Source organism: Pezoporus wallicus, unplaced genomic scaffold, assembly GCF_028554395.1.
Source record: "Pezoporus wallicus isolate ANWC-B61680 ecotype Strahan unplaced genomic scaffold, APGP_CSIRO_Pwel_v1 contig_3817, whole genome shotgun sequence".
NCBI lineage: Eukaryota > Metazoa > Chordata > Aves > Psittaciformes > Psittacidae > Pezoporus > Pezoporus wallicus.
The window spans coordinates 8,009,886-8,130,660 of record NW_026635157.1 but is presented as its reverse complement, the minus strand read 5'-3'; the positions used below and the strand labels follow the sequence as shown (position 1 = coordinate 8,130,660).

The following is a 120,775-nucleotide window of genomic DNA, read 5'->3' as shown; positions in this document are numbered from 1 at the left end:
ACTCTGTAAGTTCCCTTTGCAACAAAGTGCCACCTCCTACATATCCTTCTCACACAATATTCACACTTGACCATGCGCTGCTTACTCCCTGAAATACACATCTTTCTTTCGGAGATCCAAGAGAAGTTCTACTTGTCAAATTCCAGCTTGAGCATAGATCAGGTAAGATCTATCCCAAGACATGTCAACATACATAGTCTTGGTGATGGCCATTTAGCCTTTCAGTGGACCTTTGCGCAGGTGTATAGCCATGCTGGACCCAATTAAACCTAAAGTAACCTACCAAAATGAAGAGAAAACAGGTTCAGTCAAGTTCTTGTTTAATGGAGAGTAGATATTTGGCTCAAATCCCTATTAACCTTTTTCTTTGCTGTAATTATAACTTAATAATGTTGTCAGTGGGAATTCTTTTGATTTCTGAAAAGAATTTAAATTATCATTTCAGCATGTGCCACTAATTAAAAATGAAGAGGCAAAGGAGCCAGCGTAAAAATAAAGGAAAATACCGGAGTGTGAGGTGTTTCTCAGCTATACCCTGCAATTCTCCAGCTCTCTACGCAGTCCCTGGTGTTCAACTCCCACAGGTCTGACATATATGACAGCAATAAGCTGAAACTGAAAATGCACCAGAGCTTGGACTGACACTTTGGGAAAAATCATTACAGCTGAATGAAAGAGCCAGACTTTGTAGCTGGGAGCCAAAATGAAAAGTCTGCTGAGGGTAAAGAACAGAGCAGAGCTCTGAATATTCTGTAGCACAGAGTGATCCTTAAAAAAAACAGCTGTTTTTTTCACAGTATTTGCAATCTTGATCCTTATCCAGGCCAGCTAAGTCAATGACAATCAGCTCTCCCTCAAGCCCACACAGTCACGTAAGCAAAGGGTGCTTCTGTGGGGTAGTGACTGGAGCATTAGAATTATCACCTCCTCTTACTCCTGCTGCATTTGACTGTATTTCTAGCTCAGCCTTGATTTGGTATAGGGGTGATGCAAAGGACAGAATAAGAAACCCCTTTTCCTCGAAATCTATTTTAAATGTTGGGGATTTTGGGGGTGTTTTATTTGGGGGGAGGGTTGTTTGTTTGTTTGTTTTAAAAAAAGCATGTGAAAAATACTGTGGTTCAGAAAAGTATGATTTTGAGGCACCGGTCTGCATCTTGCTTGTCAGCTTGTTACACAGCACAGGTGGAGTCAGTCGATAGCCCAGTCTTTGCTTGGGAGCAATGATGGCGTTTTGCCTAGGTGGCCAAGGAAAGACACTGGCCATATCCTTCAATCACCAGGTTGATGTCTTAATTCAAAAAGTTGTTATTTCCTGACCAAATGCGCTTGTTCCCTTTGCCTCTCTTCTTTAAACTTGACTTCAATGCCTCAGCAGTTTTCACTGACAGCCTTCCTACTGACATGAACTTGTTGGTGACATTTTTCTCTCAGTGACTGGTTCAAGTAAGGTAATGAAGATAAACCACACAGGTCCAAATTCTGCTTTCAGTCATGTTTTCAAGCTGGCATTAGCTATACAGCTCATTGTTAAGGGCTGTAAAATCTATTGGCTCTGCTATTATTTTTCCATAAATTATTTGTGATCAGGTTGCTGTTGTTTTTATTACAATTCCACTTGATTCATGACATTTCTTCAAGGTATTTTTCCAGTCCATTTGAGCACCAGAACAATTGCTGATTTTTATTTTTTTTACAAAGCCTCTGCTTCTCAGGCTGCACAGATCCACACTTACAGCCTAGCTAGACTTACCCCCAAGGAAATTTCATTTCATGGGCAAATAACTTTTACTACTTGATTAAATCACTACTCATCGCTACAGCTCCAAGACACGCTCCACGCACACATCTGTCAGAGAAGTCCTTGCAAACAGCGAAGAAGAAGAAAGTTTCAGGAAGCTCTCCCCAAACAGGTTTCTACACTAACCATAGAGACCACCTCTGCATCTCCCAGTTCCTGCCGGTCCAGCTGCAAGCCTACCATGGCCTTCCCAATAAAGTCAGCCCTGAGAGAGTCTTGAAAGGGTGCCTGCAGGTGTGCTTTCCTGCCTGGGCCTCTCTCCGTGCTGCCTCTAATGTTTCATTAACTCTCTCATCAGTGTACATCAGCATAGGAGTTATCTGAAGGTGAAGGGAGGCCCTGACTATTTAAGTGATGGGGTTTTGGTATCTGTGTTTCTACGAGCTCAAGGCAGAGACCTCAGAGGCGCCGGCTCAGACTTCTTGTGCAGATAAAGGGGCTGCTATCCTGTGCTGCCAGCAGGGAAATGAAAATCTGCATGGGGTTATAGCTCCTGCCTGCCCAGCCAAGCCTTGCTGCACCTAAGGATTCAATGGAGAAACAGCCATGTTTTGCTGGCCAAAGGCCTAAAAGATATTTCTGTGAAATAATATAGGAAAGAGATTACACTCAGCTTTTCTTTTCTGCTCTGCTCATCCTCCTGGCCATCCGTTCTGCCCTTGTAGCTCTTCTGGCAGGCTCAGCTCCATTTCACCAAGGCACACAGCCCTTACGGAGCATGGCTCAAACCCTGCTGAAAACGGATTGAAACAAGTTGCTGGTCTCCATAACATCAGTGAGCCCGAGCCAAAGCTTTGTCAGGGCTAAGGACGTGGATTGTTTCCCTGCCCATGGCTGATGGGCCCCTGCTACTCCCACTCAAGACAGTGCTCCTGTTACCCCCAGGTAGAGCACCAACTCCACTGAAAAGCAACCTCTGTATCTCAAGTTAACATCCCCTAGTGAAGACCCATCTGGGCACAAAGGCCTTTCACTGGAGGTGGTTTGCCCCAGGCTGGGAGACCCACCAGGTATGGGCAGGGCAGGACAGTGCATGTTACATTTAGCTTTGGCACCCTCTCAGCAGCTGCCTGCTTGCCCAGGACAGGAATGACTTCTCCTGCTGCCCCATGAAGGTCCCACAGCGGCATGCTGTGAGCAGTAACTCATGGGGAGAGCTCCTGAGCTAGCATTGATGCAGACACACACTTAACTTTCTCTAATCAAAGAGGTTAGAGTAATCCTTTCCTCACCAACCTCTGATTTGTAGCCACATCCTCTAACAGAAAACCCATAACAAATACAAACACAGTTTGTATGGTGATAAGCTACAAAACTGATGTGATAGTCACTCTTCCATCAGCTCTCTGAAAACCATTGTTTCCTAGCACAGACTTTCATTGCATCCAGTTGACATAGCTGCTGTTTGGATCTCAAAACAAGCCCCACTGCCACAAGAGACAAATAAGCCTGACATACACCTGCCCTGCGATTTTGCCACAGGCATCACAAGGCAGCAAACTTGCTTACATGGTGATTAAATTTAACTGCTGGATTTTTTCCTCCCCTAGTGTTAAATTGCCACTTATTAGGTTTGCTTTGCTGTCTGTCTGACATCCAAAAAAAATTTGTTACCATCTTCTCTGGCAATTGATCAATGGAGCAAGTAGAATTTTATGTGACATCTTGAACGGATTGAATGCGAAATTTTAAATGATACCTTGGTTTGCCTTCCTGTCAGAGTGGTACAGGCTCTTCTTCCTTCCTCTTTAACATCCATAACCAACTTTCATTCAAAGGATTTCAAATAACAGAAACTTGGTTTTCTCTAGAGTGAGTACAGGAAGTTGTCCAGAAGGCTTAATGTCCCAGACATGATCCTGTACTCTCTTGAAACTGATGCTGAGGGTGCTACAGCTTCAGCTTTGCTATGTAAAGAGCAGGTTTCCATATCCTAATCCAAATTTCCCAGTAGAACCAGACTTTGTGGAAGAAGGAAACCCCAACGGCTGTATGGGTATGTTTGGACTTAACAGATAGCTATTGTCTGTGCACACAGGTTGGCAAAGGTCACCCTGGTTCTGGAGCAGTGTTCAGGTGTTACAGGGATGAGGATATTATGAGTAGTTGCATGTAGAATAACACAGCAGAGCAACAGAGTGTGTTGCCATTACTGTTTCTAAGTCCTTGAATCTCCTGAGGAAGTTTGCATCATTAGAGAGCTGCTGCAAGTTGGCAAAAGAAAAGCATTGACTTCCTGGGAAGTGGTGATTTTCCTTTACATTTACTTATGCTAAGTAAGTGCCTACAAATACAGCCATGTATTTCTCTATATACACTTACTTATTCTATCAAAAATAAAGGAAGGATGTTTTACTGAGGAGACCCAAATCCCAGCCAGCAGACTGAATCTGTCACAGGCTGTATATTGTGTTCTTGCCTCACGGAGACTCTTGGCTGCCAGAACAAAAATCATAAAGGACAGAATTCAGGCAAACATGAGACTCGGAGCTCAGAAAAAGAGAAAACAATCCAAACAAGAGGTTGCTGTGAGAACATCTTCTATGATGAGAACTGAAACTGCAAGTCACTGGTTTTCATTGAAAGCAATGCAACTAAGAGTCTGAAATCAGTCATGTCCCCCAACTGATGAGTTGTCTGGAATCTGCTGCCTTCCAGAACACATGGATCCTAAGATCTCTCAGTTTCCTCATTTATGAGCACAGATTTCTGTAAAAGGGTATTTAACTGCTAAAATAAAATTGTTATAATTATTGATAGTAATAATAACATAGACACCACAGAGAATAGCATACGCTGAAGTTGTCCAAGGTGTCGTTTTTTTTCCCAGTGAATAATGGATTAATTTTTTAATTTATGTTGCAAGTGACTTCACACAAAAGTATTTATTATAGAAGCTAGGTTGTCAGAGGTTTGTCCAGATACACTGCGATTTAGAGTACACTGCACTTAATTTCCCAACTGTGTTTTAAATTAATTCTTCCATGCCTGATGCAAGAGTTTCCAGCCAAGTCAATGGGAGTAATCATGTGAAAACACACACAGGTTTTGGCCTGAAAATCCCTACCACCCTCATTTGTGGGTCAAGGTTGGTTTGCATGGACAAAAGCACAATACAGTGCCAACAGTGAATGGCCTTTACATGGTCCATTTCCAAGAGATACAATGATACCACCAAACCACCAGGACTGTATGCACATAATGAAAAGTGACAATGCAGTCATTTGTGAAGGATATAAGACAGTCATGGTAGTTAGGGCAACATTTGCATAATCACATTAACTTTAAGGACCTACTTTAAAATTGACCTAACAATGGCTGTCATTGTTCAAAGCCACAGCTGTCCATGCTGACGGCACAGCAAGCTTGGTCAACTTGTGTCGCAGCCATCTTCTTCAGGGTGTTTTAGGAAGTTTGACTGAAAAAATCATGAGCTCCAGGACATCCTGTGAATGTTTGGCCTCCCATCATGGTTTGGGTATCTGGGAATCTATGGCTTTCAGAGCCGTGCAACCACTGAGTTTTCATTGGGATTGATGTAATTTATTACACAGCGTTATTTTTCAGAATTGTGCATCAAGGCTGTGTGAAAAGGCACACAAAGATTACTTACTAGCTGCCAAGAATATTAGAAAACAAGGATAGCCTGAGCCCTGGTTATTTTTGGCTCTTGTGAATTACTGCTAAGATTTGAAACAAATCAGAACTTGCACTCTAGACATGACACTTCACCCACGTGCTCCTACACTGAGGGAGAAGTGGACCATTTTCATCTTCGCATATGTTTTGCACAATCATCCCATGCTGCAAAGTTGCTGATATTCAGCCAAAAATACACCTAGTGAATGTCCTTCAGTAGAAAAATATTTACTTAAATTATCAGCATATTTCAGGGTAGTTGGCCATATGCAAAGTTCTGATGAAAAAACAGGCTCTTCTTAGCTCAGAATTCTTTTTCTTGTTCTCTTTGTTTTAGAAGGCAGCCTTGTCCACCTTGAAAAACATGTTTATTTTAAGCATTTTCAGGATTCTCAGACAAACAAGGTGATACTGGGTTAGCTGCAAGGGACTCAAAGTTTCAGTTAGAGTGTGTCTTTTCTGAATAACACTAACCACAGGTAGGAGAATGACTAGAGCACACATTCTCAACTGGAAAACAAATAAAAAAAATATTGAAGAAAAAAAAAGTTGTAGCAAAAACCGTTCAGCTCTTTCTGAGAAAGAGGTTGAGGAAAACCAGTTTCTCCTTGCCCTGGTAGGCCTAGTTAGCATAGCTGCTAACATGAGTTTGCGAACTTCAACTGACTTTTCGTTTTGCATTGTATATACCCATGATTAAAAATCCATTTAGGCTCCCCACTGTCATTTTGTCTTAAACCATGACACCTAGCTAAAATATCGTTACATTGCTTTCAACTAAGAAACTCTCCTGCCTCCATGCTGTGGGTAAGGGACTTGAATTTCAAGCAGGAATGTCGTTTGTGACACTTATTCATATGAAGATCCATGTAAGTATGACCAAGCCATAGAAATCATAGAAATCATAGGCTGGTTTGGGTTGGAAGGGACTTTAAAGATCACCTAGTTCCAACCCATTGCCATGGGCAGGGGCACCTTGCATTAGTCATGCCCTGTGAGCCCTTCATTTGGCTGAGGACTGCTAGAGGCTCCTTCTAGTTTGGCAGCTCCACTCCTTGCAGACTCCTTGGGCAGCGCACTGTACCCATTTGAGGTTCAGGGGCTGCAGCTTGCCATCTATGACCCTGGTTCTTGCTGTCAAGGGCCGGTTCTTGCTCAGCTCAGCTGCCTCCTTCTCTGAGGAGACCTGAGGAAGAAGGAGCTTACCTGACATGAGTGTGAGGTGTTACAGAGCAAGGTGGGCGTAAACTTGAAGTCGGAAGCAATGGGAACTACTGTCTAGGAGCCAGAAGTAAATGGGTGTATGAGGGTGTGCACGCACAGAATTGTGACTGTGTAATTAAGATTAGTATTGTAACGCATATACAGAAAAGTGGAGAGTGAGGGGAGGATGAATTAATTGCATGGAGAACCTCAACTCCTGACTTTGAAGTACTGCAGTCCCAAACCTTAATGATCTTTTAATTTATACTTTAAATGATAATTTACCTTTTGATTATTCAAAAGATGGGCAACATTTTACACCAACACTTTACATTCAAGCCAAGTAATTGAAAAGATGCAAATGCCTTTACTGAACAGATATGCAGAATGCCCTTCTGAGTAAAGCACAGGTAAAGTGAGTAAGCATATTAATATAGGCAAAGTTAACTAACCACATTTATTATTTATATTTTAGGCACTTGGTTCATCATGAGGATCAGCATTCTTTCCTCATACTCATATCTGAAAATATGAAAGCTACTGGAATAGCTCAATAGCATTACAACAGAACTGCAGATAGAGCAAAGATAGGGATGAGATCTGTTGAAACTTCTTCAGAAACACCTGTGCTGTTTCAGCATTTCTGTACCATTTCAGCACTTCAGAAACCCCAGTACCTTGGGACTGAAAGAAAATACAGCTTTATGTCACTTAGGCTCACATATATCTCCCACACCAAGAAAAGCCTCAGAGGTGAGTACCGTTGAAAGTAAAAAATGCAATGGTTGTGCACTACCGTCTTCTGACAAACAGAATCAACCTTGGGTAGGGAAAATGGTACAACATCTTCATTTGATCTTATTTCAGGATGTCCAGAACTATGGCAATCCCTTTAACTTAAGCCAATGTCAGGATCCATTGTGTAATTTTTACTTTTGGAAATCAGCGCTGTGTTACTCATTCACTCCCACGAATTTGATTGTTTCTGAACACAGATCTATAGCAATGGGTTAACTACGTACTTCATTACATAAAAGTCTTATATAGATTTGTGCAGGGATTCAGAATTGAATGGATGTTTTAAATTTTTCAACATGACAAGGGTGTGATTAGTACTTCTGGGATTTCTGTCTAGAAAAATTCTGAATATTTCCTGGAAAAGACCAAAATGTGTAAAGCACAAAGATATGAACTACGGAATCCATTAATGTGCTCAGCAGGGTGAGTACCAAACCCCATCTCATCATCAGATGTGTCTGGTACCACCCATCTATGAAGAATATTTCTGCATTCACACTACTAAATGCATGCTATTAGATTTCATTCTCAGTTCACCCTCACATACAAGCCCATTCAATACAGGCTAAAAACAACTTTACCAAGTGAAAGGCCAACAGCAAAACAGCATGGCATCTAACTCAAGCCGTCTCCACTAGCTTGGCCCATCCAAAGTTTGTACATCTAGAAAGGAAGTTTGCTTCAGAAAATCACGCTTCTCTTTCAGACTCAGTCCATCTGAGGTACAAACTTGCTCATTTGTATAAGCAATCAGCATTCACTTTCCTCAGTTACCACTATTTGCTCACAGATTGGAGTATTTCAGGTTTGAGCCACACCATTTTACACAGACTATACTGCTTACACTAAATGCATGCCTTTGTTGGAGAACAATTTGAAATTAAGTCAAATAGGAGCTCAGAGCAGCATAAAATTGCCTACTTACGAATAGTGCTTATGGTGAAAAGTACATACTGTAAACATTGCATTAAATTCAATCTGTCTGTAAGACAACAGTCAGCTATTACTAACACATCTGGATATAAATTAGGCATAAGAATAGCACTGTGACTGCTTCACGTAACTCTCCAAACCAAAGAAAAACAGTGAAGTCATTTATCTTAATAATGTCAATATTCTGCCAAACATAAGATAAAATCATAGAGTGTGGATAGGAAGTTTAGAAACCCATTCAAACATCATGCAATATGCAAGTCCTCATCAGCTATCGTAGAATCAATCACAGAATGAATGGTTTGGGTTGGAAGGACCTTAAAGATAATCTAGTTGTAACCCCCCCACCCCCAACTCCTGACCATGGGCTCTATCATGAGAAGTGACTCATTTACAACAGAGTAAGACAAGGTTTATAGGGAGAGCAATATTTTTATTAGACTACCTGATACAGCTTCTTAGACCAATGCGTGAACTAACACAAAGATATTACAGACTTTGATTTTCTCCATAGCAGAAATCAGAATCTCACTTGCACCCTTAGGCAATCACAGCTACAAGAGCATTTGTTAATTACATGATACACATGGGACAAAGTCTCATGACTACATATCAAACTAGTGGTGCAAAATGAGTATTGGCAAGACCCTCCTACACAAAATTAGATGTACCATTAACACCACTCATTAGAAAGTCTAAACAGCACAGATGCATAAGAGCATGCTGCATATATACAAAACTAGACAAGATCCTCAGTCCAACTATCACCCTGTTTTGCCTTTCACTGCAGATAGTGGTACCTGTTGTAGAGACAGGTGAGATCTACCTGCAAACCAGCTAAGTATTTTCTGCAGTGGTTGTGATGAGGACAAATCATTCTTTTTGGGATAGTGCATGCCTTGACTTGTGAGATTTTGTTAATCTTTCTTAACACCAAATGTTATTTCATAGCTAGCTACCCATGTTATGCACATAAAGATACACTGCTTAAAGACAGATTAGCATTGGAAGGTCATAGGCGGCTCAAAGTAAAATTTAACACACACACACACACACCCACACACACCACCCAGCTACCTTCTCCAAATCGCCCATATACTTCATTGCAATATGCATGGGGGTTATTTTCAGCTGTTGTAACTCGCTGATCTTCATTTAGCAACTTTTGTATTTTTTCCTCTTTTTACTGCACTTTGAATGCGTGGGTTTGTAGAGCAGTGATGTAGAAAAACCACCTTAGGAAACAACCTAAATTAAGGATCTACTGATATTATTACCAAAAAAAGGGAAAAAATCAGATGTCTTTTGCTGCTGATAGCATTTCCAAAGCCCACACAAACAGTGCATAGCTCTTTAATTTTTCCATTGGATATTTTCAGTTTTTCCTCCTGCTAAAAGTCCTTTCATGAAGACTGTTATCCTACAAGTCTTCTATTCCACTCACATTTAAATATCTCAGCTCTTAAATCTGCTATTAAACTATTGTTTATTTCCGTCACAACAGGCAAAAACATCAAAGAGAGCCTTATTGTACAACACAGTGTAACACAGCCCCAGAAAGTTCCCATTGTGTTAAGCAGAATTCGCTGTTACGAGATTTATTTAATAGTATTGTATTGTCGTGAGAATAGATCTTGCCCCTTCAAAGAGTCCATGCATTATCTGCTGCTCTGCAATGGGCAGTGAAGGTACCTTCATGAGCAGGTGGGACTATTTATCTTCATCATACACTAGCACATTATGACATAAACCTATAGGGTCTCTGTCAGAACTTCTTTTGTGAGCATACATCAAGCTGTACAGTTAGAGCTCCTGAGCGATCTTTTGCCTTACATTGGATTATTGGAAGAGCTACAGCAGCTCTTCTGTTGAGGAACTACACTAATGATATTGATTGGTATGTGTTATACTGTGGCTGCTTGTCTCCTCTGCCTATGGTCACTCAGTTGAGGATTCTTTCCATGCATTTATTGTCTTTTTCAAAAGAGCAAAGGAAAAGAAAGAAGAGAGGGACAGAAAAATCTCAAGCTATTTCTTTTGAGTTGAGACCTCCATGCAGTGACCAGGCACGCATGGCCTCTTTTGTGCTCTGCCATGTTATTGGCAATGCAATAGCTTTGATCCTCAGAAGAGCTGAGGCGGAAGCTGGTCTTCACCATTAAATTTTTTTTATAGATAGCAAAGTCCATCCTTCCACCTGCATCCAAACCACTGAGGCAGCTGGCAGAACAAAGCACTAGAGAAAAATAGTTGACCAGAATCTATGTGAAATTGCCAGCATACAGGTGCAGTCTTGTTTTTCATCTCAGTCGCAGCAGTCCCTAGTGACTGTCAATGTTTTACTGAGACTAATTAACCCTTTTTTGCCTAGGATGGATCAGAGGGAAAAAAACCCAAACAAAAACCCCATTGACCTGCCACCCAAGCTTAAATGAGTAGAGAAATGCAATAACCATGCCCAGAACTATACTACAAATGAAAAGATTGCTACCAGAGCAAAAAAGAAACAGCAAAAGTATGGGAAACTTTGCATCTTGGGATTGTTGAGATTGCTCCAAGGTTAGCATGTTACTTCTAACACCTGAATGAGGTGGTGAAGATAAACAGAGAAATCACCCACTGCTGAAGCACCGCCAACTCCTGAGTGTAAAGGAGCAGTTGTTAAACAAGGAATAGTAAAACTGAACAATAAACTTGGATAAGCAGTGTAGACAGGAAGTCAGGAAATATAAACAACTGAAGCTGAAGATAAGAATTTCAGGATAGATAAGAATTCCCAAAGCTGCAGTTTGGCTGAGCTGTCAACATTAAACATTCCTTTGGATCCTCAAGGAGAATTGGTGGCCAAGGAGGCTTATGACTTTTAATTTTCTTCCTCAAAGAAGCCAAGGAAATACAAATGATCCGTGCAAAAGGCAGGACTGTTCCCTGTGATGCAGTGCCTCATGTTCCTATGAGCTTCCACTACTACCCTGAGGAGATGATGCCACAATCCCAATGTCAGGATTTTCCCATTTACATGTAGTCTAAGTTTTGCTTTTCATTTTCATCTCATCCCTGATATTTATACCTCCTCCATTAAAAAGAAATCATCCATTGTTATTTGTTCCAAATATTTACTTCATTTTCACATCCTCTCTAGCTAAGTGACTGTCAGTAACCAAGGTATATTTAGTTCTCTGATAGATGTGGAAGCCACCTGTAGGTGATGGCAGAGCTGTTCTGAATCCCTTCTGCTCTCCAGGGCCAGGCTCACCACAGCCATAGAGGGGAAAAGGTCCTTGCCTCGTGCCATGGTCACCTGATATCTCAGCATAGCCCTCTCTAAATGGACTGGCTTTTTTTACTTTCTCCAATCACAGGATAAGCACATGCTTGATTGACTGCACTACCAAAGAAGTTTCTTCCCTTGCGGAAAGTATATGTGTTCCAGGTTACATTTTCCCCCAACATCATCATCTCCATAGCAACTTGAATTAGACCTAACCTCATCTCTGATTTCCCACAAATACTGACAGCATCCTACCTACCACCAAAGGCCAAGTGATGGCAGGACAGGAAGGTTAAACGACAGACCACATCTAGGCTTGTTTTTACCCTTGTTCCTTAGTGTGACCATGTTAGGAGGAAAGGCAGGAGCATGAACTAAATATAAGGAAGATCCTCACTGCCTTGCTCAGATTTTCTTCCAGCATTTCTGCTTTCATGATTTCTGTGCTTCATTTTGCAGGGTGGAGAGTTTGGAAGGGGCTGCTCTCCAGCTCTGTCAGAACCCGGAGTCAGATCTGCCAAGACTATTCAGTGTCTGTAGCTGCAAATAGGGCAGTTTTGGTAAACAGAGAATAATGCATAGGTCTGGGATGAAAAGAACAAGAGGGGGAAATGCTCAGTCATGCTGGTACCTCAGGAGTTCAGTCCTGGTGTCTGAGCTGCTGAGACCTACCTGATCCACTTCAAACAAGCCATTTCACAACACCTTGCCAGCCGGGAGTTGGGGATTCTTGAGCTGCAGTCACATTCCTGGCCCTCAGCAAAACCGCCCACTCTGCTTCTCAGGAGCAGTGTCTAAGAAAGCGATGCCTCCAGACCTAAGAGGTGGAAGCCTGCCACAGGGCTGGAACTGCTGGAAAGCCAGGCCATGATGCAATGGTTTGGCAGTTGTCGGCTGTGCTGCAGTCAAGCTTGCACGGTTCTTCCAGTTGTGCCTTCCACATCCCTTGCTTTGAAGAATGCCCTGCACAGACTCAGTGAAAGGGAAACATCTTCTTTGCCAAGAAAATTCAAGAGCGAGTCTTGGACATTCTTTCGGTGATAAAAATAGAAAATACAGTTGGAAGGCATCTCAGGTGGTCATTATGGTCATCCTCATGCTTTTATGCAGCAACAAGACTAAGAAGCGCTATTGCAGTATAAATTTTTTCAGCCTCTTCTTGAATGTCCATAGGGGCAAGACGCTCAGTTTCTCCAGGCCTCCCTATTCTTAATGCAATGCTTTCTAAAGTTTCACCTGAATCTTCCTTGCTGCAGTTCAAGCATATTCCTTCTTTTTCTGTCAGCAAAATCATGAAGAATAGTTTGTTATTTTCTTCTTTTCAGCAATTTTAATATTTAATATTAATAAATAACCATCCTCTTATTAAATGGAATGATATTTAGAAATATCAGTCATTAAGAGCCTTCAGTTGAAAGGCAGTGCAGCTTGGTAAAGTATGGCAAAGGTTGCTCCCTGGCTGTAAAGGACTCTTAAGTCTAATATTTCAGGATTTAACTGGATTCACACTGTTAAATTGAAATTCCACAGCAAATGGAATTCTAGACTTGCAAAACAACTTCCTTCCGTCCATAAATCATATCACTTTGCATATATTTGAATGGCCAAACATCTATTTAGTCCTTGGAATGATTTGTTCTTTCATTAATGGAGACTAGATGAAAGCTGCAGATAACAGCTCACAAGTGATTGAACATAAAGTAAAACTCCTTTATTATACAGGATCTGCAGCCCGAGCACCATGGCAATAATCTAATGATGCCAAAACTTGGATGCCCTTCAAATGCCTCAGAACAATGTGTGCTGTCAGCATGACCTACACAAGGTACCAACAACTGAGAAGCCAGAGTCTGAAGTTACACTTTCCCTCTGCCACCATGGGTAGGACCTCAGGGCAGTGTGCCTCAGGGGCACCCAGTAAGCACTGTGCATGCAGAAAGCTGGGCAAGGGGCCGGCACTGCTCAAGCCCTGCCTGTTTGGGCTGCTCTTTCTTCTTCTGACCTCTAACATGCAGCTACTATTGAATCTGCCACTGAAACTCAGGCAGAGTTGAATGAGAGTCCTTGCTATGATATTCCAGAGGAGTTAAGCCCATCAGCTCCCCCTGACTTCAGCGAGGCTTGCCCAGCAATGAAACCTGTAAATATTTACGCTTGTAGAACTTCCACATTTTAATGTTAACTGGGGCTATGCCTGGGTAGGAAGTGTGGGATGGAAGTAATCCCTAAAGCTGCTCCAGCACTTTGGACCAGAGAGCAGAGGAGCCTTCTCATGGCCAAGTGCACAGCACACTACAGCCAGTTAAAGTGCACTCGGCTGTACATCAGCAGCCCCTGTAGGAGAAATGTCCAGCTTTCATTGTTTGCCACCAAAACCCAAATTATTTTAATGGCTGTGCTGGGATTGTTCAACATGTATGCCATAAGATCCATATGTACTCTGTGTAGCATAAAACTAAAATACAGCTGGAGAAAATGTATTTTACTTGCAAGCAAGGAGTGATTTCTCAGACTAATACTTGGAGTAATTTGGGGCTTTCAGAGGGTTTGTGGGAATGGGAAAGGGTGGGGAAAATAACCCAACCAAAACACGGTATAGTTAATTTCCTGACTATTATTTCCCTCCTTTCCGCCAAATGGTTGCATTCACTGACTACATTATTTCCTGAACAGAAATAGCATTAATTTTGAGTTGCAGAGAAAGATTCCTCTGTTGAGAAAAAAATGTGGGATCATTACAAGCCATTCACTGACTAAGATCACAAAAGAAGAAAAATGGACATGAAAAAAGGCCAAGTTCTCCAACAGTGAGACATTTCCAATTGGACTGCAGTATTTATTTTAGTTTAAACATATTGCTCAGTGAATTAATGAACTGAAGGTGCATAGGCCAGGACCCACCAGGAGTATCCTCCTCTCCTATCATAGTATCAGGCTAAATATTTTTCAAAAGCCTGAGTGGTTACAGCCTTTATTAGTCCTGTTTCAATCTAAAGATACTTCTACTCCTTAATGAGGGCATGCTTACAACTGAGATAAACGCTGGAATTGCGGCATGACCCCTCAATCTTTTGATAAGGCATTATTATCTCACGCAGTGTAAAGAAAGCAGGGTCTCCTCAACTACTTCTTAACACATTTCTGTTTTGTTATCAAATTGGCACACCATCCTATATGCTACGGCAGGCATTTCTCTTTGTGGGGGACAACAACTTGGGTCCTTTCCTTGCCAGCTTATCCAGCGTTTATCTTCTCTCTCTGTCTTGATGGTAATTATCACTTATGAATGCAAGAAACCTGAGGGGAAAAGTAACCTCTCTTTCCTTGCCATGGAACATACTTCAAGGCTTTGAGTTTCTCTGGCCAGACTCCCATCCCAGATTTTTGGAGCTCCAGTGCGGCTTGCTTTAGAGTCTATTATAGCTGCCAGGGGAGAGTGTATTGTAATAAGTTATAGTCTCCAACTACAGCTGAATAATCCACTCTTATAAACAAAGGACTTTTTCAGAGCTTTTTCAACCTGTGTCTGATATTGCCAGCACCAAAAATAGGATAAGCAAAATTGCCTATCCAAACCCTAAAATTGAAAAACATGAGTTTACAAATGTACTCTAAAAAATGCACCTCAAAACTTAGTCCTACCATGGAAATGGACTGTTGTCCAACTACTAACTGAGTCATATAGGTACGTGACAGCTAAAGTTTTAAGATTCTGCAAGACAAGGCCTAAAGGACTGTACATTGTCAAGGCAGTCTTATACAGATTAGCTCTCAGGCTGTCCATAGGAGAAATATTAGTATCTCCAGCTAAAGACAGGAAAATTGAGGTGGAGGTTCAATTTACCTAAGGCCATGCCATAAATCATCGGAACAGCACGATTAAAACTGAATAGCCATGGGCTCTTGAGTTCTGAAGAAAGATTCTGGGTCAGGATTTTTGCTCCTGTTGGAGATTTATGACAGAGGAGATGGAGATAATGAATAAAACATTTCCACTGTCATTTTTTCTCAAAGAACAGTTGTTAAGCACCAGCACTGATCTCATGGGTCTTACAGATGCTAGAGGAAAAAAGGACAACTAATAATAGTACACATAACACAGAGAAAGGAAATATATTACCATCTAATTTAAATGGTCCCCAAAATACTTTTTTGCTCTGTCATACTGATGTCAGCTAAAACTAAGCTTGTCCACAAGGGAGATAGAAAAAAATAAATAGACGTGCTTTGTAATGAAATTGCGTGGATATAGATCGTACCACACAGGGCTGCCTAACTGCTTGCTTTCTGTAAAAACCTACTCATAGTTAAGCACTCCTATTGCGCCTCCCATTCCTCATCTCTTTTCTACACTAACAAATCTAGTTCCTTGCACATTCCTCATAGGTTTCTGAATGTCTTGTCATCCCCTGGACCCTTTTCAGTTTGTGTACTGGCTTCAGTATGTGATGCCAGAACTACAGCAAAGTATTCCTGCTGAAGCTTCACCAGCATAAACTGGAAAGAAATAATCCTCTTCTGAACTAACATATTTCCACACCTGCTAATACCAGCACTCGTATGACCTTTTTTCAAACAGACAGTGTGTGTGGTTGATTCACTTAGTTTGTGTTTGAACCCATCACCTTCAACATTTTTCAGGAATAAAACTGAAAGGGCATTTTATGTTTTTGCCTTTGGTTCCCCCTTCTTCTGCCTTGCACAGATCTTACTGGCTGCTATTTCTCTCAATTGCACCGTTACTTCCATTTTCCAAAATATTTTTAATTCTGATCGTGCCCTACAAAGCGCCTGCGAGCTTCTGGTGTCACACACAGGTTTTATAAATACTACTACGTCGTCCAGCTCGTTAATGGAAATAGTGAATAGAAGTGACAGAGAACTGACCTCAGGGACCTCACTTGCAATATCTCCCTGGTATGATGACAAAACCTGGGTAACTCTTTTTTGAATGCTGCTTTTATTTTTTAATTAGTTATGCATGGACTCATTGAGATGGTTTCATCTATTTCCCCCCTTTGCTTATAAAGAATATCAAATGAGACAGTATCAATAATCTTACTCAAATCAAAATTTGTCACACTTATTGTGCAGTTTTATTCACTTAGACCAGTTATACGGCCAAAGAGGCAAATCCATTCTGGTATTTCACGTCAGTCTTTTTCATACAAAGATTTTTCTTAAAGCATGGTCTGTAAATAAGCACATTTTCACTATGTTGACAGTGAAAAACTGTCAACACTCTCAGCATTTCCTGTGACAATGCAATTGCTTTCTTTTTCAAAATTATTGTAAAGTCACTACTGGTATTTCTTAGTAAATAGTGATAAAACAGAATTTAGGGTAACTAATTAGGTCATTGAGATTTAGACAAGAGTTTCAGATTAAAGCCAATTAATCTGATTTCAGTTAAATGTCACAAAACCAGCTGTAAATAAAATCCAACAAAAAGGAAATAAATAATCATTTCAAAATGTTTTGACAAATAGTTTTCTTGGTTTTCAGACAGCACTAAAATTCCAGATCATAACTTTAAATTAACTTTCCAAAGCACTTTTAAATGCTTTTCATCCTAGAGCAGATGTTCCTTAGGACAGAAGCAGCAAAAACCAGTTCTGCTCACACCTTTCTAGTCAAAGAAAGTTACAATGATAGAGGCAAATAACCAGCCAACCAAGCTAAACAAAAGAGCCAACCTTCAAAAGGGCCGGTGCAAAACAAGGCAGCTATATCAATATTTGTACAAATTTGTCCAGGAGTGAATAAGTTCTTTGAGTTACAAGAGGCATGAGTGCGTGAAGAAGTGAGTCACCCCCGGCATGGACAGCAGGGTGTCCGTCAGAGAGAGAAGCGGCATCTGATGCCCGGGCATCTGGCACACTGCCACCCATCCCATTTCTCCATTTCAGCTGGATTTTTACAGAGGCAGGAGGCCAGCGGGAAACTGAGGGCAGCTGGGAGGGAGAATGGGAGCAGCATCACAAATTGCGCGTCCTGCCAGGAGCCCTTAATCCCGTGTGACATTTGCCACTGCTTACAAATTCAAGTATAGCAGGGCCTGTTTTCCACACTGCTGCACCGTGCAGCAAAGAGGCAACCAGTGCACTGCTAAAGCACTTCTCCACTGGTTTTGCACAGGTCCAAATGACAAGCAAATTCTCTTTTTCTTTCTCACCAGTCTCTTACTCAGCTCACAGGATACAACCTGACCCTGCAAGATGTACTCATGCCAAGAAACTCCAAGTCACAAAGGAACTCTGCAAGTGAGGTTAACCACTGTTCAGCTATGGTTTCAGGCACAAATACACACATCTTCAAATTTGGAAGCTGTGACAGTGTATTGTCAGGTCCTAAGAAAGCAGGTATCATCTTCTAGCTGACTCTAGCTCCGGGAAAAGACGTCAGTGCTCCAGAAAATACCAACAGTTCACATGAATTAGGAGAATTAGGAGCATGTTTCTTCAGTGATACAGAGATGAGTTTCCGATATGTAGCACCACACATTCAAAAAAGGACCAAACCAGAAAAGAAAAAAGATAGATACCCTCAAACATTCATGGATGTTACAGCACTGCTCTTAGCATGGAAAACTGTCAGAGTTCAAGTGACTCAGTGAAGCAACGTCAGCCTACAGAAAGACCAAACCTTGACAGTGTTTGACCAGTGTGCCAACCCCAATGTGCTGAAATAGTCACTTTCTTCTCCATACAAAACTTGTCCTTAGAATAAGTACCTGAACTAAACATCGGATTTATCGTCTTTGGTGGCACACCCCATAAGTGCTTTTAGACTAAAAGGGATTTTTAGTTTAGTCTCTTCCTAGTTTAGTCTCTTCCTAGTTTTTCATGGCTCAGGAGAAAGCTCTGTTTGTAGTGGTATGACCTGACTGTCAGCATTACTAGTCCTGTATTGCCTCCTGTTTCACTGGCACGAAAAAATACTGGTAAATGCTAAGTATTGTCAGAAATGCTAGCCCTCCTGATGGAGCAAACTGAATCAAGCTGCTGCTAGGTGATAGCAAAAACCAATCAGTAAATAGTACCTTAGACCTGTCCTTCAACACAGAATATGAACAATAACCAGAACCTGGGAATTACCAGACATCTTTTTTTTCCAATGGATTTGGGCTACCCAGGGACCTAACTGGAGGCAGCCAAGTCTGTACCCCTTGGCCTATGAAACTGATGTCAAAAGCACTGCCACAAGTGAGTCTCAGCAAGAGCCAGGTGCCCAGGCTTCCAAACATGACTAGAAAACATATATTATTTTGCTGCCAGAGAGTCTAAAGTGCAAAATGCCAGAGATGCTGAACTCAAATAACTAGACGTGGAGGGCTTTTTCTGCTTTCAGAGACATTAACCCTGAAAGAAGGAACAAGAAAAATGCAGCTGTAGCTTCCACTTCAACCAAGCATGAAGCAAAAGGCACTGTCTAGAGCTCTCACTCTCTTTCCTTGTGCTGGCTTAGTGACTGGAGCACATCCCAGGGCAGCAGGAAGCTGGAGCCTCGTCCTTGCTCTGTGTCATCTTGCAGCCTCCATTGTGAGGAGCGTGCCCTGAGTAGCTCCCCTTATAAGTGAGTGTGCCAACTGCCTCCTGACCTGCCTTCTGGGCAGCTCACCTGATCCTCATCCAAATGTTTGGATGCAGACCATAAATTAGGAGCTTTGGGGTCTAAAGTGGGACTCCTTTGGTGACTAGGTCCTGAGATGGGCAGCAAGCCAGCCAAGGGCCACGTGCTGGTCCAGACCTTCTGTGAGATGGCAGGAGCCCTCAGTCACACTGCAGAGTGCACTTACTGCCCCTTCTGCCCTTTCCCTGATGTCACTTTTTCATTATGACATTACACCGAATCACAGTGGGGATTAACCACCCCCGTATAAGCTTATTATAGGCTTATGCAGGCTGCTAGAGCTTGGCTTTAGATGGCATTTATTCTAATGAGCCTGGGGCTGATGTCACAACTACACCCATGATCGTATATCCCCATTAAACACCAAAATTATTGTGGAACACAAAATTAAGTTGCCTTATACCGTGTCTATACAAAGGCATCAAAACCCTGATGGCATACACTGAAAAAAAAAAAGGCTCATGATTCAGTGGCAAAACAAAAAAAAGGTCGAATTGGAACCAAGGGAACAATTACAGTCTGTAATAAAAAAAACACTGCCAAGTGAGTAATGCTTGGTGATAACAACAACCTGCACTGCTCATCTGCACCAATGGATATGCAAAGGCTTAATTTGTGCACATTAGAACATGCAATTGCAAGCAAAGAAGCAAAAGAACCTGTTCTATTTATCAAAATCTGGGAGGGAAGAGGGAGGTTTTTCCTTCAGATTATGCAGTTGTGCAGCGCTGAATTGGCTATATTTAGCTGTAGATTAATAGAATCATAGAATCATAGAATAGTTAGGGTTGGAAAGGACTGTAAAATCACCTAGTTCCAACCCCCCTGCCATGGGCAGGGACACCTCACACTAAACCATGTCACCCAAGGCTCTGTCCAACCTGGCCTTGAACACCGACAGGGATGGAGCATTCACACTTTCCCTGGGCAACCCATTCCAGTGCCTCACCACCCTTACAGTAAAGAACTTCTTCCTTATATCCAATCAGGGTATTCAATAGCAGGATATTCAAGACTGAAGGTATTCCCAGAAAAAGAATTTCGGTACTTCTTCATTGTAACTGAGAGCTGAGACAATGAATAACCAGTTGAATACAGGGAGGACCTACTCCAGTTACCTCTGTAAGAACTAGAGCAGTAAGAGACATTAAAAACCTTATTTGTAAGAAATGTGCACTAATCCTCTTTTCGACTCACAGACAATTTCATTGGAACTCTTTCACTGTTACTAAACAAAACCAAGTGTCTTAAACATGGGCAGAAAAAAAAGAAACATGGGCTGATCAAGAAGAAAGTTAAACCGACACCGAGTGTCTCAGCTTCACTGATTTCATCACCAAAACACACAGCTAGGGCCTGCACTGACTCACAAAATGTGTGAAAAGAGGTTCCTCGGTTGACCATGTCTACAGAACTCATTAGCTCTCAGTTTCTGACTCCCAGAAGAGTAGGATCTAAGCCAGTACGTTCTGCAACAATTTCCTTTCCAGCTAGTACCTCTGTCTGCACTGACACTTTGCTATGGAAACTCCACGATGTTGGTGAACGTGAGTCTGGGAAGAATTTCTAGATTCAGAGAAATAAGCGTAATATTGGGCTGTCTTCTTTCTTTCCCCCCCCCCCCTTCCATCTATCCCTGCGTTTTATGTGACTACAGAGTTTTCAAACAGCTATATCATAACAGTCTGTCGCAAGTGTATTGGGTGTTTCAGTTTGCCAGAGCTGTCATAATAAATTAATTACAGGATGTTGCAGAAATGGCTGAGTTCCAGCAGCATCTTGCACAGTTTAATATAGCCCTATTTCCCCATTTCGATGTATTTGTGGTTAGATAAATCCTCAGAAAATTTACAGCTGCTACACACTACTTTATTCTACTCCCTGCCTGTGCAGGCGATACAAGTTCAACAAAAACTCGATGTCTGCTCAGAGCTTAGATTTTACAGATACTGCTTTACCGGTGTGGAAACATTTTTCCGCTAAAAGTGGCATCTGTACTTTCTTCCGAGTAGTTGCATTTGAGCATTAGACAGGACTTGTAAACTTGCTTGACACAGCTAGACATAGTGCAAATTCATTTCGCCTGACCAAGTCGTCACATGAAATGAGGTGGATGGAGGTTTAGATGAAATATGGAGCTGTCATTTTAATTTCTAGAAAGTATTTTTCCAGTCTTTAACATTAGTGCACACTAACATATAAACTACAGTGACAATGTTGCTCCTCAAACCCTCAACCTTGCTGACTTTGCTGGAGCTTTTGTATAGGGGTCCATCAACTCCAAGCAGCCTTCATGACTGGGCCTTTACGTATGCAGGTCACAGCTAGAAAACTATACCCTTCTGAAGGGGAAGGCAGCAAGCAACTGACATCCAACAGACCGAAAAAAGGACCAAGCCACTCTGAGCAGAATGCATCTACACATAAGAAAAGGATCACATGACATTTAACGTTCAAAACAGCAGCTTGATGCTTGGTGTGAAATTCCCATCTCTGCTCTAGCTGTTTTGCCGCTGGATGGAGAAGCTGGAGTGGACTGAATCAAGGCAGAGGTGCATACTGCAACAGACAACAACTATAAAGGTGCCCTCCGAAGACCTGTGCCTGTGTTACAAAGCTTCATCTACCCTGGTTCGTCTACAGCACTGCAAACCATGGATGATAAGGGTTTTTCTGGGCTGTAGCTCACACTTAGGGCAGTACCAAGTTAGATGTTACTGGAGAGATTCAGGAGAATATTCAACATGGGTTCTGAGTTCATCCAAAAAGCTCCTGTAAATGGCGCAAAACTTAAATGTATTGAAAAGTGAAGTGGTTAAATAACTCGATTTCCAAATTCAAAAAACATGACTGAAGCCACGAAAGCTCTGCTATAACATGTCTTCTATCTTCTGTTCCTTCTTCTTAAGTTCCAATTTCTAATTGCCACATTTCTTGCAAGTCTCCCCCAGAGAGCAGTTTTCTTCTGAAGCTGCTTATTTCCCTCTCTCAAACCTCCTCTTGTTTCTATTCCTCACATGCAGCAGTTTTGTTCCTAAACGCACATATTTTATACTCCAAGCAGTAAGACTCCTTGAACTAACACAGTAGGTTTTTACAAGTGCAGGTGTACATTCAGGAACTCATCTGTCCAAAACATTCTGGATAGTCACTGGACAGAATGCTAAGGGAAAAACTGCACAGTACAAACCTGTATGTGAATCTTTCTACCCTCCCTCCACTATTCAGAAAATACTTCCATCCCCTCCTGATTTCCACATCCATAAAATAGGTTGCACTGCATACATACCAATTTCATACATGCTAGAAAAGGATTACTAACCCCCCACACCACTCTTTGTGTTTACCAAACAAGTGTTTTTGCTTTAGTCTGTTCCCGCCTTAAATGAAGGATTTCCTATTCACCTTAGCAATTAGAGCAGAAGGATGTAGTGAATGAAGTGCCTCATTATCAAGTTTGTATCCATGGTCTCTGCAGAATGGCTACCATGCCGGCTATTTTTCATAGCTGTCTGCTTTTGCTTGTAATGGGCCATTGTTAACCCTAATGATCCTGACATTCAATTCTCCATCAGACAATTGGGTCCAGCCGGCAAATTTAGTTCACTAGTCAACAGAGACTTTCAGTTGTCATGTTCCTCTGTGTTCTCATTAGCCCTTATTTGACTGTGATCCATCCTTTACTGCCTTCTGAATTAAGTTATGTTACAAATACACCAATTGTGTTTTATGATGTCTATTTCTCAAATTATTGTAAAAATACCTTAAATGCAACCTGATGGCTATTGGGAAACAGGAAAAATGTGCCATCCATTCTTTCCTATTTTGTTGATTTATGCATTGTTCTCGATGTCTCTGCCATATCATAAAAATGTAATAGGAGCTGTATGTTGTAACCACGCATACAAAACCTAAAAACACCAGAACAATGAAAGCCTTACTATGCTGTTATCACCAGGCAGTTACAAATATCTAATATTTACCCTTTCTTAAACAAGGTTTTATCTGCTTTGTTCCAGTAATGAACTTGTATCACCCTCTAAAAACTGCACAAATAGACTTTTATGACTCTTGTATTTTAATTCATAACTCAGGAAGCAATTTTGCAGAGGAAAATTTTTGGTAGGCAATCTGAATCCTTGAGGAAATCTTTTTTTCCACTGGAATGTAAGTCCTTTAAATACTCAGACGATTTTCAGCAAATACACAAATGTTCATTTGAAAGTTATTTTAAGTCATATGTAGGTTACATTAACACAGAAACAGGAAGCATTATATAAGGTTTAATTTAAAAACTTTTTTACCTGTTACTTCACTCCAAACTGTTTAAAAGGTTTATCTGTTCTTGTAAGTTGAAAATCCCAACGGCAATGTCTGAAGAATACAGAATCTAGTAATGCTGAAAAGCATTTTTCCTTAAAATGAATGTATCAGCCTTTGCCATCATGCCACGTTAATAATTTGTTGAGATTTGAGACTGAAGGTTCTAATTTTAACACTGAAAGATCACTTAAGACTTTTTATTTTCTTAAATTTCAAATGTTTTTGTTCATATTCTGTCAAATGAATGCAGAAAACTCTTGTACCAGAGTGCCAAGTTATAAAGGAATAGAAGTGTCTATCCAACCATGTGGTAGTGAGAGAAAAATTAGAAAAACAAAAGCTATTGCAATTACAAGAAAACATGAAAAGTTTATTTTCAACTCCCTGCATTTTCATGTTTGGCTCTTATTTTATTCCTTCTGCTTAATTGTCATTTGGAACTGTGCCTTGGAAGACACTGCTGCTGCCTCTCCTCTCAATTTGGAAAGTGTGGCAAAGCAGCTCTATTCAGCTTCAGAGCAGTGAACATAATTGGAGCCCTAGTTCGCAAGCATGAAAGGAGGTGCTGTGCCTTTGATTAGAACTACCATCTCTCTGTGGTGTTTATCTGAAGTGTTATTTCTGTCTTCAGTGTCCACAATGCCAAATTAACATTTTACAATACTTTCCAATGAGCTCCCAGATCTTGGCTGCTGCTCAGCTAGCTCTCCCTGACGTGGAGACTGATGTCATGCTCTGCCCTTATTTTAAATGTGACCCAGGACATTTTAAGAAACATACAATGTTGAGCATTTTTCTCTAAGATCTTTAAATCCCGCATCACACAGAATGATGAATTGGAACACGTTGCAAAAGCAAAGAGACAAAGGGGCTTGGAGCCTTGCTACAATCAGGCAGTCCCAGCACCATGATAATTTTACACCACCTCTGACTGGGGAAAGGGACATTAATAAGTTTCCAGTGCAAATACGCAAACCTCATTTAGGGGAAGACTCTATAGACAGGCTCCAGGCAAGGCAAAGCAAAGCTAGGACTATAAGTAAAGAACAATTACAAGCAGGGCCAAAAGAGTATTTGCTGCTGTGCGTTACGCAAAAGAAACAAGTTTACAGATTCTTCTGGCTTTAAAACATGTGCAGGGAAGATACAAAAATATATAGCAACTAGTTCTCCACATCTGGGTGCATTTCACACATCAGCGCCCAACATTGTTATTCTCACTTCTTTTTTTAATGGAATCAAGAGCCCTGCCTACTAAATAAGGGCTTTCTAATTTTATGTTATTTATTGCTTCAGAAGGGCAGGAGGAAGAATTTCCTAGCAGAGTAAAAATAAAGTGGACATCATTAGCCAGAAAAAATACCAACACTAACTGATAGAAAGTGTTTTGTTTAATATAAAACAAAATTATTTAGCACTGTACATAATTAGTGAAGTCATTAGTTAAAGTTTACAACAATACTCAAGTAAAAAAACCATAGATTAATGACACAAGTGAATAAGGACTATAAGTAAAACAAACAGTACAGTCGGGTATAAAATATTTCATTCAGACAAAAGGAAGTATATTTGGCAAGACTGCTGCCACAGCAGCCAGGAACTCTGACTAAACTGCAATGCATCTTTATTATGTGCAGAAAACCTCATCTGAAAAATATAACTGCCTGGAATTTGCAACACTTATTTACATTGGTAAGCATGAGTAGTCCCACTGAAGACAAGGTAATTGCATAGGTAGTTACTCAAAATTTGATTTGGAGCTGCAAAATGCAGTCCAGGGAATATCTGATGTCAGGAAAATACCTTTTAAAAGTTTGTTTTCAGGTACACTGCAATACCAGCATTCCTTTGGAATTTTACCATTATGCACACTCCTCTATTTTACTTACAATGCATTTTAAAGCACTAATTTAATAACTTACGAAGTGGTTGAGCTTGTTTTGCTCTTTATCAGACTTTTTCACTTGATTCTCTGCTCCCAATGGGTTGATCTACAATCTACAGAAACGCCCAAGTTAAGGTATAACCAGATATTAAACTGGTTAACATTGTATTGGACAGTTTCAGATTTTACCAGTCCAGTGAGGAGCTAACATTCAAATTCTGCTGATTTCAAGGAAGCCAGAACAAAAGTCTTTGAAAACAGTTTTACACCATTAGTAAGTCTTGACCGGTGCCATTTTGCATATTTGAATATTTCTTTGTTTCTTGTTAATCCTAGAAGTGAAATTGCAGTTGCAGCTTTCAATGTGTATACTGAAGATAACACCAGTATTTGGAATGAAATTATAACTATACGTCATAGCATTCAGGCTCGAAGGCAGTATTTGTCTTTCCATTTGTGCTTAAGTTTGAGCCTCTCACTGCCTTTTTCTTCAATTCTACCCCATGGGCTGTAGGTTCATTTTCAACACCATTAGCTGTAACTGATGATACAGAAGTATCGAGACCCATTAAGCTGTGCTGATTTTCTCTCTCATTCCTCTGTATCCTTTTCTTCTTTTTCTTTGCACCTCTAGAGGAAGGTGGATATAAAAAGAGCAAAAGAAACACAAAGTTAGCCCAAATTTAGAGCTCTTTCCACCCACAGCTGATGTATTAGAGCAATTGTCTGCCTGTTCCCTGAGTACAATGCTGAAACAGCTACAAAAACTACCATTCCACAGCAGAACAAAGACAGAAAAAACATGAAGACGAAATACGAGACCACTCCACAAGCCTACTTTTTATCATAGCGCTGCTTTGAAAAGAACAGCTCGTGATCTTAAAAATCAGCTAGCCTTGATCAACAGTCAACAGATGTAATTAAAAACTACAAATTACCAGTCTTCTCCTCTCATTAAAGCCATTGCACTTTTTTTTTCTTTCCTAAGCTTAGACACCAAACACTTGCAATTAAAGAGATTCCTGGTTTATTTTCTCAACAAGACAGGCAGGCAAAGTGGGTATGGTAAGTTTTTCCATTTTAATTTACGTGAACAATGACAGATTTACAGAATCAGAAATCACTTCAATGTCTATTTATGCTTATCAGACTTCATACAATGCCAAAAGCATCATCTGAGCTCCTGTATCTTTCCCACTTAGTGCCTTTAACAGGAATGTCCTGTACATGGAAGGAATCAAAGAGGTCTTGCAGATAATGCCAGGGATCATGCAGATGTGACACCACTTCTGTCATGAATTCCTACTCTTTGTGAAAGTTGTAACCTTATTTAACTGTAAATATGTGATAATACTTTGACTGTAACCCTTCAAGGGCAGGTACCATCTTTGTTCAAAATTTGTATTGTGCCTAGTACAAAGTGGTCTTGGTTTGTGACCAGAACTGTTACGTTGAACGTGGCTGGAACACGTAAGCGCATGGATGAATCAAAACTAAAATTATAATGAGGTGTGTGCAGTTACCCCCCAAAAAGTGCTACAATATCATTACTGTTAGTGACACTGTCCTTATGTAATCCTATTTTATAGATGAAAATGTTTACACATCAGCCTTGCTAATGAACTGATGACTATATGCCTATAGTTTGATTTTTTTTTTCTTAAGCTAAACTGTGTATTCATGAATACATGCTATGAAACCTGCCCTCTCCACGTCAGACAAAATACAAGCACTGGAGAAAAAAAGCTGGAAAACTGTAATAAAGCCTAGAATATCCTGTACATGGAAGGAAAATAGAACACTATGTAGGAGTGACATGTCTACCTTCCTCCCTTTCAAACTAGTTCCGCTGACAAAGCAGAGTATCAAATGCTATCACATGGCATCTCTCTCTAATGATCAGGTATAAGTGGTTCAGTACCCTGAAACCTTGTGAATGAGGCTCTGCAACACTACTCTTAGGCCCAGATGGGACAGCAATGACATGAAGCATGACTTCAGACTGGCATCTCCATGATGTGCCTGCTGGTTATAGCTCAGGAAGAGGAAGCACATCCCTATGACTCAGGCATGTGGGTGTTTTCTCTTATTTTCTTGAAATGTAACTGAAGTCGTTCTGGGACTATGTTTCTTCAGCGTGACACTTCAGTGTGAAACTCTTCTCAGGACAGCCTTAGTTTCCACTAAAACTGATATTTCACAGTTGATATGACTCAGAATTCTTGAATCTTGCATTCTTCAGTGGAGGCCCTGGACTGGTCACTCACAATAACTGTTTTCTGAAGTACTGTTAATAGTGTTGAGTCATACGAAATTTTTGATAGTTGCTTCTAACAGGCTGTATCAACCATCGCAGCAACTGTGCTTTTAAGGCATTTCTTTCCTTGATATACATTCTATCAGAATGGTTATGCCCAAAATTCAGTGCTGAATTCTGTCAATATGTTGCTATATAGGTCATTCCTCATCATATATGTGGACTTCTTTTCAATCACAATTTATTTTCAAATCTAGATATAGATTGAGATAGAAAGTTAAGATTTAAAGACAAGTTTAAATTAGATCTGTATCTACATCTATACCGTATATGCACAGAAGATTTATTTAGGGAGGGAGGGGATGACTCTGGAAAACGATCAGTGAAATAACTTTGCTTAGATGACAGACACTTGTAATGGCAAACACAGGAGGCATTTCCAGATGTATTTTTTGAAGTATAAATGGTTGCAATAGCTAAAGATATTATGGAAGATCTTGTTCAAAAGTCTTATCTGTTTACAGCTTTCACACAATGAATATATATATTTTTTAAAAACTGCAAGTGTCCCAACCAAAGATACTTGTTTGCATCTTCTTGGTATGTGCTGACCTTTAGAAGGTAAAAACAGAGTTTTCAGTCTGTAGCAATAAAGCCTAATACATAGCTAAGGACACAGCAATCTCATATCCCTGAATTTTGGTTCTCAAACACATTGCTTTTGGTGGGGATAGAGTGTGCATATGCATACGTGTGTGTGTGTATACACATAAACCGTTATTTCCTTCACATTTCAGGTGTGAAGCATTTTTTGAATGATTATCCTAAAGCTAACTTCTTGGTTTGCTTGCTGAAACAAAATAACCCTTCAAACACTTCTCACAGTTTTCTAACAGCAGTTGTAGAAGTAGCACTGCAGATTGTATTTCTTGCTTACTGAGTTGCAGGTGAGTTGCTCTCTCTGTCGAGCTCGGAGTTAGATTTTAGGTCCTCTGACTTACTGATGACTGGTGACATCTGTAAAAGAGAAGAAAAACAAGGACGCCAGACAACGGGGCCAACACACATACAAAGAAAACCCACCAGCTTCCTGAATAAGGAGAGAATACACCTCATTTGAAAAAGAATGTCTATCAGGCATAAAATGTTAACTCCTATGTGGTTACAAACAAGGAAACGGTACCCTGCTTTATAAAAAACAAGCTGCTTGGAAATAAGACTTTTCAGGTATGTGTAGAAACAGTAGGTTATGAATCTGCTATAAGCCACCTTAAAATATGCATGATCTGTAAAGAATTATTTCTGCTACTGTGTGAGTAAAGACATAACGCCAAAATGCCATCTTACTGCACAGTTTGAAAAGAGAAACCTGTCTTTTTTTTAAGCCTGAAAGTTTCAGTCAAAAGCAATTCAGACCGCTCCAGGTTACTTTATAATTCAGGGCTAAAAAGAAAACCAAAAACCCCAACAAAAAACAACCCAGACCTGGAACAGCTGAAGTAAATGCTCAAATTTCCTATGTAATTAATTAGTGGGGTCTGTATGCAACCCGCTCCCCCTCTAAGCATACCTCTTTCTAACTCTAACAGTTCTCGTATACTTACTGCAAGAATTCCCATATGGAAATGTGAGTACCCTTCCTGAGTTTACTGTCTTCAGGGACAGATTATTTTCTCTACTTTCTTCCACACAGGCTGTTGTCAAATATCTGGTAACCAACCACATAGTTTCGTTTCCATGCAGGGCAGAAGCCAACACAACTGATAGGCCTTATGTTTTACTCAAAATTTGCTCTTTTGGAAGCAGGCATACACTGCACATCCAGCCATGAACTTCAGGCCTCTAGAACACCATAACAAAGCACCACAAAAGCTGTGGAAAGCAGCAGAGCACACTGTAGGTTCAGACCCAGTTTCACTAAACTATCAGTGAAAACCTGCTGTGGACCTCTACTTGGGATTGACAAAACAGCTATATTCTGTAAGTGTCTGTTTGACATGGCATGCATGAAAGAACAAGTTGTATTCAGGTAGGCACTGTGGGAGTGGGGACTGGCTCCTATAAGGACCTTGGAAAGCTGGAGAAAAAGTCTGGAAGCCTGAAGACAGAGAAGGGGGTGAGAGAATAGATCTAGTACTTTCAAAAAAATGAAGATGTTTTTTTTCAGATAGGAAAGAAGAATGAGCTTGAAACTAACTCAACCCTCAACTTAGCCCACATTTCTGCTTTTTTAAGACTTCTAGTTGAGATTCGGAATCATAGCTAGCCTAAAGCAAAGCCTATGACATAGTTTCTGAATTTCTCAAATAGCCTTAGTGTTAAAAAAGATCAGACCATCCAGTTCTGTCAAGCACAAAGCTACTCATCTACTTCTAAATAAAATGTTTAATGTTCCGCTATCAGCCTGAATTGCTCCGGGAAGCAGCCAGTTACTGACATTACTGTCTCTAAAACCCCAGTTAAAACCAAACCATATTAGGACAGGAGTATCATTCAGCAGTTCTGGAGTGCCTAACAACAATACAGCATCTAAAAACGTAACCACAAAGTCAACATGAGCTTTCTGAAAGCAACAAAGAAATAAAAAATTACATTCCTGACCCTTTAGTCTGCCAGTTGTTCCTTTCATTATATGAGATCTCACAGGCAAGGTGTACCATGGTTCCTCTGTATTTAATGTAAACAGAGAGAAAGAGGGTTGCCTCACAGCAGTTCTTTTTATTACTTAAGCATTAGTTTTGGTATTTTAAAATGGAATGAAAATATCTTCCTTTGAAAAAGCCCTAATGAACAAAACTTAACATTCCCCTGTGCAGTTCTACTATCCAGTTTTAATTTGGTGTGAAGTGAGGCACAGATGAAAACTATCTTGGCACACACAGATGAAGACCATACTGGAACCAGAAACAGTATCTCCCAGACCTCAGTTTTAGGCTTTGAACTGTTTAATTACTTTCTCAAACTCTAAATAGAATTAATTAAAAACCTCCTTGCACAGCTCTTGTCCCACCCACGTGGTGGTGGTCAGCAGGTCCAGGGGCAAGAAAGTTGAGTCCTGAGCCCATGGTGGGCTATGGGACCGGGCTATAAAAGGAGCCCTGCCAGAGAGCTGTTTTGAGTAAGTTCTCCTCAGAACAGCAGTCCTGCAAAGAGGGACTCTCCCCTTGGGCTGGGACATTGTCCGAGGCAACTCCTTGAGGTTCAGAGCCCTCCCTTCTCAGGTGAGTGAGGACACATTTTGGATCGCTAGCCATAAAGAATCCGCAATGTAGTAATGAATCCATGTGACACCCTAGATCTGTAGTTGATGTTGGTGGAACTTTATTTGAGTTTGAACAGAAATTTCATTTAGCCTCAGCTTATTGGTTCTGTGACAAATGTTGGTACTTGAATGAAATTTGAACTTTTTTGTCTTGGCCCTGATCCCTAATATTATTACTTTAATATTACTATTCTGCTGACTTAGAAGAAACAGGATCAAACTCCCACTGACTTGTTGAATTCATATAAGCACACTGCCCACAACCACCACATTCCAATATTAGTCATTAGAATTAGTCTGCTGAAAAAACATAGATTGCTGGATTAGTTTAGACAAAAATCAGCCTATTAGAATATAATAATGCAGCATTGGCAGGTCTAGGAAGAAAAAAAAAAGTCTACTTCATACAAAAAATCCTTGTTAATACAATGATGAATTTGAGACTAAGTCAGTGGTAAAAGTAAACACAAAAGAAGGAGCTATAATGGCCACAGATATGAAAATACAAGGGAGTGCTGTAAAGGGAATGACTCTTCAGTAATTAATACTTCCTTCAGCATTTATAACCTTGTGGTTCCTTGCCATATAAAATCATGAATTCACTTTACCTGCAGTCAAAACAAAATGTTTTTCTGAATATCCTGTGGGAATGATGTTGAACTAGGTTTTTGACATTCCTTTCTGAGTAACTACTGCAGAATCTCTACATTGTACTAATACTACAATCAAATACAGACCTTTCCAAAGAATAATCTATACAATTTTGTTGCCATATTCTAATTCTCCATCCTTTGAAAGATACAGACTACCAGAAGGATAAAACATCAGTTCATATCAATTCTCAAAGCTTAAATTTTTTTGAAGTTTCTCTTGGTTTGTTTACATTCACAAAAATAAAAATTGTAATAAAACATATACTTTCCTTTTCTTGAAGCCTTGTTTGCGTTAAAGCTCATTTTTTGGTACTTTGCTGTCTCAGTATTGCCACATACAAAGCAACCAAGGCAAAACAATTAAAGGCTAAATACACAAAAGCGTATCAGTTCCTGACCCCTGCTGTAGAATCCACAGCAGAAAGTCAAGCACTAAACCCTCCACGGGCAAATTGTGTAAACAACCAGACGTATCAGAACTCAATTCCGAGCAAAACCTGAAGTAGAGGGCATCTAAAGGAAGTACTAGGAACAAAGTCTCATTCCAAGTCTAGTGTTTGTCATGGTTTTTTCTGGGCTGTGCAGAGTTGTCTCCAAGACTGATGGTCTGTGGAGGTTCTCTAACAGGCTAAGTAGTAGATGGATAGAATGGAGCAATCTATTTTGGTGATTCAAGCCATTAAAGTAAATGAGCTTGTTCTATAGCTTACTCTGCACAAGGGAACTCTCCCATAGAAGCTGTTTCTACAGCTTGATCTAATTAAAGATTCATTGGAACACAGATGGCAAGAATGGACATGTCTCTGTGTTCTTTTACATTAGTCTTCAGGATGTTAAGCTCATTATTAAGTTTGAATTTTGTCTTCTATTACACAGTCCATGGATATAAGATTTATAGCAAGGTACTTAATTCCCCAGAACCATATTGATGCCTCCCATCTAAACTGTTCTAACAAGTCAAGTTTGGGAGAAATGCTGTGACACCACACTACACTCACCATTTTCTTTCCTGCTATTCTGTACCCTTCCACACATTTCCTCATTAAATGAACAACTGGCAGGGAGATTTGCTAGTGGAATTACATATATTTATTTTGCTTATTTAAAATTCAATTACCTTATAATTGCCTTCCCCCCCTCTCCTAGTACTTTTAAAGAACAAACCTATCTAAAGAAGATTAACCATATTGTAACTCTTATGTCTATCACTACTTAGTATTTAGTAGAACTGTGGCTCTCTATGCAACAGAGACATTAGCATGAATTTTATCTTTCCCATAAAAAACCTGCTAAGCCAGTGGAGTGTTTAGGACTAAGCTAACTTCTCTATCCACGAATGCTAGAGCCACAGTCAGAGAGGACTTTGCCCTGTCTAGTCCTTGCAACTGCAAAATCCCAGGGGCATTCAGAGCTAGAAGAGACCAGCAGGAAATCTGGTGGGTGAAAACAGTAGTTGTGGCTCAACACAGACAAATACTACATCTCAGAAATCAAATCAATTAGATGACTGAGGGTCAACAAAAGAAAGAGAAGGAAGAGTGGAGACAAGATACTTCAGACTGAAGCACTATGGTTTAGAACAGCTGTTTTCAGTCTTAAGTCTTGGCCTCTGGGAATTTATCTGTGGTTACAGCTTTGCATTAAAATTTGCACAAAAATAGTTCAATCTTGTTCAGAGAGAGGCTATGAGGACCCAATGAGAAAACCAGGGGAAGAGAGAAGTTAGCTTGCTCCTGAGAGCTATGTTAATAATATAAATGTCCCTGTATAGTATTTTTGGTTTTGCTTAATCAGTTCAGCAGCTCAGCCTGATTCTGCCTTTCATTAAACAGAACAGTCACTTATAGCAATGACTACAGGTGTCATTTCATCTTCCCTTTTTTCATCCAACAGATATTAATTTGCTTATAAACCAGAGACCTTTTCTTTCAATAACTCAAGTAAATACTACAGACACAGGCACAAATATTTCATGAGACAGAATGCATTAGGAACCATAGAGGTGGTTTTGGAGATGAAAGAGCTACCAGCTTACAAATAAAGTAGTACCATACATGCTTGAGAGTAATTCAGCTTCAACAGTACAAACTGCATTTTAAAGGGGAAACAGTATCTAAAAATAAGACCTAAAAAGGTGAATTAAGGAAAATTGTCCACTCCTCACAGATGGCACAATAACATTTCCTTCAGAGGAACGATTTCTTCAAGAAAAATCAAAGTAATTACTATTTCAAAAGTAGATTTGCAGATGTGTCTATTTTATAATGCCTATTCAAGAGTTCACGTGGAAGACCACAGAGCAGATTTGCACACTGATTCTAGAAAAGCAGTTTGTTTTAGCCAAGATACCAATGCCTTCAGGGAGATCTGTAACCATATTAGCAACAAAGACAAAAATTATAAACTTCACTATAATAGATTATAATTCAATTGAATGTCACATTTTCTGGATCTACAACCTTTCTTAATCTTGAAATTGAACACATTTCATGATGTGTTGAAAGTCTTCAGCTCTATTCACTGCAAGAGTTCATTTGTATTAATTTTGTAATGTTTCCCTCATTAGCATTATCACATCTTCCTAGCCCTTCACTGAAGTGTTCCCCCATAACCTGAAGAATGTGACCATTAAAGGAGAACATAGAAACAGCACAGACTACAAAATTAAAGTTTTTGATGAAACTAACAGAAAAATTTCTAGCTGATATTTTTCAAAGGGTTTTTTTTGAGCAATTTTTCTATGCTTTTAAAATACTTAGATCTCGTAAATAAATTTTGAGCCCATAAAAACACCCACATTGAAAGAGCTCAAGCCCAGGGGAAAAGCATCAATGACTTGGCAGGTTAGTTTCAGACATGCTAGGCTAAGTATTCAGAAAGTCTGACAACAACCTACTCTAGGGAAAGAAGAACAGCAAGAACATGAATTATTTATGTGAGCAGTGATAATCCTCAACTTTGTTTAAATATACATGGAATCAAGTTTTGATGACCTCTGGGTAGATTATCCAAATTGTGCAATAAAAATGTACTTCTTGAAGGTAAATCTTTTCATACTTATGACCATTATTTTATACTTTAACATCATTTCTCAAAGATAAATATGCTAGAAAAGTAATTTTTATACTTTTAAAATTATTGTTTTGGTTTTGTCTATTACTATTTACCACTATTCTCACTTAATGTAGAATTGAGTACTCCACGTCCAGAATCCTATTAGATACATTTTACACAGTGAGTGGCAGGCTATCTTAAATCATAAACATACTCACAAGATTTTATAGACAACTGAACATTAAAAAGACACAGTACTGACTCTGAAATGTCTCTTGATTTGCCAAAATTCTGTAAACCCCAAATTCTGGTTTCTAATAGAACCCTATCTGAATTCTCATTTTTTCTGCCTTCATCTTACAGAATCTGAAACCAGCACATCCACTGGAGCAGACAGATGACAGGTCTGTTTGTATTCCTTGGGATTCTTCATCAGTGCAGTTTAGATGTATGCAGAAACTGCATTTCTATTGGCAGTTTAGATGTATGTTGTAATTAAAGATGATTATGATCTAATTTTGTGGCTCAGAAATTCAGTAACTCACAAGGCAGGAAAACATGGTTTGCATAAAATTATTATGTTAGGAATACAAAGATGATGGTAGAAGGCATTTTGAAAGCAAGTTCTTTGAACTGCAACTTTATTTTTATTATTTCCAAAGATTAATATTGGATCTTGAGTATTATGCCCTCTTCTAATGTTAATGATTCCATTTTATTCACTCATCATTCAATTCTGACAATTAGATATGCATTTATAATATCTGCACTTGAAAAACTATTTTTAATTAGCTGGTATTCTCAGTAATTAAAATCGTAGTAATATTCATTACTATTCATGCCTTATTTAGTCTGGTATGATAGCAAAATCTGATGAGTAAATTCTATAATGATTTTCACAGTAACTGTGTTTTGCAGTCTAGAGCTAAATATTAAGGATTCCTCAAATACTCCACAAAGAACAACAGATACATCCAACAGAGTGCATGTAACTATTTGGGAAAACCACGCTTGTGTCCTTGTCCTTAAAATAAACATAACCCAAAAATTCAGTTATATTCTCCTGCTAGTAGTAACAACTTAAGCAACAGCTTAATTATTCAATAAATAATTTTGGGTTTAACAAAACAAAACAAAAACAAACAAAAAAAAAATCAAAAAGTAAATGAAAAAAGTTTCATTTTTTGCCAAAGCAGAAAAACTTAAAACTATAGGTTATTACAAAATAGTGATTTTTCTTATTTCCCATGCAAAAGAAACTGGCATTTCCTTTCATCAGCTCTTATATTGAAAAGAAATGAGAGGAATAGGAAGAAAAGTTGCTATGTCAGTGCTGCAACACAGGAACTGCCATAACCGACCAGCCCCCTCAGTGGTTCTCTTAGCAGTTTTGTCTCAGAAGTATCTGGTGTTGCCTAAAGCCAAAGTGCTCTAGAACTTACCTTCATTATAAGCTAAATGATAATTTGTTTCTTCTGTGCAGCACTCCACTGGTTTTGTAAAACCATTACACTTCAAATAATTGCAAATTTCACACAAAGATTTGATTCATCATTTGATTCAACTCACTAGCTTGGTGATTTATACAGTGCTTGTGCAATTTGAAATTAAAAATATCAGACAGATTTATGTTTCCCAGTCATATAGATGCTTTTGGGATCTCAGCCATTACCTCAGACTAAAATGTGTTATTAAAAAATTAATCCCTGAGCACATAAGTTTAATAGTGCCTTGTAGTAACTAGGTTCACCAGGTTAAGTACGGCATGGAAAAAAATTTCCTTCTACCTATATTAGATGTGTTCCATTCTCCATTCCAGCTTAAATCTTGCTTATCTTTCTTAACGGGGGGGGGGGGGGGAGGAATTAAAAAAAAAAAAACAAAGAAAAAAGAGTGCATCCAATTAATCTCTCTACATCATGCATTATTTTATACACTCTCTTCACTGCTCATTCTTTCCTAATGTAGTCTTCTAATATCCTCTCATACCACTTTTTCCAGGACTTGTACCTGTTTTATTACTGTTCTCTGGACCTGTGATTTTGAGGTGCCCTTGAATGCTGTTCAAGATAAAACCCAACATATTTGCTTTGTTTTTGGCTGTTACTGTATACTTTATTCATCATGTCTTTTGAATATCTGCATGTACTATATAGACTACTATAAAATTCCAAATAATTATTAAATATGCAGTCAATTTAATTCAAAGTGTCAACAGAATCAAAGTAAAGAATATTTCAATGAAATACTACTAAAACTGAAAGTTACTAAAATAGTGCTACTAGTAATACAAAAACTTTTGTTAGAAAAATATATCAACACTTGAGAAAATGTAAGTGATCAAAACTAATCAAATGTTATTTCTCACAAAGCTGAATAATAAATCCTGGTTGCAAATGTTATTAACATTAGTTAGTGCACTTAAAAGAATTTTGATCTAGTAAATTAACAAGACTCCTACTAGATTAAAACAGAAAAAAAGACATGGATAAAAATGATCAAGTGTCTAATGACAGTAAGTATCTTGGCACTTCTCTCTTGTCTTATCTGGATCTGAGTGAAACTGGGTGAGTGTGGCCACATATTCCCTGCCTCCAGCAGCATGGACAACAGATGAAAGAAATCTTTATGCTTTCCAGTAACGTAGTTTTCCCCGTATTTGCCCCAGTCTGCCTTTACAGGACTATCTAGAAGTACTGCATCCTTGTCTTTCTTTCTTGGACAATGTTTTGGCTATGAGTTCGTCAGCTACGAAGAGGTAAAAGATACTTTAGATTAATTATTACTACTTGGTGTAGTGATTAATTCTGTTTTTCAAGTATAGTTAGAAACAAAACACTTGGTAATTCGATTTACAGCAGTTGGCTTCAACAAGCCAGCCAAATGAGTAATCTATACTCAATAATTTATTAAATGCTACCTCTCTATTCACCTACTAAAACCAAAAAGCTACACAAAAAAGGCTAATAGAAGTAGCTTTGAGTGTTTTAACCTTGAACACTGCAATATACATTATGCAGCAAAGAATACATAAATCATCTGAAAAAAGAAAAAATTGTAATTAAGCAACACAGCATATGCTTTGAGTCTCACATATCAGAAGCAAAATATTAGATTCAATTTTAGAAAAGTACATGGAAAAAGTGAAGTAATTTGGAAGAAATGTGAAAAAAGTCACTTTTAAAGTAGTTATGTCAGTACCATTTGACTAAATGAACAGCTATGGAGAGCACATGTAAGGAGAATACAAACATTTGGGAATGAAAAAATTCTTAAATTGTAACAGTTACTGAGGTAATATTTATTACTTTACCTTTTTTTTTTTTTTCTTACAAAGTATCCCATGTTTTAAGTCAACCATCAGTCTTACTTCAAAGAAGGGGAACATGAGCTAAGTAAGGCTTCTAATCTTTGTCTGGAGAACACAAAGTCAGGCATTGGAACAGGCTCCCCAGGGAACTGGTGGAATCACCATCCCTGCAAGCATTCAAAACCCATGTAGATGAGGCCTTTAGAGACATAGTTTATTGATGGACTTGGCAGTCCTGGAGTAGTGGCTGGACTTGACGATCTTAAGGGCCTTCTCCAACCTACATGATTTGGCCTGCTCTGCACATCACAATTATCTCTAAAGATCCCTAAAAATAAAATAAAAACCAAACGCCTATATTTTTTTTTTCTTAACTAAAACCTGGCTGCTGTTTCCTTGTTCTTCTGTATACCCGGGATTCTGACTGCTAAGTAAAATCACATAAAAAAGAATGCTTCTGGGTACAATATAGTATGTGATATGTAAACAACAACATAATGCCATATGCAACTCAGTAAAAGCATATGGTGGGAGAGGAGAGATTATTAGTTCTAGTCAAGTTTTTTCTCTGCTCCTAAAAAACATGAATTCTCTATAATATATCCTCCTGAGCACATACAAGATTGGTGCAGTCATTCACATCTGAGAACCATCAGCAGCTTTTAAGCAGAAACATCTATTGGCAAGTAAGCATGCTTAGATACAGCGTTTCTCCTGGTCTGGTAATAAGGCTTTTGATCATATTGTATATCTTTAATTAGGATACCACTACATGGACTAAAAAACTCTCAAGAGACAAACATCGCAGCTTTTTCGTAAGCAACCTGATAAGGAAATTTCAGGCAGAAAATTTGAGGAACCTGTGGGAAGTGCATATTCCAACAATTACAGTCAAATGCTCAAAAGTACCATCAGGTTTTGACAAATCCATGTTGTTTCTTCAACCACTGTTTACATCAGGTAGCTGTAAGAGATTCTACTGTAAACTCTGGAGTCAATGGGAGATCTGCCACTCATCACAACAGTGCAAAAGTAAGCAGATTACTTAATTGCTACATGATAGAACGGTTGTTTCCACTCAGGACCAATGTTAGATTTCTGTTGAAAAGCAAACTGCTTACCTGGAATGAGGTCTATGAATAAGAAGCTTTTCCAAAAAGGACTGAAAATTAATAAGTCCACCTTGTGCACAAAAGACATACTGCACCACTACTTACAGAATCCTTCCTTCTGAAATTGTTACCTTATGTAGTGTTGCAGAATCTTCCTCTGCTTCTGTTGGTCCTTCAGGCAGGAGAGGAGCAGAATCTGGTACTAATCCTGAAGGCTGTTCTTCATATTCTTCTGAAAACAGGATCCATAATTGGCCATTATGAGAGCCATAAAGTACTATGACAATATTTATTTTAAGTGAACAACCATGACATTATGATCTAGCCAAAAACAGGATGTGAAAAATGTTTGAACCTAAACTTTGTATAAAAATTTATCAACATTTGTCCATTAACTTTCATTTATATTAGTAAGCTTAGATTTAAATGTGATTAATATATAGGTCATTTATATAGGTAATTATATAGAATAAAAATAATTAAACATTTGCATGACTAAGAACAAAGTCCATACTGACAGCAATGTAGCTGATACTTAACAAATGTACCATATACATTTCTTTTGATTCAATAAAATAGTCACCAACTGAAATAATAAATCATATAACAGGGTTTGTTGTTTTTTTTTTATAGTTGGATAACTGCCTCAAATATTTTGTTTTTGAGAACAACAGGCTGAAGACTCTCCCTACAGACTGCTCTCTGGCTTATTTTGCAAGGAAAAAAGGAAGGAGAAAATGAACAGGATGTGCAAGGGGATGACAAAGGGGAAGGGCAGTAGTTAAGCTAACCTTAGTTATTATCATCATCAAGTTAGCACAGTGTTATGTACAATTTTTTTTTTAGGAAGGAGGCATAAATTCTAGACTTCGCTTTAAAGAGAGGAAGGAACCAGAAAATGGGGGAAGACATCTTGAGAAATGCTGGGTTAAAAGATTTCTAAACACCAGTATAACTGATAGTTTGATAATTTAGTAAGGCAAATGAATTTCTTGTAGCATGCAACCACACACTATATCCATAAGCTGAATATTAACAACTGTCAGGACACTGATCATCTTTACATCAGCAGACCCAGTTAGGATGCTTCCTACATTATTTATTGAGACTCATTTAGCTCTTTATGTTTTAGTTTAATCAAAACTGCTTAATGACAAGGACCTGGAGCAAATTCAATGCTCAAATATGCGATTTAACCATTACTGTTTTTTTAAAACCGCATACTGAAATCAACTTATTTGGGAACTGAGCATTCTGCATTAAAGGAGGGGAAACTCAAGAGTTTTTACAAAAGTATCTGATTAGATCTAAGAAAAACCTAACATGTCCGTGAAATGCTTTGATGTGTCCTAAAAAAATTGCAAAGTAAGGCATGTACCAGGTGGCTATATGAGAGAAGAGACAAGTAATCAATCCAGTGGACTGGTAATTAAGCCAAAACTATATAAACTGGAATGCTTAACTAAGTGCCAATACCCTGCTAAGTCAGGTATGTCAACTTGCTAAGCTAGCTTTATACAATTTCTGCATCACAATAAGTGATTATTATGCCATCTGTGTCCTACATAAATTCATATCTTCAGAACAATAAGCAGTACAGCATGGTAAAATCTTGGACCATCAGTTAAACCCACACTGGTATACCAGGAAGACAGCAGTAAACTTACTTTCACCAGCCACATAATTAGCTGGAAAATAGCCTTGCTGTCCATTTGCTAGGCTGCCAAACCACCAGTTATCATTATCTTTGTACAACACTTGGATAATGTCACTGCGATGGATGGTTAGCTCATCTGATCGATGCGCTGTGTAGTCATAAAGAGCCACTACCTAAAAGAGAGATAAGAGCACCACAGCTTTATCACAACCATGCCACAGAGAAAAAAGCGCAACATTCACTTCCTCTTGCAGAAAAGCAGCTGAAACCAAAGCTGCACTTTGGTAAAAGCTGAGGCTGTCTCAAGTTTTGCTAATGGGATCAGGGGTGGTGGGAAAGCAGCAGGAGAGGCAAGATAAAGGACTGTGGGATTGTAGAAATGGTTAAGAACATTCAATTCACTAAGATTAGGTTCAAAACAGCAGCTGTTAGTTTTATAAGCAATTTACTTGTAAAGCAAAAGGAAAAAAAAAACACTTCATGCATTCACTTTCTCAGAATTGTTATACCACCTTCAGATCCCATTCTGTGCACTCATGAAGCATATGTGTTTGAATAAATACTTCAACGGTATGACAGTTTTACTGAAGGAAAAATTTAGTACAAAAACATCATTGCAATCACTCCACTTTTTTTTTGTTTGTTTAAAAATAAGGATTTACGTATACAGTGTTATAAATAACTGCCAAAAATACATTTATATTCCACTTCATATACTAAATTCATTTTTCAATTAAATACAGTGCATCTATACTTTTCTGGAAAAAAGCACTACTAGTGGTCAGCATCATGCATCCTGCACAGAACACATTACCACAAGCTGGATTTCTACCCTGAATATGAAAATATTACATGTAATTTCTTACTTATTTCCTGTGATGTATTTACGAAAATCTGTCCTGATGAATTCAGAGCAGAAAAGGCTAAAACCAAATAAAATGAAAAAAAAATGGAATTGATCGCTTCCCTCATCATAAGTCAAGAGCAAAATTATGATCTATTTTACACGAAGACCACTGCTCCCCTACATATAGCCTTAACCTCAGATTCCTCTACAAAAACGCAAGTGAAGAGGTCAGAAATGGGGATTGTTAGGAGTGACAAGGAGGCTAGAGGGGCTTGAAGGAGACAGCAAAGCATGCATTTAAATCCTAAGACTGCTGAACTGTACATTGTTTTTTATATTTGTGTTTCTATTTTGAGTAAGAGCCTGTGGGTTGTGTGTGTAAAAATAAAGCCAATGTCACTTGTATCTTCAAAATTCCACATCACTGATTAAACAGATTAAATGGGTTATGAATGGGAAAAGATGGAAATTATTCTACCATTGTAAATTCTATGTGGTAATTTGTGATCTGGTCAGCATCAAAGAATTGCTATCAGCATAGTTCTCAGTAGACAGGAAATTCATCTTAATACACATTCAGTAATCCTGAACTTACATAAAGAAGCTAAACAATGAAATATCCTTTATCATAACTCTCCTCCCTGCATTAGGAATGCTAACGCAGTAATTACAGGTGATGTTGACAATACAGAAATATAAACTACAGAATGGAATCAAAGTAAAACACACTAATGATCATCATAGAGAAACAGTATAGAACCGGAAGCCTGGATGATCGTGTCCATTAAGGGGTGCTCTAACAGTGCCCACTTCAGTTAAGTGACAACAGTTTCCTTAGAATTAGTACAATCAAAACCATGAGGTCACTTAAGGTTAGAAACAAAACAAAAAGTAACACTAATTACTTGGCAGCATGAAAAACAATGACAGGCAGAGAAACACATACTTTTTTTTTTTTTGTAGCATGCTTTTAAGATGGTTCTGGTGTAAATGTTTTGGGTTTTTAGCATATATTACAAAAGTTTAGTAACATGGAAACACTGCCAGCAATGGTTCAAACCAATCAAGTCCCACTGTGTCTCCCAGAAATAAAAAAAAAAATAAACCACCACGCATTCTGTAAGACAACTGGTTTAGCAAGCCTGGCAATTTAAGCAAAATGTGGAAACAGATATTATGTACTCTGGAGATATATGATCAGAAAACGGCCATAATGCAATACCAAAAACACACCTTGGGATCAAAGAAGAATGTAAGCCACCCATATTAGTGCCCAAAGTAATGGAAATTCTGGTGTGACATTCAGACGTTTGTTAAGTTCAGTCTAGGTCCAAGTTCAAGCAAAAAATAAAACCCCATATTCATCAAATTGTTACAAAACTATTTTTCAAGAGTGACATAAAACCAGTAATGTGGTTATGCCAGTTATGAATATGCTTCTAAAAATTACAAAAACTAGGGTAGCAAAAATCCCTTGGGATCATGCTGAGCAAAGAAATAAAAAAAAAACCCAAAACACAGAATGTGCTTTCAAAATGCACAGAGAGAGTGCAAGAGGTATAGAAGATACTGCAAAAAAATTACATAATACTTACTGTCTCTTGCCCGAGTGGGCAACTACGACCTCCTCTCATACCCAGTGCAGTCAGGCATTCATCATTCTAGAGGAAGAAATTATTTAGAAACTTTAATATGAAGCATTTTGATTGACTATAATTTTGAGTATTTTCATGTCTACTGTAAACCAATAAAAATTATCACTAATAAAATGTCTTTTTTAAAGAGAGAAAGCAGACATGATATTAAGCAACACAGTAATATTGGCTATGTAGATATTTAGAAAAAGATACTAAATTTTTCAAGTATGTACACTACAGTAAAAACAACACTGGGGAAGACAGGGGGTTGATGACTGCAGTCTAAGCTTATTTCCATCGCAAACACTGCTGTAGAAGTTTAAGAAGTTGTTGCAGTGAACTTTACCTCTGAACCAGTATGCAAAAGCTATCACTTTCATAAAATGGAGAATTTCAGGTTGGTTTTAATAACCAAGGCTTTTAATTTAATTCTAATTGGTCTATCTTTACCACTTACTCTTCAGACTTCCAAAAAGAGTCAAAGGAACAGCAGGTATATAATGCAATAATTTCAATGTCCTTATATCTACAAAATCGGATTTCTCTCAAATAATAGACTTATTCAGTTGAAAGAAGACTTAAACCAGAAAAATTATGAAAATTGTCAGAGGAACAACAAATTAGAACAAATGAAGAGATGGAAGTCCTTTTCTTGTGTTATTTAACTTTTCAATGGCCTATTTTCACAAAGGGGAAACCAGTTTCCTCTAGATTTTGTGTGCATGAAAGGACACAAACTACAATACAGAATAGAAATATTACACAGCAGTTAAAACATTTTAGCAGACAAGAATCAAATGTGAGCTTTGTGAAGTAAACAACATTTCCACCCATACCAATCTGCACATTATTAACAGCATTTAAATATGAGAATTTCTACCCAATATACTTCACCTTTTTTATATTTTACAGTCCCGCCTTTAACTGTTTTTTTTTTTCCATACACTGCCCTTCCCTTGCTTTTTTAGAAACATATGTCTAAAATGTATTGCTCCATTTTTTTTTTTTATTAGGGTGATCCAAGGACCATTATTACTGCAATCCTCAGCAAAATAAATGGCATTCACTAGAAAAGAGATTCTTGCCCTCAGTGTTTTTTTCCTAACTTAGCTAGGCTTATCCCATATGGGAAAGAAATAACTGACTGAACACAGAGGTTCCATCCACTCTCCAAATTGTTTTGGTATTGCCACAGTAGTTACAGACACACGCAGTACATACAGATGGACACAGTATAAAAGCAAACAGTCACACTGAGTTCTTAACATCTACCAGAACATCCAAGCCTACCACCTAAAGAGTTCTGAGTAATTACGTATATACACAGAGGGGTAGGGGAAAAGTGTAACTGCCTGATTTGCTAAACAAATTTTGAACAAAGACCGGTGGAGCTGCAGTTCAGAGTATGTGGCTTGTTCAGTGGTCTACTGGTAGCTAGTACTGCCTTACAGGTTTTAGCTAATTCTCATTTTCAGTTCTCAAGGTTAAGAGAACTGTGCAAGCAATGGGCTTAGCCTGTGGGATGGGAGTGCCTCCTGTTGCTCAAAATGATTCATCAGAATTATTAGCAGTATTATTTAGGTAACTAGTTCAGGTACTCATATTGCTCCATTATTGTGTCTCAATCTGTCTCTCTTTTCAATAAAGTATTTACGCACTCTCAAACACTCAACCAAGAAGAGCCTGAAGAAAGCAAGCTGTTTGGAAATAAGCTAAAATCCATGAGTCATCCTGAGACTATGCTGAATGTTCTCAGATACTGCGTTAAACTTTTAAGGCAACAACAAGGAGTTTGCTCTTGGAGTGATACTCTGAGTACCTCACAGGCTGCACACACACCCTGCCTCCAGCGGGACACGGGAATTGCCACAGCTGTCTACCACAAACATAGCTATTGCAAGGCAGCAGAGTTGCCTCTGGCATGCCATGCCATCTCTCAAATAGTGCAACTACCAGCTACGCTACAAGTAACAGCAAAAACTATTGGCCTTTCAGTTTAGAAACATCTTTTTTTTTTTGCATTGTGAGGGTGGTGAGGCAATGGAACAAATTGCCCAGAGAAGCTGTGGATGTCCCATCCCTGGCACTGTTCAAGGCCAGGTTGGAAGGAGCTTTGAGCAACCTGGTCTAGTGGAAGGTGTCCCTGTCCCATCGCAGAGGATTTGTAACTAGATGTTCTTTAAATTCCCTTCTAACCCAAACCATTCTGTGATTCTAGGATTAAGCCACATTTTCACAATTCCAAAAAAGTGACAGACATACTGAAGTGTATGAATACATGGCCCTTAATACAGTGTTAACAATTCCTTTTTTTTTTTTTTTAATGGAAGATGGAAACTAGTTAATCTTTTTCTGTTGTGGGGCTACAGTTACGTTCTGAGGAACTGGGCTTTTTGGAAGGCAGACAATCTGTGATAAACAGGAACAAAATATTTGCTGAAAAAGCCCGTCGTGTCACTCTGATTTTGGTTGAATAAAGAACATCCACAGAAGAAGATAAATAGATCCAACAACTGATGCAGAGTTCCAGACCATGGAGTATGATGCTGGTTATCCAACAAGTAACCCACTTACATAGCCTTGACATTTCTAACACAAAACCAAACAAAAAATGTTTTAAGACAGTCACACAAAAGAGAGCACTGCAGGTAAGAGAGCATTGCAGATAAACTCATAAGTAAGTTGCTGTAGGAAGTGTCACCAATTTCTGCCAATTAAAATGTTTATGGCTTCTTTTTAATTGGGAAGCTTCAGTGATTGTGGTAATGGAGGTTTTGCTTTTATTCATGCAGATGTATAGTGGTCAACAGCATCTGGTCATTAGATAGTATTTATTCTCTTACGGAGAAGCAGCACCGAGTAAGAACAAGTGATATGTTATTACTGCCATTCCTGTAAAAAAATTAAAATCAGCATTTCATTTCTACTACTGAACAAATAACATTTGAAACACCACAATACCAAAGTTTAAAGAAAAAAATATGGCAAAATGTAATACTGATGGTTTCATATGCTGCTTCCTCATATGTAAACACACTCTTCCTTGTAACAGAATAAACATAGAGACTAAGTCCCACTTCTAATTAGTCTTCGACTCTTAATAACTACACTTGGAAAATAACCTTTTCTAAGATTAATTTTAGGCAGTCATTGGACTACCCGAGTGAGCCCCATGTGCGTGCACACAGGGCCAAAGCCACCCTCCCTTGTTTTCCCATTAGAGTGACAGACTCAGGGACATGAACAACAACAGCAATTTCTTGGATGCTGCACAGTATCACTGCTTCTCTCCACTTCACCTCCCTATACCTGCTATCTGCCAGAATGGAAGAGAAACTGGGAGCATTACTTGCGCAAACACTAAACTGTAAAACAGGGAATGAGTGTTAAAACTTCTCGTCTGTTCAGTAAATCTGTGTCTCAGTGTGTAATAGTCTAGGTTCTGTTTCCTTTTCATTTGTCTTTTAAAGGAGACAAGACATTAATTTATACTGCTCAAAAAACCCCCACAACTGGCCTAAAAGCAAGATAATATATAAAACACTTAAAAATTGTATAGAATCAATCTGAGCTTTTAAAGTTGTTCTATTGTTTTTGTTTTTTCTTATGAACCCAAGGGTTAGAAATTTTCTTAATCCTCTCCTTTCCTAAGGATACCATACAATCTCTTTACCCCAGTAATTGAAGTTATTAATGACATGCTAAAGAAGCTGAGATGTAGCATAATATAATTGAATATTGTTAGCACTGTCATATTTCTGTTCTGGTTCTCCGGTCTAATAAATTGTCAACACTCTCCTAGCTCAGGACACCTAACTGTACAAATTTAGTCTGTGGGAAACAGAAGTACAAGGATCATATAAATAGTTAAATTAGAATTATTCTAAAAGTATTTACTGCTAAGAATAATGTATTCTTCCTGGGCCTTAATTAATCTGTCTGTAGACACTGTAAAGTTACTTCCTTAGGCTTTAGATGATTACAATCCTTATTTGATTACAGCCCTTCAATATTTAATAAGTATGGGAATCTATAATCTGCCTAGAGGAAAAAAAACAAAACAAAACAAACCCAAAACTGTGCCAGGCTGCATTTTATTGAAACCTGCAATATACAAACAGAAAACAGAATTGCAAACACAGCTGCTGCAGTAAAGCCTACAGGGATAACCCTCTCCCACCACCAACACCCCTCTCCAAAAAAAAAAACAAACCAAAAAACAACACCCCTTCCTTCCCCCCTCAAAAAAAAAATCCCAGAAAGTAAAGAAAAAAAAAAGGAAAAAAGATCAATTCAGAAGCATATGAAATATTCCAGCTCCTCAAATTATTCAAAACCTCTTCAATTATTTTTGACATTTGTAAATATGCTATTTTCTTGATATAAACTACTCAGTTTACCTGGACTTACATATATTACTGCATTTATAACAGAAAAAGTAACAAAAGTATTCAAAACCTTAATTTAACTCTCTCAGAAAAAAAAAAAAATATTATAAATTAGCTGCTACTTAGTATTTTCCAAAACAGTTGATCCTGTAAACATCTATTGAGCTTGCTGTGATGGAGAACACAAATACTGATTGAACAATTTATACATTTTCCTAAAAATTAGATACTGACGGCTAAAAAATTGAAAATATGAAAACAAGAACCCTTTAGCTCCTAACGAAACAGCAATGTACAACCCTAATTTCAAAATTTCTTGGGGGATCCTATGTATCTTACCAGCCTTCCAGAACTCTATTAATAAATTCTGTTAAATAAAATAGGCCCAAAAAACCCCCTAAGCCAACCCAAACCAAAACCCCAAATCCAAATTGTTAAACACCTATAAATGACCCAAATTAATTTACCTTCATTTCTGACATTTCTCTGAAAAATTACCAATAGCTAGCAATTAAGACATAATATTAAAGCATGACATTCTGTCCATGGGTGCAGGAGGATTAACATCTCCAGTACAAGTCCAGCTTTATAGAGGCACACATATGATCAGTATTCAGAGTTAATTGTTCTTCTGTCACTAGTCTCTCCACATGATTTGTGTTTAATTCAGTTTTATGAAGTGTATAGTTGGAATTAATGGCATTTACAAATTTTGTTGGATTTTTATTATGGTGATCAGGAAACCAGAAAATAAAGAAAGGAACAAATATAATTCCTATAAGTTTTCAATCAATATTTAACAGATAAGCAATTAAATACAAGATATCTCTGATTTCACCTGTTATAAAAAGGTGAGGAATGAGTAAACAATGAAAACATGGTGCTTCAAATAGGATTCAACTTCAGGTTATTGTCCCAGCTTTCTCTCCCGACTTATCAATGCTGGTATTCTTACTTACAATCAAAACCACAGTACTGTGGTTTTAGCTTATTTATTTCTAAACAACAAAAACTAAATAATGAAAAAATATAAAGTTTTAAATTTGCAGATATGTGATTTCACTACCAGCTTGCTGCAGCAAAAGCTTATTTTCCCATGTAGACAATTTTCTTGAAGATATCTCTTTTGTGAATAAAGGCAGGATAAAAAACCCCTCCTCTCTACAGTGAGAACTTGTGAATAATGACATTTTATAGTTAAACACCAATTTAAAAAAAATGCAAAGATAGAATTCCTTACCGTCTGTAGTCTACCCAATAGTGTTCGGCTAAGAGGATTTCCTACTGGGCTGAAACACCCTGTGAAAAGAAAAGGCTGTGAATTTTCTGCTTGTTATCCTTTTCCATCGAATAAACCATTTTATTTTAAAATCATTATGTTAGCAGGACATGTTTGACAAAATTGTAATGAAAAGCAGCAGCATCTTTCAGTTACAACTATGCAACCTTCAATCAGGAACAGTTGGAGGGTTTATTTAACTAACAGACCTGACACAAGGTTAACTAATCCAATATTTCCATTCAAATGGTTTGGAGAAATAGCTGAAGCTATGTCCACATGCCACCTTGCGCTCAAAGCTGACACTATTATCTAGGCTGTATTGCTTTTCTCTTCATTGAATTTCTGAGTAATGCATACAAAGTTTTCCAACAAAAACTCTCAAAGGAATTACTTCCTTATTTTATCTGAAAGAATAACTATGTCTATTCAGTAGCTCTCTTTGATCACTGAGTTCCTATCACAACACATCTTGCTGTTTATTTTATTCACTCTCTACATAGTGCACTTCAACAAGTACTTGTAAATTCTTTTCTTTTCAAACTATTATGTTAACTACTAAGCTCAGGAAAATCCTTTCATCATCTATGGATTTATCTTTTTGTTATTGGTCTCCCCAGCTGTATACTTAAGAAAACATCTTAAAAAGAAAAGATACAAAAATCTGAAAACTGTTGAACATGACAGTGAAAAATGCTACCGCTTTGTTGGAGAATGGTTTCTCAAGTATAGAGATGCCAGACAACACATAGTTAAGCCCGCCGGATTTTCTCTGTGAGACACTAGATTTGAAACAAGTTTTGTTTTCAAAGAGGAAGAAGTTCTGAAAACTCTTTTATTTGCCACTCAAAAAACCTACTCTTGAGGAATCCAGTATCTGAATAAAGAGGACTTTTCAGATTCAGACTTCTAATGTCCTGGCACAGCTCCACAAGGAAGCTTGCACACCTCCATCTATAGTATACTTTCTAAAACCTAGTGGTTTTGACTTTCACAGGAGGTTTACTCAAAAATGTTTAATGATTGAGATAATTTAGACAATTCTAAATAAAAAAGCTGCAAGCTCAAGTAATTATAGTTAAACCATGCTCCTGCAGTTCTTCTGCACGCAAATAATTTCATACTTGTTAGAAATCCTGTAATAACTGATTCTTCAATTTTGTGTATGATTAAAAATTTTACAATCTTAATTTCAAAACAGCTTGTATATATTCTGAAATGCTTAATTCTGAAAGGCTTACTTAGATTTTTATTACTTTTTTCCATCTCTTTTAAGAAGAGATGAGAATAGAAACAAGTTCTGAACTCAACCCCTAGTCAGGCAGACCTGAAGCTAACCCTTTTACAAATAAGCTAGTTGCTAACACCAAAAACCAGTGGGCATATTATTCCTCTTAATATTGTTATCTACATACTCACAGAGTTCCAAAGCAAGCCGCCTCAGAGATACTACTACATATGGATATACTATTGTACACAAGTGCGATATTAATTTCTTGATAAATAAATCCCAAACTCAAGACCAATAAGATGTATGTGTAATAAAATATTTTCTTCTTTAGACAGCTTAATATTCTACCATAGGATTTTCAATATGAGCATTGTAGTGTTGTGCCAGTTCACACAAACCCATTCTAAGACAAAACCTATATAAAATAAATTATTAAAACAATTGCTTGTTTGGAAAAATGTTCAAACTTTCATTAAAATAAATATTAACCCGTATTTTTATCAGTAATATCACTGATGCTCTTGTTCTAAGGAAAAGATGTATTTCCTCCAAGTACTTCGGGACTGTATGTTTTTGTATGAGTACTTCTGTGCAGTCTCTACATTTAGCTGCTTGCCAGGTGAAAACTTTATGCTCAGACTGATATCCCTAATTAAGCCTCAATAAAGGGCAGTGCGGACCTGTTCTGCGGCAAGCATAGGAGAGACAGATGTGTAGCTCAAAGACACAAGGAGTGCTGTACTGAATTCTAGCACTGGCGCTGGTTCTAACTTAGCACTTTCCATGGCTAGAGCCTTCCAAAACAAACACGAAATTCTTATTACTTTGCTTGAGGTGCAATGACTAAACAGACCACATTACACTTGGGTTCAAATATTCTGTGCTCCACAGAGCCAGTGCTATTTAGTAATATTAAGCATGCCTATTGGTTACCTCAAACTAGTCTTTAGTGTTATCTGTTAGTAGTTTTCAGTTACTAAGCCTTTGTTTAGTAGCTCCTAATTTAGAGTGGTCATATTAAAAAAAAAAACCAAAGCAAAAGAACAAACAAACAAAAAAAAAACCAACACAAAACACAACAAAACCTCTTCAAATATTCCTAATTCACAAAACAAGGTCCATTCAGCAAGCAAGGGAATACCCATCCCTTCTTTCTCAAATGATGCAGTAGATTTTTAAAGCAATTTTACACACTATTAGTTTGACAGGGTTCCATGCTTGATGAAGCATGTAATTGTCACTGAGCAGGTGTGACTAACAGCCTCAGCAGTGCCTGCTTAGGTTCTCTCTGATCCAGCCTGTGCAAACTTTTCAGCTATTAAAGTGAGGTAGTGAAACTGAGGTCAGGATTACAGAAGGACATTTCCACTTCATTCAAAAATGTAGGACACCGTGACCTGTGGGGACTCTCATTTAGCCTGAGCTAAGGTCCAACCTAAAAGGAACAACACCCAGGTTTATCTGTCTTATCTTAAAGATGCTTCAGAATCACTAGTGAAGCAGCATTTTTGTTCATTCAGAAGGTTTACTTGAACTCTCCAACAATCTTCTTTAACAGCATTTGATGTCTTCACCTTCATAAAACCCTGTACACCTTAAGAAGCTAATATTCCCTATGAAAGGATTAACATTTGAATTACTGTATCTCCTATTACTCTGCATTGATTCTTCATTTCACATGAGAAGGATAATTTCTTTCTAGAAGAACCCGCTGCTATTGTCTAAATGTGATGTTAAGATGTCTCAAATAGAGATGCTGTTGCTTTTTCTCAAATGATCAGAATGTTCACATGGACACAATTTAAAAGCAGTACAGCTCTTTTTATGGTCCACATAGTCCTCTTGCTACAATTCTCTTAGGAGCCCAAACGTGCAGGGTTTAGCTAAATGCCTACTGAAGAACTGGTATCTTTTGAAAAATAGCATAGCTGTCTGCCTTGAGAGGGAGTCTGAAACTCTATTAGTTTCCTGTACAATTTGAACAGTGAACTGAAAGTCTATCCTTAGTTCCCCTGGGTCACTTCAGGCAATATATCCTGTCAGTATGATTACAACTAAAGAGAAAAGAAGACAGAAATCAAGTAGCTGTCCTCCTGCTCCAAACACGTCTGTACTACCAAGTTCCAAATTTTACTGCCTGCTTTCTCTGCTCTAGGTAAGCACATTAATCTAAAGTGATTAAATTCTAAATAGCTGGGCTGAAATACACAGGAAATAGATGAGTTCATTTCCAAACAGATTAAACTTATATAGAAATTTATATGGTAACAGCAACAACGCCTCAAAGTAGCACTTGTTATGTATATAACAAAATAATTGTTATATACATATATATATGCTATACATAATTATGTATAATAATATGCAACACAATATGTATGTAACAACAATATGTATATAAACATAATTAAGAACACTTTCTTTCAAGTAACACCATCTTTAGCTATTATATGTTTTAAATTAATAGCAAAAAAGCTAGAATAGGGAAAAACTAGGTCCTTCTAGGGAGCCACATAATTCCACTATTATCCTACTGGAGTGTCTACAGTCACCTACTATTAAATGTTTATTTGAAAAAATCCTCTTCTAAATAGAGGCTGAGAGAACATTCATTACAAAATTGATATTTTAATTAACTTTTCAAAAGAAAGCTTTTTCTCCCTTTGTGAAATGCTATCAATAAATTAATTCTTTTATTAATAAAGGTACTTGTGCATCATAAATCTCCAAGGATTCCAGTCTCATGGAATCTACAGTTAATGAAATCATTGAAAACTTCATTCTCGAAAATACTCAGAAAAATCACAGAACACCAACAAACAAATACATACATAGCTAAGAAAATTGGAAAAATATAATATTCAGACATTTCTGTGATTAAGCCCTCTAAAGCATGGAGAGAGAAAAAATTAATCTTACCTATTCCAGTTCCAGATTATCCTGGTTTTGAGTTTCAAGTTTATACTAATTATTAACACCTAAAAGCCCCACAAACAAATCCTGAAAGATCTGAAAATAAACTCTCTCCTCTAAGAAACAGTATTTCTTATTGCAGACCTTCTTATAATTTATATTGTGGTAACATGGCATAGTTAAAATATCCCCAAATAAACAACAAATACTGGGAAAAAAAAAAGTTCAGATATGAGATGAATTATATGGATATCAGCTCAGTTCTTGTCCCACTTATCTTCTGTGGCTTTAAAACTGCTCCCAGTAAACAGAATTATGTTCTCAGCACAGTCACCTACTCAAAAGTATGGCCTTTGTGATGAAAGGATTGTAGTATGCAGTATAATCTGTACTTCAGGATTCCAAGCAAAGTTTTGAGGTTTTTTATTAAAGTGAAATCTTTCAGAGAAGTATTACTCAGTTCTTACTGTAATTTTTCAAGCTAAGTATAAGAGAAAGAAGGTAATTTTGTAATTATATAAATATATTTATCTTCCCTTAAAGGCCTTATCCTCACAATTATGTTTTAACAGATCAAACAGAATTCATTAAATAAAAAGATTGTTTATACACTGGGTAAGAATCTGTTTTCCTTTATTTAAACACAGGATCACAAATACTTTCAAAACCCAGTGCAAACATTTTCAGATGGAGTTCACATAAAGGAATGGATGCACCCAGACAAGGTACACAAGTGTACCTTTTGTTTTCCTAATAGCCAATTTTATAGGTGAAAACCGACTTCAACTTCTGCTCTACATAACTTAGCCTAACACCTACTATTTTGAACATATTCCAAATTGAACTGGAGAATGGATAGGACCAAAGTGTATTGAAAACTGTTTAAATGAAGTTTAATCTATATCATAGCTTATAAAACTACGTTAGAACACAGTCGGCTGAAGGCAGAGCAAGAAAACTAGATCGAAAAGCAGTCCAAAGTGAGACAAGGAACACAGTATTTTCAGCATTCTTTCTAAAACAGTTATCCTAACATGATGCCAAAGGAAATGGTTAATTCTCTTAAGAGGCATATCTTGCAAGCCACTTAAAATGTCTATTCTCAAAATAGATGGTTCTCACATACAATGTTTAAGTTTATATACAAAAGAAAGCACTGCGATGGCATCACTGCTGAATGCAAAGGACTTCTACAAACAGCCATTATATTCTTGCAATGCATTCTGAACTGATATAAGTCTACTCCATGTCAGATGAGCCCATGCTGTTACCAGCCCTTTCCTTGTCTTTTCCCAACCCTTTTCTTTTACCAGAGAATCTGGAAAAGAAGTATCTCCTCAATGTCGCTCTCATTTTCTAAGTGGGGTTCCAATCTACCCACTTAAAACAAGAACACAAAATCTATAGGAAAATAAAATCCCTCCCTGTTTACTGTATTACTTTCTATAAGTTCTATAGAGAAACTTCTGTTAATTTATGTTACCAGTCAGATATGACCACTCTGTTTTCATGTCACGTAAACTTTAAAAAATGTGAAAGAGAAGCCTTAGTTGTACTGCTGCCAGATGTCACTCCTACAGTTACTGATGAGACTGATTTAGATGGCAATGACAAAACAAGCCCTCCCTCCCCAGTTAATCCAAAACAGAGCTATGCTGATAGGCAGAAAAGCATAACTTCTTTTTGTTTCCCTTTCCCATCCCCAATAACACAATGAAGACTTGTAAACTCACAAAATACAAGAAATTTGGGAACTTACGTCAATAGATCAGGCCATGACTGCCATTCAAAATACTATGCTATGCAGAAAAGTCTGCAAAGAAGAATAAGCTTTCAATGAAAAAAGTGCAATATTTACCCAATTATTTTATTAAATCCTGGTATTAAAAACAGCTACCCAGAAAAGTAACTCTAGGGAGTTACATAATTCAGTACCATGCAGTTTCACAATATTGCTGCAGCTTCTTTCACACTAACACGTGATTTTTCCAGTAGATGTCCCAACTCCAGATATTCAGAGAACTCTGGCATCTCAAACCATGAGTCAGTCAGAGTCTTCCTAAACTGAGACAGACAACTGGTCTAGTGTGCTTAAAAAGATTATCTTTCTTATCCAAAGACTGGCACAGTTATCTCTAGTTACTGCATCTGGTTGCCTCTGATTCCCCAACCAAAATGACCAAGCACGCCCTTGCAGCAGAGGTAAGTGAACACCGGCGCAATGGAATGGAGCAAGGCTTGAATTCACACCTGTAGATCCACAGACAGATACCTTTGCTGTAACTCCAATTCCAATCCTCATATGAGATACCTCAGAATCAGACAGCACTAACATGAAAAAACACTATGCTGCTGGCAGCGCCATATCCCACAACATAATTATATCTACCATCAGCCAAAAGAATGCATAGAGATATTCATTTGAGGTTAGCCATCATTTTTATTCCTTTCAAGGCATACAAGGGCAACAACATCTATTTGCTCCGAGTCTTAGAATAATCCTCCCGAAGGAGCTATGGAGATAGTCTCTCACTGGCTTGGAGAAGAACACTGTTTCATAGAAACAGATTTATCCTGTACTTAGGGACAGTGAACAGGCAGAATCTGGCCCCTATTTACAGAAGGTATAATGAAGTAAAAACTATTGCATCACAAAAACAATTAAAAAATCCAACTTTTTAATTAGAGATTAAAATCAAATACATTTAGCAGCCTACACACCCACCTAATTATTTCTGAGTAATCTTATCAAATCATCATCTTACATTTTTCTTGCAAATGTTAAGTTTCTACAGTACCATATATAAACAATGCAAGTAGTAGCACGTGTCCAAAGGCATTCTTTTGAAGAACACTTATTGAATTCATGCTAATCAGGAATGCGCTAATTTATGACAATCTCTAACGTTACATCATAATGGCAGCAGATACAACTTAAAATGAGCAGGGGGTATAGTATGCAGTTGTTTCTTTCTACAGTGTAGAGAACAGAAAGTGACTCTACAGCAAACATCAATAAGCCTGCACAGATATTATCAGCATTCTGAAATCAGATTGGCAATATTATTTACAAGTTCTAGATAGCAGATAAAAAAGATGTAAGGAAAAAGCAGACTATGACGCATACTTTGTATTAATAAGAGTTATTTTTCTTCCAGTGCTGCAGATATCCCGAGAAAGTCATTATTAGTTTTGCTAAGCTTACCAGGACTATTCAAAAGCAAACAAACTAAAACAAATTTGAGAAGAAACTTATTTTACATTCTATTAAATAAAGCCTGTGGTATTACACTACTTCATGAAATAGAAAAGTTTCAGTCCCTTAGAGTTAGGGAGGCACTGAAGTAGCAACCTTCACTTTTAGGTTGGTAATATTTTTGCTTCCGCATTAACTGACCCTCCCTGAATAAGAGGAAATGGAGATCTCAAGAAGGATTTATGCTTATATTCCCTAAAAATATGTAGTACAGTTAAATTATATTTATTAATTCAGTTAATTTCTGTGTGATACAATTAAATAGAATTTAACTCTACCTGCAACTCTAGAAGTCAGATGTCTACTGACCTCAGGAGGTTTACTCATGTCTTTAAAAAACATACTTGACTAGGGATAAAAGACAAAGAACAAAAGTTACACCAGGAAGGAAAACAAACCAATTTACTTTGCATCCCACAGCTGAAATTCAGCAATGGCTAGTTACTCCTAGTTACTTAAACCAAATTAGCCTGTTGCTCTACAAATGGAAAGCTGTAAGAAAACATGCTTAGAATATCACAAATACTTCTCAAAATCAGCCCTTAACATTTCTGCAATGCACAGCTTTTTCAGCTAAGAAAAAATAACTAGCTGCTGCATGAACTACTGAGTTTCTGCATTACCCAGCAGCCTCTGAGTGTCAAATCAAGTCCTGACTGAGACCCAAAAAAATATTTAAAAAAATTCAAATAAAAAAAAATCTTGAAAGTGCTTGAAGAACATATGTACTGTCCCTAGGGAAAAAAAAGTCAGCTTGATATTTCAGGTCTTTGCCATGACCAGAATAACTACTAGTTTGCATCTAGCCTACTTTCTCCATTAAACTAGCACCTTCAGCTAGTACTGAATATTCATTTTGAGAAAATATTACCAAAAAATTCCATGACATTGCCAAACAATTCATACATTATTAATCTGAGAAATGCAGTGTCATCGGCAGACAGGAAATCAGGAAACCATTTTATAAGAATTTTAATATAGTCTAAAATCAAGAGAATAAATTAAAAAAGTCAACAGCAGACACAATTCTTGTATTGTCAGAAATAGAAAGCTATGTCTTTAAAATACATTCCTAAGTTTACTCTCCATTTCGTAGTTCAGAAACCAGATCGGTCAGATACTTCATGAGAACATGAGTATGGTGAAAGCAACCTACCACACGTGAGTTTTTGTGCATGCACGCTTTCAAGTTTTCAGACAATTTATGAACAAACTATTCTGAGAAAGTACTACATTTTTCTATTTATCAGGGATTAGAGCATATACAAATAAGTAAATCCTTTCTAATTAACTTCAAACTGTATGGAAATAAAACAATGGCCTGTAGCAAATCTGGTAACAAAATCTTAATACACATCCTTGTGAATATGTGACAAAGCTCTTGAGAATAATATTGGCATCATCCATTGTAAAGAAAAATATATTGAAAAGTTAAATCCAACATTAAAGCAACACACTGCAGATCCAGTTGAGCACTAGCTTCCACAATGCTGATTTTTCAGTTTCATTCACCTACAAGGTCTGCAAAGTTCTCTATAATGCAATAGCCACCTGCTACTATTTTTACATCAGTGGATTTTTAGAATGCTCTCTAGAAAGTATCACTATTGTTATACTCTCAGCCTTCAGCCACCATGCAAGTTCTCCATCAGAAGCTACAACTGGTTATACAAATACGTGAATATCAAATGTTATGATACGTTGGGGAACATAAAAAAGATGACTTAGCCATTAAGGGCCACCTTCTAGTAAGAGACTCTACCCCAAGAATTATCACTTGACAAAGAGCTGAAAGCAATCTGTTCTAGACAGATTTGTCTTTGGGTCTTAGATGGAGGATACTGAAAAATTAAGCATGGAAAGGAAACCGTTTGCAAAGAACATCTTAGGAGGCAATACTCCCTTTCATTTACAAAGTGGTACCTGATCTGAGGAGAGGTCAAAGACAGCAAACCAAGACACGAAGGTTCATAAAGATGGACTGTGCCCAGCTTTGGGCCAAGACCACATTTCCACAACTCTGGATATCCTTGAGAGAACAGACACCTCTCCAAGGTTCAATCTGCAATGCAAATCACTGCAATTGGTATCGAGGTTTCTTTAAAACAGACTTATTTGCCAACTGCTACAAATATTTGTTTCTTCAAAAGGACCAAACAACTGTACAAAACACAGAAAACTGTCTAGCAATATTTGGTAAGTTTGGAACTCTCAAAGTATATGCCTCAATAGCCTTGTTCGCATAAAGCACACAGTTGTTAAATCTTTCTAGGTGGTTTTTGCACATTTGCATGTGCCAAATTGTTAAGAACTGGTGATGCAGATGACCCTAGAAACACCTTGTTTTCTTTGTGGGATTCCTGGAACTTACCCTGAAAATTATTTGGTTTGGTAAGAAAAGCTGATTTGGAGGAAGACTTTTAATTTCAATTGCTGAAGATCCTTTAGGCATATGAGTAGACAGAAAAAGATGCAAGTGCTCCTTAGCACAAGAACAACTTTCCAATAAACTACTGTTAAAGGTGTACATAATGTGATATAGATGTGTATTTAGTGGACACTGTCCAGTGCTTCTTATGCTCTACTGGTGGATAGCGATAATGAGAAATTTGGTGAAAAAATTCTCAAAATATTTTCTGTTATTGAACACTTCATCACATGAAAAGATCCTCAACATATATTGAGTATATTTTATTATTTGGCATATTAGCTGCAGCAGTCCGCTTCCTTTGACTAGTCAGGCTCTGAAAAGATTCCAGAAAGACCTGTATCAACACGTGCCACTGCAACACCCTTCAGCTAATCTGGAAAAAAAACCAAACAACAAACAATCAATGAGGCACCAGATGTTAGCATAGACAGCTGAAGTACAGACAGTGGCCCTTTATTCAAAACAGAGACATTAACAGGATAGGAAAAGGTAATGTGATATCTAGAAGCATATGGGGATACTACATACTGGAATCAATCTTCAGATGAGATACAGAGTTTCAAATACTACCAGCTACACAGTTGCAGAACTGCCCCAGCACACCAGAGCAAAGTCTCGGGCCATATGAGCAGGAAAGACTGTAGAAGAGTTATTTTTTTTAATTTGCCTGTGTGTCATTTGGATCTTTTTCCTCTGGCCGAGGAGGTAAAAACTGAAGAAACTGAGTCCCAGTTGTGAGGAGAAAAGATGAGGAAGGAACCTGTGCAATCTGTTCCTTCACTGGAGCATGCCATAAGGTTGCAGAAAACACCCAAATACAAGTTTTCAGGGGCAGAGTTTTAAGGTAATTCTACCACCCCAGATGAAGCCAGCAAGCAATGCGTCACTGCTCTTTATAACCTCCAGTGAGCAAGAAAGCAAGCTAACAGTGAGAAGACATGCTCCAGAGAAGCCTTCATTTCACCTGGATCAAAGCATCATGTTGAGGCCAGCTCTGTAAACAATACCGAGTACCTAGGTTGTATGACAATAGCAATGTGTAAACTACACACCCAAGAGAGGCCTTCACTTCTCTGTACATGCCTGCTGCTTTCTCAATGCTTTCCCAAGCCACCATCCTCTAGCATTAGTTTCTATAGAACCAACAAAATCAGTGTCAAGCTGCATTGGTATCACAGTTTATTGCAGACCATAATATGGAACACAAATACCCAAAGTTAATTTAAAAGGTGTTCTATTAATAGAATAAGTCATGTGAAGAAAGCCTGCTGTCACTGAACTTTGTGCTTAAGCAACGACGATAACAGTTGCATATGAATCCATGAAAGTTTAGTTATTTCACACAGAAAAAGATCTACCTACAGAATTAGCAAGGGTTTTTAAAACAGTTGGAAAAGTATGCATGTATACCAAAAAAAGGATGGATTGTATATCTCAGAAACACATTTTTAAATTGTAATTATTTTATATTTAATTATTTCAATTTAATAATACTTATTAATTTAAATAATTTTAAAATTACTTGGCTTTTGCCCACTTGTCAAAACCAGGAATGAAGACTAAGAACTTAGGTCTCCTCCAGGAAGGAGGAGATACCTCTCACCTGTGCGGCTGCTACTTGGTCAGTAGCAGTCCTCCCAGCTCCTCTGGAAATGGTAGTAACAGAAGGATTGGAGCAACACAAGGAGGGAATCAATTTCCTTCCATCTTATTCACTTATGCTTATTGCTGTATAGACAGCATTCTTGCTGAACCTGAACTGCTAGACAGGGAATTGATACTTTCCTGCACAGCCCTTGGGCAGAAGAATTGTTTTCCACCTCTAAAACCAGGCAGAACTGCATCTAAGCATGCACTCTGTCAACACTTGGGTTTGTGGCTCAACAGCTCAGAAATTACAGACAAGCTCTGTGAGGGTGGTGAGGCACTGGAACAGGTTGCCCAAAGAAGTGGTAAATGCTCCATCCCTGGCAGTGCTTAAGGCCAGGCTGGACAGAACCTTGGGTGACACGGTGTAGGGTGAGGTATCCCTGCCCATGACGGGGGTTGAAATAAGATGATCTTAAGGTCCTTTCCAACCCTACCTATTCTATGATTCTATCTGAAAGTACAGACAAGCTCAGACTGAAAATAGTTAACAGGACCTCCCTACTTAGGAATTAATTAGATTTGGTTGGTTTAGGATCCACATAATTGAGAAAGTAAGGGCACACTCAGGCTAAATCACTTTTGGCAGAGTCTTTCCTCAGTACTACGTCACACCCTGATTTTGCAATCTATATCCACTGCTGCCAAACAGAGAGTAATGCTTCATTTAATCCACACCCTTGTATAATTTGGCTGAGAGTACTTCCTTTAGCCTGAAGGCACAGCAGTAATTACCCTAACATACACCAATTTCAAGTAAATATAAATGGTGTTCTTTTGATAAAGATTTTGGAATCTTCAAAGATTGCTGTTATTGTGCTCTGTATTTAGTGTAATTTTTAGTGAAATATTTTAATTAACCTGCCTAGAAGAAACATGAAAAAGAACATATAATAAAGGAACATATGTATCTTTGATCTCAGTATAAACAATTCTAGCAAGTTTAACCAGAAAATACAAACTCTTCTGACATTTATAACATCTTATCAATCAGATAGAGGAAAGTGGATAACCAACCTTTTAAAACAGAAGAACTAGATTGTCATTAATGTTAATGGTTTTGCCTCTATGTCTTTACTATTGTGTTTGAACATTTTTGTGGCTAGATGAATCTATTTATACAGCTTTTGTTTTCAAATTAAAAAATAACTTTTACTATTAATTTTATAAATGTAAACATTCAGCTCTTCTATCTTAAGACAAGGTCCTGTATTTGTGCCTTGAGCCAAAACTGTGGCATTGGTGTTGGTGGCACAATAGGACCACAGAGGTCTGAGGAAGTCTTCCCCTGCAGAATCAATCACATAAGCTGTCTGTAAACTATGGTGAGGACACACATGTGTCTTGGTACACTTAATTTTTATTTACTGCTAAAGTCAGCTGCAAGATGAGGGGAGAGATGGTTCTAGTGACTGAGCTGAAGGAGTAGGATCAGGGATGTACAAACTAAGGCTGGCTGCAGATGTCTTCATATTCTATTTTCATTGAAGAAACTGAGACACAGTTTCTTTGAAATTTAAATGGTACAGCAAAATATGATCTGTGGTATAGCTGGTACTCTGTTTCTACTCCGTTCTCTTGCTCTCTTTTGAAAACTAAAGAGAAAATCTGGTAATTGGATCTAAAACTTAACTCATCATAATTTCTGTGACTATGCAGTGTTTTATAGTTAAAATAAAGCCTTGTAATGAATGTAAAGGTATTATCTTTGGTCAATAGCAAAAAATTAAAACCCAGAATAATAGACTAAAAAAAATAGAGACTACAATAAACCAAGTTTATTTACTTAAAACATGTTAGCTTTCTGCACTTTCTCATAACAGTTTTCAAATGCTATTATTATCCAAATGGGGGCTGGTGAGAGCGTTTAAGTAATTCAGTTTTCAAAAGAAGGAAAACATACCTACTTCAGCCAATCAGAGATAAAAGCAATTGAGTTCTACAAATTACAGCAAAATGTGATTTTGCTTCCTTTTGATTCTGCAAGGTCGCAATTTGATAATTGTTATAATAACAAAACCTGATTCATATTTCTGTATTTAGAAGTGCAAAAGAAAACTGTCTGCAACATTTTTAATTTTTCAGAGCCACTGTCCCATTAGAACAATTAAATGAAAAGGCCACATTTTAAAAAAATTCCATCCCCATAAAAATGTTAGAAGAATTTTCTTGAAAAACTTTAAAAGTTTAAATTTCTGAAAAATATGTCAGGCAGGATCAGTTCTTCAAATATATGATGGAGCTAGAAAACAGCAAACTGCATAAAAATATGTACACATAACTGAGAAGTGAGAGACAATTATTGGGCATGCATTTCTTTCATCTTAATGCACATTCTTTTCAAACACATGAAAATCTACTATAAGCAGATTGTAGCTTGGAGGAAGCTAAACATTCTGCAAGCACTTCTTATATATTCTTAGACCATTTTCTATTTTGGCAGCACCTCTACAGGACATACTGATAGTGTTCTGTATTTCTATATAGTTTAAGACTTTAAGAAAACTGGTAGGAGAGTACTAATCAAAGACACTTCCACCCCAGACTGCCTGATCACATTGAAGCCATTACAACTAACCCATAGTGAAGAGGAAACTCTGATTTCTTCCTCTATAGTAGTAGGGATAAATAGGAAAAGATAAACATACCAGGCCTCCAGGAAAAAAACCTCAAACTACTAAATCCCTACTAAACAGGCCTCACAATGTCACTTCGTTACTTTCTTAATATCAGAAAAAAAAAGCCCAGCAGACTCACAGATACTAATGAAACTGAGAACCTGCTTTTGTGAGACCATTCAACATCTACGTCCTTTTTGTAAGCATTCTTTTATATATAAAAGGAAAATTAGTTTCCATCATCACCTATTCCTCCTAGCAGCTAGTATTACATTCAAACCACTTTTAAGTGATAGTGTGGGTACTGAACCACTATTAGGTATGTATTTGGTACTCTTCACCACAATATGCTCCTGCCCCAACTTTAAGAAGGTGTGGGGCTAAAAAGAAATTTCTCGGAGTGACTTAGACATTATAGCAAATTGCTGCACCATTTCCATAGCTCTGATCTGTGCAGCCCTGCATGCTTAATTGCTTTTCCCATCACAGCAAATCTAAATGAAGCTGTTGGGTGAGCTAATGAGGCAACACATTTTACAGTTTAACAGGGAACTGATAAACCCAAATTGAAAGTTCTTATGTTTATATTCTCCACAAGAAGTCATCTACACACATTCAAGCATTTTCTCTTAAAAAAAAAAAAAAAAGATATATTTAAATCCTACTTTAAAATTTTACAGAATACAGCATCTACAGTAATATGTTAGTATTAAAAAAAGTATTCAGTGATGTGTGTGCCATTCAGTTTGCCTGCACAGACTGGATCCCAATAAACAGATTTCTCCAACTGGTGCTCGTACTAGCACTCCCACTAAACAAAACTAGTCCCCCAAGGTCAGCATTATCTAACTTCAGCACAATAGTGTGAGAAAGCTGGGGATGTTGCTAGCTGTACTACATGCTTTCTCTTAGTCATCATCTTTGAAAATACCAGCAACCTATATCCAAACATAGCCAGAGATACACTACAAATACTGTATTTTATGTTATACTTGGACTACATAGTACACATACATGCCACCCTCAATAAATATATACTCAGTAATCTTTTCTAATATATTGCCAAGATGTTTTATTACTATTGGTTTTCAAATTAGAAAACTAAGCTATTCTAATAGTTAAATTAATTAAATGGTTCATTTAATATGTTTTCAATGATAATTTGCACAAGTCCTTTTTCCCTTATCAGTTTCTTAATAAGATATGAAAAGAATATGGCCATATTGATCTAGCTTTCTACATACATTCCTCCTTCAGTAACAGATAATTATGTCAAAAGCAAGACAAATACTCCCAAACCAAATAAACATTAAAGTCCTCCAGGACTACAGGAGTACTGAAGGCAGATATGATGTTGGATATAAGTTGTAAAAAGCATGAAATATTGGAAAAATGTAATTAATGATACCAAAATACATTTAGGTTGTAACTTTTGGCAGTACTTGTTAAAAAAAAAAGAAATTTTGCTACTTGATATATCTCCTTTTCTGCTTCTAAAGAAAAAAAATCAAAATAATACTTTAAGAGCATTTAGTTGCTCCATAAATTTTTTGATATCTTTGATACAGAAACCTATTTCACTGTTTGCTTGAGATTGAAAAAATAAGTTTTAAATATTCTATCAAATATAACACAGAACTTAAATGCAAAGTCAGTTCTGTTAATATCTTGAGAGAGTGAGAAGATTGCTTTTGAAGCTTTCACTTTATATAGGTGGAAAACACCTCTGACTGTCAGTTGTGTTAATGGAGAGAAAATTTCTAATTGTTCTCAGCCCTGCCAAAGAGACGTGTTTTTTGTTTTTGAGATTTTTTTTTTAAGATACAAGAACCATCACGTTTCTAGCACATACGTAATTAATTTTTAAGAGCAAGTTTAATTAACTGGTTTTATTGAAGTTAAAAATTAGTGAAAAGATCTGTGCGGTATTTACACTCAAGCTTCAATCTCCCACATAGTTAACAATTAGGGTCACTGCTAATTACAACTACCTGAAACCTAAAACTTATTTTAGAAAACATGTCTTGAACACAGTGGGAGTTACTGAAGAGTCATTGTTGAATAAAGCCTAAAAATGCATGCCATTTCTTTGATAGCATGCCACGGATCTGCAAAATGGTGTCTGAGAGTATAGGAAAACAGTGTCTGAGAGTATAGGAAGTTAATTTCACTGTCCAAAGACGCTCACTAGCTAAAAGAAGGAAGGCAAATAAAACCAGAGGGGATTTTAAAGTCTCTCATGGGTAATTGAAAGCTAGAGTTTTTGTTACTTTCTTATTGGTTTAAAAATTATCAACTAGGAAATGGATTATCCTGGAAGAAGGTACAAAGATGAGAATATGGTAAGAAAATATAGGAATGTCTAATATAAAGTCCTGGATAATTCTACAATGCAGTGATGCAAAGTAGACTACAGGATGGGTATGATAAAATCAGCACTGAAGCATGAGCATAAACAAAACTATACAGAACAAGGAAGAGATAAAACCTCAGCTCTGATTATCAAAGATGGGTATGAGACAAATTTTCTCATTACTAAAAAGAGGAAAAGAAAAAAAAAAGAAAAGAAAGAAGAAAACAAATTCAGCAAGTTTAAACATACACAATAATCAAGTAAGAATAAAATAACCTGCTATAAATACAACACAGAGAAATCTGAGTGAGAAATAGGACTCCCCATAGGACTTCAGGAATCCAGGTTACAAAGGTAAAACTCAAAGGAGGTGATTTTGTCCAAAGACACACATCTAGCAAACTTTTCAAATGACTGAAATAGCTACCAACACAGCTGCAGCTTTACTGAGGCAGATACAGAAAACCTGATCTGGTAAAATGAGTTACACACTTGAAAAATTCCAACCGACAAGCTATCAGGATGGAGAGGAAGAAAATCTAAGTTCTATGCATTCCTCTCAAATTTAAATTAATTTTGTTAAATTTTAACAAACCTGTCTACTGAAGTGTTTTATACATAACACATAAGAAACAATCCATATCTTGTATCTGCTTTTGTTAATTACTATTTGTCAAAATTCATTACTTTTTCTTAGTAATTCTAACCATACTCTTGACAAAACTTTACATCTCTTACACAGTACTCTACAGCACTGATTGGAAAACAATAGACGTTAACCTTGATTTAACAAGACTTTCAACAGTGTCTCCCACAACATTCTCACAGACAAACTGATACAGTATGGACTGTGTTTACAGACAGTGCAGTGGACTGCACTGAAAATTGGCTGAGCTGCAGGGATCACAGGTTTGTAACCACTCACATGAAATCTAACTGGAGATCAGCCACTGGTAGTGCACTCCAGGAGTTGATACTGTTTAACAACTCCATTAATGACCTGGATGATGGGACTGAGTGCACACTCAGTGAGTCTGCAGACAATAAAAAACTGGGAGGAGTGGCTGATACACCAGATGGACATGCTGCCATTCAGAAGACACTGACAGGCTGCAAAAATGGGCCAACAAGAACCTTATGGCGTTTAACAAAGGGAAATGCAAAGTCCTGCATTTGAGGAGCGATAATCCCATGCACCAGTGCAGGATGAAATACACAAAATACCATTTAAGCTGAATAGAGAGATTCAGCACCTTTCCCAAGCACAGACTGTTCTTTGTGTGACATTAGTAAAGATCACAGTATCACCAAAGTGGAAAGGCTCCTGTGGAAACTATGCAGCACAACCCGTGTACTTACAGCTGGTCTACCTAGAGCAGAGTGCTCAGGACCATACCTAGTTGGGTTTGAATACCTCTAAGAATGCTTCAGAGCAGGTGACAGGTTTGTCAAGAGCGTATGTATAAGAAGAAGTCTCACAATCACAGGCCACAACTCTCATGGAGGTTTTTAACCACCTCAGTACCTGCTCATGAGACAAAAACACAGACTAAAAGCAATTCAGACTTCTGGAATGTACCGAGGCCTTTTTGATGCAGATGCTGGACAAGCAGACTAGGGGGCTGCACCCCTGAGCATGTTAATAATGAATAAGACAGAAGTGGTTGGAGACAAAAGCAGTCCTGCCTTAGTGACTATGTGATAACTGATCCCCAGAGAAGTCAGGAAGATAAATAGCAGAACAATGACTGGGCTATCATGAAAGCCTACATACATCTGAAACTATGCACTTGAAAAGCCAAGACATACTGTATGTTTGAGAGGATACAGAAACCAACTGTTAAAATGAACAGGCATGTTTAAAAAAGCATAGTAGTGAATATTACTTTTATTTGAAATATTATGAAATTACAGCAATTTCTGCAAATATATCTGGATACAAAAAGATTTATCAGTCAGGAAAGATCTGCCGTATTACTGCTGCTGCCCATAAATTACAAAGGTCAATTACCCCACTTTTCCACCATTTCCTACCTAATACAAGACCTAAATTTTCAAATTATCTTTTAAAAGAAAGCGATGCATGTATCCACACTACTATACTATCCATATAAGACATCAGCTAAAGGCTTGTCAAGTTAATACAGTACGCACATACACCAGTTACACGCTTAAAAAAATTGCTAACAGCGCTTTACACATGCTACCTGTAGGGACTTCACTCTAACCGGAATTCTGCATTTTGCTTTAAAGAAGCACTAAATACACAAAAAAAGGTGACAGGAAAGTGTGAAAATGAGAAGACTGATTAACTGCCAACATAACCCTCACGAATACGTAACCATTTGCTGGACAAAAATGAAGGACCTCTGTATTACAGGCAGTTAACAATGTAACATCCCAATACTGTAGGTACAGAAAAGCATATATATTGTGTATAAGAAACCAACACAGAAAAGAAAGGTTTTGTTCTTCAAACACAGTCCATAAATGAATAGATTTGCCTAAGTACAGATTTTCTATCATTCAAAAGTAAAATTAAACTGGCAGTTAGGAGCTATGAACACGAGCACCTATCTTTATAACTTTTATAACCAACAAGGTAAGATGAAATAGATGAGTAAATCTTACTCATATGTTTCACTGAAAACAATCACTCTAGAACAACTTGGAAGGCTGCAAAGTGATAGAGAAGTAATTTTGGATCTTAAAAGATCTTCTTACAGAAAAATCTATTTCAGTTATAGTCCACTAACATTTTTTGGTCTTTCCCCCCCCGCTAAAAATCTTCCTTTTCTCATTGCTTTCATTGACTCTTGAAAGACCATTAAAACTACTTCCCTTGCATAAGTAATATCCTGTACTTGTGGATCATCTCAAAGTATCAGTCGGTTTTAGAAATGACTGCATTGGGAGCGCACGTGAATAGCTGTAAAATATTTCTACATTTGTTCATGCTGTCTAAGAAGACTCCATCAACACACTTTTCTGTGCTTCTGAATAAAGTAAAATTCAAGATAATAAAATGCACTGGTTTGAGCAATATTAAGTATAGCTATTTAAACCAACTTAAAATATTTGTTAATGTTCTTCTAAGGGTTAGTCCACTTACTTTAAATATTCACAGTATGTAGGACAGCATATGTATTCTACTGTTTCTGTAAGATTTATACCCTTTGGAAATGATAAGCATCTGTTGTGTGACAGGTGATTACTATGGTTCTAAGCTTTTATATTAAGGTAGAAAATGGAAAACCAGAAGTTAATTGGTGTCTGACCATTTGCATTGTGAATTAGTGACTAAGAGCAATTCTGAGAGTAGTGGTCAATTCCTTTCCCCTCATCCTCAGAAAAAGTAATCATAATTTGATTTATAAAGAAAATTATCTGCCCTTAGGAGATAATTCTACATAATTATAGAGACTGTTTCTATCTTTACTATCTACATGTTAAATCTCAGACTATTCCCATCTTTACTATCTACATTTCAAATCTCTATTACCTGTTTTTTTGTTTATTATATATTCCACCATCCCCCTGGACTTGTTTTCACACCTCTCAAGGATACAAAACAAAAACGACTTCAAAACCAAGGTTTCCATTTTCTGTCTTATTTTACAGATATCCCCCGAAAAGAGAAAAAGGCATTAAATTATCAATTTTATTAATAAATATTGTGATTAGCAATGCATCAAGCATTATTAGAAAAGTATCACAAAAACGCATAATTTTATTGTTTGCCCTTTTTCTCAAAATCTTTGAATACAAAATGTCTTTAGAAACAACCCCCTAAAAATAGATTAAACACAACTGCAAATAGGCTACTGAGCATTATGGTTCTTATGTAAACTGCTTTCTTATATCAGTACATATGATTTTAAAAATATGATTTTATTGTCTTTCTGTGTCTGTATTTGGGATACTTTAGCGAATATTAAAATATCAAAATATTAAATTAAGAAAAGCTGGCAATCTCATACTTTTCTAGGAACTTACAGTGCTAATAAATACGTGTACAGTTTAAAGGAAAAAAAAAAGGCCATTACAAGGGAACAGTATTGGACCTTACCACACTGCACTATGAACAGTACCACATATAAAAACCAGGACACTCCCTGAAAGAGAGCAAAACTTAGAAAGGCAGAAAAAAATCCTCAAGGAAGTTATTACCTATTCACTACAGAGAGTGAAGTAACAAATAAACTTACCACTTTTAGTAGTGAAAGAATACAGAGGATTCAGTGGAGTGCTCAGAGTGCCAGGCAGTCTTAGCTTGGAGTGTGGTGACAGTGATGATGGCGCAGGAAGTGAGAGATTTGTGCTCGCCTGTAATAGGAAAGACAAATCAGAAAGTGAAGTGTAACTTCCTGGGTTACTTACTGATGCAACAGATAGAAGAGAAATATTTGCTTACTGTAAGGAACTATTAAATTCCAATTTCAATTATGGAGTTTTTTGTTTGTTTGTATGTTTCCTTTTTTATTTTTAGAATATTTGGAGACACCACTTGGTAAAATTACTGATACAGCTATAAACTGATTTAGATATTTATATATGGACACACTCTCAAGCAGTGCAAACAATGGAGCAGAATTGTTTGAACTCCATCTCATTGCATCTTTCTGCATAAAACTAAAATTATATTTATGTATGGTTATAAACAAATAAACGTAACTTTTCATTTTCGAGTACTGAAAGTACACTACAAAGAGATTACTCAAACCCAGAATGAGAGGGAAAAAACATAATCTTAAACCAGTCCTAACACAAAACTGATTTCTGCAAATCTATAAAGCATATTTAGACCAAAACACTCATAGACAGACACTTCCTTTATGCAACCTACAGAAAAAACATCTGCTATCCTAATTTCCACAGCAAAAAAGATAATGTAGTTAAAGTGTGGTTTGATATGGAGCTTCTTGATATACATGGAGCTATCATAAATCAGAAAACTTTCCAAAACTTTACTCTTGACATATTACCCACTAATCTCCACGTAAAAACCAACAATCTTATAGTTTTTTCTTAATCCAATTGAGAATTTTACTGTTTGTTAAACGAATTTTCACTGCTTCAGTAACACAGCCAAAGAAGAGGGAAAATAGGCCTTAGATAAAATATTCAAGCAAAATAGATTCAGATGCTCAAATTTTTGAGAGTTATTTACATAAAACAACATAATTCTTGACAATTTCAGGAGTCAAGCCAAGAATTCAACCTAGAATAAATACATATGGTCACTAAATACAACTAAAAGCCCACAATCAGTGGAGCACTTCCTTTGGCCTCAGTAAACTCCAGATCAGGCCCTTCAACTTCAGCTGTGGGCCAAAACAGAACACTGACATTTTGCAAATTTTCAATCTACTGGCTCGTAAATTCTATTTAAAGAAACAAGACAGCTAAACCAAAGTGAATCCATGGATTATTTCCAGAAGTCATATAATTTCTATATACTACCACTTCCATCATTTAAGAAATATTAAGCAATTCAACAGGTTTCAATAACGCATACTATTTGGCCATTGGCAGGTGTATTGAGATGCTGGTAATACAGCACTAAAACTGTGTTGAGTAACTTGACTGGGCCATAGAGGGTATCTGCTATCTTGTCTGTATTACTACATCAGACCTTCATCTTAATGTATCTGTTCTTTGTGCAGCAATATAGATTTAATTTTACTGAAAGATGTTAAAGTAAAAGCTGTCTTTTGTTAGTTAAGTACTCCCTCAGCAGCTGTATGCAACTGTACTCCAAAAGTGACCAGAGATAGATAGAAAATGAGACCACTGAACATGATTAAAAAGAAATAAAAATTAAACCAGCTAGATTTTACTGAAGTGTACAGATTTAACAGAATGTTAGTAAACAGTAGTTGTGAAATGTAAGCAGAAGAGGCCTGTTTTTCTGAACAGCAAAATAAATCTGGTTTTCTTACATTTACATATGCAACTGACTAAGATGCGATAATGTTTTCTCTGATCCATAAAAATACAGTGTAAAGTCATTAGCTTATATGTTTACTCAAAGACAAAAATAATCTGTTCTGCAAACTTGTCAAGCTCAGATTTCCAGTCTCATCTTCTTTTACATACTGCTAGTTCTAGGGAGAGCCCTTCTGCAGTAAGACAGATGAGAAGATCTCCCCCTTGCATGAATTTCTTACTGAGTGCACACTATACCATCAATGGTACAAATGTATGTTTTCCAGTGAAGTATACTCATGGCATTATCTTTCAAATTTGCTATTAAAAAATTGATTTCAGACCCTACCAGGGAATGAGGACAGGTTGAAAACATCAGACACTGGAAATCAAACCAAACACAGCAGAGCAAACTATTCAGAACTAGCACTTTCACAGACACTTCCCCAGTTCAACCTGGAGGGAAAAACAAATTACAGGAGAAATTTCTTGACTGTGGTGCTTGAATGAATAGGAGATGTGGAATTCTGTATATAAATTATTCCTGTACAGTATTTAATTCACTTCTCTTTATTTATCTGCTGTACTACCCAAATACTCTCATGAATTCCAAATATCATTCTTTGAAATGAAATGGACACATACATTAGAAGACTGAATGCATGGTCCTGAACATTTAAGAAAGTCAGCCTTTTTAAAATGCAAAATAAGTTCTATCTCACAACCCTTCTCCAAGTCCTTAAAAACAAGATAAAAAAAAGTTTTAGTATCCCTTTTTTATAAAAACTGAAGTTTTAAATTTAAGCAGTCTAATAGGAGTGATTAATTCCTGCACTTAAGGGCAGTGAAAACCAGCGCAGATGAGCTATATAAGACTGCCCATCTAAAGTAAACACAAAATCAGAGTTTTAATGACCTTTCTGCCACCAGCTCTTACATATTAGTTAAATTTCTAAAAGGCCCAAAGTGGAAAAGAACCCGCAGCATTATAACACAAGAAGGATCAGCTCAGCTAATAAGTAAGGACTAATGATTCAGCAGACTGTTTCTACTTGAAGTATACTGTCCTATGAAGAATAATTAATTCTCCTGCAACAGACGGACATAAGACTACCTACAGAACACAATGAAGCAATCATTTCTTTTTGAAATACGTGCTGTGGGAAGGCATTGCTAAATACCTTTACAACGAGTGAAGTTGGCTAAGATAGGCAACCATCAATCTACTTATTTTTCACAACAGGCTCTGCTTGCTTCATACACAAACCACAGCTTTTATCAAAGACACAGTTTACTCCTATCCTGAATTGAGTAAAACTCAGTTATAACATTCATGTAGCTTTTGTAGAAAAAGAATGCCTACATAATGTTTGCCAAGTTTAAACAAAGCTGATTTGAATTTTCTTTTTTGTTAGGGCAGCTCTATGCAAATTATGTAAATCTACATTTTCAGTGGAACTAGTTTTCACGTTAAAAGTGAATTGCTTGAAACAAAAACAGAATACTGAAAGACTTGACAAGCTGACAATAACTATTTCTCTCTTTTTCCACAGAATGCAATTTTATAACCTTTGCAATCAATATAATCAGCATTTCCAGATATACTTGCAAGCCAAATCAAGTTGGCCAGCTCTATACTACCTCTTATGCTTTTAGTTTTAGGCTTCTCTTTTGAAACCTTAGACCTCTAGGACACTGGTTTTAAAGACAGTTTAAAAATATTATTAAACCGTGATTCTGCAGATTTTAAAAGTTGAAAACTGAATTTGAAATAGAAACAAATCAGAAATCACAAAACGCTTATACCTTATTGATGCAACCCAAGGTACAAGCTTCTGGATTCTCTCACAGTACCTACTATTGTAATCAATTCTGGCACAGTATTAAATACACTCGAAGAACAACAAAAAAAAATAATTTGAAACACGTGCAAGCATTTCCATATATAGGAAAGAGTACTTTCACATTCTAGTTGTCTAATATCATACTTAAAACCCTGTGAGTATCAGAATTTTGGTAACCACTTTGAAAACCATTTAATAACAATTTCCAGAAATACATTATGAAGTAAAGAATGGAAAAGACAATCAAACTTTCAATAATTTGCAAGTATTTAGATATTAAGAGATGAGGCAGCCAACATATAATTAATTCTAGGACTAGTACTACAGAGAATGTACATATGCTTAAGTGCTTAAGCGCTACAAAGGTTTTTTTCCCCTTCAAATTATAGCATGAATATCTTGACACCTAAAACCCACCATTTCAGAGCTAGGATATTATACCTTCAAAGGAAGGCCTTCTCCCTATACCTACATACCTCACCTCCTTGTTATACAAAGTTAGAAACAGGTATTTTGATTGCTAGAAGGAAGAGAAAGTTTAAATACATGTACAGGAACACTGAATGAAAAGCACTTACGAGTTCTTTCAGTGACTAGAGATGGGTTAAGTGTTTTGCTATCAAAAACTTCTGTGAATAGAAACATAAGCTAGCATTATTTCCCTGCGACAGAAACAAGTAATAATTGCTGCCAAGGTTCACTATACCCTAATTTCTCTGTGTGGTAAAGAAGCCGATTATACATTCCGGTTTGTGAATTGCTAAAGCTTTAACCCAATATTCAACTTTTGGCTCTAATTACACATTTTCTGGGCTAACAAGAATGGCAAAGTTGCAAAGGAGAAATAAGAAAACTTCCTCTATGATTCATTAAGGTTCCTGTTTAGGTAGTAAAGAAGAAAAAGAAAAAAGTAAGAAAAACACTGGTTAGAAAGGGAGCTGGAAAGGAGGCACTTGTCACAACAAACCCCCCCGTGCTTATACAGGATCAGAATATTCTCTACTTCTAATTGGCTTAAACCAAATTTTAATGTAGTCACACTACATTTTCAAATTACATATCTAAGTGGTAGACCTCCAAACTTTGCACTTACAAGTTAATTTTATATCCATTAGTTACTGCTGGGAAGTTTACACACACTGAACCCAGAAACCCCTATCTGCTGTTGGGAGATTCCAGCACCTCTGTCTCATAAGACATGACCCCGGGTGTAACCTCAGGCCAGGTTTACTGTCTACAAGGTATGCTGCCTACAGAGTTGTCCCAAAATGGTAACCCTACATGTCTGTGACAAAGCACTGGCAGGCAAACATGACCCAACGTACAGTACAATGCCTACATAGTTTCCAGTTCTCTTATTTTTCACATCAGACAAATATGTACAAGATAACACCTGCGTTCATTTGGCTTTTCATATTCCAACTTGCTACTCTACATGTGGCTTTATTAAAGGCTCCTTTCTTTGTTTTCACTTGTCTGTACTCAGATGTATTAACGCATTCTCATGTACATTGGCTGGGTAGCAATCTGTCCGATTCCTACTTCAACAAACAGTTTTGTAAATCATTTATGTGAGTATACATTCTAACAAGCCTTCCAGTAAAGCCTACACTTACATATATGCATATTTTTCACATGAAAGAGTTGCACAAATGTAAATGCATACACATACAAATCTGTAATTCCCAATGACAAATTAATACAAATTTTAAGATTTAGTGTTGATGTAACACTAAACACTCTGGGGATGTCCAGAATCTGATAATGCAGGCAGGCAATACTGCACCCACATGCAAGAAATGATTCAATCTCTGCTTGGAAAGGAGGTATCAGTGTCCCCCAGGTTTCATGTTGGACCACTGAAAAGATGAGTATCAAGAGCCTTTCAAAGAAAAGAAATCTCCCAATTTCTCAGGGATTCATAAAGTCCTGAAAGCAAGTACGCATCACTCCTATGTTACAGATGTCAGACTGAATGTGGACTCTTTTAACCACCATCCCGTACTGTTTGGAAACCCACAAGGTGAGAAGACTCGGATGATCTTTCTGACATCTCCCATATATGTATTAATCCATGGGTAGAGAATTTGGAGGATGTGCTGCCCAAACCCTTGATCGTAAGAAAATTCCAGTGGCTGAAAGTTACTCTCTCACAGTTTGTTAGGCTTATCACAAGCCTAACAGCTGTAGCCTTACCTATTTCATCTAGCTACATGATTCCACGGAACCATGTTAAATCTGAACCGCTGGCTAATCAGGGACTGAACAGTTACAGTGATAAATACACCCATAAATTTGTTATCCCTGACTTCTTCCTCAGAGAACAAGACATCCAGAAGAGTAAAAATAATTTCTTCTGGAATGCCTTCCTACAGTACTTGTCCCAGACACAAGGTTACATGCTCCAGTCTCTCCATATTGTGTCTCTCTGACTAATAAAAAACTTAAATCCCTAAAAGCATGACAGTAGCCACAGCATCTTCTGCAATAACTGCTTTCATCTACTTATCTGCTTCTTTAATTAAATTTACTGCCAATTCCAAAAGTTTTTATTACCAATTCAGGTATTAAGAAACAACATGAATAGCAAAACAAATACCCTTCCCAAACACTTCTCCTCCCTCTTGGTCAGTCTCAACTTTGCTTCAGCTGCTTTTCTCCTCTCCTTTCTAGTCCCTAGTCTCCTTGCTTTTGCCATCATGTTACACTTTAGTAAGGCAAAGGGCGGTGCAGGTTAGTATATAGTGGCTTGCTCTTTTTGCTTCTCCTTGTTTCTTACTCCTTTCAATTGCTTTAGTGCAGGTCCTCTGAAATCCCCTTAGGGATGGATCCCTCCATGGGTTGCAGTAACTTCAGTACCCAGGAGTAACCAAATAGGAGGTTGCAGTACTTTCTCCTGTGATTTCTTTTGTGTGTCCATACACATGTCCTGTCTTTCCCTTCATGCCTACTTTGTTACCTCCCTGTAACTCCATCTGTGCACCACTTGTGTCTCCTGCACTCCCTTCATACCTCAGCATCTTTTGCACCTCCTCACATCCCTCCTCCTGTGTTTCCACTTGTGCCTTCTGGCATGTTTTTCTTTGTGTTTCTTCCTCTGCTCTGGTGTCTTCTATCCCTAATAGCCACTGACCTATCTTAAACACATTTTTACAGAGGTGTCATATGCTTTCCTGTTTGGTTTCAATTTTGTTTGTGCAGTGGATCCATACTGTCCTTCCTGGAGCTGGCTGGAAACACCTGTGCTCAGCACAGGGCAGTCCATGACGTCCTCCCCTACACGTCAGCCCTGAACCCCTACACACACACCCCACCACCCCTACTGTGAAACCCTGGCCATTTATGCCGCATACAATTGTAAAGGTGAATAATGGAGAAAAAAAAAAAAAAAAAAAAGGTGCAAAAAAAGAAAAATAATTTCCTAAAGCTCAGCCATAATGACCTATAGAGTAAATCCTAAATTGCAATTGTATGTATGGCAGTAGGCGTTGACAAAAAAAATCCCTTGTCATCAAATATTTAATAAACAAAAAAAACTTTTATATGATTAATTTCTTCTAAAGAGCTACTTACAGGTGCATTAATATTAGTGACAGAGATATTAATTTCTGAAGAACAGATAGCAAGACAACATATACATGTTTTGCTACGTATACCAGTCCAGAATATGAATTTTGGCTGAGAAGACCATATACTTCTGGAAATAAATTAAATTTGACTTACCGTAACAGAATCAAGTTTTTGTTTCACCTTCTGCATTCTCATTGATGCTCTTGCAACACTGATAAACTGATCTGCTGGAGATATCACCAAACTTTTTTCTGCAGGAATTTCAGAAAAACTATTTAAGAACTGCGGCCCTCTTGGTGCAGCTGTGGTAAGTGATGAACTGAGATCTTTTATGAGTTCAGCTTCCTGTTGTGCAACTGTAGAAATAACCAATATCTACGTGTCAGGTGAAACTTTATGATGCCATGGACAAAAACCCAATAATTGAATGATGGTTGCATTTTGCCAGCCATGTCTTCAGTCGAACACCATCAGAACCTGTGCTAATAGTGCTATACCGAAAACCTGAAACAGAAATTTTCCCCATACTACCCCATTTTCCCCTGGCTCTTCCTGATCACAATGTCTCTTAAAAGGGGCTTTTAAATATTTATGACACTGCCTATATGTGATAAAGTGCTGTAAAAAAATCACACAGGATGACATACAGTAACAAGTTTAAACTTGAGACTGCAAGGGACCGCTGGTGATTGGCGAGGCCAAAGCCCCTGCTCAAAGCAGGTTCACCTAGAGCAGGTTGTTCAGGGTCATGGTCCAGTTTGGTTTTGTTAGCTCCCAGGATAAAGATATCCATTATCATCACATGACTGTTTCCTTTTTCCTCCAAAAGAAGTACAAATACTAGCAAATCACTTCTAAAAATATTTACAGGTGTATATAAAAAAAATTGTACTGTACCTTTATAATCATGGATGTATACAAGTATTGGCTGGTTTTGACCAAATGCACAAAATGATACCATGTGCTCATGTGGGTGAAAAGCAACATCACGAAGTGGAGATGTGAAGGAAAGTTCAGAATATATGGCCACCTGATCTCCTACAGAAGTGAAATATGTTTATTAATACCATGGAAGCATATTTGATGCAGCAAAATAGCAGTCGGTTAAGGCTTGTATTACTACCGTGCACTGACTGCCACTGTAAACAAATACTCCTAAGTAAACTTCCTTACTGAAAAGTAGTGTTTGGTATAAGAGGAAAAATTATCACATGTTTTGAAGTTACTGAATAAGTCAGAAAAGTCAGTGATGTGGCAACAGCTGCAGGAAACCCCAGAGGATGCAGCAGGTTAACTGAGTTCTCTTGTTCTGATAAACAAGTTCTGGAAAGGTGGCGTTCCACAGTATTTGTTTGTGCTTGCATTTTGCCCTAGATAGCTATCTTGGTTGTGGATTTTGACTATATAATGCTGACAACAGGAATGAAAGTTGAGGACAAAATTACTAGAAAAATAAAGTTAGCTCTTCAGTTGATGGCATTATGGATGCAAATACAGTGTGTAAGCAAGAGTCAAAGCCCAGTAAAAACATACTAATAACACAGTTTGTCCTTCCCACTTTTATTCTTTAAGTTTTCAGACAAATTATGTAGCTTCACAGATGTAAGCCAATATTTTTGGAAATGTAGAAAAAATTAAAAACAGAACTGTTGGTTAACTGCCAGCTGGAAAACATTTACTTTTTCATTTTTAAAAATTATTTAGATCATAATGGGAGACAGAATATCATGTCATCAAAAAATGTATTCTGCTGCCTTTTACTATTTGTCCCTTTCACCTCGCTGCACAACGAAGACGACAAACTCTTAATCTTACATTTGCTTAATATTCTTCCAGAAAGATCTTGACACCTATTTTGAAACAACTGGGGAATAATAGACAAAGAAAACTTACATTCCAAAGGCCAAAAATATTTATAGTCTCTGACCACTCTTGGGAAACAGATGAAGTGTTTCTCAACAAAAGCCTAATTCCCAAATCCATGAAAGCACAGCAGAAAGACTGATTTGACATTTTTGTGCATTCTGTTTTAAGATCCTCATCCACATGTAAAGAATTGCAGTATTTTAATTCCCTCTAGAGAATTAAAACTTAGAGATTAATAATATCTACTCACAAGGTGGGGCTAAGTCTCTAGGATTCAAGAGCATATTAGGGAAGTTTTATTCCGTATCAAAAGTGTTTCAATGAAGTTTACAAACCCTTTGTCCCCTGACAACCTGACTTTAGACCATAAAATAATGTTACCTGTTTCTGGATTCCAAACATAAGCCCTTCCATCTTCACTTCCAGAAAACAGGAATGTACCACATGGTGTTAAGGTGCTGTGAATCTTTTCTCTGTAATTTGTAGCACCTATGAGTTTCTTTGTAGCCAAGCTATGAAATGAAGAATAGTTTGCAAATGTAGCAGATACTCTCAGAATAGACAATATAACTTCTTACATGTCAGGCTGCTCATCTATTCCTCAGAAAAATTAATACAGCTTACATCCCAAATAGATACACAAGCACCCACATTTGCGGAGTGCAGTGTTTACCTTTTCTTTTCCTGGTTTTCATAATGCATCTGAAATTATAGATGAAAGTGTACATCCTTGCCTTTCAGCAGAAAACAGATCTAGAGATCTAGAGAATCTAGAGATCTAGATCTACAGAAAACAGATCTAGAGAATAGATACAGATGTAGTAATTAGCATTTTCTTGTTCCTGGGGGCTTTGCAAAAAATGGGAAATTGGCACCATTACCCCAAGTTCTGCCAAAAAAAAGTTTTCATTATGCTTCCTGAGCTTGATTTTACCCCAGTAGTGCTTAAATTCATACAGCAGCTGTCTTTAACTCTTCACGCTAACACATCCTTTGTTAGAAAACCAGCAGCAGAATCAACAAATTTCAGAGATCAATCACAGAATGCTTTGGGTTTGAAGGGACCTTAAAGGTCATCTGGTTCCAACCCTCCTACCACAGGCAGGTACACTTTCCACTAGACCAGGTTGCTCAAAACCCCATCCAACCTGGCCTTCAACACTGCCAGGGATGGGGCAGCCACAACTTCCATAGGCAACCTGTTCCAGTGCCTCACCACCCTCATCGTGAAGAATTTTGTTCCTGATATCTAATCTAAATCTACCCTCTTCCACTTTAAAACCATTATCAACTACATGTTGATTTACTATTAATACTAGTTTGCAACTTAGGTATCCTAATCTTTTTTCAGTGAAACACTACTGGTCAGCATAGTAATAATGACCTACTAATGAACTATGGTCAAACAGTTTGTAGGCATCCAGTAGGAGAGAGCCTGCAAAAGGATTTAGAGAAGCAAAGCCAGCTTGCAAGACACTGGTACATCTCAAACATGAGGTACAGACTGGGAAGAGATATGACAGTTCAAAATGGAGGCTAACACAGCAGATATACTACAATGCAAAATTTGAGGCAAGAAGAATGGCAACAGCCCACCATAGCCCTCAAATACTAATTTTTAAAATGTGTTACTGCAGAACCAATGAAGGTATGCTGGAAAAGTGCAATACAGTTAATGATAGAAAAAACATTTTAAACAATATTCTGAATACAATCATATCTGTAAGCAAAGGAAAGGATGCTTTAATGATTACAGTGGAAGACCATATTATCTCAAATAAGAGCTTTAGCTGTGTGAATAAGAAAGATAGGATCTCCAAGACGTCACGTAGAACAGCTCTGCAAGATGTAAAGCTAACCTGCGTCTCAAACCCTAAGGAGAGGTCTGAAACAAAATGAAATCCCTGATCACATACCTGAGTGACAGGACAGCAGCATTATCCAAAAAGATCAAAAAAAAAAGCAAGTTGAAAGAGCAAAGTTAAGAACAACTATCTGTCAATCAAAGTGAATTGTGTTGATCTGTGACCTCCACCCCCTCTTTTCTCATGCAGTGAATGAACAGTTAATGCTGACGTGTAAAATTATCACTGCTGGGTATCTGACCCTGTGGTTTATTGGCAGACTAAAGCCAAAGTAACTGTGGGCTGCAGGGAAAGCGGCAGTCCTGCTGCTGTCCTCTCCACCCTTATTTTCCCAGGCTCTCCATCATTTCTTCTCTTGTGCTTGGGCAGCTATCTGATGGGTTTGATCAGATAGTTGATAAAAATGAAAATTAATCATTTGTATTTGTAGACTGATTTTTAGTTGGATCAGTTTACTGATCTGACTTACCCTGCATCAAAAGATCTCTACAGAAATGATAAGAAGGAAACACCAGGAATACATGGCCAAAGGTATGGGAGATAGGAGATGGTGTGTTCTGTGGATAGACTGGCTTAAAATAATTGTGAAATTGCTCTCCATATTAACCCTTTCCTATAGATTAATATGAATTTGCATTTTTCTCTCTCAAACAAAAACTCTCTGCACTTTTTAGGAATGCAAGTGAAAGAAGAACACTATCGGCTTCAAAAGCTTAAGATTCCCTCTATTAATCCACTGATTTCATGCTTCAACTGAGCAGGTATTTGAGACCCCTAGGATGGTCATTGTAATTTATCATTTACAGGAAAAGATGTAAGACACTGTACTGGAAAGTCTTCTGCTAGTTCATATATCCAACCCAACAGAGCCATAGAACTGTTTAGGTTGGAAAAAACCTTTAAGATCATTGAGTCCAACCATTAACTGAGCACTGCCAAGTCCACCACTAAACCATGTTTCTAAGCACCACATCCACACATCTTAAATACCTTCAGGGATGGTGACTCAACCACTTCCCTGGGCAGCCTGTTCCAGCACTTAACAACCCTATCAGTGATGAAATTTTTCACAATATCCAGTCTAAACCTCCCCCATACAATTTAAAGCCATTTCCTCTTGTCCTATTGCTTATGACTTGGGAAAAGAGACCAACATCTCCCTCTACATTTCTTGAGAGAGTATAGATGGCTTATCATTGTGCTACAACAGTAAATGTATTTCCCCAAGGTAATTTCATGTAGAACACCATGGACCTTTGATTTTCTGCATGGTGAGGAGAGGAAGGGAACCCATGAAATTAAGGATGAATCACTTAGAAACAGCGTTCGTATCTTTAATGTGACTTTTGGAAAGAGAATATTGAGGTACGTATTCTCAACGTGTGTTAACTGATAGGAACAAGACTCTTCTCAAAGTCATTCACTGAAAGGACAAGAGGGAATGGACATAAATTGAAACACAGAAAATCCCATTTAAAATTAAAAGTGTTTTTACTTTTGAGGGTGAATGAGCACTAAGACATCTTGTTCACAGAAGCTGTACACTCTCCATCCTTCAAAACCCAACCAGGCAAAGCTTTGAACAACATGCTGCCATGCTTTGGTTACTGGGATTGGACTGGACACTCTTCAGCCCCAGTGACTCAAGTTATTCTGTGGTCCCCTTTTTAATTGTAGCTTATTATTAAAAAATCATGTTTATAGCTATTACAAATTAGAAAATCATCACAAACTAAGTTAAAAATACCTTACAGACTACTTAATATACCATAAAACATACATCACTGCATTTTTCAGTATTTATGAAATCATAATCTTCATTCTATTTTATCATCAAAATACTCTTCCCAAAGCCTTAACAATGAGAAACCAATGCACAAATAGATGTTATAATTTCACAGTATTTTTATGTCCAAATTGCATTTTTAAAAGTTAATTCAATCTTGTGGAGACTAGTGTCCTCTCTTTCAGGCCACCTTAAACTCTCAAGTAATCTAGTAATTTCTGGATAAAAGATTTACTCAGTATCACAGAAAAGGTCTGTAATACAGCAGTGTTTTGAAACCATTTCCAAGCCCTCATATTGCTATCTTTATTAGGACTTCTTTCTTCTCTACAACTATATGTTTAATAGTTTTATTGCACTTTATTTTCTCAAGCAAATTTTAAAACAAAAAAAGGAAGTTGCACTTGTCATCAAAAATCTACTCACATTCTGAGATCCATGATTCTGAGCGTACTGTCTTTGGCATGGATTAATAAACGTCTTCCATTTGGATGCACCTCCAAATGATTTATTGGTGTTCCTTTAATATCATTTTCTTTGATTTCCTACAGAAAGAAGGAAAATTAAGTAAAAAAAAAATAAATCTAACTTTGTACTTAAATCACATGTTTTTACACATTACTCTTAATTTTTCCCTTGCATTAGTCTTTTTCTGCCCACTTTGTTCTATTTGTTTAAGGAAAAAGTTTGTTCCTATATTAAGACATTATATCCTAGGCAATCAACTTTTCACAACCTCAAGGCAGATTGTGCTGTGAATCTGAACTTCTGAATCACAGCTGATGACAGAAATGTTGACTGAGCATTAGTTCTATGAAGTATGAAAAAAGGTGATTTGCAAAGCCTGTGGTCTGTTTCATTGCTGATTCTAGGGAACAAACCTAATGTATTAGCATTTATCTGGTAATACAATGCTATGAAACCTCACAGTTTTTCATGTTTTATGTACAAGAAACTGAAGTTGCAAAACAATTTAAAAAATTTTAGTCCATGAAACACAGCATTATCAGGTCTTTTGTACTGTCATTTAAAGACAATATGCCTGCAGAAGAGAAGGCTGCACAGATACCTCACAGCAGCCTTCCAGTATTGGAAGGGGGCCTACAGGGATGCTGGAGACGTACTCTTCGTTAGGGACTGTAGCAGCAGGATAAGGGGCTGTGGGTTTAAACTGAAACAGGGGAAGTTTATGTTAGATATAAGGAAGAAATTCTGTACTGTGAGGGTAATGAGGCACTGGAACAGCTTGCCCAAAGAAGCGGTAAATGCTCCATCCCTGGCAGTGTTCAGGGCAAGGTAGGACAGAGCCTTGGGTGACATGGTCTTGTGTGAGGTGCCTGTGACCATGTCAGGGGCATGGGAACAAGATGATCTTAAGGTCCTTTCCAACCCTAACTATTCTATCATTCTATGCATCAGTTAAAAAAAAAAAGAAAAGATAATGTATAAAGTATAAACCAAATTAAATTAAAATCAGAAAACTAAATTTGGAACAGTTCCCATTAAAATTGCAATGCTAGTTTAAGGAACTTGTATACCTTATTAATCCTCCACTGTTGAAACAGGTGTTGAGAACTTTCTTTGACAAATGTATCCCAAACTATTATCAGTCCTGAGCCATCTCCAGAGAACATATGAAGCCCTGTGAAGTAATAACATCTTACAAGTAGAAGAGTACCACACAAAAGAACTAACAAAAGTACCACATATTTGTTTGCTTGTCCTTACTATGCTTACCTCTCAATTTATATAGGGTCTATATATCCCTGTGTGTTTTTTCAAATAAGGCATACTATTAAAGTATTAATTGCAAATATATTAATATTAATGTATTAATTGCAAACACAGCTAAAACTATTCTATCCTACTACAGCATTTCAAGAGACCTCTATGAAATAAAGCAAACTAGTAATATTCAAGCTGGTCTTCAATTGAAGACTATTTGAAAGAGCAATACTAAGTATGTACCTTCTGCATCAAAACAAAGTGTGTTGATGAAACTTTTGTGACCATCAAGCTCCTGTAGCAGTTGTCCATGGATTTCCTTCACATTTGCATTCCAGATTCTAATCACTGAGTCATAACATCCTGTCACGACCAACGAGTCAGCAATAGGATGGTACTTAGCAGTGTAAACAAATGAAGGATGAGCAAAAACTCTCACTGCAGATGCTGCCTGCAATTCTATCTTCCACATTCTAAAAGGAAAGGACGTTAGGACATCTACTATATAAAGCAATCACATACACAGGTATAACTGATGCCATATTTTGTGCTAGTGGTTCTAGAAGCAGATGTTTGCAAACACTTAACACCACCTGCCTATCCTATCCATTTGTTCCACGTATGTTTAATCCTTTAATATGGTACTTCCTAAGTACTCTGTTTTCAACGTAAATTCATGACTACTTACCCATTTAATGGATATTTTGCACATTTTAAAATACATATTAAAAAATTCATTGAATGGAACAGTGTTTCTTTGTCATCAGCGATTATGATCTCAAGGATGTTTTCTTCACATAAATGCAATTCTTACTATTCATTTATTTCGTATCCTTCAACACCCATACCTCCAAGATCAGATTTTTCTTAAGAGGTGTTTTTTTTGTTTGCTGTATATTTTATTACTGAGCCTTCCCAAAAGCAAGTCCATTAAGAATAGAATGGTACCTGGATCATGAAATACAGGTGGACAGCACATTTCAGAGTGCACTCAATTACAATATAGAATTTAATTATTTGAGTGCCACGCTTCCAGGTGGGATGACTAATTCTGATGGCTATTGAAGAATTACAAGCTTATTCAGAGATGAGTTCATTACAAAACTGCAATCCCACAGAGCATGGCAATTAACTACCAACTTACTGTGCAAAGGTCATATGGATTCTACCTACTTTTTTAGAATGGTTTTGCTCTAACAGCATAAAAGTTAATTTATTACTTACAAATATTGTAGAAAGGCTCAAGGGTAACATGAAACACTAAATAAAGAAGAATTACTGTAAATTCTCATATTTCCCTTCAAGCTGCCTTAAAGCTCAATCTGGGATGATCCAAGTAACAAACTGAAAGCAATGGGGGTGCGTTTTGGCCCTCATTTAATTCTAGCATATTTAAATGGCAAAATGCTCCCAATATGAAAGGGAAAAAGAAGAAACTCCTTGCCTAAACTAAGACTTCTTAAGGAGCTCAAGGCAACAGACAATAAATACAGGAACTAGTAACTCGCACAGTGACTATGCATAGTACACAGAAAAGGAGGCAGACCACTACAGTTTCAACTTGCTGCCACAATTCAAGAATTGAGGAACTGCTGGGCCACTTTATAGCTAGCATAAATGATTGAAATTGATATTTACTTCAATATAAAAAAATTCTTATTTGCTTCCAAATAAAAACCTCTCAAAATACTCTTCTTATGTCTATATACAAGCAGCAAAAATAGCAAAACAGTTAAACACATAAATATAAAATTTAACAATTCTTCTGGCATTTCAATTATGCAACTGCCTGTAGCATTACTGAGTTGCATAACAGAAACAACAGATAGGGATCTGAAGAGCAAAAAACAAAAAACAACAAAAAAAACCCAACCAAACCAGTCTTATGAAAACATATGAAGTTGCCTGTAATAAAATTGTACAGTCACAGCCATATTTCCATGTATTTATACAGTTTTGAGGGTTTCGCTTTTAATCCTTGATTAGTATTTTAACATTAACGCTGCACTGCAGTACTCTCTGTAATTGTAGAGGAATATGTGTACACATTCAGTCTTGGAAATAATACCATCACATTTCATTTACAGCAATTTAAGTTTAATTATTTCACTAAGTGTCCAAAACCACTATCAACAAAAAACCTACATACCTAAGTGTAGTGTGACCAATTTATACACATAATGATAATTTTAAATATTCAATTTCCTGCCTAATGTTCAAATCTTCAAACTTAATATTGCATTCATAATATGGCAGTTTCTCCAAGGAGAGAGTATTGCAACTGTCTCAGTGACTTCCTGAAATATAGTCTATTGGTTTTTTGCTACACTGGTAGACTTAGACACTACAGTTTTTGGAAAAGCTTTGGCCTCAAATACATATTAAAAAATACAGGTAAATACAGTGTGATTAACCCCATCACAATTTTTATATTATTACAGAGTGAGTCAAACTGTAAGAAAATCTTTAATTAAAACATTATAGCACAGTGTGTAGCAAGACATGAAACTGGATCACTTTTTCTGAATGCTTTTGATGTTATCTGCTAGAACACCTTTATACTGACCTGACCATGCCATCAGAGGATGCAGTAAGAAGGTACTGATTGTCTTTTGACCAACAAAGATCATACACTATATTAAGGTGACCATAAAATTCTCTCAGGAGTTCTCCAGAAGGGATTTCATATACTAGTGAAGTTTAAACAGCAAAAATAGGAAAAAAAAAAAAAAGTTAGTTCTTACAATCAATCATATACAATTATTGCAACATTTAGTCTAATCTTAGGCTAAGTTTCTGCCATCATAATTCAACTAATTGTCTTCTCATTTTCATAGAACAAGATAAAATAGTTGCTAAATATGCATGAACAGCAAGCATATACTTCCATCTAGTGGCTCATGAATGTCACAAATGTCTTAACTCTTAGAAACAGCCTACTTGCTTTAAATTATTATAACCAGATTGGGTTTGTAATGTTTTTTGACAGCTACTTGACCAATCTTTAAAATAGACTGAAATTGAGATAATTTTCTGGGGCTGGGTAATGAAGTAACCTAGACTTACTGTTACCTGCATTTAAACATTTAATTTGTGTACATTTAAAATACTGTTCTCAAAGTTCTTATGCAGGTCTGAAGAACTAAGCAGTTGAGGCTACTATGCAGCAGCAGCCCCAGGTGTGAGTAATAAGGAAAATTCATAGTTCCAACTGAACTGGATCATGAAAGACAGCAGCCTCTAGTAGTGTCTCTGGAGATGACAATGTTCACAAAACTTACACAAAAAGCATATGGGGTGGAGGCTGAAAAGTTATTTCAGTTAAAACATTGTTATCAGAAAATACGTCTCTTAGGCAAACTGATTTCTTATTTCCATTATCATAGAATCAGCTAGGTTGGAAAAGACCTTTAAGATCATTGAGCCCAACCACTACTCTAAGACTGCCAAGACCACCACTAAAGAATATCACTGGGGGTCTCATCTACATGAGTTTTTGAATTACTTCCAGGGACAGTGATTTCACCACTTTCCTGGGCAGCTGGTTCCACTACTTGATTACCCTCTCTGTGAAGAAATCTTTCCTAATATCCAATCGAAACTTCCCCTAGTGCAGCTTGAGGCCTCTAAACAGAAATAGCATGATTTCATGCAATTAAGCCATATACATTATCACGCATGAAAAGCCAGTTCCAGCCCTATGAACACAGAAAGAGCACTTTTCTCAATGCTCTTTCATGCACTAGAACAATTTGTAAAACACAATAATAAAACAAAACTGCAAAAACATCCACAAATTAAAAATACATCTTTTGCGCTTTAATTTGCAACTACATGAGTAGTAAGAAAAAAAAAAACAAAAAACAACCAACTAAATTTAAAACTTACAAATAATGGGATAACCATTCCTTCCTGCACATGCTGCTGCCAGCATTTTCCCGTCATGAGAGAAACGAATAGAGAAACAGCCCAGCTCTCCACCTCGCAGTGAAAACAGAAGCTTGTTTGGTATACGGCAAGCCTAGCTTTTCAGGTAAGAAATGGGATTACAGAGTTACGAATATTAACTACCCAATGCTTAAAACACATTCTTAGTTACTGTCATGCAAAAGTTTTAAAAAGCAACCAACATCTTAAGGGAATTTAAAATAAAAAAAAAATAAAAAAAAAATCAAGCTTATAAACAGAGGCAGTTCTGCTGCATTACTTGGGCCACATCTAGTTTGTATAATTCTGCCCCGTTATTACAGACGACTAGCAAGTTTGAAAAAACCCTAAAAAAATCTAAAATTGCATAATTTCCTTAATCTTAAGAAATGCTTAACGATGCTATCATCAGTAATATAAGCTAGAGAGTTTGAATGTAAGTCATGCTTGTTTAAGCACAACTTTTAGTAACTTAATGACTGCAGTGTGAACTCAGGAGACTAACTTCAGGCACTCAAAACTCTGGTTTACCAAATCGCCTTTAGCAGCCTTAATTTGTATTTCCATTCCTGATTTTTTTTAAACATAACTGGATATGAAACATTTTAATAAAATGCACAGGTGTATAGTCACCCTCCCTCTTTCCCCAAACACTTCCTCTCTTTAAAACATGGGCTTTTTCTCCATAACTCAATTAAAAGTTTAAGGGGAATTAAAATATCCTGAGTACTTATGTGATTATTTAACCTAAACCTGATTTACCTTTATGAATGAAAAATTAGTATGAAGAGATTCATATGCATTTAAAAGTACACAAATAGGTCTACTTATGAAATAATTGAATATACACAGCTCATTTCAGAATAATTATAAACATATCTGGTTACAAACTAAACGAATTGCCAAATTTCAGTTTTATGATCTCAGACAAATGCTCTTAGGATCGTATTTCTCTTGATTTTGATTACACACATTTTCAGAATAGTAACTTTCTGAAAACTAATGAACATTAACTTAAATGCAACTTTTAGGTATCCTGCCATTTTTGATAATAAAATTTTTATTGTAAAAATGGACACATCTATTCTTTACTATTTTATTTTTATTAGCAAACATTACTGGGAAATAAAATTAAGTCCACTTTTTAAGTCTTCTTTTTGAATGGATCTGTACAAGGACCACAGTATGGAATCCAAATAAAAAGTCAACCTTCTTTGTTAATAAATCTTTACATTATTTGAATTTTTATAGAACCATGAACTCACTTAACCTTCCTAATATGGTTCTTCAATGAAAGTTCCTTCTTGAATGAATGAAAGTTATAGTGTAAAAATAACTTCAAATGAGGGAATATGAAAAACCAACCAACCAAAATCCCAAAACAACTAAACAAAAGGAAATATTTTTCCAATCAAGCCGAATCCTGGGAACTGTTTTCCTGTCTTACTTCTACTACCTGCATATGCCTACTCTTTCAAACTCCAGGAGAATTCTGGAGATGACAGTAGATCTTCAAGTTATCTTCCTTTGAAAAGCAAAGACAACCACTTCACCTGTCCAGGTAATCTTGTCCATTTAAATGGCTCCTTCTTCTCTGGAAAAGATTCACATGAGTTTTTAGATCCTTCTCTCTGGTGTTCACACAGTGCTGCACTACTTTGTTCCTGCTGAACAGCGACCATAGAGCGGAAAGAAGGAGGAACCTTAAGGCAAACAAGACTAAGTATCAGGAAAAAATATTTTTAAATGAACAGTTTAATATCTGAAAAGATTAAAATATACTTTTAACTTTAAATGCATTGCATTTTAACATCTGAAAAACAAACTGGAAAAAGCCTAATGATCAAAAACTGCATATCAAAAATTTCATATAAAATAACCAGCAAGTCAGAAAGTAATCTGAGCTTCCAAAGTTGTGTCAATCTGATGGTATCAAACGTTTTCCAAATAATCAGTACTTTTCTATTTTTGTTAACTTTCTATGTCGGTGAAAATTAGTAATACTGTGCTACCTGGTGAAGCTATTGTATGAAAAAAAGAGCATTTCAGTAGGTAAATAGTTCCAGTGACATTAACCTACCACATTCAAATCAGAATACTGCCTTGGCAACAAAATCTGTTGATACCAAAAAGTATTATCAGCACTGTTTATTGAAAAAACTATGTTCAAGTGTTGCAAAGAAAAGAGAACTCACCACATTGGTGATTTTAACTATAGGTAAAGCACCTACACTTTCCAAACTTCTATAATTACACTTACTGAACCTTATCTACAAGTTAGATTATACCAAGCTTGAACACACAGGAAGCATTAATGCTGTGAAGCAGCCTAGAAGCCCTATGGCTGAGGCGCACAGAGATCATTAAGCAGCAGCTGCAGTTCTGATTCGTTTCACTAAGATAAGTGTCTCTTCAGAAACACATCTGAAGATGTGTTTCTGAATAACAAGCAAAATTAGTTTTCTTTCAGGCTGAGTTGCCTGATACCCGCTTCAGGATGAATAACTGCCTAGGTTTCTGTGACTAAAAAGGGAGGTTTGACACCTACTATGCAAGTAGAAACCAATTTAGGAGCTTAAATCAGCTGCCCACATAGGTATCTACTTTCGTGCAAGACGCCTTGTTTTATATACGTTTTTTTTCATATCTACTATCTCCTGGAGGGGACATGGGAGATCTGAGACCTTCTGGAGAAGCAGCAGACTAGGCAGGACCTGTGACAGACCTTAAATGGAAGTGAAATCTATGCATACAAAACTGTATTATGCCATGGCTGTTAAGCGAAGCTCAATCCCAGCCTTGACAAATCTGGCATTTGTCAGAACAAGAATGAAATAACATCAGTAATAAATTGATCCAAGTCAAGCACAGCTCAGAAAGCCTATGCAAATTCATCACATGACTTGAATTTTACAGAGGACTGTAAAGTAAAGACAACTGTTTTCCAGTGACAGCACCTAAACGTATCAGGAAAACATTCAGACCACGCAGAAGAAAGGCTCAGAACACTTCCAGAAAGATGAAGCACAGCTCCTCAAACAAAATGCACAGAATTCCTAACAACTCAGCAGCTGACCAAGAGATTTGTGGATGTCAGTCCAGTACACAGATTAGAAGTGTCTCAAACCCATGAGAACTAAACCCATATATTAGCTTGGTTTTGGACCACATCTCACCAGGCTTCCACAGATCACCACTGACTGTATGAACAGTAAGAAGAAATACTTAAAGTTATGTAATAGAACAATATTCTACTTGTAGAATGCTAAATGCTGTATTTATCTTGAATGCACATCTCAGCACATATCAATGTAAGCTTGTCTTTAAAGGAGTTTTCATTTAAAAAAAACAAAACTCATTATAGCATGAGGGTGCAGGCGATCAGAGTTAAGCATCTTACACCTCTTCTGTCATACAGAATTTACACACCTCCATGAGTCCAATGACTTAAAATAGCATTTCACCAGCAAGAAAGTACCTTGAGAGTTTTCTGTCAACAGCAAAATACAGAAAGTATGCCTATTTTTCAAAGATGGCTATGAAGGACTGAGTTTGGAACATGTATCTTAAGATGCAAAGTTATTTATAGCTAGTTATATACTAGTTATTTTATATACTGCATATAAGTACAGCTGTTATATGCATGTGTACAAACACACACGTGCTCCAGCTAGTTCCTAGTTCCTACAGAAAAGTCTGTATATTTGTAAATATATTTATATATAATATATTTAACTTACATGATCTGGTAGTTTTATGCCTCTTACAGTTACATATAAAGTTGATGGGTAACGATTTCTAGGACATTTTGCCCACCAGTTGTAAACCTCAACCACATCAGAATGTGATTTGGTCTTTGAAGGCGGGTAATATAATTGCAGACGGAGTTTTCCATCAATGTTCAGAGCTCCATTTGTACCTACAAGCTGGAAGGGTGATTAAAACGAAGGAAAAAAGGTTGTGTTAATATAAAAGTAATAGGAGTCACTGATTATTTCTAGTATCTTAAACAATTACAGTATAAACTCTTGAAATCCACTTCCCTTTAGGGAAATATACTACCTCTAATAGTGGTAATGGAGTAAGCATGTATTAAACGCCCCCAGGATCAAATCACTAAGATTAAAGTTTAGACAGCAGCCTAGTTTTGAAACATGCTTCATATGCACAACAGTAATATCTTGTATATGGTAAGACCTCTGCAGTACCACTTTTTTTTTTTTTTTAATTACTACTTGCTGAAATCACCCAAATCTCAAAGGACTGTCAACCCAAACAGCCCCCTTTGAATGCTGCAGCAAAAGGCATTGATAAAGCTTTGACTTGGAGCAGAAGATAACAGCAAAGCAGTAAACTTTCTAACTTCAGAGGAAATGTAGTTCTCTCTACTGAACTAAAGAACAAGTGTTAACACTGACCGCTGTTTATCAGGACATTTCTACTTTGACTGATACAGATGAAAGCCCAATGCAGACAGATGCAGTAGGAATGAAGAACAGGACACGATTTGTATTTATGAGTTGAAAATTCATTCTTCCCTTTGTCTAGGAGTAGGTTACACTGCATGTCTGGATGCACAGTTTCTAACGGGTATATATTCAGACACTGGATACCAGACCCCTGATTCCAGCAGTTCATATGGGGCAGAGCTGAGAAGAGACATTGTATCGAGTAACTAAGGGAGGTCTGTCTCCCTTCCCCTAAACTTGCACACCATTGTCTTCTCCTGTATTTCTCATGTTGTGGACTGCTCAATGGATGTGAAGATGTACCATCCACAGGGGCAGATGTAAATTAACAAGCCTCAAGCAAAGTAAAGCTTGTCAGCTCTCAGAGGCCAAACTTGCACATTCCAGTCTCCCTAAAAGGGTATAAAAAGGTACACGATGTGTTGGCTAAATTACCTGTATCTCATTGCCACAGCATTTCAAACTCTTAAACTAAAAATGACAAGGCATCTTATAGTCACGCCAGGAGCCTTATCAAAGTCTGGCCAACTGAAAATGAGAGTAGCTGAGGTACAGAAGTTGGTGGATTTGTCATTTTCTTTGCAGAAACAATCTCACAAACACACAGAAAACCCTCAAAGAAAGCCTTCTTCTGGACTTTACGAACTACAAAAAAATTCTTACACACTCCACACTTTCTTGGAAAATACCTTACTGTCAAGCTTGTTACTGTGAATTTTTTGTGGTGAAAGAAGAGGGAAAAGAGAGAACAAGCAAGCAAGCATTTGTTCTTCCACTTCTGTTGCCTGGAAATACATTAAAAAAAATCATTCCCCCACTTATTATGGTTAGTGCCTTTCAGATAATTAAATAAAAATATTTATAAATTTTGTTTTGTCATTTAAATGGTTACAATACCTTTAGAAACGCCCAACAGATTTTTCGGAAACCAGATTCCTGCATTTGTACATCAGAGTTGGCTCTCAATTCATCCATACTTAGTAAATCAAGCACCTGAAAGTATTGGTAGGAATATAAATGCATTTCTATTGAGTATGTGCTTTTTGGTACTTAAAAAAACCTGCTGAACATATACTAGATGTGATCCACTAAATTAAACACATTTCAATTTTAAGCAATTACACAAACAGTACTTCCTCCACACAAGTTGGCAATTATTTACCTGATGACTATTTATGGCCTGCTTAAAAAAAAAGACAGAAGTCTGGTCTTAGAAAACTACTTTTGCTTCCCTTCTGTCTCAATAAAAGAAGAAAATATTAATTTGTAATTTTCATAAACCATATATGGTTCACAAATTATATAGATCATAAACCTAACAGCCAAAACCAGCTGTATGCTAACCTAAGGGCTCTTAGTTGTGTAAATGAGGTTAAGTGGTGAACTTTGCAGTTTTAGGTTTATGGTCAGACTCTGTAATCTTAAAGGTCTTTTCCAACCTAAATGATAATATCACAGAACATAAAGAAACATATGCTGATATTGTGTATACAATCTATTTGAAATACAAAAAGTGAAGGATGAAGTAATATTAATTGTATTAAGTTCATTTTCAGGTTAATATGACAGAATCTCGCCTTACAAATACTGAAATACTTACAGTTGAAAATCATGTTGTATATATACCTTATAATTTTTTCTTTAAACCTAACTTTATTGGAGGACAAATTAGTAATTACTTTGTGAAGAATGGGAGAAGAGATGTAGATTTCTAAAACATCTAACAGTTCGCTCATTTGTACAAAGGAAAAGAGGTGTTGCTACCAGTAGGTGATCTCTAACTTTCAGATTATGGTACCTAAGCCTCTTTTCAAGATTTCAAGAATGTGAAAAAGGAAGAAGTGATATTCTTTAGACATTGTGCCATCTCTCCTAATCTGGAACCAGCCTTTCCTAGAAATTTGACAGTTGATTTATTAAGAAAGCTTTGTCCTCCTTACTGCTATCAAAACAGGGTTGTGGGGTTTGGGGTTTTTTTCCCCTGTAAGAAAAGTTTATTAGTATTAGCAATTACAATACCATTTTTTGGTATCTCCACTTAATTCTGCATCTTAAGGCTATGCTATTAATCCACTATATCTGAAATAAAACCACCCAAATCAATCAAATATATACTGTTGAAGAAACAAACAGAAAATCATAATGTGCATAAATTGGATGAAAAACAGTTAATCTTACCTCAAAAAACAGGATTACTAGAGGACTTTCTTCAGTGTTTTGAATAAAATAACTAAAACGCTCATTAAATATGACTTGCTCCTCCCACTCCGGAACTGTTGATTTAGACTGTCTGAAGTTATATGGTTGTGTCATAATAGGAAGAATGTGATCTATTTGTTCTTGTTCATAATAAGATGAAACTTTCCTCTGGCTGTTTGAAAATTTCCAAACAGTTACAATTGTCATAGCACCTTAACCCCCTTCCCCCCACTTAAACAAAAAAGTATTTCTATTACTGAAAGAAACATACAAGATACCATTTGTTTGATTTTAGAAAAAGAACTTCTCTGAATTTATGCATAATGATCACAGCAGAGTACTACTTAAACACTATTAAAATTTTGTTTTCAGGAAAATTATGCATATTACACTCGAAACAAGTAACTGAAGGAATTAGAATTACAAAGACTAAACTTCAGGATTTTAGAAGGCTTTTTATAAAAGAACAGGCAGACACTATTTATGCCACAGAAATTTTGCTTAATTATTCTAATCTTGGCTTCTACATATTTTTTAGATTTAGGAAATTTTCTCTCTGTAAGAAATGCAGATGAATAGTGCTGTAAATATGGGGACCTCGACCTCAATACACTAGTGCAGAGCATTTAAAAGTGCCAAAAAGAAAAATACCACCCTAATTTACTGCAGGTATATATGCATCATATATACATCATATATATATGATATATATAAGAGATATATAAATATCTTGTAGATAAATCTCATAGATGTAGAAACTAATGAATTACCTTGCAGGCTTAAAATTCAGTATTATTTTCATTTTAATATTTAATATTCTAGGGAAGAATCTATGTATTCATAGTAATCATTGATAATAGAAACAGTTTATTAAAAGTCACCTATGATCCTTCTTGACATATAAGCCACTTCTCTGATCAACAACATGGATTTTAACCATGGGACGAGATACCCGGAGATCAGTTTTAAGTCGATCAGATCGATGGATGTAAACTCCCAACACAAGATCGTCACCAAAACCAAATTTAGTCTGAGCTGAAATGTCTGAATTCTTAATTTCCTCATCCTTTTCTGCAGCAACTTCTGTATTTTCCCCTAGAAATACAAATAAAGTAAATAGAGGTTAATATGTCCCACTAGTGACAGTTTAAAGGAGTAAACATGCTCTGTATTGTCTCAGCAATCAACAGTAATAACATTCAACTTGTTCTTTACATAATAGGTTAAAACAAAATTATCAGATTTGCATCATTTTAAACATGTATGAACATACACATGAATGTGTATTAATTAACATAATCTGTTCCAACTAACAAATATTTTTATTTTAAATCAGAGGTCTTCCTCTTGACTGACATAGTTTCTTTCTTGCTACAATGTCTTAAAAAACACACAGTTCAATATCCTGCTCTGCACTACAACCTGTAGTAGGTTTTGTCTTAGGAAAATATAAAAAGAAAGATAAGCCTAATCTGATGCTTTCTCCATGCGCATTTTCCCTGAATTTACCACTGTTTTCAAAATTTCCACCTCTAAAAGTCACAGTGAGACTACCATACTTAATAGATATCAAAATACCTACTCCTCATCAGCTTCTGTAATCTGCATTTTTAAACCTATTATGTGGCCTCATCAATGTTCAAGGAAATTAAGTATCCAATTTGACTTTGGGTTGCATGAAAAAGTACTCCTTATGTCTGAATTGAGCATCAGGTTAAAACAGTGGTGATCCAGCATTTATAGTATAAAGTAAATGAAAATGAGAAAGTAATAAAAAAGAAATTAGAATATGCATCTAAGTAATACAAGGTAAAGACGGTATATACATTTAAACATTATATTGTGCTTAAAACCCCCAAATGTTTAAACTACTTATCAATTTTAAAATTATTTACAATAAATGAATTATCAAGATTTTAAACTGATGCATCAAATCAACTTCCTTATTAACTAGCCTTAGAATTGGAAGAGCAAAAATAAAATTAAGTAACTAAAGAAACATAAGTAACTTCAATAGCTCAAATCACATCTGTGTTACTATTACTACGGACAAATACTTTTGCAGAAGTGCAAAGAGGGGGGAAAAAAAAAAAGGAAAAGAAAGACTTGGATAAAGCAGCAACGCAGCACAACATTCTAACATTTTGTTGTCAGACCTTTTCTGGTTTTCTTTTTAACCTTTTTTGCTTTAGGTTTCTGTTTTTCTATGTTTTTCTCCAGTTCCTGCCCTTCTGATGTAAACAGTCTTTCCAATGAATGACTTTCATTGCCATCTTGTGCTGGATGATGCTGTAGCTCAGAAAGGGACATTGCACTGCAATATAATGGATTACTGTCACCAACTTCATTCTAGCATGTATGTGGATACAATTGCTCATTACCATTATTAATATGACAAATTTCCTCTTTAGTTCTGCAACTCATCTGTGTATCTTGGAAATGCAACACAGCCCCTAATATTAGTTTCTTTTCTTTATCATTTCTCTCCCCTCTTCATTTCCCCCTAATTTCCAATATTTGCAGAACCATTCATGTGAACACAGCTAAGCTAATACTCTTCTGCTGGATTAGGGCCATCACTCATCCCTAAAAGACCATGCACAAAATTATCTTTAGTTAAGAGCGAGTTGTACAGAAAATAAGCATCATATAGTAATGGAGTACGTCTTTTTTTTATAATTTTAACCTTGACAGCATTTTGAATGAGTATTTGGCAACATTTTTTCACAACTGAATCATCCAATTCATCACTTAGGCAGAAGCTTTCTGATAAACTACGTATTTTCTATCTAAACCCAAAATGCTACATTTTGGTTAAGATTCACAGGGACATGGTATACAGTTTATCATGGTACCTTGTTTCAGCTTCACTTAAAATTGCTTTTTCTTTCTTTTTCTTCTTTTTGCCTACTTCATTGTTCACTACAACTTCATGGCTTTGAACAGTAGAGGTAAATTCAGACATCTGCTCTTTAAGTTTTGTTCTTATTTTCTTTTTAATTTCATTTGCCTCGTCTTCAGCCACATGCAGCTGGTAGGCTCGGATTAGCTCTTCTTCCTCTTCTAATTCAGTTACATTTCTCTCTTCAGTCAAGAAATGTTTAATCTTTCCATCACCTCCTTGATGAGGTACATCTGTTTGTGATTTACTTTTTGTTTTCTTCTTTGAAAAATCATTAATCTTTTTCTCAAAACTCTCCAATTCAGCTTCATGTAAATTTTCCTCCTCATTAAATAGTTCTTGTAACAGTGATTTCTTTTTCTTCTTGTTAGACTTTGGTTGCTTGTTCTCCTCTCTACTAACAATATCATTGTTTATTTTCTTTGCAATTGAGGCTTTCTCTCTCAATTTATTTTTTGTAAATCGTGGACTCTCTTCTTCAGGATTGTATGTGTTGTTTAGAATTGCTTCATCATTCACACTTTCCTTAGCTAAATCAATATTACTTTTAAAGGTGTCAAGCTATAAATGAAAAGAACATAGAAAATACTTGTACTACAATTATGTTTTAAGGAGATACACAGTACATAATGTTATTTCTTCAGCAACATTACACATAGTAAAATGAAATCAAAGATCTAATAATTTTATTTAAAATTAACAAGTGACAGATTTAAGGCAACAGAAAATTCACGCTGAAAAAAAAACAACCCAAAACATTTGCCACTTCATCCTAAATGCTGTTTCACTATGCTTTTAAAGTACATTTATGTATATCCAGTCAAAATAAGAAATCAACAAGTCTACTCCATAAACAGATGTTAATGTTTAGACTATGGAAGACTTGAAGATAACATGCAGCACAAAATCAAGTATTCTAATCCATTTAAAATGCAAGTTAGAGACAGGCTTCAAGCTCACCTGTTTGTAGTCTCTTTAATTGAAAGTTGCTTGCCCAAGTTAGATAATGAAATTATATTTAAAAGTGCTAAGACTGAAAAATAGATTTCCATTAAGACTTTTTCTAAGTATAAAGTTGAAAGAAAAACATCACATTACCCTTAGCAGAATGACAGAGTTGACCTAAAGACCAGTCTATTAAAACCAGCTAAGATTAATTTCAGCTAATGCATATCTCCCTTTCTTTGCCAAGACCATATTCCTCCCTCAATAAACACAGGCATCTTCCCCTTCTAGCTGGGATACTTCTCCCAGTTACAAAACTGGGTTTGCCTCAAACATTACACATATTGTCCCCTTTTTTAAAAAGAGATCACCAAAATGTATAAGCTTGTAAGAAGAAAAAGCTTATGAGAATGAAGTTGCAATGGCAATTATACTTTGCAGGATGGATCCTGGCTTAAAAACACCTGCGAGAATAATATTCCATGACTGAAAGAATACTCAATGCACAAGTCATCTGCCTCTATGTTCTATGCCCTCAATGATGTGAGCCTGCAAACTTTCATCACTGTCTTGCTTTAGTCACATCTGAGATTCGAAGAGAGAACAGGGACATCAAGGAAAGTACAAGTACTGAAGAAAGAGAAGGGAGGATAAAGAAAGAAAAGTTTGAAGTACATGAGAGAAAAAAATAAAAAAAAATCAAGGAAGTTTGTTAGTTGTACAGAAAATTGTCAAATAAAAGCAGTGTGGCAAGAAAAATACACCAAGACAAAGTTTAACACAGAAATAAAAGTTGATGTCTGAAACTAGAGACAGCTTAAAAATATACTAACTAGACTAATGCTACGTATTAAAAAATGCTGTCCTAATAAAGTTAAAAAAGAAAGCATCTAGAATTTCATGCAAGTATGTTTACCTAATATATCAGAAAAAATCCAAAGCCATTCATCTATCTTTTCAGTAGTTACCTTTATTTTTAGCATCCTACGTCTAAAAATAGTTTAAATTATCTCAATATCAAATTCTGAAAAAAAGTCTTTGTGCCTTCATCTTTTACTTGCTTAAATAGACCAGTAACATCCTATTTATAAGTAAGTGATTTAAGAGGATGTGGAAAAATTCATATAAATAACTTGAAATACAGAACAGAGTAAGGGGAGGGGGGGAAGCACCAAGCTTAATATAAACTAAAAAAATACAAAATAATACTTCGTAATAGATTGAGCACTTCCTTTTCTGCATTTCTAGGAATAACTTGAACTGCAGAGAATAAGGACTAAAGATTAAAACATGCGGGCAATTAAGGCCCAATAGTGACCAATAGCTAAAGTCATGCTGATGCTTGCCTCGATAGAATACTAATCCATTAAGCGCAAAAAAGTGGAATACTTTGAGAAATCCTTAACAAAAAGCCCTTGTCTTTGACCTGTTCCAGTGCTTCTAAACTAACTGATACTCAAGAACCCTTTCCTCAAAGATACACAGGTGTTGCAAAAACTTGCTTGAAATATTTACTAGAACTTGTTACTTATTATGCCTACAAACAAAAACAAATGTCCACAAATATGTGCCATGAATAGTAGCACACAGTCCTTAACTATAGTTAATTTACTCATAGGAGAAAAAGAAAAAAGTACAGAATATCCTTATAATGAAATAAAATACAGTCTCAAGCTAAGGCAAATTCCAAAAACATTAACAGGTAGCACAAAGCTGCTCCAGTAGTTCAAACACAAATTCCTCAGACATACAGCCTGTATGTACCTCAATTCATAGAACAGAATCATAGAATAGTTAGGGTTGGAAAGGACCTTGAGATCATCTAGTTCCAATACCCCTGCCACGGGCAAGGATACCTCATACTAAACCATGTCACCCAAGGCTTTGTCCAACCTGGCCTTGAACACCGCGAGGGATGGAGCATTCACAGCTTCCCTGGGCAACGTATTCCAGTGCCTCACCACCCTTACAGTAAAGAACTTCTTCCTTATATCCAGTCTAAACTTCCCCTGTTTAACTTTTAACCCGTTACCTCTTCTCCTGTCACTACAGTCCCTAATGAAGAGTCCCTCCCCGGCATCCCTATAGGCCCCCTTCAGATACTGGAAGGCTGCTATGAGGTCTCCATGCAGCCTTCTCTTCTCCAGGCTGAACAGCCCCAACTTCCTCAGCCTATCTTCATATGGGAGGTGCTCCAGTCCCCTGATCATCTTCGTGGCCCTCCTCTGGACTTGTTCCAACAGTTCCGTGTTCTTTTTATGTTGAGGACACCAGAACTGCACACAATACTCCAGGTGAGGTCTCACAAGAGCAGAGTAGAGGGGCAGGATCACCTCCTTCAACCTGCTGGTCACGCTCCTTTTGATGCAGCCCAGGATACAGTTGGCTTTCTGGGCTGTGAGCGCACACTGCCAGCTCATGTTAAGTTTGTCACTGACCAACACCCCCAGGTCCTTCTCCACAGGGCTACTCCTAATATCTTCTCCACTCAACCTGTAGCTGTGCCTGGGATTGCTCCGACCCAGGGGTAGGACCTTGCACTTGGCATGGTTAAACTTCATAAGGTTGGCATAAGCCCACCTCACAAGCGCGTCAAGGTCCCTCTGGATGGCATTCCTTCCCTCCAGCGTATCAACCGAACCACACAGCTTGGTGTCATTGGCAAACTTGCTGAGGGCACACTCAATCCCACTGTCCATGTCACCGACAAAGATGCTGAACAAGACTGGTCCCAACACCAGTCCCTGAGGGACACCACTCGTTACTGGTCTCCAGCCAGACACTGAGCCATTGACCGCAACTTTTGGCATGTGGCCATCCAGCCAGTTCTTTATCCACCGAGTGGTCCATCTATCAAGTTGATGTCTCTCCAATTTAGAGACAAGGATGTTGTATGGTACAGTGTTGAATGCTTTGCATGACTCCAGATAGATGACGTCAAGAAATTCAGGACACTTTCTCCACATGTAATTGCATGATGCAATTAAACAGAGAGGAAAGATGAGAAAGAGTCACAAAACAATAAAGTAACAGCCAAGAGGTTTATAAAAACCATCAGATCAGGTCTCAGGCAGAGGCAGGGATACCAGTATAGATTCTCTGTCTGAAATGCAGGACTGAGAAAGATCAACTAAGAGCAACTGTCCATACATAAACAGATGTGAACCAAGTTAGCAAAAGCAGTTAGGCTGGAAAAGCAGCTCATGGGATAGGCCTGTCTCTGGATTAAGTCCAGAAGGTTGCTGACCTGAGCCTGACCTCCTCAGCTTAAAGCATGGACCAAATAAGAAGGCTTTTTTTCAAAACAGCCCCATGGCCACATTACAACACCAGGGCAGAGGAAACACTCTTCCCCAAGAACAGACCTACTTGCACTACTGGCTTGATAGCAGCAAGAGATGGGCACCAGCCAAGATGCACACAGGTGGACTAATACCATAACAAGGTAATCCCAAATCATGTCATTTGCCATTCAGGTTCGAGCTGAGAGCAGGGACTACACCTAACAATCTTACTTCTTTTTGAAGGCTTCTCAAGTATGCATGAGTGGAACCTGGAAACACATCAGGTGATTTTGCCCAGGGTAATTGGAAACTCAGATAACCGGACTTAGAGAGGTACCTGACGTTCTTCCCATAGTACAGGCACACCTTGAAAAATAGGGACAGACACTGCCAGCCCACTGAAGGGCTGATGTGTACAGGTTGTAAAAGACCATTTACTTACACCTGAGTTGGTAATGAACATACTTGTTAAGGAAAATTTTAATGTAGTAGGGAACAATTTTCCTACCATTGCTCATGTAAGGCTACAAAATGTAGATGCTCAAAGCTAGAAAAACTTCAATTTACAGATAGGATGGGCTTGGAGAAGTTTCACCAAATTTTAATAATTTGGTGAGAGAATGTGTAGGTCAAGTATATAGTGAACTATTGGCAGTTCTCCTATTTTAAGTGTAAGAAACAATAGGCTAAATCCAGTGGAAACCTTGGCAGTTTTTCAGTGCATATGGCTACTGAAGAACAAAGCAGACCTTTCACTGGCCACAGCTGATGTCTACCTCCATTATAAGTCCCTCATTCCTATCTGTTGTGACCAAACTCATCCTGACTTACTGACTTCAGCCTTTCCTCTTTCAGTCAGGCTGCTTCCCTTCTCTCCAGGCAATGGGCACACACAGCACAGCAGGCAAGCATGCAGGCAATCTCCTTACCCTCACTTCTGTCATTTAAAAATCACAGAAAGCTCCTGCAGCTCCAAAACTCAGGTTTCAAGGAAACAGTGGACAGTGAGGCCAAAGGTTTTATTAGTCTAAGAAAGGCTAGGTTCAGTAAAGACAAAAGAAAGAAGCAGACTGGAATATTTCTAGTGGAAATAGGCTCTCAAACATAACCTCTTCATGGTCAAACCCAGGACACCATTTATGGCAAGTGTGTGACACAAAGCCATCACTGATAAATTTTACATTATTTCAAGATATGTGAAAGTCTATACAGTTAAATTATATACGGTGAAGAAAACTGTAAAAAAAACACCCAACCTCCGCCACCTATCTCCTCTTCCCCTCCCACATACATTTATTTCTTACAATGAAACGACTGGTTATTTGCTGAAGCTTTTACAGAAACTTCTACTGGAATGCAACCAGCATGGAAATACCAGCCTGAGCTCTTGCAAAGTTGCCACAATTGAAGGAAATATTCGAAATGACCAGTATAATGTTTTAATACACTTTTTCAAGTTCTCCATTTTCTGTGCTTATACTGATAAAAATCTACGGCTTCAACAAAACCATAAAGCCAGGCTTCCACAAAACCATAAAGCCAGGCTTCCACACTGATCCTAAAAGTGCTTCTTAATCAGGGTATATACCACTAACTTTTCATTCAGTTCACTGTGAGCTTAAGTGTTCCTAGGTAACCGCAAAATACTAGTGTTTTACATCAAAGATTTATGGAATGGAACCCAATTTTAAACTCAAGGTAAGCTTAAAATATTTATGAGTAATATGTAGCTGCATATGAAGATATAACTATGTGCTCAAAAATATTTGTTTCATAAAGTACAGATTTAAAAACTCATGTTTCATCAAAAAAGTAAACCTAACCAAGGAAGAATTTAGTATTATATTTACATGATGCCAGCAAAAAAAAGGAAAAAGATCACCCTCTAAACTTTCTATGCTATGTTTTACACATCATGTTGGTTCTTTTTACAGACTATTGACTAAACTCCATATACTTCAAGAAATGCAAAATAAAAAATCTGCACAAATATCAACTTCAGATTGACAATCTAAAGACAAAATTATGTTTGAGCATAACAATACTAACTTTACTATAGCTATTTACATACAGTAAATACATGCAACCTTCTAATATTATATAAAATACCACTCCTTTGTCTTAAATCAGTATTACAGAATGAAAATTAACTTCCAGCATCTGGTATGGATACAACTGTAAGATAAAAAAAAAAAAAAACACCAAAACCCAGAAACTATAAAACCTAACAGGAGAAAAATAAAAAACCCAGAACTTTTGTCTTTGAAGACAAGGCTTTCTTTTTGAAATTGTAATCATTGTAAGTCAATAATCAGTGTATATAGGATGCGTATTAAATATTTATTCTTCTGTTCAGCAAAAAGCTACAATATGAACCACAACTCAGAAGAATGTCTGAGGGTCTTTTAATGAGAGGTACGCAACACAGAATAATGTCATCTAACCATAAGGGTAGGGTGATAGAATCCTTTATAATCTGCAAGTCACAAGATAAGGCCAAAATCTTTAAAACAAATCTTTATGCCTAAGTAAACATGTAAACACATGACTACTCAGATACAAACCTCAGCATATGCAGAAATATGCTGATTACTGAGGTCAAATTAGGAAAAAAAAAGTTTCAAATGTTGTTTAATATTCTTTGTAAATTGTTATTCTTATACAAGTGATAAAGTTAATGACTATCTCTAATATTATTATAAATTCCCATCAGTTCTGAATTCACAGATGTATTACACAGATGTAGTGCTCTAAAAATTAAATATTTGTATAGCCATAATTCTACTAGCCCATCTCTCAAACTCCCACTAAAGTTAATACTGAATTTGAAAATCTTAAAACTTTTCTGAAAACTACAAATGGAAAAAAAAAAAGTACTGTCAGACTTTAAATGTGTGCATGCCTGAATGTGCCACTTTCTTTTTACCTGTATTATAGTCTATATAAATTTTGGCATACCTCCAAATTACAAGGATGCACTGCTGGTATACAGGCGACATATAAGAGACACCTCAAAAACAAAGGATATGTGCAGAAATATGCTTTGCAATTTTTTTTAAAATGCCTACATCTCCTTTCTACAACACATTGTCTTGATCTTTTTCCCATTAAGGAAGGCAGCCAACCAAAGCCTGCATGTGTTCAAACTCACCACAATATTCTCTTCAGATTGAACCTTCTTTTTCTTTGATTTCTTTGTGTCTGCCAGGCCAGCATGATGTCTGAAGATCTCCTCAAAGCAGGCTCTGGTTTTTGCCTTTGCCTCACTTTCAACTGCAGAAAGAAATCTAGAGCATGATTTGCAACCTCAATAATCACCATTGCTAAAAAAGTGTGTAATCATGTTTTAAAATTGAAAAGAACAAGAAATATTTTATCAGGGAAAGTTTACCAAGAAATTTGTGTAGCATTCAGTTAAGAATTTCCGCTGACAAAGTAAACTACACAAGGATAATTCAGCAACATTGTACAGACACCCAGCTATTTCTTGTTGCTGAAGCTGGCACACCATCAACTCTGTTTCATGAAGAAAAAACATTTTGAAGAGCAAAAACATCAGGATCAGCATAAAACAGGCTAGCTTAAGCAGAGGGCAGATTATTGCCCTCGCTATTTATGAATGGTACCACACTAATAACAGATGACACTGTCTCCAGAATAAGCAGCAGATCTAGGCTCTTACTGAATCTGGATCCCAGAGAAGCATCACCCTGAGACAGATCTGCAACAGGCAGGAGCATGCAGGGATCCAAAATCAGCTGGAGCTGAGTCTCTATTTTCTGTGAATCGTGATACTGCTATTAGCAGCATTTCAACCCTTGAAGCAGCAGTAGGTGTTCTAGACCCCCTGAGGTAATGCTTAATTTGTAGCTACAGAATTAAAAATGCAATCTGGCACATCTCTGAAAGAGATTGTTGAATCCTCAGCTAGGGCATATTTACCATTTGTCATTACAATTTTTTGCAAGAGCCCTCAAATTTAAAGAATAATAAAAACAAATAATTAAAAAAACAAAAAACAAAAACAAAACTCAAAACAGAGCTAATGCAACATTAAAAAATTACAGACAGAAGAAAATTCTGTCATTTGCATCTAGTTCTCACTACAGGATATGTATTAAAAATCAAACATAGTCTTCTTACCTACTGGCATTTTCAATCCTCAGAAGTGGCTCAACACACCAGCTGCTTCCTCAGAATTCACCATTCTATTAAAAGCAATTAACAACTTTCATTACCATAACTGGTCCATAGACTTGAAGGTAGCAACTGAATGCATGCTAATTAATATCAAGGATGATTACACGGCTTTTATGGAAATATTTATTTCTAAACTATTTGTCTAAGTTAGTAGAAGTTCTCTGCTATCAAATCTCAGCTCAGGAGTCTCTGTATCTATCTGATACTTGTTATTTGAGAGTAAACAAAAAGCAACACTGCAGCTGTTTGATTAGCTATATGTTTTTGGGTGACAGTCAAATATGTTAGTACTGTAGGCCTCCAGTCTTCTAAAAACCCCTACAGTTTATTTAAATAATAATGACCCATGAAGACATCTATATTGAAGCCTTTCTGATCAGGTTCCTATCCTGACAGCATCATCAAAAAGTCACATTGTAGCCAGCTGATAGCTTTCAATGCAAATATTAATATCTACCAGCAAATCTAACTTTAACACAACTATTTATGTTTACATAAAGCATTTGTGTTTTACATAAAGCAGACAAGCAATTACATGAAACTCATTTCTCTGAAGAAAAATGTTAGGCTTTCCTGACTGGAGAAAAGCCTGCAAATGTAATCCAAACAAAGCTTGCAGGCACATAAAAATACTACAAGCTTTATCTTTTCATCAAGAAAATTCAGAATGTTTTACAGAAACCTTTAATACAAAAAGCTGTTCTGTAAACAATGGAACTAATGAAACCTAGCTTTCTATCAATGTGTTATGTTCTCCTTAGCCTTCTATGCAATAAACTATTATACCTCTTTCTCTCACAGCCCACTGAGCAATAGCTTCAAGCTCTTCCTAGGTAATGTCTTCTTATAGATATCATTAACCCACATTCACCGGACACCCAGACTACACTTCCCTTAATAAATTAAGACATACCATTAAATACTGCCAGGCTATATAACTGCATTGTCTTCAGCACCAGTTTGGTCCAAGCAATTCTGGGTATAGTTTAGGAGTTCATATAGATGATTATTAATAAGCAGTTTTCATGCAGCCACTCTGATTTGGGTCTAAAAGAGTTTAATAGTATTAAAGTGGGCCCAAGATACCACTTGGCTTCAACACTGAAAATCACTCCTAGGCACACACCTCCTACCAATATAAGAGTGAGCCCAGGCTACCCCAAGCATCTGCACTACCACACTCTCAAATGGTATGATATCTGTTTCATAGTGTTACTTGCTTCTTCCCTGTCCCCCACAGCCTACATAGTTTCAGTTAATTTCATATTTGTTACGTACAGTAGTTTGGCCTGCTGGCTAGCCAAACCAACCTAAAAAAAACAAAAAAAAATGAAAGTGCTAGGGTTGGTTTGGGATTAAAGAAGGGCTGATTAGTCAGTTGCCAGGTGTCATTAGTTTATTTCAAAGTAAAGCTTTACTGTCAAAACCAAAACAGTAACAGTTGGAAAGTTCTTAAAAAAATGAAAACAGAAAATATTATTGAAAAGTATGGGTTGCAATTTATACTTGGTTATACCAAAAGGCTGTTTTAAAAGAACGCCAGTTATTAAATGCATCAAGTAGTCATTTCACAATTGGCTGGAAAATACTTTTAATATGAATGAGTAGAAAACTAAATATAGTTATGAAAACCAGCTGATTCTGTAACTTTAATCATTCCCTGAGAATTGCAGGAGCATAGTAAAGTCTCTTATAATTAGTTGAGTGATTTCAACCACCCCTTAGAAAAAATAATTACAAACAAGAAATTAAATGTTCAAGTGATCTTAAATTTAAAACAAAAAATATGAGAGGCAATGTAGAACACAACAGCAACATAAAGTACACACCTCTTCCAAGTATGGAAAGAATTTTATGGTCAATGGTTAAATAAATCACACCACAAAAAACTATACGTAAATTTATTTTGGAGATAGTTTTGTTTATAATGGAATAAAGACCTTTCCAAAGGCTAGGCTCACCTCATGTCTACCAGCATTCTTTGTAAAATGAACAGACTTGACAAACTCACCAGAGAGCATAGTTTTCTGTTTACCTATATATTTATTCAGTAAAAGTTGATCCTCTTGCAGCAATAAAATTAAGAGATAAAGTCCTCTAATGACAGTGCTATTATTTTATACACATTTCCAAATTAAAATTAAATGACCTTTAACATGGTGCATTAAAGCAACTCATGTGTAAATATAGATCATTAATCAACAAGGATGCGAACAAGCCTGTTTATCCAGTGTAATCTCACCTTAAATTGGTGAGGATTTAATCTTCTATCAAAGGTCAGCAACCACAGTGCCTCAATCTGAATAAATTCAGTTATCATTAAGATTAATCTTGTAAAATGCATTTTTGCCTGATCAGATTTGATCTCTTTCATGTTAGTTAATACGAGGCAATCCAGGAATGACAAATACATACTTGGAACAGTGGCATATTCCAGCCATCAAGAATAATCAGGAAGACAAGATACTGAAGCCCAAACTTCGAAGAATTACTGTATACCTTCCTGACAATCATCTAACTTGCTCTTCACTAGTACTTCACCTGTATTCGTAAATGTGATTCTACATTAAATTCTTGCTATTTTCACAGTATTTTACAATACTGAGTTGCTATATTCTGCATGTGTAATACAGGAATTTTCTATGCAAAACATGCAACAAATCCCACTATTCACAAAAAAAACACCTTTAACTAATAATATAGGTAGAGGTTTTTCATAAAAATCAATTCTACACTATAATGAAGCAGAATATACAGAATCTGTATTACACAATGGGAAGTGACAAATTTCCTACCTAATTAGGCCTGTTAGGAAACTGAGTAGACAAAATGTAATTGCACACTTCAGAATTTTCGTGAACTAAATCCCTCCTTTTGCTGCAAAAAGTGAATGTAATCTTCAGTGCCTAAAACCAAGTAGAACATCAGGCCATCTTCTAGACGAGATTAGTAATCACAGTGGGAAATCTCTGGTTTAACTAGTAGGTTTCCAATTCAGGTATCTGTAAGTATCACTACTTTGAGATCAGAAAAAGCTTTACTTTTACATTCTACTGTAATTATACAGTAAAATGGCACCGAGTTGAATCTGTTCCTCTTCACTGATGGTAGCTGCGACATCAAAAACCAGTCTGGTTTTATTCATGAAAATTCAGCATTTAAGTCCAGAAAACTGACAGCTTTATTATTACCATGCAAATACTTATGTACTTGCACATCAAATAAACACCACCACAAGAGCAGTAGCTTTCTACAGGTTTAGATGCGCCTGTAAAAACCTTGTGCTCACGGTAAGTGAGAAGGATGTTTAAAAAAGCTGGAACTACCCATATGAATTTTGTAACAGTAACTGAAAAAGGTTTAGCTTCAGAGTAACTGCTACTTTTTTTCCCCAGAAGAATGGGCACCTTTTGTTGATTAGGAGAAGGCCGCAAAGTCTGTCTACCCTGACGGCAAAACTACGGACTTCAGTTCTGTATAAGGAAACAAAGCTGGCTTCTATAGTTTATTACATTTTAAGACTCTGTCTTATATCCTGATTACAAAAGTGGGTTCACACCAATGGACCGACCTAAGGATTTAATTTCCGAAGTGGCATTTTGCTTTGTGCAGAGTAACCATGGTAAACAATAAAAATACAACGGCACATTCGCAGCACACACTGCTGGACTAATGGCATTAATGGCATTTACTGTGCAGATGCACATTCCTCACGCGCGGGAGGCACCGCTGCTTTGAGCTTTAACATGCTAGGCACGGAGAAGCCCTGTACTTTCACGTGCGGCGGGGTATGCAATCGCGCCGAGTAAACCAGAAAGACTGTACCGAGAGAGGGGAGGCAACACCCGCCGGCCAAGTGACCCCTCTGCACCGACACCTGCGGGCCGGCAGTCCCGCCGCTCTCCCGAGCCCACCGGCCCCGCCGTCACTCGGAGTAACCACACTGGGTGCGAGGCCCAACTCCCGCTAATCGCCGGAGCGCGCCGCTGCCGCCCGCGCGTCCCCGCGCGCGCCAACGACCGGCGCCGCAGCGCGCTCCGTAACAGCTTTCCGAGCCCGCGGCTGAGCCCTCCACCCCGTGCGAGGGAAAGGGAGAGAGAAGAGGGTCAGGCGGCGCGGGAGCCGAGGGAGGGAACACCGGCGCGAAGGCGTGCCCCAGCCTACCCGCCTCTGGTGCCGCGCACGAGGACGAGCAGCGGCGGCGGAATGTCTGCCCTACGCAGGCCCCCCTTTCCTACCCGAGGCGCGGCGCAAGAGTATCACTCACATCGGGCCCATCCGCTTCCGTAGCAGCGCCGCTGCCAGCCCTCTGCTGCGGCGGCCTAGCCCCCTTTTTTTTCCGCGCCAATGGTCTCGCCCTGCTCCCCTCTTCCCCCCCCCCCCCCCCCACGGCTCTGCGCAGGTGGTTTTGCCGAAAACAACCGCAGCTGCCAAGGAAACAGCACAAGGAGCGCATGCGCGCAAGGGATCGGGGCGAGGAGAGGCAGGAACGAAGGTGCCGCGAGCCTGTCGGGACGGTTTCGGCGGCGCACCCTGCCGTATTTTCCCCCTGGAAAGTAGAGGCAGCGGGCATGCGTGATAGGGCTGTGCGGCGGGAGGAGAGGGTGCCCGCCCAGCGCGGGCAGTGCCGTGGGGATGAGGCAGGCGTCCTGAGGCAGCGACGAGTTCGTCCTTGTGGACATACGCGACACGGGCTCGCCTTACGGCCCTTCTCTGCGCTGGTGGGGCCGGGACGCGGCTGCGTTCGGTCCGGGCGCCCCGAGGTGGTGGTGGCGGTGGCGGCGGCGGCGGCGGCGGATTTGGGCCTAGACCTCCTGTTGGAAAGAGAGCCGCCTGCGCGGGCGGTCGGGCCGCGCGTTTGCCTGTCGGTGTCGCCCTCCCGTGGCGGCGGTTTGTGGGGACAACCCGGCTGTGCTGCCCGCCGCCCGGCCCGCCACCCAGTGCGATTGGCGATGTCTGGCGGAGGTGTCGGGGTGGGAGCCAAGAAGAGCGCGTGGCAGTAGCCATCCCCGCCGGTGGTTGGCGCCCGCCTGTTCCCGCTGCGCCTACCCGGCGGCAGGGGGAAACGAGAGAGGTCTACTGATGAGAAAGTGGTGTGCGTTACACGACAGGCAGCTAGGACAGTGAGTTTTCGTAAAACAAACGCATCTCGGTGCTTGGGTGAGCAAACTGAAAACATGGGGTTGGAACTTAGTAAAAAAGACACTGAAAAGCTTTAGGAACTGGGGAGTCCTTTAGGGGTAATGTATCCATTTAGGAAAAAAAAAAAGGTCATAAGTACAAAACAGCGCGGAAGTGTAAAGCTTCTGGGTAATAGTCTTTATTGGAATAAGGAAGGTGTCTTACCAAATGTTTGAAATGCACATCAGCTTTTTGCAATTGGCAGGCACAAATGCATGTCCTGAAGTTATGCAAATACACCAGAAACTTCTATTTTCTGTGTGATTTAGTAGCTAATTTAGACTGTGTGGAGCTGTTTGTTGTGTTTTGTTTTGTGTTTTTCCCCTAGAAATAGTAACTCCTCATTACTGTCATGCAAGTACTGTTAGTTCATGTGAGTAATAAATAAAAATTGTAGATATCAAAAGTTCATTCAAACACTAGAAGGCTCAAGAAGTTAATGCAGATTTTGGATAAATGTGGCCATATTTTTTCATCAGTGAAGTTGGGTAAAATTCATTTGACCGTGTGCTATTTGTACAACCTAAAGGTGGGCTAATGCTTGTGATGCTGTGATCATGACATGGTTTCTAAGTGTAGTGTCCCTCAAATTCTGTCAGAGTTGTACCAGCTGCCAGAAGAATACACATTTGAAACCTTGCTTCTCGAGTATTACCAGTGACAGATGCTGTTATCCTTTTCTGGTACTTACTCGTCCTTCACTTTCTCAAATACTTACATGCACTCAAGTGAGATGTAGAGGTATTTCTTTTCAATACGCAGGTGTCCTGGATTGCCTTGGCATAACACAATTTTAAAAAGGTAGCTCTTCAGCATTTCTATTGCTGCTTTCTGTCCTTAGTGTGTCGTTATTCTCTGTCCTTGTAGTATACAAGGAGATTGTGTATCTCTGTCCTTGGTAACCCCCAAAACTTCATTAAGTAACAGCCTTGAACAGCCTGAGCTCACTTTGAAGTTCGCTTTGCATTGAACAAGAGGTTGGTCCAGATAACCAGAAATCCGGATGTCCATTCCTAGCTAAGTTGCAGGATTATGACATTTGTTATGTTTATAATTGACATACGATTATATGGCAGGTCTAGTGCTGGCTTTTACAGTACTCAAGACACGTAAAATGGTCTCAGGTCATAAAGTAGACATCCTAGTCAAAGACCACCTTTATTGTTCAATATTGTGGTTCCAGTAAGTTAACAGCAAAGAATTGAAGCTTTATGCAGATTTTCAGTATAGGTAGGATGACTGCAAAGGATTCTTATGTAATCATTAATAGGAACCCATTCCTGATTATAGCAGACTCTATGTAGCAAAGCAGGGTAAAAAAACAAACAAGCCAACATAAATATTTTGTACACTGTAATTCAAATTCTAGCCCCGACTTTCAATGTAGAGAAAATGGCATCATGGTTCCCCAGGAGAGTACTGGTGTTTGATTACTGTGATTGTTTGATTAGCGTTATGTTATCTTCACAAGTTGTTTAGGATGCAGCATAAAAGCTACCTAAAAGCAATCCTAGCAAGTCCAGTGCAGTCAGAAAACAGGTCCATACCTAGCTTGTCAGCCATGATCTCACAAATTGTGCTGAAACTTAGATGTTTTAATGAAAATCCATTATAGGACAATGACTGGTGAAGACAGACTCCCAAAAGCTTTCCATATGCTATCTCGGACAGTAACCTGAGAGCTTCCTTGCAGAGTTTTGCAGTTATCTAGTATAATGCTGCATAAGCACTCTTCTCCGCAGAAAACAGAAGCCTACATACAGTGCATGTACACAGGTACTCTAACACAGCCTGAAGTGCCATCTCAATGAAGTCTTCATCCTAGTTATTTGGGATATCTACCTGCATGTTTTTGTTTTTTTTTTTTTTCTTTTACAGCTCAGCATGTTTAGTCCTTTAAGAGAGTCACTGTCACACTAGGAAGAAAAATAATTACGCTGCTAGATGCTCCCACAGCCACACTGCTAGGGAGAGGGCTGTAGTAACAGGGCTTGAGAGTGTGTAGTGGTACATTTTCCGTGCAATAGAGTCACTTGCTTACAAATGAGGGAAGAGCCTAGAATTAGATAAAGGCTTCCAGAGAGTAAAGGCTGAAGAGGTTGTCCTGTATCCTCTGAGGCTAGTGCAGAGAACAACTGAAACAAGGGGAATTTGAGGCAGGACTTCTGGAAGCTGAGAGTCGCTTGGGGTTTCTTTTGATGTCGTGGTTTGTGTATGGTTGAGATGGAACTGTAAAGCTAATGGTATTGCTGGGCCCTCTATGCCAGTAATTTAGGAAGAAGGCTTCATAGCTAATTAAATGGACGACTGAGTTCACTGTAGTGAAGCTTTTAGGTTCTGATTAAAGTTCTTGTAATAGTTGGGACAACAAGAGTGGTAGAATATATTGCTGGATATGACCAGCCAACAGGCTTGGATGGGACTAAGATACAGGTTGGTGGTGACCACATAAAATCCCACAGTATGTAGGGTTGTAATTCTTAGAAGAATGAGTGTTGAGGCTATTGCCCAATAGCTTTTCTGACAGCAAGGCTGAAGAAAGACCTTTTCAAATCTGTTAAAAGGCAAACTCATGCAAGACCCACAGGGCTTGGGTGAGAGCTGAGCCTGGCAGAATGGATGCCATATGACAGCTGGGAGGCTCAGTTATGGTTAATTCAAAACCACTCATTTTTAATCACTTACATAGAAAGCAGATTTGTCTAAGATTTGACCTGTCAGCAGCAGTAATGGGCTACAAGGCCTCTAAATAAACCTGGCACTAAAACATCAAGATTTCTTATTGCTGGTACAAACTTGTGTCAGGTTTCTGGGGAATACTTGTTTCATAAGAACATCATAAAAAGTTCTGTGGCCATTACAACTATGAAAGACCTGAGGTGTTTGAGGGGACAAGCAGAAGGAAACGCTGCAGGTCTTAGTCGTAAAGAATAGATTCTGTGATAATACCAAAAATACAAGTCTGTGATAAATTTGGTACCCTCAGCCTGGGATAGTTAAATACTGCTATTCTGCAGTTAAGAATATTGCAGGTAGAAAGCTACTGTAAGCCAAGGTTTGTAATGCTGATCTAAAGAATTTTTTCCCCCATGGTTCTTCCTATGTACTTTGCATAGCGCAAACATAATCTGCTGATACTAAGCAATTCTTAAGGTTTCTAATCACACTTTCACTGCAGCTAAAATTGTTGCAATGTGTATTCCATCATCAGTGTCATGAATATCTGCTGTTCCATTTCCTGATAGTGAATTTAAGAAGATTTAGACTTCACTCATTATTGGAAGGGCAGTGGAAGTCAGAAGCAGCTTCTAAGAAATCCACGCTGGGAATTTTGACAGCCCCCATAATAATAGGATGAGTTTTGTCTGTACTTAGGTGGTCTGCGGAACAGACCAAAGAAAAGAAAACATATTCCAAACAGAACGCATCCTGCCCAAAGGCATGGGCAAGTGTGCAAGTCCTGTTGTGCTGGAAGGAGAAAAAAAATGACTTGTGAAAAGACAGAACAGTTATTGTGGATGCATGGAGTTTTTCAATGGATTGAAAAGCCATGTGTTCACAATGTCACTCAGTTGCAGGGGCTTGTATATGGAAGGCTTCCTATTACATCTGCTGTATGTGGGAAGTAGACAGGGATGTGCGCAGCAGTAGAAGTAGTGTATTGTAGAGGTATTGTAGTGTACAGGTAGAAAGCACGTAGATAACAGGTGTTTTCTGAAAATCGGGCATTCCAGAATGATGCATCAAGCTTCTTGTCAGAGTCTAACTTTCTAAAAAAGGTAAAATCTATTACATGCAAGGGACAACCTCTAGATGTCACTTGAGTGTACAAAATAGAAACAGTATTTGAGGTTGGGCTCTCAGCTCTATAGATGCAGTGATATTTGGCAAAAGTTAGATGTTAGATGTTACTTTCTCTTGATAGTCAAATATAATTCCTTTTCTGGTTTTGGATTTGCTGAGCAAATAAGCTGATTGTTTGGCATAAATTGAAGCTTAAGTAATGTATGATGCAACTCATAAGAATTTTAATGATATTGCTGAAAGATAAGTCACAAAAATTAAAGTCAATCAATAACTTTTTAAGATAAACTTAGAGACCAATTGTGCAAGATGTTCTACATCCTGTGATTATTGTATCTAGCATGCCAATTTGCATTGCTTTGCTTTGAAAGCAAGTCATAAGGTCTAACTGTTTTGGAAAGCTGGCGTTTCCTAAATATGCAGATATTGGAAGTATAAATGCCTATACATATTTATCTGGCAGTGTACATTTTTGTGGCCTTCTCTCAGAGAACTTGAGCAATTTCAGCTGAAAAGATAGCCGTGTTAGTTCAATCCTTGACTCGCCTCCTGTTCTTCAAGTAAGTGCCCTTATTTCAGGGGAATATATAAGCATGCGATGTACTCAGTCCTTTCTCAGAAGAGAGCTTTTGCATGTGTTTAAGAATGTCCTTTATCCTCATTCCCTTTGTTGAGCCATAGTTACCATTTCAAATTTTTTTCGCGAGTAGGGACAAGAAACAATTATTTCCATGGATTTTTTTTCCTTCTGTTTTATGACCTTGTTGTGGGTGACAGTTCTTCCAAAGTTAAAATTCTGTAATGCAGAAGACATTTCACAGTTTATTACAGTTTTTACTTGTAGCCCAAAACCAGAAAATTATTTTATTAAAATTCAGAAAAACATGTTAAAAAAAAAAAAAAAGAACCAAATTTTTTTTCTATTTGAAGATATTTCCAGTTTAGGACTTTGAAGTGTTTTAAGAAACTCAAGCCTTCGTTGAATCATATTAGAGACTTGGAGCAAGGCTAGAACTAGGAAGTAGCACAATCTTAGGATCTCATATTAATAGGAAATGTAAGATTCCTACATTTTTACTGATTAATTTTATTTTTCAGTTTAAATGGGATGAAGTTAGTAGGAGAGTCACATCAACACTCTTTCATATCTTAGATTGTATGTCAGTATGTTCAACATACTAAATTACCTATTTATAGTGTGTGATACCTTTACAACATGAGGAAAAAAGATAAACTCATCCTGTTTAACAGCCAGAAAAAATAGGTTTCAAAAGCTGTAGGTTCAGTTGTCTTTCCAGACAATGAGCCTTCCAAAGCAAAATTTTGATTGCAGGATCAGTGTAGTTAGTGTTTCTTCAGCAGTATGCCCTGAGGTATAGCTAAATCTCTACTGATGTTTTCATGTCTTCGGAACAAGGATGCTAAATCTTGCTTTTTTGAAAGCAGGTTATCATCTGCAAAACTGCATTATGTTCACAGAAAGCTGCGGGTACCTTGCCACAGGATGGCAGTGTGACAGCACATGCCATTATATCTGATTTTTCTGACATGTTCTGGAAACATTGGATACTGGAGTTATAATTTGCTTGCAACTAAGTGCAGCATTACCACTTTTTAACTTCTCAGAATACCGTTGTTCCCCTTGTATGGTTAGTGCATCTTTGTATTCATTTGAAATTAGACTGTTTTCCTTCTGTGCTGTTTGTTAGCTATACAGCAAGATCTAATAAAGAATAATAAATCTCCAGAATTTCCCTGTTGTATCCTGTGATTCTTTTATTTGTAGGCTACTTGCCACAATCTTTTTTTAAAAAAGCCATTTATCCTGTACAACTTAATGTGTTCCATCTTTTCATTCTTTTAAAGGTGTTTTTTGTTTTTTTTTTAAGCAGGTTGGTTTGGAGATTTTAGTCCTTGGATAGCTTCTCATAATTTTATTCTCAAAGCCTTCAAACCTATCTTTTTAATCATTGCTTATCTCACTGGGGTATTTTATCCTTAAGTATTTTACTAAGGTTTTAATCTCTTTCCATGTTTCCAGTGGTTTCTTGATAAGAATCATTACTGTTGTCAGGAAAACAGTTACCATTTTTTAACTTAGGAAATACATCAGTAGTTTCATTGCAAATACGTTGCTGCACATGCTTGTTGGTATTTGTTTCTAATCAATCTGTTGTGGAATCTTGCTAGAGCTTCTCTGAAGGTATCTGAGAGTTAAATGAAAGAATGTGAAGTTGCTTGTCTTCACAGCAATTTTGCAAACAGTATTTATTATAAACATTACTGGGTTTTTATTTTTATATCAAAGTCTTTTTTTTTTTTTCAATTCTTTTGTGATTAGCAAAGGGATAACACAATTTTGAACTTGTACTGAAGTACAAGAACCTGCCTATTTAGGAAGGATCTGTGTGATCCAGTTGAATGTGTTGCACTTGGTCAGTACATCTGAAGAGTTGCTTTTTGTAGAGAGCTGCTTGGGTTTGAGCATGTTTTAATAGCAGTCAAAAGCAAGATATCTTGCAGCAAGTTTTCATCTTTATTCAAGAAAGATGGGCTAAGTTATGACTGGGCTTCATTTTGCTGTGAAATAATCTGAGACCAAATAACATGAGAAGTCTCAGTTCTGTACTGAAATTCTGTGTTCAACCTAACGTGCAGTTTATTTCTGCAGTGATGGGCACAGAGTTATTGGTAATTCTGCCTTCATTACAATAATGTGTTTGTACTGTGGTATAGGCAGATTCTTGTATCTGCCCAGCAGAATAAAAACTTCAGATTTGTCTTAGACACACTATCTTGTCAAAGTGACATATAAGGTTTGTAAAGATGCTTTAGAAGTCAATGTAAGTTGGTATTTCAGATTCATTTCTCAGTAAAATGAACTCAGAATGAAACTTTGTGAAGAAAATGACTAATTAATCATCCAAATGGTTTGATGATTGAAAACATAAATGAACAGAACACATTTTTTCATAAACGTTCTTCCTTAAGTAATGTGCGAAGCAAGAACACATTACTGGTAAAGATTTTTGAAGTTAAAAAAACCCTGCAATTTAGGTACTTGGCATAGACAAGATGTAAGTGTTCTCTCATTTCTGCTTGTTCTGTTGAGCAAGAAACCAGGACTTGACCGAAGATACTTTTCTGCCTGTTCTACTTTTCTGTCTCCCTATCTCCAAGACATCTTTTAAGAATCACGTTTTGGCAGGATTTTTATATATCTTTACCCTCTCATAATGCATATGTGTCTATTTTAGCCATTGTTTCTATGTACATTTTATCAATGCTACATTTTCTAACTCCTACTTAATGCCTCTCAATTCTGAGTATAGGCATGACTTCATTTAGAAAGAAGTTTGGGCAAAAAGTTTTTCTTTTAATAGCTTCTGATTTCATTATACATTTCTTAATTCAGTTCTTAGCTTGTTTCAGAGACCAGAAATCTAGGAATGGCCCTTGATCCTCCCTTTTTCCTTCTATATTCTGTTTTTCTCTCAGGCTTTCTGACTGTACTTTCGGAATGCTGTCAAAAATTTTTATTTAATGTGGTAGTGCTTTCTCATTCTGGTTTTGTACCATTCTTTTTTCTTGCCTGATACAGCTGCTTATTTTGGTCTTTCTCTATCCCCTTTCTGTTAAAATAGGTAGTCTAAAGGCAGCTGCTATTACTTATTGCTGCAAGAGAATATAGGTGTCTTTTGCTGCAGGATGTAGAACTTAAGTGTTCTACCACTGGTTTCCTGTCACTGCAAAAAAGCCATGTAAAACAAGGACTTGGCAACCTGACCACATCAAGGGCAAAGACAGCAGATGCAGGTACATAAATCAGTCAGATGGAAAGCCTACTTTACATAATATCAATGTATTGGAAAATAACAGTATGAATGTTAATTGATTTACTCCTGATACATTTACTAGATACTTTTACTACTCTTGTCTCTGCTATTTTGATGAAAAAGGTTACTTGCTAGGTGTTTGTATGATTTTGCAAAGCTTTTCTTGCATATGGTCATTGTATTATTGTCAGTCTTCTAAGATCATTGGTAGTCAGATTCTACCTATCAGATACAGTAATTTTCCATCATTCTCCATTTCATCATTATACCTCCCAGTTCAGTTATTCTGCTTTTACATGTGCCTGGTCTCTTATCATCTCTTTGACTTGGGCCTGCAGATTCTCACAAGACTGAAAGATTTACTTTTGTTTTTTTATTACCCCAACTCTGAAGCTTTCTTACACTGCTTATTGAATCACCTTCTCTTGGTTTTGGTTTTCCATTCCACACTGCAGCCCACTTCTTTGTGCTCTTGGATAAAGCCGTACACTTTAATCCACACTCCTGTGTAACATAAATGAGTCCAGTTACTAGTGAATGGATTTGAAATTTCTCTCCTTTTTCACTATGCTTTTTAATGTGCTTTGCATCACTATGTTATTTTGACATTTCATAGCTCTCATCTTTTGTTTACATTGCCCAAACTTATTTTTATGACCTGGTAGAGCCTTCACATCTCAGCCTAGGTCATATAATTAATTCTACATATCACTTCTAGTAGTTGCAGCAATATGAACTCTTGAGAGAAAAGTCTATTTGATATACTTACCTTAGAATCATAGGACACAGGACTACAAATTGACCTGCAGTCTATTTGCCTCTTTTTAAGGCAAGGTAAACTATACCCATACCATCACACACTGTTCTTAAAAATCTTCCAGAGCTGGAATTTTCACAGCCTTTTCATCCACAGTGCTCTGCCATGTATTGACCCTTTCTCTTAGAAAGTTTATAGAATCATAGAACAACCCATGTTTGAAAAAATTTGAAAAAGATCATTTGGTCTAACTTTTTAAAAGAAAGAGAGCCTTCCTGGATGAGCTTATCTAAAACCCCGTCCAGTCATATCTTAAAAACCTGTTGTAATTGGGACTATACCACAACCCTAGGGAGATGTATCAGTGATTGACTGTTTTCACAATTTTTCTTATATCAAGATGAAACCTCTCCCAGTATAACCCATCTTCTTTCTAACGCAACTTGCCCCTTCTCCATGTGATTTTTTTGTGTAGCCATCTTTTCAGTACTGGAATACTGTGATGAGGCTCTCCCCCAAGCCTTCTTTTCTCCTGGGAGAAAAGACCTAACTCTTTCTGTCCTTCCACATGGGGCAGGCTCTCTTGGTCTTAGGTCATCTTCATGGCCCTTCTTACGGCCCTCTGCAGGCTGTCCACGTCTTTCTTGAATTGTAGAGACCAGAACTGTACACAGCACTGCAGGCGTGGCCAGGCACATCTTTATCTCTGCTAATAATGACGCTTTCACTGCCAGTGTTACTCCTGGTCCCTGCAAAGAGAGTAGATTGCCTTCTTTGCATCAGTCAAGAGGAGCATTCTTCAGAATTTGAAGTTAATTTCCTACAACACCCCTCCCCCTCCCTTAGCCTTTTCTCCAGGCTGAACAATCTCAGTGCTCACCATCACAGACTGTGTTTTAAGAGACCTTCAGCCATGCCTGTTGCTCTCTGGATTTGGCCCAGATCACTTTTAAAATGTGCCTGAATTAAACACAGTATTGCATCTTAGTGTTGAAAAAGGTAAAATAATGGCTTTACCAGTCTTCTGGATGATAGTCGTGTGCTTTTGTCCAATGGCATTGATATTGTTGACTCGCATACAGCTTGTTAACCTTGTAGGTTCAGATCCTTTTCAACAGAGCTGCCAGCTAAGCATTCCCCAACTTTTATGCATGCTTATTGCTGTGCATCCATGTCTTGAACATGCCCTTACTTAATTAGTCTTTTATTTTTTTAAATTGATTTCCTGTTTGTCAAGATCACTTTGAATTATAGCACTCCTGACTGAAACTCTTGCAGTTCCTCACAGGCTGGTGTA

General features: G+C 37.4%; 1 protein-coding gene across 4 annotated transcripts; it reads right to left on the bottom strand.

Annotated features, from left to right (window-relative positions):
• Positions 1–24,973: 24,973 nt before the first annotated feature.
• Positions 24,974–110,238, bottom strand: AHI1 (Abelson helper integration site 1). Of its 4 annotated transcripts, none has more exons than XM_057407900.1 (25): positions 110,168–110,238; positions 105,844–105,908; positions 104,852–104,973; positions 97,425–98,032; positions 96,726–96,883; positions 95,451–95,664; positions 94,549–94,741; positions 93,268–93,363; positions 91,642–91,827; positions 89,455–89,604; positions 87,863–87,995; positions 86,541–86,664; positions 84,218–84,447; positions 83,788–83,891; positions 82,676–82,794; positions 78,980–79,110; positions 77,630–77,770; positions 76,886–77,088; positions 69,599–69,716; positions 48,903–48,961; positions 43,233–43,298; positions 40,801–40,963; positions 39,265–39,365; positions 28,680–28,759; positions 24,974–26,115 (listed from the first exon to the last, which is right to left on the bottom strand). In XM_057407900.1, exons 2-25 carry the CDS (start codon positions 105,851–105,853, stop codon positions 25,893–25,895), a joined length of 3,732 nt encoding a protein of 1,243 aa, XP_057263883.1. In that variant the 5' UTR covers positions 105,854–105,908; positions 110,168–110,238; the 3' UTR covers positions 24,974–25,892. The 4 variants fall into 4 exon arrangements, with proteins under 4 accessions (XP_057263883.1, XP_057263887.1, XP_057263900.1 ...); XM_057407904.1 differs by having other exon boundaries at positions 76,886–76,983; XM_057407917.1 differs by lacking the exons at positions 24,974–26,115; positions 28,680–28,759; positions 39,265–39,365; ... (1 more) ...; positions 43,233–43,298; positions 48,903–48,961 and adding an exon at positions 59,007–59,145.
• Positions 110,239–120,775: the final 10,537 nt, after the last annotated feature.

What these genes read in the sequence shown, in the direction of transcription:
- AHI1 (XM_057407900.1), bottom strand. An exon ending in TAAAAAGAAAACCAGAAAAG is followed by an intron (nt 95,665 to 96,725) that starts GTCTGACAACAA and finishes TTGTATTTCTAG; the next exon opens with GGGAAAATACAGAAGTTGCT. An exon ending in TAGTAATCCTGTTTTTTGAG is followed by an intron (nt 93,364 to 94,548) that starts GTAAGATTAACT and finishes CAATACTTTCAG; the next exon opens with GTGCTTGATTTACTAAGTAT.